Source organism: Musca vetustissima, unplaced genomic scaffold, assembly GCF_032173495.1.
Source record: "Musca vetustissima isolate MV318-11 ecotype Yass unplaced genomic scaffold, APGP_CSIRO_Mvet_v1 utg8112, whole genome shotgun sequence".
Lineage (NCBI taxonomy): Eukaryota > Metazoa > Arthropoda > Insecta > Diptera > Muscidae > Musca > Musca vetustissima.
This window is the reverse complement of record NW_026880569.1, coordinates 9,174-153,352: the sequence shown is the minus strand read 5'-3', so window position 1 is coordinate 153,352 and position 144,179 is coordinate 9,174. Positions and strand designations below refer to the sequence as shown.

The 144,179-nt window shown below is 34.2% G+C and overlaps 1 protein-coding gene across 1 annotated transcript; it reads right to left on the bottom strand.

The window, feature by feature from the left end:
• Window positions 1–28,566: 28,566 nt before the first annotated feature.
• Window positions 28,567–140,205, bottom strand: LOC133326240 (protein similar-like). The gene is made up of 9 exons (XM_061534924.1): window positions 140,099–140,205; window positions 137,078–137,722; window positions 109,503–109,690; window positions 109,415–109,435; window positions 109,068–109,351; window positions 108,778–109,002; window positions 105,621–105,787; window positions 105,449–105,555; window positions 28,567–28,712 (listed from the first exon to the last, which is right to left on the bottom strand). The coding sequence occupies exons 1-9, from the start codon at window positions 140,203–140,205 to the stop codon at window positions 28,567–28,569; spliced, it is 1,890 nt and encodes a 629-aa protein (XP_061390908.1).
• Between the last annotated feature and the right edge of the window lie 3,974 nt (window positions 140,206–144,179).

Below are 144,179 nucleotides of genomic sequence, written 5' to 3'. Positions count from 1 at the left end.
CTAGATTTTTTTGTACACCAAACGCAATCACAGGCAATAGACCGTAATCATGTATAGGCAGGCAACAAAACACCAGCCTTAACCAGCAGCAGTCGAGGTGGCAGGAAAAAGTAATTGTGGGACAAAAGGAAGTAAACGACGAAGAAGATGTTGTAGGAATATGGGAAATTTGTGTTTTTTGCCTTTAGATTTTAAACGTTGGCCACTTAAAATAATACTTAAACGACTAGTCGTTTAGTTTCATTTCTCCTTCCCTCACTCCTCTTATCGTTTAATGGAAGTTTTAGGAAATTCAGCTGCAAGATAAGCAGAAGTTAAGTAAATCGAATAGTATAAACAATGATAATGAAAGTCTTAAGAGATAACGCCTAAAGATATGCTAGGTATTATGTAAAGAGAACAACAAAAGAAAAGCGAAAGTTGAAGGCGTATACTTAATTTTGAACTAATTGAAATTACTCATACGCCGTCATAGTTAAATAAGACAATTATTTCTTAAGATGATTATCTTTTAAAAGGAGAATCGGACTGTGAAATTGTACTATTTAAATAGTAATCGGGTTTAATAGGAAATTAAGGAGGTTTTCAAGTAAATATAGAATATTCTAGAGGAATCTCAAAATAATGCATGGAAAATTGTTTTGAAATGCAGAACCTCAACAGGTCTCTACCTTCTACTGTTAACATCATCTATAGATAAGGTCTCAAAAGTTATTTTATAGAAAGGAGTTCCTATAAAAATAATGCCTTATGAGGGTACTATACATGTTATCTAAGGATAACAGAGCCTATACAGGTGATTACAGATATAGAAAACCCTTTACAGATTTTATATTTATAAAAGACTATGTACTGAAGATTTTCGGATTACTGACAAATATTCTGTGAATAAGAGACCCTATTCAAGTCTTCTGCCGATAAGAGACCATGTACAGACCCTTTATTAATATATTTATATTATTGCGTATACGTATTAACATAACGCATACGTTCGAAATCAGTACTTGAAGATGGTCCCCTCATAAGATTAGTCTCATTAAAAAAAATAGGATGGTCTTCTCAATAAATGAGGATTATCTCCTGAGTAACTGAAAATGGTTTCATAGTTTCCTGAGGTTGGTTCTATACCAAATTGAAAATTGATGAATTTGAATATTGTTGCGAATACGTATTAACCCTACTTATATGTCCGAAATCATTAACAGAAGAAGATGGTCTTCCCAAAAACTGAAGATATTTCTCAGTAACGGGGGTAGGCTACTCAGTGACTAGCAATTCCTCAGTAATTTATGATTGTCTCCCTGGAAAGTGAGTATGGTTTCCTCAGTAACTCAGGATTGTCTCCTTAGAAGATGAGAATGGCCTCCTCAAGAAGTGAGGATTGTCTAATCGTTTACCTCATCAATAAATGAGTATACATAACATTAGTCTCTTTAGAAAATGAGTATGATGTGTGAATGTTAGAAAAGTATCTCTTCAGTAACTAAGAATTTTATCATCAGTTACTGTAGATTGTCTTACCCTAAGAAACTTCCTAAGAACCTGAGGTTGGACCCGTACCATATTGAGAATTGATAATTGAATATCGTTGCGTATACGTATTGGCATTACTTATACGTCCGAAATCATAAACAAAAGATGGTGTCCCCAGTAACTGAGAATGGCTTCTCTGTAACTCAGGAAGGTTTTCTTATTGACATAGAATTGTCTACTCGGAAAATGAGGATAGTCCCCTCAATAACTGAAGGTTGTCTTATTAGTTACGTAGGGTTATATCCTCAGTAAATGAGTATAGTGTCTTCGAGAACTGAGGACAGTGCTCTCAGTAACCAGGAATAAACTCCTCAGAAACCAAAGATGCATTCCTCAGCACGTGCGCTTAAATGCATCTGTAAATCTCGATGAAAATGATTGCGTATCAATATTACGTCCGAAATCAGTAACAGAAGATGACATTAACAGTAACTGAGGATGGTATTCTCAGCAGATGAGGAAAATGTGCCCAATAATTGATTATGGCATCCTAATTTTGGATTGTCTACTCAGTAAATAAGGATAGCCCCCACAGTAACTGAGGGTAGTATTATCCGTGATAGAGGATATTCTCAATGGCGGGGGATAGTCTCCTCATTAACTGGTGATGATGTCCTCAGAAAAAAAAGATACTGTGATCCGTAAGTGATGATACCCTTAGTAATTAAGGGCAGTGTTCTCACTAACTCAAAAAAGATAACCTTGGAACTGCGAATAATCTTTTCAGAAACTATGTATAGTCTTCTCAGTAACTTTAGGATATTGTCCACAATACATGAAACTTAAACTGTCGTCCTTTTAAATAATATTCTTGGTAAAACTGTCATCGAATACTAAGAGTTTTATCCCTAACTAACGAAAATTGATATTTGAATATTGTTGCGTATACGTATTGACATTACTTATACGTCACCCTGGTAAGGTTTTATAAAACATTTTTTGGGACATAAAAAAGTACAAAATAATTAGCAAATCTATTTCTAGAAGGTGTCTTATTATTACCTTCGAAAATCGCCTTCGTTAATTAATTAAGCTACTTAAGTATTGAAAAAATAAATACCAAGAAAAATTCGAAAATTTTCATAAACCTCAAAATTGTCGTTAAAAATTTCAATTTACTTTATTTAGTCGCAAGTATTTTAGCAACAATTTTTTTCTTGGTGGCTGTTAATTAAATCATTAAATTACTTTGTTCGTCTAATTAATTTGCAAAAGTTTTATGATGTTGCCAAAAAACAAAAAAAAAACATGGAATGTTAAAAGTGTTGATTTAAGAAAAATTCGAAAAAGAAAGAGTCGTCAGGATGGTATTTTTAATGAAACTTTGTGACAAAAAGTGGTTGTTGTTGTCGTCAGCATTGATAAAATTAAAATATTTCGCATAATTGAAGGTAATTAAAATGTAAATCTCTCATGGCTTTTTGTCCCTGAGGACCAAGAAGACAAAACATGAAACAGTAGTGAAATGGAGTTGAAGGAATGTTTGTTGTCATTGTGTGGTTACAACAAAAGGTCCACAAAAATTTTGGTAAAAGTCAATTGTAATTGTATTTACTTAACAAACAACAAATTAGGCACAAAATATAAATAAAATACAACAACACATCTAAATAAAATTTGGCATATGTATGTTAAGTTGAACACATAACTTTAACATTCATTCAAAACTTTCATCCCTTGAGTATCGGCAGGTTCGTTCCTTCTGGTGGAAAAAAAATACAGACACTTGTCCGTTGTTGATGTAACGCCAGAAAAGTCAAAGAAATAAGCAAACAAATAATAAAACAACAAAAAACAATAACAAACCAAGTCAAAAAGAAAAATATTCTTCATATTTGTCACGCCAATAAAAAAAATGGCCCAAATATATGTTGAAAAGTCCCCGGGTGTGCGTGTGTGTGCAGTGTGTGACGAAACGGGCACTCAAGCAAGAAATTTGATTTTTTTTCTTCTCCTTCTATCTACCCTTAACATTTCATAAGGGATTAGAATTCAAGTGATGAGGGTGTAATACAACAAAATATGAAGAGCAGATAAAAATTCTGGCCGCAACTACCATCATCCACCGCCCATCGAATTTATTTGCCTACAAATTTACATATTAAATTAACAGTTTATTTGCTTGATGAGCAAATTATTGCCCTCTACCGGCAAAAAAAAAAAAAAAAAACAATATTTTCCATAAGAAGTGTGTAACAAATAGATGAAGAAGAGAAGACATTGTGGCATGAACAATTTTAAGAAGGTATTTTATTAATAAATTCTTGTCTATTGAAATTGATATTTAATTGAACGAAGATCTAGGAACGAAGATGCTGATAATTATAATTAAATTAACGCTGAGATTGCCGACTAACCATGCTCACGGGAAATGTGGGCGTATAATTTATTTTAATTAAATCATATACAGATTGAACATTAGACAACAAATTATGGGCGATTTATTAAAGGGCTTTAACAGAAATTTATATCAAATAAACATTTTAAAATATATTGAAGAAACAAAATAAAAATATTTAATGCTCATGTCAGAGGCGTACAAGTATTAACAATAGTCATACGATCCAATGCCTTAAAAGAAGCTGTATGAAAATAATTACATTCAGGCCTTAATAAACTTGTGTGTAATATTTCCTATTCAATTTTCTTAAATTTTCTAGAATATGTTGCGTATTAGTATTGACAACAATCATACGTCCCAGTGATCTCAATTTCAAGGGACATATTTAAATTACAACAACTCACTTATTCAATATTCAACTTAGTTATTTCCATACTAAACCTTGGTCCATATAACTGCTGAGAAGCTTCACGAAGTAATTTATCGATTTTATTAACAGATACCAAAAAATATGCTTGCTAAAATACTTGTTACAATTGAAAATAGGATTTTTTTGGATTATGAGCATTTAAAATCTTTGAGATATTTAGTTTCCATATACCTATCTTGGTTAGTTAATTAATGGAGAGACTTTTAATATCGCATTCTCCTTGATGTAGGGCATATGAGTAATGTCAAAACGTATACGCAACAATAGTCAAATATCAATTTTCAAAAGTTAGGGATAACCAGCCTTTATATTTGATGACAGTAGTTTCTCAATAACTGCGACAATTTTTCTTAGATGAGTACCAGAGTTTTCTAGGATCATTTACTAATCACCCAAGAAGATAGAGCTTACTTTCTATGAAGGCTAGCCTCTACAAATATTAAATAATAAAATAATGCGTATAAGTGCTGACAACACTCATACGCATACGAACGAGATCTGATGAACAACAATCCCCGAAAAACTTCTGATACGCGCTTCTTTGTACAGCCAATTGCTACTGTTTCGATTTTTCTTTTATCACCTCATCTTCCTTGCATCGATGTCTTCAGTATTAGGAACATGAAAAAGTCAAAGGGGAGCATAACTTGAAGGTTGTATTCCTTAGCTCGAATTCATGATGCATTATTGAGGTCGAAGAAAACTTAGAGCAACATCTTCACATTGAACAGAACTTGAGGGTTTTTTCCGGACTAAGCTCTTTTGGGCATTTTCATTGATTTGGGTTCCAATGCCATTGTTTTGGTTTTAATACCACCCATAATTTGTGTGGTGAAAATTTTTCAGTTATAAAGCTTCTAGAAGACGGAAAATAGTGCACCTTGTTAGCTGACTTCATTATTTATTGCTGAGCTCGATAATACCAATTACAAAGAGTCATATGAATTTCAGATTGTAGAAAAACATTGCCTCTAAAGCAATTTTGATGTAATGAGTATGAGTGCTGACATAATTCATATGCCTCATAATCCATATAAGTATTGGCGTAACCCAGTGAATATTTTTTTTAAGAAGACTAACTATTAGGACTATTAGGTCTTAATTTTTCAGAAGTGGTTATTTTCGAAGAATGTCCGGGGTCGATTTTTTAAAAGAATCCTTCTTTTCATTGTCTTTAATTCGTCGATTTTCAAGGAATATTTTTCCAATGACTATCAGTCGCGGATTTTTTAAAGGAACATTTTTCCAACAGCTAAAAGGGGAGGAATTTCTAAGGGAACATTTTTCCAAGGACTTTTATGTTTGGATTTTTTTAAAGGAATACATTATTCCCAATTTTTTTAGAGGACTATTTTTCCAATGGCTATCAGGTGTTGATTTTTAAAGGAGCTTTTTTCAAGTGATGTCAGGGGTCGTTTTAAAATAATCAATAATGTCGGTCGTCGATTTCCAAGGAATATTTTTTTCAATGTCTAAGCGGTGGATTTTTATAAAAATATTTTTCCAAGGGCTGTTAGATGTGGATTTGTGAAGAAATACTTTTTTTCGAAGGCTGTCAAGAGTGGGTTTTTTAGAGAATATTTATCCAATGGCTATCAGGCGTAGATTAGGAGCTTCATAATATAATTTACAAAAAGTCAGACTTTGTTCAAATTGCGGAAATACTTTGTCTCCAAAGTATTTTTTTTTAATAATGCGCATGAGTGCTGACATAACTCATACGCCACATAATTGCTATAAGTATTGACATAACTCATACGGCATACGAAACAGCAAGAGTGAATATTTTCTTCAGAGGACTAAACTATTACAACCATTACATCTTTATTATTCAAACGTGATTTTTTTTCAAGGAATATCAGGGTCGATTTTTAAAAATAATCTTTTTTCTAGGGTTATCTTGACGTTGATTTTCAAGACAATGTCTGTCAGGCGTGGATTTTTAAAGAAATATTTTTTCCACCGCCTAACAGGCGTGTATTTCTAAAGACAAATTTCCCCACGACTATCAGGCGTGGATTTCTAAAGACAAATTTCTCCACGACTATCAGGCGTGTATTTCTAAAGACAAATTTCCCCACGACTATCAGGCATGGATTTCTAAAGACAAATTTCTCCACGACTATCAGGCGTGTATTTCTAAAGACAAATTTCCCCACGACTATCAGGCGTGGATTTCTAAAGACAAATTTCCCCACGACTATCAGGCGTGGATTTCTAAAGACAAATTTCCCCACGACTATCAGGCGTGGATTTCTAAAGACAAATTTCCCCACGACTATCAGGCGTGGATTTTTAAAGGCAAATTTCCCCACGACTATCAGGCGTGGATTTCTATAGACAAATTTCCCCACGACTAACAGGCGTGGATTTTTAAAGGCAAATTTCCCCACGACTATCAGGCGTGGATTTTTTAAAGGACTATTTTTTCGTGGATTTTTTAAATGAATATTTTTTCCAAAGGCTATCAGTCAAGGATATTTAAAGGAATATTTTTTGGTAGTTTTTTTAAGGACTCATGTTTCCAAAGATAATATTCCATTATCCCACAGGTCTTTTAAGAAAAGTTAAATTAAGCAAATAAATAGATATATTACATATAGCACAAACCCCAGTTCCCCCTCCTGCACAACAAGGAACTAAAACTAAATTGACAAAGAAACCAAACAACATATTTTCTTTAGAAAATAATATATACAGTGGTGGCCACAGAATTAAAACATTTACTGTGGTAAACATTTTTTGATCAGCCCTCGATTCGTTTGAAGTATTTTTGAAAATTTTTTAATTCAGAACACTTCGATATACTGCACTTAAAAGATTTAGTGTGGAAATGGAAAATTATTTCATGCAATTTTTCCATAAATAACGGTTTTTATGAAAATACATCGACTTTGAAGTGGCCATATAATTAAAACATTGTGTAATTTTTTACTTTACTGCATTTTTTTCAAAATATTTTTAAAAAAGTTCCTTAATTTAGTTAAATTATGTAAACTAAGCACCGATAAAATCATTTACTGATAAAAATTTTTGAAAAAAATCTGTAAAATCTATCAAAATTGCCAACAATTTGTACAGTACACCTAACATTCAGAAAATCACCTTTATTATAGAAAATAAAGGTCCGAATGCACCAGAAATTGCTAGAATTAGTAAAAAACAATAAATAATTCTCAAAATAAATAAATATTTGAAATAAAAACTCAAAAAATGGGAATTAACCTAAAGGAACGATTCAATTTCAATAGCCTTTACTGAAGAAGGCCGGAATATTTTTGCAGTATGTGAGAAAATATCGATTGATATTGGTATTTATTATATCAAATCGATTGTTCGAGTAGTACAGAATATATTTAATCAAAAAATTTATCAGTCACAACAGAACGAACAGAGATCAACACCTATGTTGACGAGAAAACGTTTCTGGTACACAGCAGCATGTTTGATGGTTAACTCTTGACCCTTCAAATCTATTGAACATGACAATATTTTTCCAAAATAATATTTTTTGGAGAGAATAATGCCCATTTAATCTATTTTAGCCTAAAAGAAAGAAAAATTTTACAATTTGACAAATATTTAAAGTCTTGTGTTGAGCATCAAAAATGCTGCTGTGTGGCGGAATCTTTTACTCGTCAACATAGGCATTGATCTCTGTTCTTTCTGTTGTGACTGGTATATTTTTTGATAAAATATATTCTGTACTACTCGAACAATCGATTTGATGTAATAAATGCCAATATCAATCGATATTTCCTCACATACTGCAAAAATATTCCGGCCTTCTTCAATAAAGGCTATTGAAATTGAATCGTTCCTTTAGGTTAATTCCCATTTTTTAAGTTTTTATTTCAAATATTTATTTATTTTGAGAATTATTTATTGTTTTTTACTAATTCTAGCAATTTCTGGTGCATTCGGACCTTTATTTTCTATAATAAGGGTTATTTTCTGAATGTAAGGTGTACTGTACAAATTTTTGGCAATTTGATAGATTTTACAGATTTTTTTCAAAAATTTTTATCAGTAAATGATTTTATCGGTGCTTAGTTTACATAATTTAACTAAATTAAAGAGCTTTTTTAAAAAATATTAAAAAAAAAATGCAGTAAAGTAAAAAATTACACAATGTTTTAATTATATGGCCACTTCAAAGTCGATGTATTTTCATAAAAACCGTTATTTATGGAAAAATTGCATGAAATAATTTTCCATTTCCACACTAAATCTCTTAAGTGCAGTATATCGAAGTGTTCTGAATTAAAAAATTTTCAAAAATACTTCAAACGAATCGAGGGCTGATCAAAAAATGTTTACCACAGTAAATGTTTTAATTCTGTGGCCACCACTGTATATATATATATATATATAAATTCCCCTACATACAATTTATTGGAAGAGCAACAATCATCCAACCGAGAGGTGGGAGGAGGGTGTCAATGAAAATAAATAAAAAAACATTTGAAAGATATACCCAATACAGTCTTCAGAGAAGGAACCATTACACAAGTGGCAGAGAAAAAAACTTTGTCCGTAACAAATTGTTGTCCTTTGACTTTGGGTTTTTTCTTCCTTCTCAAGCAATGCCAAAGGTGATGTTGTCATTTCTTCTGGTCGTTAGCATATTACAAGTGGCTGCCGGCAATAACAGTTTTGTTGGGAAAATATATCAACTTTCTTTTATATACATATTTATTTATTTTCATTCTGGGACTCCACCATATCGAATGACATCAATATTGCCGCCTTATGGATTCAATATCTTGAAAAAAATATTTTTTTTTTATTTTGCACTTTTTAGCAGCTTACACGTTGTATTGTTCCCACTTCACAATATCAGATTACAAGCTACTTAGGAGATGATAAGAAAAATATTTAACAGTTATTATTGGATTTTGTGGGGAGAGTTTAAGACATAAATAAAACATAAATGTTTTGAGAATTTTGTTAAAATTTTTATCCAGTGCTAACGTTTTTTTTTAATAATCTTCTTAAGGGTACCCAAACTTTATCATTAGTTTCTTTACTGAGTAAAAAAATATTTCTAAAAAATCCACATTGGAAAAAATATTCCTTAAAAATTAAATTCCTTACAAATATTGTTCTAAAAATCCAAGCCTAGTTCTTTTGCTTTATGTCGTATGAGTAACGTCAATACTTATACGCATTATGTGCGACGTATGAGTTATGTCAGCACTCATACGCATTACTACACTACTACTCATTACATGTGCAACGTATGAGTTATGCCAGCACTCATACTCATTACTAAAAGTATATTTTTGGAGACAAAATTAAATCCGTTTGATTACTTGTAGATCAGTATTTATTTTTTTTAATACAAATTATTTCCAAAATTTTATAATTATGAAGGACTCTTGCTTTGAGAAAATAAAGGTTACATTATAGCATCCAAGTCAACCCCTTTTTGCGTGAATTTAAAATAAAAAAAAACTGTCTGAATCAAATTCAATTTAAATCTATGATACTTCATGGGTTCTGAAGTACCCTTCAATGACAAGATTTATTTTCTCTTTTTCTAAGAAAATGGTTTCAATTGTCCTGATAAGTACACAAGTCACGTCTTAGGTTTTTGTTTTGGTTGTTGGTGGAGAATTCTTAAATAAGTAGGCCTCAAAAAGCCCCCAAAAAAATATTGAGTGGGCTTCATGACTATTTATGTTACTAGGAAAATTTGAAATCCTTCCCAACTTCTTCCATTTTGTTTCTAAATGCCTCTTGTTTTATTTGTCAGTTCAATCAACAACATGATACTAATAATGAGGAAACACAAGTCGATTTGTGTTCGGAATTGAGATTTTTTTTTTTGGCATGTGGCACCCACACATAAATTGTAAGCTGTTAAGCGTAGCACTTACTTAAACGTTTAAAATATGGGGGTTTTAAAGAAAATTTATTTGGAAAATTGAAACAATGTTTTCTATTTGCTTTTTGGAGATTTATGTTACAGAATGTGATTAGACTAATGGATGTTGAGTACTTAAATATATTGAAATTTTGATTCCAAAGGACTTTTGAGAATTTTCAATAAATGCGTGTTACACATACGCTACATATATGGGATTGAAATTTGTGATTAGGATGATATTTTTAGCTCAGACAAATCAATTTAAATGAAAATAAATAAATACTGATCTACAAAAAGTCCAACCGATTCACCAATGGGAAAATACTTTATCACTAAATTACATTTTAAGTAATGAGTATGAGTGCTGCCATAACTCATACGCCACATAATTGTGGTATAAGTATTGACGTCATTGATACGTCACAGAGTACAGCACATCTGAAAATTTTATTCTGCAGACTAATAGTTCTCGATTTTTATTAAGAACAAATGTATCATAGAGCTATAAGGCCAAGATGTTTAAGTGAATATTTTGTATATAGGAAATAAGATCCGGATTTTTTATAAATAGTTTTCCCACGTGATCCTTGGAATTTTCTTAACTGAAGAGATATGAATATTATTTACCAAATGTGGAACGGATTTAAGAATTAATGCATCAAAAAAATTTTCTTGTAAATAGTACGAATGCAGGCGAACTCATACATAATGCGTATAAGTATTAACGTTATTCATACGAGATATAGCACATATTTAGGCCTTGATTTTCAATGAATAATTTTTCCAGCCCTGTATTTTTTAATAAATTTTATTTCCATGGAAAATTTGTTCCGGATTCTTTGTGAATAACTTTCCCACAGTATTATCAGGAATGACTTTTTGCAACATGTTTTTTTTCTGAGATTTATTAGTCGTAAATTTTTAAAAGCAGCAGCTATGAGGCTTTGCATTTTAAGGGATATTTTTCGAAGTCGATTTTATAAATAAATATTTTTTTCTATTAGGCGTAGATTTTTAAAGGAATATTTTTTCCAACATCTTTTAGACGAGGATTTTTAAATATTGTGAAGAAATATTTATCCATCAGTTAGGGAATTTTTAAATAACGATTTTTTCAAGGGAAATCCGCCCTGAATTTGTATAGACATATTTTGTAAAGAAATATGTATCCGAATGGCCATTTTTTAAAATGGCCATTAAATAACGATTTTTTCAAGGGAAAGCCGCCCTGGATTTGTATAGACATATTTTGTAAAGAAATATGTATGTAGAAATATGTAAAGAAATATGTATGTATAGGCATATCTTTTCCAATGACTTTTAGGCGTGGTTTCTTTAAAAGAATATTTTTCCCAATGAAGATCAGGCGTTGATTTTAAGGGATTATTTTTCCAACGACTATTAGGCGTGGTTTCTTTAAAGGAATATTTTTCCCAATGACGATCAGGCGTTGATTTTTAAGGATTACTTTTTTTCCAACGACTATCACCGTGGTTTTTTAAAGGAGTATGTTTTTCCAAAGGAAATTTGGCCTGAATTTTTATAGACATATTGTTTTCCAACGACTATTAGGCATGGATTTTTTAAAGGAATATTTGTGCCAATGACTATCAGGCGTTGATTTTAAAACGATTATTTTTCCAACGTCTATCAACGTGGATTTTTTTTAAAGGAAAAGGAATAGTAAAGAATTGTTTTCAAACCACTTTCACGGGTTGATTTTTAAAGGTATATTTTTTCCAACGACGACAAAGTTTTAAAAATAAGTGCTACCACCTCTACCGAAGTCCACAAAACACCATTGCGTATAAGTACTGACATCAATCATACGTACACTCTGACACCTGCCCCTGTATTCTGCAACTTTTTAACGACATTCGATATTGTCTATTTTACAACAATTTAATTTGTTTCTTTTATTGTTTTTAGAATAACAAAAGAAATTTTAACAATATCGAATGTTGTTAAAACTTACAGAATAGGCATACTGCTCTTTTAAATTATTTTTCCAACGAGTATCAGACGTGAATTTTTTAGGCATGGATTTTTATGGGAATATTTTTCCAACGATTCTCAATCAAGCTAATATTTTTAAAAAAATTTTACGATTAATATGTGCAAAAAAATTGTTAATTTGTTTTTAATATTAAGAATAAGTGCTATCACCCCTACTGAAATCAACAAAATGCCATTGCGTATAAGTGCTGAAATCAATCATACGTGCCCTCTGACTACATATGCACTTTTAAATCATTTTTCCATCGAATATCAGACGTGAACATTTTAAACGAATATATTTTCCTAACGTCCTCCATGTTTGGGTTTTTTGGGAAATTTTTTCCCATCTTACTATCAAGCTAAGATTTTTAAAGGCATATTTGTCCAACGTCTTTAGAGAGCGGATTTAAAGAAAAAATATATTTTTTTTATGATTAACATGTGTGGATTTTTGAGAGAATATTTTCCACGAGCTTCCCAAAACTATGAGAAATGTTTAATTTTTTTAATATCCCTTTACGGAAGTCAACAGTCCACCACTGCGTATAAGTTGTGACATCAATCATACGCACCCTCTGACTATAATAAATACCTTGTCTTTTTACTGTCACAAAAAAGGGAGAATAACAGTTATTTTTATTGATTTAAATATTTAATTATTCATAAGATTTCTCATAAATTATTATACAAAAGAAATATTGTTAATAATAACCAAAAAAAGGCGACCTATAAAAATCAATTGAAATAAAAACCCCACCATCATTAAATATTCAATTAGAAAAGGGTAGAACGCAAAACAAAAATGCTGACAAATGTCAAAAGAAAAAAGGCAAACCAAATAAGACACACAAAATGTAATTAGTAAAGGGAAACCAACTATAAGCAATAAAAAAAGATAACGACGAAATTTTTGTAACTTATTTCAGTCACAAAAAAAAACTTTTTTAAAATTGAATCCATTCATTAATGTCCCTAGAGAAATTTTCTAGAATTTTTTTTTAATAATCCTTTTTGTGAATATGCGTGAATATTGTAAGGCTGTATTTTTTTAATAGTGAAGTTATTATTGGTTCAGACAAATCCATTTGAAGAGAAATGAAGAAAAGATAGTCGTCATGAAGTAAAACAGATTTAACATTGGGAAAATAAGTCTCTAAAATACATTAAGAGTATGAGTGCTGACATAACTCATACGTCACACATATTGCGTATTAGTATTGAAGTTACTCATACGACTTATAACACGGGGGTCAGAATCCTTTTTTCAAGAAATCTAAAAGTTTTCCACAGAACGGACCCTTATTTTTTTAATGGATAATTTTCCTACAAAATTGCTGAAATTTGTTACACTGAGTTTATTATTGGTTCAAAAAAATCCAAGGAACAACTACGTATCTTCAAGAATTGGAACTGATTTACAATGGAAAATACTTTGAATCTAAAATACAATTTTCGTAATGAGTATGAGTTGTTGACATAACTCATACGTATCACATAATGTGTATATGTATTGAAGTTACTCATAGGAAGTACAGCATAGTAAGATTCGTATATTTAGTCCATGTAGCTACCAAGTGGATTTTTCTACGAATAATTTTTCCAGAAGACTATAAACCTTTGAGTTTTTATTTTTCTCTTTCATAGACTATACAAGAGATTGGAATTCTTAAAAAATTTAAGAATTGAACACTGTCATTAAAGTGTTATTTTTATTTGATTTATTTATTTTTTGTAAGATTTCTAATTTCTATAAGCGTTCTCTTATATATTTCCTAATTATACGTACTAACAAGCCATTAACCGTTTATGATTTTTTATTTCTGTTATTTCTAAAAACAGACTCTTACATGCCCCCTTAAAGCAAATTAACACCACCAAAATCAAGTTCCCCACATAAAATATACACACTACAACTACCAGAAGCCTAAGGCTAAATCGAAAAAAAGCAACAGAAACTTTTCTTTACAATACATATATTTTCCAAAACTTTTCATGCTCGTGTTCAACTAGAACATCAACAAATAAAGGAAATGCCTCCTGGTGGGGGTAACACACAAAAAAGGGGTGTATTAATGAAATGGTGGGTGAAATGTTCACACCAAAAACACAACAGAACACCACCAAGAGGAAGTAGAATTATACCAACAAGACATCTTGAAACTAATCTAAATCTTCATTTTAATTCTCGACCTCCTCCTTCTCCAATTTGCCTTCGAGCAATATAACATACAGCCTTATAGTCGTGGCTTAAAGAAGTTTTCCTAGCAAAAAAAACTTTATTTGTCGGATTAAAATACTTTAATTATTATATTTATATGTGTTGTATTTGTTGTTGTTTCAACGAATGTTGTAAAATAGTAAAATTTACAATGGCATAAAAAGTCTTGCTGTTTTATCTGGAAAATTTTGCAGACAGCCAAATTGTGATAATAAAATAAAAAATTTAATTATTTTGTTAAAGGGACAAGGATTGCTGGAAAAATAAAAGCAGAGGAAGAAGAAATTAAAATGAATTACATAGAAGAGTTTACTATTGCGTATACTTTATATTAATACACAAATGCCAGGGGGCGTATGGTGAATGAACTTGAAAGGCATTACTCATACGATTTAAGAAATTTTTTATTTATAGAATAACTAATGGGCGTACCATTAAGGAATATTTAACGATTATCAGATGTGGTTTTTTTTAAGGAATATTTTTTCAACGACTATCAGGCGTATATTTTTAAAGGAATAGTTTACCAACGACTATAAGGTGTTAATTTTTAAATACATAATTTTCCAAGAATTATCAGACGTGTCTTTTTATAGCAGAATATTTTTTCCACCGACTATTAAGCGTGGATTTTTTAAAGGAATATTTTTTCCAACGACTTTTAGGTGTGGATTTTTTAAAATAATATTTTTCCAACGACTATTATTTTTTTATTTTTGGAAGAAATTTTATTTCCAGCGACGATTTTTTAAGGGAATATTTTTTCCCAAGACTACAGGCGTCGATTTTTGAAGGGATGTTTTTCTAAAGTCTTTCAGGATTGGATTGTTTAAAGGATTTTTTCCAAGAAGAATAAAGAAGTAATTTTGTCGAACAACTATCTGGTGTACATTTTTTCAACGACTATCAGCCGATGATTTTTTAAAGGATTATTTTTACATAGACTATCAGTCGTAGATTTGTTATAGAATATTTTTGAAGATATATTTTTTCCTTAGACTACCATTCATGATTTTTTAAAGATTTTTTTCGAACAGCTACATGGTCGTCAAGTTAAAAAAAAGTTCGAGCTCTATCAGTCGTGAAGTTTCTAAAAATATTTTTTCAAAAGTCTATTAAGTGTGGAGTATTTAATAAATATTTCTTCGAAAGGATATTAGGCTTAGAGATTTGAAAAAATAATTTTTTCCAAAGGTTCATAAACCGGGGGTTTTTTAAACACCTGTTTCAGAGGTCTATCAGACGTGGAATTTTTAATTAAAATTGTGTTTCCAAAAAGAAATCGTTATTGTTTTAAATATCCCATTACGGAAGTCAGCAGTTCGACCCTCTGACTATAATTAATACTCTGTCATTTTACTGTCACAAAAAGGGAGAATTTTAGTATTTTTATTGATTTAAATATTTATTTATTCATAAGATTTCTTGTAAATTATTAAAAAAAAAAATATTGGTAAAAATAACCCTTAAAAGACCGGCCTATCAAAAAAGAGAGGCCTGAGAAAAATCAATTGAACTAAAAGCCCCACCATCATTAAATATTCAATTAGAGAAGGATAGAACACAAAACAAAAACTCTGAGCAATGTCAAATATTTTTTCAGAGGGGCTAAGAGATTTGAAAAAATACTTTTTTCCAAGAGTTCACAAATCGGGAATTTTTTTAAATACTTGTTTCATAGGTCTATCAGACGTGGAGTTTTTAATTGAAATTTTGATTCCAAAAATTTCTAGGGAAAAACTGAGGTTATTATTGGCTCAGACAAATCGGTTTAAAGGAGAATAAAAAATTCTGATCAAATGAAATCAAGCGGATTTAACAATGGGACACTATTTGTCTCTAAAATATATTGTTTGTTATGCGTATGCGTGCTGACAGGATTCATACGCCACATAATTCGTATAACACACGACACATAGCACAGCAGATCTGAATATCTTTTTCAGGAGGACTGAGGATTTTTCTACAAATAATTATTACAGAGTTCTATAAGACCATGACTTTTTTAATGACTATATTATGTATAGGATATCTGGCCCGGATTTTTTTAATGAAAAATATTCACACGGAACTATTGGAATTTATTTCAATAGAAAAAAATAAATAATGATAATGAAGTTTGACGTATTTTAATGAAGGAAATACTTTGTCTGTGAAATAAATTTTTAGTAATGAATATGAGTGCTGACATAACCCATACGTCACATAAGGCGTATAAGTAGTGACGTTATTCATACGACAGATCATCTTAATTTTTTTTTTCAAGAAGAATAACATTTTGAGTTTTTTCTAAAATATCAATAGATCCATAGGGTTACGACTTTGTGATGAATATTTTGTCTGTAGTAATTCTGCCTAGGATTTTTTAACAAATAATTTTACCACAGGGTTATTGGATATTTTTAACGGAAATAAATTCTGACCTACAAAAAGTCGAAAAGTATGAGTGCTGATATATTACTCAGATCTAAATATTTTTTTCGGAAGGCTTACAGTAGGGGATTTTTTCTAGAGAACCATAGGACCATTTTTTTATACATGGGAATCTGACACGGATTTTCTAATAAATAATTTTCCCACCTAAATATTGGAATTTATTTAAATGGGACGATGTAATCATTGGCAAATACTTTGACTCTAAATTAATTTGTTTGTAATGAGTATGAGTGTTAATATTACTTATACGCTATTATTATACCTAATACCGCCTATTATTATACCTTCATTTCGAAATAAATATTTTATATATAGAAAGTCAGTTGCGGATTTTTATGAATATTTTTTTCTGAGGGCCATCAATCGGATTTTTTTTTAAGGATGTTTAGCAGGCTTGGGTTTTCTTTTCTAAAAAAATATCATTTGAGAATTTTAAAAGGATTTTCAGAGAATATCAGACGTAGATATTATTACATCATCGTTATTGTTGTGTTTACATTATTTTATGATTACAATTCAGCACTGAGTTGAAAAACAACACAAACCCATATTTGAGAGATGTATGTCTCTGATATATGTTTGTGTTTTTCTAACTCTATGCTAAATTGTAACCATAATAATAATAATATCAAGACCAATTTTGCTAATAGAAAAAATATTCATGTCATGTCCTATTTTTGTAATGCTTTGTTTAACTTTTTTTATCTTTTAGTTATTCGGTGGTTTGGGTTGTTTATTTGTCATTTATTTGCTTAGTCGTATCTTTTTTATTTTGTATTCTGTTTGGTAGATTTTTTTACCGAACCTCTGCTATTTATATATTTGGTCATCGTTGTTGTACTAAACAAATAAAAAGTGAAATTGTTTTGATTTTTCTTTGCCAAAAAAATAAAACCTCCCCAACTACAGGGGAGGGTAGGCAGGCAGCAGCAGTTAAATCAAATCATCAAGGCGCATACCAAATATAAAAGAAAAAAACCAATCCTCTTAGTTGAACCAAGAAAAAAATAGTCACCAAGCTGTCTCATTGTTAGTCAAATGGCCAATGCTTTGTGTTCTCCCCTCCGTCAAAAGAAAACAAATATATCTCAGTGAGCTACTTAAATATGGCCTGCTATATGGCCACAAGTAGTTGAAGGAAATAATTTGATTTGTTGGTATTTTTGGGCGTATCTTTGTTGGCGGAAGAGAGGGGAAATATTATCCGAAAAAATTTCTTGTGACAAATTGTTGAAATTTTATTTTTTGCTAAATAATTTTTGTGTGTGTTATGGCCAGATGGTAATATTCGTTTTGGCATAGTTTACAAAAATGTAATAGTCTTTGAAATTAGTATTTATTTAATTAGTAATTTTTTTATAGTTAATTAAATGCTATTAAGGTGTGTCATATTTTTTAATTAAAATTTAGAAAAAAAAAATTTACTTGACACTTGGAAACAGAAAAATATATAAATACATTTTCAATAAACATTGTTACTGATTGAACATAAAATCCCAATCAGTGAAACATTTAACCTAAACTGAACCCATGAACAAAATTGAAAAAAAAAACAAACCGAAGACAAAAGCCAAAATCAAATGATTTCAATTGAATAAACAAATTCCTCACAACAAAACAATTTGGCGTAACGGTGGGAAGAACAATGGGATTTTTGTATTTAAGAATACAAAAAAGTGTGTAGATCGCTTAGGGGATGCAAAAGCAGATTTTTATTTTCAAATTCCCTTTAAAATTGAGAATTTAAGGAAGAAAGTAATGAAACGGGACATTGTGACGTATAACTAATATTAATTCCATGGACCAAGGGGCGTATGATTACGAACAAGAGAATAATACTCATACGCCAAAATTCTAAGAAAATCACCTGAAGCAATGACTACGAATATTATTTGAAGACTTTCAAGGAATATTTTTTCAATGACCATCACACCAAAAGGCGTGGATTTCTAGAAATATTTTTGTAAAAGACTGTTAGACAAATATTCGTGGATTTTGTTCGTACCTGTACCAGACAAAATTTGTGGGTTTTTAGTTGAAATATTAGATTAGAACACGATTAGAATTTTTGTAAACAAATTCACAAAATAATCGAATTTAATAAAGAACTTAAAAAAACGTATATGGTGGCGTATAACTATTATTAATTCAATATGCCCAGGGTCGTATGATTACAAACATGAGAATAATGATCATACGCCATGATACTGTTAATAGCATTCTAAGAGAAGAAATCACAAGAAGATATCTAATATATTCATTATTTATTCTAGGTGAAGATTTTTATAACAGTTTTTTTCCAAAGAACTATCAGACAAATAAAGCGTGCATCCTTTTTACAATATTTGTCCCAGTGTCTATGAATATTTTTCGAAGAATTATCATGGATATTTTGGAAAACATATTTTTCCTATGTCGGGTAAAAGCATTCAGAACATTGTTTCAAATACGTCATTCATATTAGAACTTCTTACCGGGTTAGTCTACTTTATGAGGATTTATTTGAAATATATTCAAAGTAATTGACAATTTAAACCCACTGGGTTAACCAAATCCGGTACAATGTAAACGTACTTAAAAACTATCAAACCAAAACTTATGCATTTTTTAGAAATATTTGTCGAAGCACCGTCAGACAAATAGCTGCGGACTATTTACAAATATTTTCCAAGGACTATCAGTCCAAAAATCGTGGGTTATTTAGTTCAATTATTTTTGCAAGAACTATCAGAACAAATTTTGGAATATTTTTATGAAAAGAGTTTCTTTTTCTACCAAAACAGTTAAAGTAGTTTTAAAGGGAGTCTTGCAAGCCTAGACTTTGGATTGGTTGAGCAAGGAGCTTTAAGAATTGGTTGAATAAAACGTTTGTAGTTGCATAGATATTACCGATGCAGATTTTTATTCTCAAATTCCCCCAAAATTGTGAATTTTAAAGAAAATAATAACACGGAACTTAGTGGCTTATACGTAATATTAATTCAATATACCAATGAGCGTATGATTACGAACAGCAGAATAATACACATACGCAATGGGACACCAAATAATATTTTTTTAGAATTTGTAGGTATTACATGGCTTATTCCTATTTCTGTTTAGTATTTTCTGAAGAATATATTGTTATACTTAAAATATAATCTTTTTTAAATTTCCCAACTGAGGGAAATCCCTCTAAATCTCTGAAGAAATTTCAAATAGGCAATCCCTATAGAAAAAAGAAATGTTGGCACATATTAAGTGATTTACCCACAGATGCATTCGAACATAAAAAATGTGACGCTCAAACAATTACAATTTAACAACAACACCTTTGATGAGGAATGTGGTGTGAGAGAGTGAGAGGTAGAGGAAACGAGGGGGCCATAGAGCATATGTGTGACACGTAAATAGTATTGTTATTTTTGGTAATTTGCCCAACATTTTCAAAATGAACCGGAAAACAAAATAAAAACTATGTAATCAATTGTTTTTTTTTTTTTTTTTTTTGTGATGGGCTATAATTATGTCGCACACATTTCAATAGGAGAATTGCATCGAACTCACATGCGTTGTAAATGAAGGTAAAGTTCAAAGAATGAATGAAAAGGTAAAGAATAGAATTCTCAATGAATAATAAATATGTAACAAGAGATATGTTGGGCTATATTTAAAATTAAATTAAATAGAATACAATTATATAATGAAATTGAACGCTATTTAGACGAGATGAGAACTCGAAGTTTTAAAGGTATGCCAGGGTCGCAAACATGCTTTGTACAATAAAAAGTATTTCAGGATCAAAAAATCTGGATTTAAAGATATTTCTTAAAGGCTATCAGTATCATAAGCGAGCTTTTTCATAAATAGTTTTTAGGAAACAACTTATTTTGTAAGGCTTTTGTAAACTTATTTCTTTAGAACTTACCAGGAGAAGGAAGAGGATATAAATAGGAGCATTTAATATATACATTATTTTGCGATCTATCAGTAGTGCAGTTTTTAATAAACTATTTTCCAAGGGTCTATTAGACTTGGAGATTTTCTATCAATCGTGGGATTAAAAAAGTCCAAGTTATATCAGTCGTAAATTAAAAAAAAACATCCACTAGGAGTGGAGTATTTAATTAATATTTTGCAGAGAGGTATTTGTCCTGGAGATTTGAAAAAAATACTTTTTTCCAAAGGTCCACAAATCGGGAAGTTGTTTTTAAATACTCATTTCAGAGGTCTATCAAGCGTGGAGCTTTCAATTGAAATTGTGATTCCAATTTCTAGGGAATTTTCGAATAACGCGTATGAGTGTCAATGTAACTTATACGTCACATGGAGAAGAATGGCATTTGTTATACTGAGACAAATCAATTAAAATTGAAAGGAAGAAAAGCTGATCTTCACGAAGCCAAAGGGATTTAGAAGCACGAAAATTGCTTGTCCCTAAAATAATTTTTTCATAATGAGTGTAAGTGCTGGCAGGACTCATACGCCACATAATTCGTATAAGTATTGGCGTAACTAATACGACACATAGCACAGCAGATCTGAATATTTTGTCAAGGAGACTGAGATTTGTGGATTATTTTACGAATAATTTTTCAGAGAACTATTAGACCGCTTTAAAAAGCAATGTCATAATTAAGAACTTTGCTTTTTTAAGAACTTGGATAGCTATAAATAGACTATTTTCTGTTATGGTCTGGATTTGTGTGTCGTGAATTATAAATAAGAAAATAAAAAAGAATAAAAATAAAAAATCTGAACATTGTGGCGTATTCCTAATATTAATACTTCATACCCTAGGGCGTATGATTACGAAAAATATAACCATACTCATACGTCAAAGGGACTACAAATAACATTCTGAGAGAAGAAAGAAATTAAAATTGCAATGATTTCGAAATCTTCATGGGACAACATGGATCTGTGAATTATCAATGAAAAATATTTAAAGGCAGCAAAGGCCTTTTGCAAGATTTTTTGAAAATGTTTTCGAGGACCAAGAGTGCTCCAACTTTGTTCCAAAGGTGTGTTTCTTGCCGTGGATTTGTTTTAAATTTATTTTAAAAATTTAATTTGAAGGACTTCAAAATCTTAGGCTGGAAGATATATCCGAAGAATAAATTTTCATTTTTAAATTCAAGTTTTATAAATAAAATTTTAACCCTTTCAGTGTTTTTGTCGAATATATTCGACATTTAAAATTACTCTCTTTCTTTGCGATTTTTCGGTTATCCTATGTACCGTTACAGTTGATGTTTTTGTTTTTGCTGAAAGATTAAAAACTGTCCGAGGAATAAAATAAGAATAGCTTTTTTTCTAAAATCTGTGCTTTTATATGATTTTAAGTACAACATTTTAGATTTTTATTCCGACAAAAGTTTTGTTTGACACTGAAAGGGTTAAGAATGTGCTAAAATAATTAATTTCATAAGAATAGTTAGTAGATTTTTTCGAGATATCACTATCAGACTATCAGATGCGTGCATTGGATTAAGGAATAGTTTTTCATGGACTATCAGAGGCGTGGAGATTTTTAAAGAAATTTTTTCCCAAGGACTATCAGACCAAGAGGCGAGGATTTTTTCAAGGACTATCAGAGGCATGGATTTAAAATAATATTTTCCTATGGACTAGGAGTAGCGTGGATTTTCTTAAAAAAATATTTTTCCAAAGACTGTTAGAGGCATGAATTTTTTAAAGAATAGTTTTCCCAAGGACTATCAGAGGCGTAGATTTTGTAAAGAATGTGTTTTCCAAGGACTAGAAGTGGCGTGAATTTTTTAAAGAATATTTTTCCCAATGACTATCAGACCAAGAGGCGTGGATTTTCTAAAGAATATTTTTCCCAAGGACTATTAGAGGCGTGGATTTTTTAAAGAATATTTTCCTAAAGACTATCAGAGGCGTGGATTTTTTAAAGAATATTTTTCAAGGACTATCAGACCAAGCGGCGAGGATTTTTTAAAGAATATTTTTCCAAGGACTATCGAACCAAGAGGCTCTGTTTTTTTAAAGAATATTTTTCCAATGACTATCGAACCAAGAGGCTCTGTTTTTTTAAAGAATATTTTTCCAAGGACTATCGAACCAAGAGGCTCTGAATTTTAGACAATATTTTTCCAGGGACTATCGAACCAAGAACCCAGGGACTATCAGAGGCGTGGATTTTTTAAAGAATATTTTCCCAAAGACTATCAGAGGCGTGGATTTTTTAGAGAACATTTTCCCAAAGACTATCAGAGGCGTGGATTTTTTAAAGAATATTTTTTCAAGGACTATCAGACCAAGCGGCGAGGATTTTTTAAAGAATATTTTTCCAAGGACTATCGAACCAAGAGGCTCTGAATTTTAGACAATATTTTTCCAAGGACTATCGAACCAAGAGGCGCTGATTTTTTAGACAATATTTTTACAAGGACTATCGAACCAAGAGGTGGTGATTTTTTAGACAATATTTTTTTAACGACTATCAGACCAAGATTGATTCGTGACTTTAAGTGCCTAAATCGGCCTAAAAATTGTATTACCATTAAGAGTATATATGTGATCTCCGAGGGTAAATTAACAAGGGTCTATTATGGAGAATTAGACTTTAAATAAAAGGGGTCTTACGAATATTTGTTTATTCTTCCCCTGATCTACTTACATTTTTATTATTCATATATTCCACAAATTATTCGTTGATCCCCCTTTTTCCCGTGCATAATTCCCAACCCTCATACCAAACAAAAAAATAATAAAAATAAAAAAACATCACCGACTCAACAATCTTTGATGCGTAATGCTGTTTTTTTTTTTATTAGCATCTTAATTGGTCCAATACAGACAAGGCAGACAGACAGATCGAGAGAGAACGATAGACAAACAGACAATACCTCTATGACGATGTTATTGAAATTTAAATAATTTTTTATTATTATGAGTGTATGTGTGCTGATGACGTTTTGATCACACAGTCACTCAGCATTCATAATAGGGTGCGTGTTTGACTATTCAATCAATTTTTGTAAATAAATTTTTATAGCTATGCAGCAGCAATGAGGTTTTAATTAAAATTAAGGCACGCGTTTAACGAAATTCGGAGGTAGGGGAAGATAGGGGCTTTGGAAAAATTATTTGGCGATGGAGAATGTTTAACGAAAAAACACCATCAATTTTAGACAATTTCAAATGCCATCATTAATAGAAATAAATGATGGGTAAAAAAATATGAAAAAAATAACAACAAAATTTCCTAATAAAAAAAAATAAATAAAATAGGCAAAGACAAACAAATATTGAAAAATAGAATTTCGTACAAAATAAACAAATTAATTAAAATAGCACCCAAATACATTAAATTGATTAAGGGTGTGGAATTATAATAATAAAAACTAATAATTAGGGAGATGTAATATAAATGTTCATTACTTAATATTGAAAATTTGACATTTCCCAGAAAAAAACACTTGTTCACCAACGAAAGAAAAGAGGGAACCTGTTTTTGTATAAATTCTACATAAATTAACCACATAATTAAATTATACTTACCTTGAAGAGAGCTGTAATAAAAAATGTCTAAATTATTATCCCTAACCAAGGCTGTTGCCACACCACCCCTACTCTTCAACCTAACCACAAAGTGGAGGAGGAGAAAGAAGAAAGGAAAATTTTGTATTAACAGCCTTATCACATTAACAAAAAATCCGACGAATTATTCATTAAAAGCCCCTTTAAGTATGCAATACCAGAACCACAAAGACATCACTTAATAACCTACAAAAAGAAAATCAGTCACTCACATCCCCAACCAAAAACGCGGATTTTTACACACGCGGATAATCCCAATCTATATTCAATTAAGTGTAAAGAAAAGGAACAACAAAAAAAGACTTTTTCCAGGGAATCACAATAACAACAAATAAAACACTCATTGAACACATGAGAGAGAGAAAAAACAGAGCCTGAATAATTTAAGCGCCTTAAAATATGCCTCAATTTGTCGTGTTTTTTTGTTGTAGCTGTTTATTATTAAGTAGTAAGTACGAAGGCTTTTCCTTTCACCTCCAGGGGAATTCGTTCTTTCATTCCTTCTTTGCACTTTAATGTAAATGACTAAAAAGAAGCCAAAGCGAAAAGCTGTGACAAGTTGCGCGAATAAATTACATTAGACAGCACAGCATCATTGATGCTTTGACATGCGTAAAATCTGAAATACATTTTTTGCTGTTGTTTTGTTGGTATTATGTGGAATTTACCTTGGCATACTTTTAGGCAGTCATTTAAGTATGCAAAGATAGAATTCTAATGGTTGTTAAAAGCAAAGTTTTAGGGGTGAGTAGGATGTTTTTTTTTTTTGAGTGGAGTATATTGACGGGTGGAAAAGTGTTTTCGAAATCATTGATTTAATAAAATATTAATTCGTGGAGTGAAGGGGAAGCACATGTTGGTGATAAAATTCAATTTCAGTTTCATATGAGATGTGAGCAAAAAAACCAAATACTTTGCAATTTAAACCTCATAACCTCAAATATCAACCAGTTTAGAAGGTGACAAAGGCTTCTCGAAATTAACATGGAAAATATTTTGAAATAATTGATTAAAAAAATATTAATTGGCGGAGAGATGAACAGATGCTAGTGAAACTATTCAACTTCAAATTGAGGTGAGAGAATGAAATACTTTGAAATTTAAAGCTCATTATCAAATATCACCCAGTATAGAATGTCCCAAAGGTTTTCCAGAGATATTATTGTGGAATATACAGGGACAAATTTTTCAAGAACTATCAACGACGAAAACTAGAAGTTTTTAGGAATATCCGAGCAAAATGTCTTGATTTTATTAGAAAGATTAGAAAGGACTATTAGGTCTAGAGATGAAGATTTTTAAAATATATATATTTTTTTTACAAGGACTATCAGATCCCAGCCTATGGATTTTAATGATTAATATTAGTTTGTGTTTTTGGATCTTCTAGAAAGATTTTTTGAAAGAAATCGATTATTAAATTTGATAAGAAGGTGTTTTAAAGGATAGGATTTTTGAACTTTTTAAGAAGACTTTTACAAGGACGATATGATGAATGTGTTAAGTAAATTTTCCCAAGCCTAATACTGATAATTGTAGTAAATTTAAAAAACAATGACAATCCGATTTGTTCACAAATTGGACTTTTTTGTTCCAATTAATATTTTCTTTAACTATCGGGGACATAGTCAAAATTTAAAGATTTCAATGAATATTTTTTGAAGGCCATCAGTCCATATACCTATTCTATTTAATATTTTTATGGGGCTATCAGCGCCATAGTCGTGGAATTTTGTAATTAATATTTTTCCAAGGACTATCTACGCTACGGAATATTTAAGCCAAAAACTATCCAATCCTCAGGCGAGTTTTTATGAATATTTTTTCAAGGAGTATCCGAGTCATAGTCGTGGATTTTTAATGAATATCAATCGAAGGCATTATTAAATAATTTTAAGAATAGGCCTTTAAGCTATAGAGGTGGATTTTTAATAAATATTTTTTCAAAGGACTATCCGGCCATAGGCGTGGATTTTTATAATTTTGTTCGTGTATTGTATTTTTAGATTTTAAGATGACTTTTCCAATGACTATCGGAACAACAAATTAGGGCTTTTCAAGGAGCCATTTATGTGATAATTTAAAAAAAAGTCCTTAAAAGACTATGCGAACCATAGGCGTAGACATTTTAATTAATATTTTTCAATTTTTTTTCGACAGTGGGAATTTTTTTAAGAGATTTTTTTCCAGGACTTTTAGAAAAGATTGTTTTCAGGAACTATCATGCCCCATAAGCGAACATTTTAAAGATTTTGTCCATGACTGAACAGTGGATTTTTAAGACATTCTATACTATCCTATTTTATACTATCCGATGATTAGATTTTACTAATATTTTTTAAAGTTTGATTTTTTAAAATATTTATCAAGGATTCGATTTTTTCATAAAATAATTTCAAGGACTATTTCAGACACTAGCTTGATTTTGTTCAAGCACTATAGAAGCTATGATCATGGATTTTATAGACTACTAAGCGTTTTTGTTTTCAATGAGTGAAATCTGAATTTTAAATTTTTGGGAAGTACTACAGCTTGAATCATTGAAATATGTTTGTAAAGGATTGAATTTTTCCAAAGAATAAATCATAGATGTTTCAGAAATTGTTTAACGACATAAATCGTACAGTTTTTAAAGATTTTTTAACGTATTTAATTTTATATTTTCAAGAAATGATTTTATGTATTGAGGCGGAGAAAAAAAATGTGATTAATTTTTAATTTAAAATGTTTAGAATTATTTCCCAAGAGATAAATCAGAGACTGGGCAAATGTTTTTCCAACCCCTGCAACGTGAATTTTTCAACATGTAACTTTTAGAAAATTTTCAAAGACTCTCTGTTCCTAAAGCAGGATTAAAATAATTCGAAACTGGGATTTTTAACTCTATTGTCGAATTTTGTAGGAATATATTTTTCAAGGTTAATTTTTAGGAGCGGTTATACCTCTAAGATTATATTTCTTAAGAAGAATAATTTTTTTAATATTTGCCAATAAAGACCACCAAACTTGGATTTATAAAAAGGATAAATATTTGTACAATATTTTAAAGGACTATTATATAGTCATATATCCTGTTTGACTCAAAAATCCTCACTGCCTACAATTAGTCGTTTATGAGAATTTATATATTTCTAATTTTTTGGAGTTAAAAAATATCAATAGAATATCTTAGCGCATTAGAAATACAAATCTCTTCTTTTAAAAGTCAATGTGATCCACGATATCAGCCACACCTAACAAAATACCACAATCACACCACTAAAAAATAAAAATATCAAAAACGAAACCGAAAACTTTGCAATCAATTGAATTACTTAACGACCCTGTTTTTCTCATATTTTTGCAAAACACGTGGCAGAGACCATAACAACTGGACACGTAAATTTCAGAAGAAAAAAAGAAAAAACCCCAAACCATGAAAAAAGCGAACCATAAATTTATTACCCAAACATTGGGACACAGAAAACAAAGTTATTTGGCAAAGGGACTAAACGGTGTTTCGGCGTGGAAAAGTCATAAAACATTGAAAACTTTTCGCTTTTCCATAAAATGTTGGTTTCAAATTTATTTCTCATACCACCATGGTGTTTAAAAAATATTTAAAAAGTAGCAAAAAATGAAAAAAATGCATAAGTATGCCTCAAGGTTTATTTTATTTATTTTTTTGTTTTGCTAATGGTTTTGCAAAAATTTATAATTTCATGTGGAAATTATGCAAACAAGGGCGAGAGAGTGACAAATATAAACTCAATATAAACTCAATAAATGTGTAAATAATACACGTGTGTGTATTAATCACAATGGGAAACATATGACATAATATATTAAGAATATGTTAGATATGATGAAAAAGGGCTAATTTGAATGTAAATGCTTAAATATTATCCACATTGGCATTATCACAGGTTCTGAAAAAATACTAAATAATAGTGAAGTCTACTTTTAGGTTCATTTAGGTATAGCATACCCTTAGGAGCTTTAATAAATAAGTATGTGACACTGGAAATGTTTGTCCTCTCTTTTCATTGATGAACAATATTAATTTATATATATTTAAGATATATTTTATAATTTATAAAAATAATGTTTCCCTAAAACAACTCATTAACACTTTATCTTAAATTAATATTTATATATTTATTAAAACTGTTAAAAATCTGTATGTATATAAACATGGCAACATATTGGACTTACCTAATGACATAATTAACACAAACCACACTTTGGGGTTTCAATTTGTCATAGACAATGGTGGCCTGTGTCACAATCCAACAATAGCCACCATATTTGCCCAGGAAACGATAGCGACAGGTTTCACCCTGGCCCTTGGATAAAACTGGAAGGGAAGAAAAAAATTGAAAACATTAATAAAATAGATGAAAAAAATAAGGAATGTAAAAAACTTAAGGATTTATAATCATTTTTCTAGAGGACTTTTAATCGTGGATTTTTAAAGGTATATTTTTTCTAGAGGACTGGATTTTTTGTGGATTTTTAAAGGTATATTTTTTCTAGAGGACTGGATTTTTTGTGGATTTTAAAAGGTATATTTTTTCTAGAGGACTTTTAGGCGTGGATTTATAAAGAATCATTTTTCTAGAGAACTACCAGGCGTGGATTTATAAAGAATCATTTTTCTAGAGAACTACCAGGCGTGGATTTATAAAATTATTATTATTCTGGAATACTATTAGGCGTGGATTTAATTAAATAATAATTCTCAAGATGACTTTCGGGCGGGGATTGTTCAAAAAATAATTTTATAGAATACTTTGAGGAGTGGATTTTTAAAGAATAATTTCATAGAACACTTTTAGACGTGGATTTAAAATTAATAATTTTAAAGAAGGCTTTTAGGCGTGGATTTTGAACAATAATTTCATAGAATAAAAAATCATTTTTTTAGAGGACTATTAGGCGTGGATTTATAAAGAATCATTTTTCTAGTGGACTATTAGGCGTGTATTTATAAAGAATCATTTTTCTAGTGGACTATTAGGCGTGGATTTATAAAGAATCATTTTTCTAGTGGACGATTAGGCGTGGATTTATAAAGAATCATTTTTCTAGTGGACTATTAGGCGTGGATTTATAAAGAATCATTTTTCTAGTGGACTATTAGGCGTGGATTTATAAAGAATCATTTTTCTAGTGGACTATTAGGCGTGGATTTATAAAGAATCATTTTTCTAGTGGACTATTAGGCGTGGATTTATAAAGAATCATTTTTCTAGTGGACTATTAGGCGTGGATTTATAAAGAATCATTTTTCTAGTGGACTATTAGGCGTGGATTTATAAAGAATCATTTTTCTAGTGGACTATTAGGCGTGGATTTATAAAGAATCATTTTTCTAGTGGACTATTAGGCGTGGATTTATAAAGAATCATTTTTCTAGTGGACTATTAGGCGTGGATTTATAAAGAATCATTTTTCTAGTGGACTATTAGGCGTGGATTTATAAAGAATCATTTTTCTAGTCATCTAGAATTTGGATTTATAATAAATAATAAACTTCCACAAAAACCATTTGTTCCATTTCCTCTCCTTTTCTTGCGTACATTTCATCCTGCCACCATGTGCTAATTTATTTAGCTCATCTATAAAAAAAAAATCCCTTGAAACTAAATTCCGCTTTTATAGTTGCAGCACTTAAAAATTTGTTGTATAATTACCTAATTGAAATATGTTAGCAATTAGCTGTATTAAGTGTTTTCTTTATCTTCCGAATGTTGTTAAAAGTCTTTAGTTTTAATAAGTTCGCAAAAATGGATATGGCATTCTTGAAACTTCAAAACCATTTAAGAATTTTTATGCAGGAACTTTCTCCATTCAGAAACTACGCATTTTACCATTTTCCAGAAAACATCAAGGTTCTTCAAAATGCAGCAGCAGCACATACACCATATTATTCTCAACTACCATATATCCTTTTTTCTGAGGATACCAAAGTTATCAAAAACTAATCCGCAACTACTTTGCAACACTTCATACCAAAAAGAGAGAAACTAAAAACTTCAATGAATTGCCATACTTTTGGTGGATGATGATGGTAACTTTTTTTGTGCCACCTATCCCCTGACGATACCTTTATTGGGAAGTCCAATGAATAGAAATTCCAAATGAAATCTTTACTTTGGCATTTTCCTTCATTTGTTTTTTTGTTTCTGCATAGATATCTAAGGATAACACCCTTTTATCCTTTACCAATCACCTTAACTCATTCAGGTGTGACGAGAATGAATTTCCCCATTTATAGGAAAAAGAATACGCATATTTTCCAACTTAATACACTTCTAATGATCCACCAGAAGCGGATTTTCCCCTTAGTCATGTTATGTATGTTGTGTTGTATGTTATGTTGTTTGGTGCGCTGGTCCTATCTCCCTACCTTGAGGGTTACAGCAATGAATTTGTGAAAAAAATTACATTTTCTAAAATTTCTATAACGAATTACGGTTATGATATGGGAGTTTTTATGTTTCTTCTTCTTCTTTTATGTGTAAATCGCATATTGTTGTAGCAGATCATATCTCTGTATCAGATGTAATGAAAGGATAAGGCATCGAAAGTCCATTATGCAAAGTTTGTAGATTGATTTTGGTGTGAGGGGAATTACATAACTTATTAAATCGAAAGGAATTTTAGCCGTAGATTTTTATGAATAATTTTCTAGAGTTTTACAAGAAGTGAATTTTTAAAGAAAATTTTTTAGATAAATTTTATGCGTGGATTTTTTTATTCAATAAATTTTTAGAGGACTTTTACTGAATAATTTTTCAGAGGACAATTAGGCGTGAGTGTTTAAGGAATACTTTTCTAGAGGTCCTGAAGGAGTGAATTTGTTAAATAATATTTTTTTAAAGGCGTATATTTTTTAATGAATAATATTTAGGGAACTTTAAGGCATGGATTTCAACTGACTATTTTTAGGGGACTTTTAGGCTTGGATTATTTAATTGGATTGGATTTAATCAATAATTTTTAGAGGACTTTAGGCGTAGATTTTTTAATCAATAATTTTTTAGAGGACTTTTAGGCGTGGAATTTTTAATAAATAATTTTTAAGAGGACTTTTAGGCGTGGAATTTTTAACAATAATTTTTTAGAGGAATTTTAGGAGTGGAATTTTTAATCAATAATCCCTTATAGGACTTTTTCTGGAGTGGATTTTTTAGCCAATATTTTTTTAGAGGACTTTTCCTGGCATGGATTTTTTAGCCAATATTTTTTAGAGCTCTTTTAGGCGTGTTTTTTTTTAATCAATATTTTTTTCGAGGACTTTAAGGCGTGGAATTTTTAATCAATAATTTTTTAGAGGACTTCAGGCGTGGAATTTTTAATCAATAATTTTTTAGGGAACTTTTATGCGCGGATTTTTTTATTGAATATTTTTTTTAGAGGACGTTTAGAGCGTGGATTTGTTTATTGAATAATTTTTAGAGGACTTTTAGGCGAGGATTTTTTATTGAATTTTTTTAGAGGATTTTAGGCGATGATTTTTTATTGAATATTTTAAGAGGACTTTTATGCATGGATTTTTTATTGAATAATTTTTAGAGGACATTAGAAGACCTTTAGGCGTGGATTTTATTACTGACTAATTTTTAGAGGACTTTTAGGCGTGGATTTTATTATTGACTACTTTTTTAGAGGACAATTTTTTCAAGAGATCTTTTATTCCTCCATATTTTTTGAATAATTGTCTGGAGGGCCTTTTGCGCGTGGATTTGTTAATGAACATTTGTCAATTTGACTTTTATGCTTAGATTTTTAATGAATAATTGTGGAATCATTTTTGAGGGGTCTACAAGTAATGGATTTTTAAATTAATAATTTTTTTATCGGTTTAAAAAGCGTGGTTTTAAATGTCTAATTTTCCTAAGGACTTTCGGATGTGGATTTTTTAACGAATAATTTTTCCAAAGCGTGAATTTCTTTATAAATACTTTTCTAGGGGTCTTTCAGTCGAGGACTATTTAATGAATAAAATACTAGAGGGCTTTAGGGTGTGGGTTTTTAATGGGGTTTTTTAATGAACACATTTTCTAGAGGATTACAAAGTGTAGATTTTTTAATTATTATTTTTTCAAGGGTCTTTAAGAAGTGCAATTGTTAATTAATACTTTTGCCAAGGTATTTTAGGCGTAGATACTTTATTGTTTAATTTTCTAGAGGAATTTTGTCGTAGATTTTAAATGAAACATTTTCTAGGGAACTTTTAGTCGTGGATTTTTTTAATGAATAGTTTTCGAGAGGATTTTTAGGCGTGCATTTTTTAATAAATCTTTTTTCAAAGAACTTATAGGCATTTTTAATTCAAAAAATAAAATTTTCAAAAATCCATCACTCCAATTTCCCCCCTTTCCTTCCCAATTTATTTATTTCGTTAAATGTTTTTGTTGTTTTTTTTTTTTTTTTTTTTTTGTAACGCGAAATCTGCTTTTCATAATCTATGGCACATATATGCTTCTGCTGGCTGGCTGCTTCTCTATTCGAGCGTATACAATGAAATTGCTTTGATGACGATGATGCTGCTACTATTGTATGCATGCATATTTCTTCTTCTTTTTATTTTTCTTTAGATATTTTTATTATTGCATATCTTCCTATGTATGTGTGTGTGTAATGTCATCTTGACACAACAATATCTACTCGTTGTGTGTTTCATAAATGGTTCAGATGAGACTGCATGCATTTATACAAATACCAATGCCGGTCCCCAACTGCATAGATGAACTATCGCAAAACGTATATTTTTCCACAGATTCATTTTATTTGATTTCGTGTTGTTTTTGTTGTTGCTCGTTCAATCTTTTCTTCAAAAACTACTGAAGAAAAATTGTTTTGTAAATTGTTTATATCACCATTGCAGTTTACATGAGTGTGTGATTTGGGGGAGGGTTAGAGGTTTTACATGTGATGGAATCAGTATGTGTAGTATCTTCTTCTGTCATCGTTTTTCGTGGCAGTTTATGAACTGTGGTCCAAAAGAACACATTAGAGGCTACAAAATTATATTGGACTTTAAGTTTAGAACTTACTTTCTATATGACTTTTGGTCGTGGAGTTTTGAACACACTATATATCCAGAGGATTTTAGGCATGGTTTTAAGTGAATAATTTTCAAGAGGACTATAAGTGATCATCGATTTTCTGACAATAGTTTTGAAGATATTTTACTGACAAAATTTACTGTGGGTTTTTTAATATATAATTTTCTAGAGGACTTTTAGGCGTGGATCTGTTAATGAATAATTTTTATGCGAATTTTGGGCGTGTATTTTAATAATAATTTTCTAAAGGACTTTTAGGTGTGGATCTGTTAAAACAATTTTCTAAAAGACGTGAATTTTGTAATTATTAATTTTCTGAAATACTTTTAGGCGTGGAATTATTAAAGAATAAGTTTCAAGAGGACTTCTGGGCGTGGATTTATTAATGAATAATTTTCTAAAGGACTTTTAGGCGTGGATTTATTAATGAATAATTTTCTAAAGGACTTTTAGGCGTGGATTTATTAAAGAATAACTTTCTAGGGGACTTTTAGGCGTGGATTTATTAAAGAAAAATTTTTCAAGGGCCAACTGAGGCGTGGAATTATTAAAGAATAATTTTCAAGGGCCAACTTAGGCGTGGATTTATTAAAGAATAATTTTCAAGGGCCAACTGAGGCGTGGATTTATTAAAGAATATTTTTCAAGGGCCAACAGAGGCGTGGATTTATTAAAGAATAATTTTCAAGGGCCAACTGAGGCGTATATTTATTAAAGAATATTTTTCAAGGGCCAACTGAGGCGTGGATTTATTAAAGAATAGTTTTCTAAAGTCTTCATAAGGCGTGGATTTATTAAAGAATATTTTTCTAAACGAACTGAGGCGTGGATTTATTAAAGAATATTTTTCAAGGGCCAACTGAGGCGTGGATTTATTAAAGAATATTTTTCAAGGGCCAACTGAGGCGTGGATTTATTAATGAATATTTTTCAAGGGCCAACTGAGGCGTGGATTTATTAAAGAATATTTTTCAAGGGCCAACTGAGGCGTGGATTTATTAAAGAATATTTTTCAAGGGCCAACTGAGGCGTGGATTTATTAAAGAATATTTTTCAAGGGCCAACTGAGGCGTGGATTTATTAATGAATATTTTTCAAGGGCCAACTGAGGCGTGGATTTATTAAAGAATATTTTTCAAGGGCCAACTGAGGCGTGGATTTATTAAAGAATATTTTTCAAGGGCCAACTGAGGCGTGGATTTATTAAAGAATATTTTTCAAGGGCCAACTGAGGCGTGGATTTATTAAAGAATATTTTTCAAGGGCCAACTGAGGCGTGGATTTATTAAAGAATATTTTTCAAGGGCCAACTGAGGCGTGGATTTATTAAAGAATATTTTTCAAGGGCCAACTGGGCGTGGATTTATTAAAGAATATTTTTCGTGGATTTATTAAAGAATATTTTTCAAGGCCAACTGAGGCGTGGATTTATTAAAGAATATTTTTCAAGGGCCAACTGAGGCGTGGATTTATTAATGAATATTTTTCAAGGGCCAACTGAGGCGTGGATTTATTAATGAATATTTTTAAAGGGCCAACTGAGGCGTGGAATTATTAAAGAATAATTTTCAAGGGCCAACTGAGGCGTGGATTTATAAAAGAATAATTTTCAAGAGGACTTTTAGGAGTGAAATTATTAAATAATAATTTTCAAGAGGACTTTTAGGAGTGAAATTATTAAAGAATAATTTTCTAGGGGACTTTTAGGCGTGGATTTATTAAAGAATAAGCTTCAAGAGGACTTTTAGGCGTGGATTTATAAAAGAATAATTTTCAAGTGGACTTTTAGGAGTGAAATTATTAAATAATAATTTTCAAGAGGACTTTTAGGAGTGAAACTATTAAATAATAATTTTCTAGGGGACTTTTTGGCGTGGATTTATTAAGGAATAGCTTCTAAAGGACTTTTAGGCGTGGATTTATTACTGAATAGTTTTCTAAAGGACTTTTAGGCGTAGACTTGTTAATAGATTTATTAATGAATTATTATCTAGAGGACTTTAAGGTGCGGATTTATTAATGAATAATTTTCTGAAGCACTTTTAGACGTAGATTTAATGATGAAGAATTCTCTGAAGGACTTCTGGGCGTGGAGGATTGGAGATGAATTTTTAATCGAAGTTTAGGATTTGTATTTGCGTGAATTTTTTAACGAAAAATTTTCCTGGGTTTTTATTGGCTTGAATTTCTAACAAATTTAGAGCGTTTTTAATAAATAATTATAAGATGGTTTTTATGCGTGGATTCTTTGAATAAATAGTTTTCAATGGACAATTTTCCAGGGACGCTAATTTGTTGAACGGATGATTTTCCCAATGGCCCTTCAGCTCGTCAATATAGACACACTGACCTATTCATCTTGTCTATATAGGCGCACTGGTCCTTCAGCTCGTCTATTATAGACCCACTGACCTATTCAGCTTTTCTATATAGGCACACTGGCCTTCAACACGTCTACATAGACTCTCTAACCTATTCACCTCTATATAGACTACCTTTTGTTAATCTATTGAAATTCTTATTGAAGTGCGGTTTGTAGCGAAGGTAGCTTTACTTCAGTTCGCCTTTGGAGGCTCCCTGCTTCACTCTCCTCGCCTATGGAAGAATGCCATGTAGAATATAGAATACTCTCTGCTTTAGTTTACCTATAGAATTCTCCCTGTTTCACATCTATCCTTTAAAAGAGTCCCAGATTTAGTTAACCTATTAAGACTCCCTAATCGTCTATAAAGGCTCCCTTCAGTCTTTCTATAAATCCCTTCGGTATTCATTTAATATAAAAAAACTTCTTTGAACCACAGTCTATGTGTATTGCACTCTCCTCAAACTTCCTTCCCCCTCTTACGATCCAAATTGCATGATGATATTATTCAGATTTTCTTTTGCATATTTTCTTCATATGTTGTTTTCCCTTCGCGTTGATGCACAAAAATTTCATGCATGACATATCCATGATGTGTCGATGTGTGCGTGTGTGTATGTTGTGATTTGAAGTTAAATTTGTTGAAATTAACTATTTTGGGAAAATTTCGCTCATGTGTAAATAATGTTGGCGTGGTTTGGTTTCTTTGCATGTGGTGTTCGTTCTTTGGTGTTGCAACTGATTGAATTAAATTTCGTTTTGAATGAAAAGTTTAGCAAAACAAAAAGTCGTCCCTCCCAAAAGTAGTTAGCCAACAAAGGGGGATAAGGGAACTTAGCTGTATTAGCTACTCGTTATCTTCGCATTTTCGGTTAATTTGTTTAATGAAATGAAAATTATGGAAAATGTTTCCTAAAAATATGCTATTTGCGAAAATACAAAGGAATTTATGGGGGAGGGATAACACAAATGCGCATAAATGTATGCTACACAAAAGGGAAGATATTTGTGTTATAATATAAGGAAATTTAAAAATGGGAACTACGTATCAGTCCTTTGATGTAAAATTTCTATACTTTAGGGTGAGGTCGCCTAAAACTATGCACCACACATAATTCATAATAATTTCAGTTTTGCATGGGGATAGCCCAGCTGGATACCAATTTAGAACCATTTCTGTGACATATATTCCTTGTTGCCTGTAATGCGCTAAATTACAAACTTGTAATTAAGGAAAAGTAATTAAATAACAACAGCAGGCCTTCTTAATCTATTTTTGTATACCACTAAGTATTCCCTCGACCTCTTCCTGAGCCAACGCACATAATTTTCTAAACAACACACTTTAATTATAATTTATATAATATTTTTCATCTTGAAAGAAAATTTAATAAAATATGACCACAAAAGAATTTTAATGGTTATTGCGGTTCTAAAATTTATGTTCGGAAGCATTAAGGACCTTCTCTTAAAGTATATTTTTAGGCTTATAATCATCATGCGTTTTCCCTTCATAAGAAAACAAATGAAATGAAATATTATAGCATCTTCACCTGTGGTAATATTTAATAACAAGAAATATATAGAACCTTTCACATAATTTTTTATTGGAAAGGAAAAATCAAAACATTTCCGTGACATTCCCAACGGATTCATTTGGACATGTTTTGAGGTATTGTGGGTTTTCCTGTAATTAGGCACACTTAATATTTTGTGACGGCCGATGGTGGTGGTGGTTGTAATTAGTCAATGTTTTTGTTGTAATTTTTATTGTTTGTCACAGGAAATAATTTACAATATTTGGCCTTACACAAGGTAATGTAACAAGGTGTCCTGGTAGTAAATATGAATTTTAATTCCCGTCATTTGGAGGGATAAGGAAGAAGGGCAGGAAGGTATTGTTATTTTTATGCCAATAAGGTCTGCTAATTTCGGACAGCATTGTGTAATATTTTTATTTGGATTTAATAAATATACGCTTAATAGCGTGAGGGAAAATATGGATTAAACACAACCATAAATATTGCAAAAGGGCATAGATGAACTGTGGGACCAGGGGTGAGTCAAAATATTGAAAGCTGATGCGTCAATGAGACTATATAGATTTGTTATATGGCAAGATATAAAACAGATAACCTTTATAGATTGTCTAAAGCAGTTGGTCCTTATGGACCGACTAAAGCCGAGGAAGACTTTATGGGCGAGCTGAAAATCTGGGAGTCTTTGCAGACAAACTGAAGCTCTGATAGTCTTTATAAATTATAAGAAACTCAGGAAGTCTATAAAGACAAGCTAAAGCTCAGTTTGCTTTTACAGATAAGCAGAAGAACATAATATGTGGGAGTCTTTATTAACAAGCTAAAGTTCAGGGAGCCGTTACAAATGAGTAGAAGCTCAGAGAGTCTTTATAGATGAGATGAACCTCAGGGAGCCTTTAAAGATGAACGGAAGCTCTGCGAATCTTTGCTGACGGGCAAAAGTCCAGAAAGTCTTTAGAGACGAGCTGAAGCATTTATAGATGAGCTGACGCTCAGAGAGACCCTACATACCAGTTCGAGATTTGAGAGCTATTATAAATTGATAATCCCCAAGCGAACTGAAGGAAGTCTTGTATATCCACTGAAGTGTGCCGGCATAAGTTTTTTTTACGATTTTTGTTTTAGACGATCAAGATGGATGGGGGTCTTTTTAGACGAGTTGGAGGAAGTAATTTTCGTCGTGTTTTTGAGAGTCTGTATAGACTAGCGCAAAATCATTTACAGAAGCTGAGTTATCATTTTGACGAACTGAAGATCTGGGGATTTTTATAAATTGGCTGAAGCTTATGAAGCAGATAAGCTGTGCGTTGATATTTTTCATAGAGGAACTGATACCTAAGGAATATTTATAGACAATCTGGTAATTAAAGAATATTTACAGAGCAGTATAAGATGGGCTGAAAGGAGTCTCCATAGAGCTGAAGTAGGGAGAATTTAGAGGCGAACCTCAAAGTCCTGTCAGTTAGTATATATAGACGAGTTGAAGGTTCATCAAAAATGCTGTCTATAAAGGAGCTAAAGGGTGAAGACAATGTAGTTTATAGATGTTTTGAAGGAAAATCTATGAAAATAATTATGAAGTATATGTAGAAATGGAAGTCTTTACAGTTGTGATATATATTGGGTAGTCGGGTTACAAATTTGAAGGCCTCCATATTTAAATCAAAGAACCAAAGAACCTTAACAGAAGGTCAATTGTTTTTTATATAAATGGATGTCATAGCGAAATCCAGAGATTATCATTGGCTTGCTGGCAATGAAGATTTGTAGATAGATAGATTACAAAACGATGGGTCCGGATTGGTCTTCATATTGTTATAAAAAGAGGCTCACATCGCCCTCTAGATAAAATGCGTCCGAAGCCCTTCCATTAACATTGACACATGAAGATAACACAATAATAGGAGTGACAGGAGATAGTGCCACCTAGAGGAAAATGTCAGCACTAAATACGCAAAGATATCATCTACTGCAAAAAAATCAAGGAGGCATTGTTTCTAAAAACGATAGATGGCAGCCCCATCATCTAGAATAGGATACAGCAAACCAATCATCTAATTAGTTAGAATAAACCAAGAGAAAAAAGACACACTCAGCCAAGATGAGGATCGACTGAAGAATAATAAAGCAGCAGGTGCGATGGATAACCAGCCGAACTATTCGGCCGGTGGTCAGACAATTTGGCTAGAGGAATGCATGCCCAGCATCAGCATTTTGTTTACCGTGCAAAAAAGGAAGACAAGACGATATGTGCCAATTATAGAGTTATTAGTCTCCTTCCCATCGCATATAAAGTGATATCCAGCGTGCTGTGTGAACGACTGAAGCCATCAATCGACGAGCTTGGAAATGTTTTTATATAAAAACCCTAAAATATATGTCCTGAATGTAGGATTTTGTCTGGTTATGAAATGTTCCAAATAATCGTCTATTGTTAAATGACATCTAGAGAGCGTATTGTTTTTTATAGTTCTTATAAGACTATATGAGCCATATATTAGGTACAGATATAACACTTTCATTAGTGTTTTACACTGATATTATATTTAATATCACGTACGTACAAAGCCCATACATAGTCGAGATAACTTTTCTACTTCATCTTTTCTTAGAAGAGCTTTTATAAAAAAATACTGCAGTAGCTTAGGCTGTCATCTATGGTAATATAGGAACACCGTCTCCTTTAATTTCTACAGTGGTTTGAGTCCTTGCTTATTTAGTGTTGCCATTTTCCTCTGGGTGACATTCTCTTCTGCCATTCCTATTTTGTGTTATCTTTATTGACGTTAATGTTCAGATTGGGAATTATAATGTGAGGAGACTTTGGAGGCATTTCATATTTTAAGCCTATTTTCACAAATATTCAAAAATCACTTTAAAACTAATTTTCTTCCTCTTCTGGGATTCGAAAACATGACTCACAGATTTGTATTGAAAGATATTCTGACACTATAAATTTCTGGAAGTTCTTTTATATACAATTGACAATTAAAAACCCTTCTATATCCAATATAAAAGGAAGATTTCTACAGCCATAGAGTGTCTTTGGAATTTGTTAAGACTATCCTTTGCATCCACTCACCCATATAGACAATTGACATTCCGTTAATCAATATATCGATCCCCAACAGGGTAAAAATTCGTATATTTTCGAAATATTTTTGTATTTCTCCTTTATCAAGAAGATATTTTATTCAAAATACTCATATATGTTCAAAATGTGGGACGTAATAAAGTGCTATACGCAGACTAAACACAAATAAATTACAATTAATTATTCTTGTTACTCAAAACCCCAAACACAATCATAGGATGCAAATACTAAGACAAATTGATTCGATAACAAAAATAAGCAGCAGACTGAAATTTAAATAAGCAATTTTCAATACCACAAAACAACACTCATTTATTTACACAGGCAGCAAGCAGCCGGGAATCTCCGTTCGCAGACAGTGAATTATTTCCACACAGCTTTTCACTAACGGGGCGCCATTCATTCAAATATTAACCTGTGTCTGATGATAAGATTTCGTTCGCATTGATAATGTCTTTCAAGCTTAAAACTGAGTTAATTAAAATCTTGGGAAAAATGGAGACTCCCACACACACAGGCACATACAATGTAAACCAGAAATTGTAACAACGACATTGGAGGTACATCAAAAGGTAGTCAAATTCCAACGAAATGAGATATTTCTTTGTAAAAGTAGTGGCGTTTAATCATCCGCACCACTAGCCAAAGGGTAAAAAGGAAGCTACACATTTAGTTAGTTGTATCAAATAATTGCTTTTAATAAAACTAAATGTTAATGAAGGTAATGAATGAAATATCAATGGCGCTACGACCAAAAGCATTGCAGTTAAGCAACCAACTGGATGGCATCAGATGGCTGAATTGCTCAGAAGAGAAATTAACTGGTAGTTGAAATTCTTTTGTGGGGGAAGGGAGGAGGTTTTGTCTGTATTCTGCAGATAACCATTAAATGAAATGATGCTCTCAAAGTGATAACTAATGGCCACAAAAGAGTTCATCATCAAAACGAACGACAGGTATACATCAATTAAAATAAATCTTAGTTAAATTAATTTGTCCATAACATTATCTAAGGGCAGCACGAATACTTAAAATCTATCCAATCGGTTTCAAATTTCAATACGGAAATAGATATCGTATGATATGTAGATCTTCCTTATTATAACTTCAGGCTTACGGGTAATGAGGGTATATACACTTTGCTACAACAAAACTGTGCCTAATCGAAATATTGGTTTTAGAACCAAAGGAACAATTCCGTTTCAGACAATTTGGAGCCGATGGGTCCTGGGTTCAAATCTAAGCTGAAGAGAAAAATCGTTCAAAGTCGTTTTTGAATATTTGTAAAAAGAGACTTAAACCGATCTCCAAATGAGATGCATCCGAAGTCTTCCTGACATTCTAACAAATAATCATCACATAATGATAAAATAAAATATGAACGCCACCCAGAGAAAAACGGCAACACTAAATAAGCAAGGACTCTAACCACAGCAGAAAATTCAACCATGCGTTGCTTCAAATCAACGATAGATGGCAGCCCCATCACATAGGACAATGAAATGATTAATAAAGCACTTATGTAGAAAATCTATCCACCCAAAAGAAAAAAATAACCGGTCTATATTTTTTTCATATTTGCATGATCTCATTTTTTACAAAGACTGTATAATGTTTGAAGATGGGATCTATCGGTTTACGCCTCCTACTATTTATAATATAATTGTTAAAAAAGAGGCTTCTGGAATTCAATCGTGGCAGACGCTTATTCACTAAAGTCTTCCGAGAAATTCGAAAAACGAACAAGATAAGGTGAATCATTTTGCACCATGGAAATGCGGATGCCCACGCATCACATAACTCTTCCGCCGCACAACCCTGGCGATGGTCCTTGAAAATATTTTTAAACAAACTACGCCAGTCGATGGTTCTTAAAAAAATATGTAGAAAAAATCCACAGTCTATAGTCCTTGAAAAAATATTTGTAACAAATCCACGCCCGTGTATAGTCCATAAACATTTTTTACAAATTTCACGACTCATGATGGTACTTAAAAAATATTATTAAAAGTTCCACATTTTACCTTTTGAGTACCTTTTGAAGGTCCTTAAAAATTAGTCCTTGATGGTCCTTAAAAATTAGTCCTTGATGGTCCTTAAAAATTAGTTTTAAAAAGTCCACGCCTTTCGATGGTCCTTAAAAATTAGTTTTAAAAAGTCCACGCCTTTCGATGGTCCTTAAAAATTAGTTTTAAAAAGTCCACGCCTTTCGATGGTCCTTAAAAATTAGTTTTAAAAAGTCCACGCCTTTCGATGGTCCTTAAAAATTAGTTTTAAAAAGTCCACGCCTTTCGATGGTCCTTAAAAATTAGTTTTAAAAAGTCCACGCCTTTCGATGGTCCTTAAAAATTAGTTTTAAAAAGTCCACGCCTTTCGATGGTCCTTAAAAATTAGTTTTAAAAAGTCCACGCCTTTCGATGGTCCTTAAAAATTAGTTTTAAAAAGTCCACGCCTTTCGATGGTCCTTAAAAATTAGTTTTAAAAAGTCCACGCCTTTCGATGGTCCTTAAAAATTAGTTTTAAAAAGTCCACGCCTTTCGATGGTCCTTAAAAATTAGTTTTAAAAAGTCCACGCCTTTCGATGGTCCTTAAAAATTAGTTTTAAAAAGTCCACGCCTTTCGATGGTCCTTAAAAATTAGTTTTAAAAAGTCCACGCCTTTCGATGGTCCTTAAAAATTAGTTTTAAAAAGTCCACGCCTTTCGATGGTCCTTAAAAATTAGTTTTAAAAAGTCCACGCCTTTCGATGGTCCTTAAAAATTAGTTTTAAAAAGTCCACGCCTTTCGATGGTCCTTAAAAATTAGTTTTAAAAAGTCCACGCCTTTCGATGGTCCTTAAAAATTAGTTTTAAAAAGTCCACGCCTTTCGATGGTCCTTAAAAATTAGTTTTAAAAAGTCCACGCCTTTCGATGGTCCTTAAAAATTAGTTTTAAAAAGTCCACGCCTTTCGATGGTCCTTAAAAATTAGTTTTAAAAAGTCCACGCCTTTCGATGGTCCTTAAAAATTAGTTTTAAAAAGTCCACGCCTTTCGATGGTCCTTAAAAATTAGTTTTAAAAAGTCCACGCCTTTCGATGGTCCTTAAAAATTAGTTTTAAAAAGTCCACGCCTTTCGATGGTCCTTAAAAATTAGTTTTAAAAAGTCCACGCCTTTCGATGGTCCTTAAAAATTAGTTTTAAAAAGTCCACGCCTTTCGATGGTCCTTAAAAATTAGTTTTAAAAAGTCCACGCCTTTTGATGGTACTTAAAAATTAGTTTTAAAAAGGCCACGCCTTTCGATGGTCCTTAAAAATTAGTTTTAAAAAGTCCTCGCCTTTCGATGGTCTTTAAAAATTAGTTTTAAAAAGTCCACGCCTTTTGATGGTCCTTAAAAATTAGTTTTAAAAAGGCCACGCCTTTCGATGGTCCTTAAAAATTAGTTTTAAAAAGTCCTCGCCTTTCGATGGTCTTTAAAAATTAGTTTTAAAAAGTCCACGCCTTTCGATGGTCCTGAAAAAAAAGTCCACGCCTTTCGATGGTCCTTAAAAATTAGTTTTAAAAAGTCCACGCCTTTCGATGGTCCTTAAAAATTAGTTTTAAAAAGTCCACGCCTTTCGATGGTCCTTAAAAATTAGTTTTAAAAAGTCCACGCCTTTCGATGGTCCTTAAAAAAAAGTCCACGCCTTTCGATGGTCCTTAAAAATTAGTTTTAAAAAGTCCACGCCTTTCGATGGTCCTTAAAAATTAGTTTTAAAAAGTCCACGCCTTTCGATGGTCCTTAAAAATTAGTTTTAAAAAGTCCACGCCTTTCGATGGTCCTTAAAAATTAGTTTTAAAAAGTCCACGCCTTTCGATGGTCCTTAAAAAAAAGTCCACGCCTTTCGATGGTCCTTAAAAATTGATTTTAAAAAGTCCACGCCTTTCGATGGTCCTTAAAAATTAGTTTTAAAAAGTCCACGCCTTTCGATGGTCCTTAAAAAAAAGTCCACGCCTTTCGATGGTCCTTAAAAATTGATTTTAAAAAGTCCACGCCTTTCGAATGTCCTTAAAAATTAGTTTTAAAAAGTCCACCCCTTTCGATGGTCCTTAAAAATTTGTTTTAAAAAGTCCACGCCTTTCGATGGTCCTTAAAAATTAGTTTTAAAAAGTCCACGCCTTTCGATGGTCCTTAAAAATTAGTTTTAAAAAGTCCACGCCTTTCGATGGTCCTTAAAAAAAAGTCCACGCCTTTCGATGGTCCTTAAAAATTGATTTTAAAAAGTCCACGCCTTTCGATGGTCCTTAAAAAAAAGTCCACGCCTTTCGATGGTCCTTAAAAATTGATTTTAAAAAGTCCACGCCTTTCGAATGTCCTTAACAATTGATTTTAAAAAGTCCACGCCTTTCGAATGTCCTTAAAAATTAGTTTTAAAAAGTCCACGCCTTTCGATGGTCCTTAAAAAAAAGTCCACGCCTTTCGATGGTCCTTAAAAATTGATTTTAAAAAGTCCACGCCTTTCGAATGTCCTTAAAAATTAGTTTTAAAAAGTCCACGCCTTTCGATGGTCCTTAAAAATTGATTTTAAAAAGTCCACGCCTTTCGAATGTCCTTAAAAATTGATTTTAAAAAGTCAACGCCTTTCGAATGTCCTTAAAAATTTATTTTAAAAAGTCCACGCCTTTCGATGGTCCTTAAATTAGTTTTAAAAAGTCCACGCCTTTTGATGGTCCTTAAGTTAGTTTTAAAAAGTCCACGCCTTTTGATGGTCCTTAAAAATTAGTTTTAAAAAGTCCACGCCTTTCGATTATCCTTCGAAATTAGTTTCAAAAAGTCCACACCTGTTGATGGTCCTTTGAAACTAGTTTTAAAAAGTCCACGCCTTTCGATGGTCCTTAAAAATTAGTTTTAAAAAGTCCACGCCTTTCGATGGTCCTTAAAAATTAGTTTTAAAAAGTCCACGCCTTTCGATGGTCCTTAAAAATTAGTTTTAAAAAGTCCACGCCTTTCGATGGTCCTTAAAAATAGTTTTAAAAATCCACGCCTTTCGATGGTCCTTAAAAATTAGTTTTAAAAATTCCACGCCTTTCGATGGTCCTTAAAAAATATTTTTAAAAAATCCACGCCTTACGATCTGATTTAACGATTCATCAACGCCCAGACGAAACGGCTGAAGCTAAAATTTTGAACTTTTGGGTGAGGGTCGCTCTTGGTCCAAAGGTGACAGATAAGGCTCGATTTGTGGAAATTCGTACTAGAACGGAACGAAAAGTACTAAATGCGAAACCATTTGTATTTGGCGAATCGGTAGAGCTATAACTCTTAAATGTTAAACGGGGTTCATAGATATAGCAAAGGAGTTTTTGGACATTCCAACTACAAGTATACGAAAAGTACTAAATTTGGTACAATTTCGTAGCATGTGAATGGATAGAGCTAAAAATCTAAAAATTTGGAATGCGAATAAGGGTTGAGATGTAGGGTATATTTAAGGAGATGGTTTTGAAAGTGTGTACTCATGTGTATGAAAAGTGCTATATTTGGTACAAATTTAATTCGGAAGTACAAATTGAGCTGGAATCCTGAAAATTGAAATTACCATTACCGTCGGAGTGTAGGATTGGGATATGTACATAGTTTTGGAAATTTTTTATTTATGTGTACGAAAAGTACTAAATCATATTATAATTGGCACAATTTGAATTTGGGTGAACCGATAGAGCGGGAACAATGAAATTTGGAGTCAGGATCATTGTAGGGGTGTAGGATTAGGGTCAGGATTCCGTTTAAAAAGTTAATACTTATGGGAACTAAATGGTACTAAATTTGGTACAATTTGATTTTTAGGTGAACCAATAGAGCTAAAATCATGAAATGTGGAGCCATGATCATGTAAGATTGAAATATGTAGGAAGTTTTGGAAATTGGTATTATTGTGTACTAAATTTGGTACAATTTGAATTGTGGGTGAACCGATAGTGTTGGAATCCTGAAATTTGGATTTAGGATCAATGTGTGGGTGTAGGATTGGGGTATGTAGGAAGTTTTTGAAATTCGTAATACTGTGTACTAAATTTGGTACCATTTAAATTGTGGGTGAACCGATAGTGTTGAATCCTGAAATTTGGATTTAGGATCATTGTGGGGTGTAGCATGGGGGTATGCAGGAAGTTTTGTTGGATGGTTGAGGCGGAAATAATGTGTTCTAAATGGAACTAAATTTAGTAAAATTTGGATTTAGGTGAACCTTTAGAGCTCGAATCATGAAATTTGGTACTAAATGGTACTCAAATTCAATTCACGTTCGATATTAATGTGTAGATTCATTTGTTTTTCTGACATATGCAGTATTTTGTGAAAATAACATAATATTTTAATACATGTTTAAATTATTCCCACATTCGCTAATCAAGTAGCAGGCATATGCTATATGATAAAAATTATAAAATTAATGTGACAACAAAATGTATACATTTTGGTTATGTCGAATATCACCAAAGTCTGTTTTCAGTTATATACCTACATAAAAATGTTTTCAAATAGTTTTTTGTCTGAAGTTGCTTTTTTAGCATTACCTTATAATTAAGATTTTATCTAATTCATGGTAGTAATGGAAATTTGTACTTATGTGTGGTACTAAATGTTATACAAATTGGATTTTGGTGAACCGATAGAATTCTGAAATTTTGAATTAAGATTGGGCTATGTGGTAATTCGCACTTATGATTGTTAAAATAGGTAGTTATGGAAATTTGTATTATTGTGCACCAACTGATACCCAAGTTGGATTTGGGTGAAGCTATATTTGTTTTTTTTTTTTCAAAATATGTATTGTAAGAGCACAAAGGGTAAAAAATGACACCAAATTAATTATAGAGGTAGATTTCTGTTGTGGTCGGAATGGGTGTGTAGGCTTGAGATATAGAGGTAGATTTTAAAAACGTACTATAGAAGAACATATGTACTAAATGGTTCTAAAATTTTAATAATGGTCGGTATAGAGTTTTAAATACATCCCACATTCGCGTACAATTACCATTACCATTACATGTCTACCTTTTTCAAATTTTCCAACAAAAAATATTACAACAATTAGGCAATTATCATCCGACACAGATTTACTGGCACATATTGCTCCTTTCCCCTTATAAAACATACCAAACCAGACTCCAAACATTAAGGGTCTATAGTGAAATACAAGGCAATTTAACAAACTCGTATATAACGAGGCCGTCGATAACCTATATTAATGTTTAACACATGCCTAAGTACATGAAACACACACATAAATACGAGCATATAGACCACAATTTCCCTGAGTGTGTATATGTGTGTGCGAAAAAAATGTTATGTGGTATTTTTCTTTATTATTCCCAAATTGGCATTCAAGCCAAAAGTGGAAGATTCTAAAGAGAAAAAAAGGAAGAAAAAGAAGGCAGCAAAGACATTTATTTACTCTAAGCAATGCTGAGCAATCCATTGCCCCTTAAAATATGCAACAAGATATATATTTTTGGTTGTTAAGATATATTCCGAACATATAAGCTGTTGATTTGTGGTGGTTACTTTCTATTCATAGTTATTATTATCGTGTCTAGCTGGCGTATAATGGGGGGAAACCTTGCAGGGGGTCTTTATTGTTTTTGTTCTGGGGGGTAATAATTTATACTGTCTTTAAGATTCCAGGGCAGTTTTTGTTTCGGAAAATGGGAGGATTCACTTAATATTGTGAAGAGCTTTTTTCCGCTTTCTCTGATTTGTGGCTTTTTAAATTGCACTTCGTTTCAGACTTTTAAAGAAAAAATATTCATATTTTGCCCACACATTAACTTTTATGGTCAAACAACAAAAATAAAGATGTTTGCAAAAAAAAAAATCCATTTGACCCTCATCAAATAAACATAAAGGTCTATTTATTTCAATATTAACTGCGATAAATTATCTAATAATAAGTAGTCATATAATAGGTAAGGAGAATGGGAAGGGAAACGAGAAGGGGATTATTTAACATAATCTACACAAAGTTAGGGCTTTTGAAAAAATACTTCTAAAAAATCAACGCCTGTTGTTGAACCTTAAAAATTAGTTTTAAAAAGTTCACGCCTTTCGATGGTCCTTAAAAATTTGTTTTAAAAAGTTCACGCCTTCCGATGGTCCTTAAAAATTAGTTTTCAAAAGTCCACGCCTGTTGATGGTCCTTAAAAATTTCTTCTAAAAAGTCCACGCCTGTTGATGGTCCTTAAAAACTTCTTAAAGTTTTTCGATGGTCCTTAAAAAATAGTTTTTAAAAGTCCACGGCTGTTGATAGTCCTTTGAAATTAGTTTTAAAAAATCCACGCCTGTCGTTGACCCTAGAAAAAATATTTGTTTAAAAAATCCACGCCAGTCAGTGACACTTGAAAAAAAAAAAATTTTAAAAATCCACGCCTGTTGGTGACCCTCGCAAAAATATTTGTTTAAACCAGTAAGCGGAGCAGTATAGTCGGACGGGGCCGACCATACGATACCCTACACAACTACCACGGAACTCAAACATTCTGCGGATTTGTATTCCGAGCCTAGGCAACATTTCGTGATAGTTGCACCCTCTTGCTCGATTAGAGGTATACAGCACCTCTTCCTTACACTGACATATTTTCCGAATATTACTAATACAGTCCTTCTAATTACTTGTCTATATTCTCTTCAACCTGGGTTGTGTTGTAATGCTCGAAAAAATCCATAAAGTTTAGTTTTCGGTCCACTTCATCCCAAAATTATTATCTGATCGTCACCAAAAATTATAGGCGTTGTCCTTGGCCATAACTGGAACCTCATGGAATATTTTAAAGCGATCAGCGCTATATTTCCGCCCTCTAGTGTGGTAATGGGTTACTAAATAATATATGAATACGTAAGGACCTATAAGGACCCACATCCGAGTACATACGACAATATAATTGGTATCAATATAAAGGCCAACCACTCCTCTTAGATATACCATCAACTTCTCGGTTCTGTGTCCTTCAGGAGTAAATATACACCATACAATAAAAATTCTTCCATTTTTCACACAAAAACCAGGGTCCATTTAACCCTCTAAATATTGACCGATGTTTATCAAAACAGGCATGCTTATTCTTTGACCCAATCCCCTTCTCCATGTTAAGGGGCGGCCTCTGGAGCGACCAGAAAAACCGACAAAAATTAAGTATTTGGTCCATTTCATCCCCTCAATATTAACCGATCTTTACCAAAAACAATAGGGGTCTTCATTGGCCAGAACCCATCCTACATGCAAAATTTCGTGAAGATTGGTCCATAACTGTGGTCTGTATCGTGTTTACAAATTATAATGAACAGACACACATGTCTAAATCGACTCAGCTAGTCGAGATATGACGATCGGTATACTTAAAGGTGGGGTTAGGACCAATATTTCGCGGTGTTACAAACTCTTGGGATTGCACAAAGCTATAATACCCTGACAACATAGTTGTGTAGGGTATAAAAATACAGGCCTGACCCTAGAAAAAATATTTTTAAAAAATACACGCCTTGAAAAATATTTTTATAAAAGTCAAGCCTGTTGGTGACCCTTAAAAAACATATTTTTTAAAAAATCCACGCCTGTTGGTGACCCTTGATTTTTTTTTTAATCCACGCCTGTTGATGATCCTTGAAGGACTTGATGGTCCTTGAGTTTTTAACCTCGTTCCTGTATATCGAAACTTAAATCAAATAGAATTTTCGAACTAAACTCAATCATGTCGCATTATCCGATAATCACATTCCTTCATATTATCTCCTTCCTTGGAATTTCTCAAACTAAATTAAATTCTTTATGTCCTTTCCCACAATTCCAAGAAAAAATATACAAACGGATTAAATAAAAATTGGCCACAATTTTTACAATCGAATCAAATTGTGTGACCGAAAGCGAAACAATAAAAAATCATTATCATTATCTCATTGTTATGGCCAAAATAATACGAAAAAGAATCACAAGACGATGAGGAGGAGGCGTTGTGTATTTGTTGGCAAGTCAAGTTGTCATCAAGACAATTTCCAGACATCTTAAGAGCCATGTACGGACATACAACTGTCTGAAGCATTCACAGTCCAAACGTAGCAATGAAGGCAATCATTGGCGTAAGGAATTCTAACATTTTTTGCCAAAAGCCAAACGTGAGGCAATATTTGATAAAATTTATGAACACGAATAATGGCCAAATGGTGATGTGCAATATTATCCTTCGACATAAAAATGAAACGAAACGAAAAGAAAATTTCCAATTTTCCACACGAACCAGTTAAGGACTTCTAAACACTGAAATGTAATTTAAACAAATAGCATTAAGTGCTAGGAAGGCAAGGCACACACACACAAAGGGATGGAATGAAACAACAGATAAAAAGGATATGGGTATTTTGCAAAGAACATTGGCTGATGTATAGGAGAATATAAAATCATCCCCGGAATCGGAAAGTGTGGGATGCCACCAGACAACTTTAATACAATCAAGGTTGTTTTGTAGTGCAACATGACCACACAACAACAAGAAAAACAAACAAACAGCTAAACAAAACCTACACCAGGATCTGATGAAGGATATTGTGGCTGGCTGGTCAATTGCACTTGAGCTGTCTGTTGTGTCTGTCTGGCTAGCTGACTATCTTCAGAGTTTTTCGTTGTCCTTCCTACTCAATGTCTGAGTGTTTTTGGTAACTCTTTCTGTTTTTTGTTGTTTCGCTTTCTTGGCTTTCAATTGTTGACTACGGATGATGATACTACTCCTCCAGCCGCCTGGCTAGTCTGTCGTATTTGCTAAAGTGTTACTTTTGTTGTTTCCTTCGTCTTAGGAAGAAATCCTCACCAAAAGACATAACCGTAAATCATTGTCATCATCATCAGCATCATCATCTCTGGGAAAATGCATTGTATTTCGTTTTTATGCGTTTCATGATTTGGATTAAATATGAGAGAGAGAGAGAGAGAGAGAGGGAGAGGAAACAAAAGGACTATTCAAAAACAAATTGGTATGAACAATTTGGGAAATAAATAGATGGGTAATTCTCTCTATTTCAGATACTAAGGCAAATTTGTAAAGGCCTATAAGGGTAATAATTCTCACTGTAATTTACAATATAGTAACCAAGTCCACCTCATGGAAATATGGGGGTTTTATCAAATTCTTCATAAGCTTACCTGAAAATAAAAGAAAACAAATAATTGTATTGTAAAATGTATTATGACAAAAGAAAATAAATATTCTTTCAACGACTACCAATAGGCTTGGATGTTTATACCCTACACAACTATGTTGTCAGGGTATTATAGCTTTGTGCAGTCCCAAAAGTTTGTAACGCCGCGAAATATTGGTCCTATACCCACCTTTAAGTATACCGATCGTCATATCTCGACTAGCTGAGTCGATCTAGACATGTGTGTCCGTCCGTCCGTCCGATACAGGCCACAGTTATGGACCAATCTTCACGAAATTTTTCATGTAGGTTCTGGCCAATAAAGACCCCTATTGTTTTTGGTAACCGTTTTTGGTTGGGACCAAAACCTTTATTTTTGCCCGTTATTCTGGTCGCTCCACAAGTCGCAATTATGACCCAAACATTGCAAATTTTTACATGGAGACGGTGATCGGGTCAAAGAATAAGCATGCATGTTTTGATAACGATCGGACAATATTTAGCGGGTCAAATGGACCCTGACTTTTGTGTGAAAAATTACTAAAAATGTATTCTATGGCGTATATATTTATCTCTGAAGGACATAGACCCGAGAACTTGATAGTATATCCAAGAGGAGTGGTTGATCTTCCAATTGATACCAATTACATTGTATGTACTCGGATGTGGGAGTTACACACGCACATATTTACAGGTGCTTACGTTTTCAGATATTATATAGTTAACCCTTGCAACACTGTAGGGCGGAAATATAGCGCTGATTGCTTTGATATGTTCCATGAGGTTCCAGTTATGGTCAAGGACAACGCCTATAATTTTCGGTGATGATAACATAATAATTTTGGGATGAAGTGGACTGAAAACTTATTTTGTTGTGTTTTTTGAGTCAATTAGAAGGACTGTACTGAATTTAAGTAATATTTGTTGACCTCTAGCCGGACAAGAAGGTGGAAATATTGCGAAATATTTCCCAAGCTAGAATGAAGAACCACACAATGTTAGTCTTCGTGGAAGTTGTGTAGGGTATCATATGGTCGGCCATGTCCGACTATACTGCTCAGCTCACTGGTTTAAAAAGAATTTTTCGAAGATCAGCAAGAGGCGTGGATTTTTACAAACTATTTTTCAAGGGTCACAAACAGGCGTGGCTTTTTACACACTGCGGTACAGAGTATTACGTCAAGTACAGGTCGCACTTATGATCCGATTTGGATGAAATTTGGCACAAGTCACTTATTTGGCCCAAGGATGAACCCTAGTGTAAATCGGTTCAGATTTAGATATAGCTCCCACATACAGTTTTGTTCGATTTTAGGTAAATGATGCACCAAAGTCCCTATATATATATCTCGATTTGCACGAAATTTGGCATAGCGTACTGAATTAGGTCCAGAATAATGTGTGTTAAGTTTCGAGAAAATCGGTTCAGATTTAGATATAGCTCCCATATATAGTTTTGTCCGATTTTATGTAAATGGTGCACCAAAGTCCCTACATATCTCTCGATTTGCACGAAATTTGGCATAGCGTACTGAATTAGGTCCAGAATGATGTGTGTTAAGTTTCGAGAAAATCGGTTCAGATTTAGATATAGCTCCCATATATAGTTTTGTCCGATTTTATGTAAATGGTGCACCAAAGTCCCTATATATCTCTCGATTTGCACGAAATTTGGCATAGCGTACTGAATTAGGTCAAGAATGATGTGTGCTAAGTTTCCTATATAAGAACGTATAACCTTCAGATGGTCTTGGAAATCTTAACATAGCCTGTTTTAAAAATACACCCCGATTTGCAACCTACGAGCTTGTGGCGAAATCGTATACAAGAGTGTCTGTAGACGAGCTGAAGCGATGCTCTAGAGACCTATAAACAAAATGAAGAAAAACGCTCCATAGACGAGCAGAAAGTCAGGTTGCCGCTATAGATATTCTGAAGAACCTACTAAAGACCAGTGGGTCTATTTATAGGCAGTCTAAAGGGCCATGTATTTTCTTTATAAACAAGCTGAAGCTCTGGGATGTTTAGTATATGAGATGAATGACCAGTGAGGATCTATTGAAAAGTTGAAGCTCAGGGAGGTCTATAGACAAGATGTTGGTCAGGAGGTTTCTAGCTGTCTGATTAGCCAGTGATTGTATATATAGACGAGCTGAAGAGCCGGTACTATTTCTATATACAGACAAACTAACAAGTAAGTCTATTCCTAAAAGATCTAAAGGACAGGAATTCTTTCTATAGATGAGCTGAAGATCTGGGATCATCTGAAGGTCTGGGGAGAATCTATAAACAAGCTGAAGCTCAGAGAGGTTCTACAAGCGATCTGTATGCCAAGGAAATTTTATAGACTGAAGCTGAAGTGTCGGCCACTGAAAAGGCCGAAAACCCCGAAAGGTTCCATTGACAAGCTGTAGAGCAGAGAGTGTGAGGAGCTTAAGAGCTGGCCAATGAGTCCATATATTGGCAAGTTAAAGGGCCGATGAATGATTTTATATACAAACTATATACAAAGTAGTGAATCTATCCATAGACGATCTAAAGGTCCAAGGAATCTCCCTATAAATGACCTGATGCTCGGAGATGCTCTTTTGATGAGCTGAACGATCAGAGCCAGTTCAAGGAGGCTCAACGGATGAGTTGTAGGCCAAGGAGTTTTTAGTTGAGAGACTGGTCGGTTCTTCTATATATGAACGAACTGAAGACCAAGACCCTATACTGAAGGAGATTTTATAGACCCATTTTCACCTTCCTTCGTACATTATTGGTCAAATAAATGGACATGATTAGACATTGTTCTGCCATAACGACTGCTAACAATGTTCACTCACACATGAAAATAGACAAAAAACACACACACCAACATACATACACACATGTGAAGATAATAACAAATGAATACAACACATATATCTGAATTACCTTTTGAGGATCAAGGATGTGCTAACAACAATAGCAGTTTGTTTTCATTTGATTGCATTACAAAACGAAGGAGAAGAAGAAGAAACTATTCAAGGCAATAACCGATGATCGCATCATCTATTCCAGGGCACAATCTTTAAGGAACACTCACATTCCTTTTTCATTCAATATTTTGGAGCTAAGGCCAATAAATGATGGGAAAGGAGGAGAAGGAGGGGAACAGCAAATTCTCACACACGTCCGATGAAATGCATTCACGTACGGTAAATACGGTTTTCACGAGTGATAGAGAGTGTGTGCGAAGTGCATCGTTGAATGGAACGTGTTTGCATGGGAAAATTTGTCGTTCGAAGGATAAGAATGAATGAAGAAGGAAGATAGGTAGGGCATGAAAACGAAAAACACAATTTACAAAAATCCTGAAAATCCTTTACTGTATTTTTTGGTTGAAAAAAAACCCCGAAATATATATTGACAATATAAAGACAAATAGTTCGGAAGGGAGAGACAAAAAGCGATATCCTTTACTGTGGTTGTTTCTTTAAGGATAAGGAAATAAATGTGTTTTTATTTTGGAACAAGATTCGCTCTACACACATCCTCTGTGCCAAATTTCAGTTGTGGAGAGTAAGGATGCAGAAAATTTTTGACACTGCCAAACATAAATCAAGGATTTGTGAAAATATTTCCCCAGGATTTCTTCGGCAGCAAAAAGCAGAAGCAAATAGTGTTAGTATCTCTGTGTTGTACAAAAGTGCAACAAATCGTTTTTAATACTCCCGCCGTGTATCTTTTCTACAGCAAATATTTTCTTGGAGTCTTAAGAAGGTAATCCTGGCCTTAAGGCAACCAACATTCATACATCCAGTCACATATGGATGCCATTTGGCCAATGAATGCAGCAGCAGCAATGGAGCAAATGGAAATAAATATGAATGCACGAGAAGACTTAACTTAACCAGAAGGATTGCGATTTTATACAACGACGAAAACGATTATGGGTTTTTGTGGTCAGCCATAAAACGAGTTGCATTGACCTTTGATGGTCAGTATTTGGGGTTTAAGAGGGGAGAATTTAATGAAGAAATACTAAATTGAAGGCTTGGGAGTTTAAAGAAAGGAAATTTATAAAATTTAGAATTTGAATGGGGGAACATTCTATATCAGATCAATAAAAAGAAATGAATTTTAAAAAGTATTTTTATAGAAGATCTGAAGGCGAACTTATGGATTATCTAGGAGATGAATTCGTTGTAGGAGATGAATTCAAAAGCTGAAGCACAGTATACCTCTACAGACGAGCTGTGGGTCATGATTTTTTATATACAACCTGAGGGTGGGCTGGTTAGAGTATATGTACACAAGCAGGGCCAGTGAGGCCATTTATAGACAATGTAAAGGTTCAAGTATTCTCCGCATAATCAAGCTGACGCTCTGGTATACTCTGTAGATGAACTGAAATGTCAGTAAAAATCTGTAGAAAAGATAAAGCTCATTATGACTTTACAAATAAGCTGTTACCAGGAAGATTTTATAGATGGCCTGAAGCGAATGGATATATAAACGAGCATAGTTTCTGAAGAGGAACGAAGGGTCTTGTGAGTCTATCTATAGACTGAAGGTCCAGGGATTCTGTAAATAAACGAGCTAAAGCTGTGGGATGCTCTTAAGATGACCTGAACGACCAGGGCGGATCTATAGAAAAGATGAATCTCAGAATGGCTCTAGAGATGAGCGGTGGACCAAGGAGGGCTGGCCAGTAAGTGTATATAAACGAGCATGCTTCTGTAGACAAACTAAGATCTAGATAACCTAAAGGGGTAGGGATTTTGTCTATAAACGAACTGAAGCCCTGGAATTTTCTGCAGATGAGCTGAAGGGCCAGGAAAGATCAATAGAAAAACTGAAGGAGATGAGCTGAAGGACCAAGAAAGATCCATAGAAGCTCCATAAGGTTCTAAAGACAAGCTGTGGACAGTGCATTTTTCTAGGCCTGGCGTGGATCAAGCATCATTATCAGTCGTGGATTTTTCCCTCAGGCCTACAGCCCGTTAATAAAATACAGCTGATATCCAGCTCATCCATAGACGAGCAGAAAGTCAGGGTGCCGTTATAGACATTCCGAAGAAAGACCAGTGCGTCTACTTATAGGCAGTCTAAAAGGCTGAAGTTCTGGAATGTTCAGTAGATGAGCTAAATGACCAGTGAGGATCTATTGATAAGTTAAATCTCAGGGAGGCTCTACATACAAGATGTGGGCCAGGGGTTTCGAGCTGACCGAATGGCCAGTGATTCTATATATAGACGAGCTGAACATTCGACATTGTGTCTATATAAGACAAACTAAGAAGTACGTCTATCCAGGGACTCTCTTATAGACGAGCTGACACTCTGGAATCATCTGAATATAAACTTAAGGGCTAGGGAGAATATATTGACAAGCTGAAGCTAAGAGAGCATCTACGAACGATCTGTACGCCAGGGAGATTTTATAGACTGAGGCTTAAGTACCAGCCAGTGACGATAAAAAACCCGTGAGACTCCATAGCAAAGTTGTAAAGTAGGGAGTTTTTATGGAGAAGCTGAAGGGCCGACGAATGAGTCCATTTATTGGCAAGTTGAAGGACCGGCGAGTGAGTCTATATACAGAGAATTTTTCTAGAACACCTAGAGGGAAAGTCAGTGAGCCTATATATTCACTAAAATCTGTTCACATAATTGAATAGGTTTAATAACATTATTTAATGGCTCTCGAATACCTTCTGATCTTAAAAGGCTACAAGAATTCGAATTTGCCTCTTAATACTCCCAGGCCTTTGTCTCTATAGTTTTTTCCAATTAGCAGATATTTGCCTCTATACAGCTTAACAAAAACTTGTCAGATATGTACAACTCTCAGGTCCTCGGAATTTATTTGTGGTCCACTATGCCTTTTCACCACCAGTCTGGGGAACATTCTGACTTCGACCAGTCCTTGGTTATCGTTTTGTTAAATAAAAAATAATAACCCGCCAACACTACTGAATAAAAAAATAGTCCTTAGAATGTCCAAAGAAATACTCTCAGGTCTATAGCTAATATCCAGCTTCTCAATTGAAGAAGACTTGTTCAGTTCGACTATAAAAGCCTGCATCTGATTTTTGGACTTGGGCCTGCATCTGTACCAAACTACACTACGGCCTACAAAATCTTTAAACCGTATATAAATACTCTCAGGCCTTACCTCGTCTAAGACTACCTCGCATTCACCTCGTATGCTTTTCAATAAAATCTCATTGGTCTTCATTTTTATCTTTAGAGACACCCTCCTTCGTCATGTCTAAGCTGTAAAACTTCTTTGACTTCAGCAGCTTTATAAAGTCTCCCTGAAATTCATATCGTCCGAGAGACTTCCTCTCCTACCCCTCTTACAGGTTGATCCAGCTCATCTAAAATACTTCGTAAACTACAGATGACTATACAGACTTCAAATTAAATATAAATCCTCCATGTCCTACCTAAACTGGCCAGGGCCATTGGATTACTCTATATAGATTCTTTGGCTCTTCTGCTCGTTTATATGGACTCACTGGCCCTTTAGATCGTCTATATGACTTCACTGGTTCTTCAGTTCGTTTATAAAACCTGACTGGCCCATTAACTCGTCCATACAACCTCACTGGCCCTTCTTCTCGTTCTATGCCCCATCAGCTCCTCCTTATAGACTCTTTGGCCCTTGAGCTCGTCTATATAGCCTCGCTGTTTCTTCAGTTCATCTATACAACCTCACTTAGTCATAAGCTTTTCTGTATTGCTTGCCGGGAATTCAGCTCGTCTTTATAGACTTTTTGGCCCTTCAGATCGTCTATATAGGCTCGCTTCAGTTCGTCTATACAACATACTTGGCCATCAGCTTTTCTGACTGGCTCTTCAGCTCGTCTATATAGCCTCACTGTCCACTCAAATCGTCTATGTAGCCTCACTGATCACTCATATCGTCTATGTAGACTCATTGGCCCTTAGCCTCATGTGTATAGACTAACTGGGCCTTCAGCTCGTCTTTATAGACTCACTGACCCTTCAACTCCTCCCTATGGACTCCTTGGTCCTTCAGCTCGTCGGTATAGGCTTACTGGGCCCTTACTATAGACTTACAGGGTCCTTACTAACGCCGTCAGGACTCCCTTCCCCTAGCCTAACCCCTAGCAGACTCCCTTCCGCTCTCCTATTACGACTCTGTCCCGTGCCAGGTCCCTTCAAATCTTTTCTCATTAAAGACTATTATTTTCTAACAAACCACACTTGTTTCATTAATTTTGGCTTACAGGTTAGAAGGACGGCAAAAGAAAAAATTGTAGCTCATTAGGCACACATACACGTGCAGTCACACAAACCACCACACACACAAAAACTAACAAATTGATCAAATGATAAAAAATCCCCTAATAAGTTTCTATTTCGTTTTAATTCGAAATCAGAAGTAGAAAATTAGTTTCATTAGCATTTTAACACCACCACAGACACAAATACACACCAATCTTACACACTCACACTTACTTTGAATCAAAGAAATTCAAACTAATACTAATACAGGAGACCACATAGTTGGACAAGAGCGACACAAGGATATGCTACAATTTCGATATATTTCACCACTTGTGTCTTGAATAAATTGTTGAAATAAATTTCCTTCGTAGTATTGGTGGTTGTTACAATAACAATTATTATTATTGTTGTTGTTAACCATGTATCTGGAAGTGAAGCATGTGGTTGGGAAATAACATCAACAGCCTATTTAATGCGCGAATTAATATCCTCTTTAATTCGATACTTATGGACCAAAGAAATGTCTAACAAAGAAAATGTAAGAAACGAAGAGAAAATAAAAACAAAGATAATAAGAAGAAAAACCTTCGAAATCCATAAGCCAACTAAGATTTGAAAATAGAGAAAAAAAGCAACAAAAATAAACAAACAGCTATGCAAAGCCAGAATCCTTACAATTTATCTACGGATCTATTGTGGGAGTGTGGGGTGGACATTTAAAGATAATGTCCCTAAAAAGGCATATCCTTGGCATTAATCGTAAATGAATGTTCTTCACACAAAGCAAAGCAAAAACAAAAATTATTCAGGAAACAGGGGAAAGGAAACAAATGATTTTGGTTTGCCAAGACAAATAAATATTCGAAATAGAAATAAGGTATAAGATAAATTTATTTTGTCTTTGAGGCAGGAAATCGAAAAAGGAGGAGGGTGGGAATTTGAATCGTATTTGTGTTAAATTTATTAGTGGATAACCAGAAGAGGGTAGTGTATTGTAAAACCATTTTTTTTAAATTATATAAATTATATAATTATATGGTGTTGTCTTCATCATAACGTCCCTGAAATAATGATGTTGCTGCTGTTGTCCAACAAGAACAAAACTTTTCGTATAATATAGCAAATTTGAAAATAATTTACTTTTGTTACCATATGACGCCACATATTTATTTTCAAATTTAAGTGACTTCCATGCGTCCCCTGTCAGTGATTGTGTTTTTTTTTTAGTTTGGCGACATCATAATTTAGTTTTGATTTTGAAGATTCAAGAAAAATATGTTTTAACCCTCAGTCTCTTTTTTTTTTTGGGGACTTTCAAAATGATAACATCGAATGAATCTGTTTTAGATTGGCAACAAATTATTTTAAAAATCCGACCTCCTAGAGGAAAATCTAATATTGTCGATCTATTACATGAATCTACAACACGTGTACATATCACTCATATTCGGCAAAATGGGCATACATCAATGATGGAGAATTGTTCGATATATCAGACTTCATGTTGTGTAAAAAATTCATATTCATATCTCTTAAACACACCGATTGAGAGGCTGTAGAAGTCCCTTTGTTCCTGGTAAGATATGAATAAATTGAAAATACATTTTCATCAAAATCGATGTTATTGATATATTTCGATCTTGCAGCAAATGACTGTAGTCCAAGAGACATAAACAATTAATTCGGAATGACTGCAGATGCAGTCAATCCTGTGATCATAAGGCCTCAAAAGTGCTTTTCAAGTAATAACGTGATCATCATGAGGGTTAAGTACAACATCTGAATGTGCAGTTGAAATATTTCTTTTTATTTTCTCTGATTGCAACCATCCTGCATTTTTCTTCTCCTGGTTGTTATAAAAAATGAAGAGAAAAGTTTTTATTTATTGTCGAACATTTATTTTTTATTCTTAAAACATATACCAAAAAATGCAATTGTAAAACAAATGTGGAAAATGTTTTGAAACAAAAAAGTAACTTTATTCGAGTACATTTAAATGCAATTTGGAATTCACAAGGAAAATGTTGAAAAAAAAAAACATACTAAAACTACTAAAGCAAATCATGTTGGCGTACTCATATTCAATTCGTCTATATATCACTTTTGGTAAACTATCAATACTCGCTCCAATCCGACTAAAAAAGCTTTTAAATCATCAAACTCATCTATAAATAATTCTTTCAACTAAATACAAAAATTCCATATACCATAATTTGTCTACTTCTTGAAATTCAGGCACCTAAAATTTACCTCTTCTATCTTGATTAGTGGGTTTGATCCATCAGCCCCTATATAGACTCACTGACTACTCAATTCGCCCATAGATTTTTTCTATAAAATTTCCTTCAGTTTGTCTAAAAATTCTAACTGGATCATTCGATCTCCGCTAAGCTCATCATCTTGATATAGACTCAATAGCATTTCAGCTCGTCTATACCAAAGTCACTAACCATTGACATTGTCTATACCCTTCAGATCGTCTACACAGACTAACTTACCCTTCAGCTAGTATATATAGGCTCACTGACACTTCAGATCGCCTTCACAGACTTATTGACCTTTCAGTTCCTCTGTATAGACTCACTGGCCCTTGGCCTTGAAGGAGTCTGGCTTTTCAGATAGGCATTCAGTTCATTAATATAACCATATAACTCATTGGCCTCTCAGACTCACTGACACTTCAGGCCATCTAATGAGGCTGTCTCTGTTGTTGCTTAGAAACAACGCCTTCTGCTTGAATTTTGGTTGAGGTCTTCGAGTTTTTTAATGTAAAATTTCTCCAGCTCATGTACTCTTCTGTTCGTCTATACAGACTCCCTGAAAAATCTGTTTCACTGTAGTCTCACTGTTTCTTCTATTCGTCAATAGACTTTTAATGGATTTCAGATAGCATTCACATTCCCTAGGCTCACTAGCCATTTAGTTCATTTATTTTCATATAATACACTGTCCTATCAACTCATCTAAAAATACTCACTGACCCTTCAGACCATCTAATGAGGCCGCCATCTATCGTAGCCTAGAAACAACACCTGATCCTTGAATTTTGCGCAGTGGTTGGGGTCCTTGCTTATTTGGTGTTACCATTTCCCTTTGGGTGGCGCTACATTTTCTCCAGCTTCTGCCATACCTTAAAGACTCACCTCAGCTCTTATAAATCACGGACCTTCTAAGTCTGCTATATAAACACAGTGAACTCTTCGGCTCGTTTATGCAGTCTCACTATGCGACTCTTTTATTTAGACGCCCTTACCAATCAACTTCCCTTTAGTCTCTCTGTTCCTTCTATTTCTCAATAGAGATTTATTGGATTTCAGCTAGCCTTCTGTTCGTCTAAAAAATAGGACGAGATACCCCATTCAGTTCATTCATTTTTATATAACTAATTGGCCCTTCAGCTTATCTATACAGACTCACAGTCCCATCGAATCATCCAATGAGGCTGTCATCTACCGTTTTCCTAGTAACAACTCCTGCCCCTTGTATTTTGCGCAGTGGTAGGGGTCCTTGCTTATTTAGTGTTACTATTTACCTTCTGATAACGCTAAAATTTTCTCCAACTCATGTAAAAATACTCCCTTCAGCTACTCTAACAAACTTTTACGTAGCGACTCACCTCAGCTAGTCTAAATAGTTTCACGGACATACGAAGCTCGTCTAAATAGACTCACGGACATACGAAGCTCGCTTATATAAACTCACTTATCTATTCAGCTGGTTAATTGGACTCACTGACCTATTCAACTCTGCTCCCTATAGTCTCACTGTTTCCTCTATTCGTACATAAAACCCATCTTCTACAATCAGTAGAGATTTATTAGATTTAGCTAGACTACAAAAATATTCGAACGTTCGATCGTGTTGTCTAAAACTGATGAAGCCACCAGATCCCCATGTCCGTAAAGATAATATATAAATTATCTTAGAGAAGATATGAATCACTTGCCACTTCTGAAATTACGTTTCGAGACATTTCAATTGATGTGGGTCTCCATACTGCATCGCTTATAAAGGCCTTAAATCAATGACTATTGGCCTTTAGTTCGTCTAGATGGACATCCTCCTTTCATTCCTCATCAACCCTGCTACACGTCATCTACAAATAATTCCCGCTTCAACTTCTACTTCAGTCCATCTATGAACGTTCATTTACCTCGTCTACAAAACAAATCACTTTAGCTGGTCTATAAAAATTCCCTCTTTTCCTGTTCCTCATGGTAGCATAGGACATCCTAAGCTTATTCGATTGGCACTTGTGTTAGTTTCATTAATCATTGTTTTTTTAACTAAGTAAATGGTTGGTCTGCGATAGCCTGCTCTAGATAATGAAGCTGTCACCTGTCGTTTTATGGAAACAACGTCTGCCTGTACAGTGGTTGAGGTCCTTGCTTATTTAGTGTTACCATATTCTTCTAGATGGCGCTATCTCATGACATTTCTATTATGTGTTATCGTAATGTGTAGATGTCGTGGTTTGTTATAAGAATATCGGAGGGCTTCGTATTGTATTTCATCTGGAGGCAAGCGTAAAGTACTTTCTACATATATTCTAAACCCACTTTGAAAGGATTTGTCTTCGTCCTCTGGAACCCGGGACACATCGATATATAGTCTGGCACAATATCCACCGCACAACGCTAACATCTTCAGCTTGTATATAAAAACTTCCTTCAGTCCTGTTCAACTTATCTTTAAGACTAATTTCAGCTCGTTTTGGAAGGAATCACTGAGCTTCAGCTCACCTATAGAGAACCACTGAATTTTAGGTTGTGTATAGGTGAGACTACGAAGACTAGGTAGGTCAGTGAGTACATATAAACGGGATGAATATGCAAGTCTATGTAGGTGAGAAAAATGCATGTAAACCAGTGAGTATGTACAGAAGAGCTAAAGGTCCAGTGAGCCTTTATACCCCACCTGAGGGCAGAGCGATATTACCCTATATTTTTTCAGATCAAGTAATTTCAAATAAATCATATAAATTGAATAATTCAATATCTTGGCATCTTAGAACACCATTCACAAATCTCCATAGCTTAAATCTCCAGAGAAATTACAGCAAATTTCAAATTAAATTCTTTAAAAAAAATAGCAGGAGGGAGCTACAAAAGAAGCAAAAGAAGCTACAATGCGAAACAAAACATTTAATAACAAATAACTAATTGTTGTGGAAAACAACTAAAATCGTTTACCATTTTTCTTGTAGCAATAGTTGTTGTTTTTTCTTCACGGTGTTTATAGCTTAACCAATTGTTGCAACATGCAACGTCCACAAACAAAACAAAACTCATATAAAGCCAACTAAACACAGATTGCTGAGATTACCCAAAAAACAATGAAGCTCCAAGGAAAAAAATATCCCTTGCAGTCGCGTTGCAAGTGTGGCAAAAACAAATTATTTGCTGTGCACCATAAAGAAAAAAATGGAACTGCGTAAGCAGCGAGAAAGCATAATAAAACTTTTCAACTATTTGTTCCTTACAAAAAAAAAAAATCCAAAACAAAAACCATTAAACTTTACTTAATAAAGTTGCAGCTGTGAAATATCAGCAGCAGCAACTGGCAACAATTCAGAGAGAACGAGGAAGAAAAAAAGCTGTTTAACATCAACACTTAATTGTTGCTCGATGGCTGGCTGCTGTTGCTTCATTGGCTTGTGGACTTACTTGTTGGCAAAGTGTTGCATCCACCAAAGCCAATTCAGTAGCCAAGGAAAAATCGAGCAAAAAATAGTGATTATAAAAAAGTGTTAAAACTTAGAGGAAACAACTTTTTTATCGGTTGTAAATTTTTTCTTCACATCGTCTTCCACTTCTCTGTACACACCAGCCATCAACTAATGAAACCGGATCCGGAAGGAATACTTTGAGAGAAAGAGCGAAAAATAACCATAAACAATTTTTGACTAACTACCAGCAACTCTAGACAGACAGCCAAACAACCATCATAATTAGTTCTTCGAAAGGGTTTTTTTTATTTTTCCTTCGTTTACTGTTGTAATTTCGTCAATTTGTCTGATCTGAAGCAATTGAAGTTAGTTGAAATATTTTCATCTTTTTTATTACTTTTTATTTTGAAGTTTACGCGTGTAATTTACTTCATCGCTCTCTGAGTGGAGAAGGTAATAAAGTTGGCAAATATTTCAATTCCTGTAAGTGTAAAGAACTTTAAGATAAAAACTAGAATTTAATGACTGAGCAGCTATACACTCATATATTCAGCTCGTCTATATAGACTTACTGACCTATTCAGCTCGTCTATATAGACTTACTGACCTATTCAGCTCGTCTATATAGACTTACTGACCTATTCAGCTCGTCTATATAGACTTACTGACCTATTCAGCTCGTCTATATAGACTTACTGACCTATTCAGCTCGTCTATATAGACTTACTGACCTATTCAGCTCGTCTATATAGACTTACTGACCTATTCAGCTCGTCTATATAGACTTACTGACCTATTCAGCTCGTCTATATAGACTTACTGACCTATTCAGCTCGTCTATATAGACTTACTGACCTATTCAGCTCGTCTATATAGACTTACTGACCTATTCAGCTCGTCTATATAGACTTACTGACCTATTCAGCTCGTCTATATAGACTTACTGACCTATTCAGCTCGTCTATATAGACTTACTGACCTATTCAGCTCGTCTATATAGACTTACTGACCTATTCAGCTCGTCTATATAGACTTACTGACCTATTCAGCTCGTCTATATAGACTTTCAGACCTATTCAGTTCGTCTATATAGACTCACTGACCTATTCCGCTCGTCTATATAGACTTACTGACATATTCAGCTCGTCTATATAGACTTACTGACCTATTCAGCTCGTCTATACAGACTTACTGACCTATTCATCTCGTCTATACAGACTCACTGACCTATTCAGCTCGTCTATATAGACTTACAGACTTATTCAGCTCGTCTATATAGACTTACAGACCTATTCTGCTCGTCTATATAGACTTGCAGACCTATTCTGCTCGTCTATATAGACTTACTGACGTATTCAGCTCGTCTATATAGACTTACTGACGTATTCAGCTCGTCTATATAGACTTACTGACCTATTCAGTTCGTCTATATAGTCTCACTGACTTATTCAGCTCGTCTATATAGACTCACTGAGTTATTCAGCTCTTCTATATTGAATCAGCTCATCTATATTACCTTCCTTCAGCTCCTCTAGAATATGATGAAGTTTATAAAAAAAATCCCATTTGTCTATTAACACACAAACATCCTAATTCATCTTCCAACATCCTACGCTCACTTAGAGATCTTTAAAGGATTTCTAGATTTGACATCCAGTACACCATGCTAAGACCATAATACCAGCCAGGCATTAAACTAGCAGGGCTCAATACAACACAGGAGGCATGCTAGCCTTCGAAACAAGGCAACCACTTCGAAACCGAACACTATCAACGATTTCAGTGCATTCACCTTTTTGCTTTGCCACACTTCCTGCTGTGTGGTACACATCACCCTAGGGTAGGAGATTTATAAGTAATTCACGAGTGTAAGTTTCAAAATCCTTTTACGGTTCGTTTCAACGTCGTCTAAACTTGATGACAGGTCTAAACGCGAAAAAAAAATTGCTGAAGAAACAGTTTTTATTCTCTCGGCTTCGCATCAATGGTTAGACACACGCTTACGTTTATCCGCCTGACAATATGCCACACATTACACTTAAATATTTGATTACTCAAGTATTTCATGTTGAGAGAGGGAAAGAGAGGGATGGCACTCGTGCGGATGTTTGTGTGTGTTGGTTAGCAGTTTATGTTCTTTTTTCGAAACTCAAAAATGTAGCTCTGCAAATGAAATGTTGAAAGCGTTTTATATCTGATATTGACATAATGGGAATAAATTTCATTCTAGGAATGAAATAACGCAGCTCCACTTCATCCTCCACCTCCTCGGCATGGAAAACTGTCAATAACACCAAAACCGTCATCACCCGTCGTCATAGATGGCGTTTGAATGTGTTTGAGGTTTGTGCAGCGTCAAATGTAATTCCTTAAATTGACATAACCAGACGGAAGGAGATAGTAAACGGATGCGTTGCAGCAACGGGAATAGTTACAGAGGCCATACTCTTTTTTGAAGTTTAAAGTCTAGAAAGGATGCGGAGAAGGATATGTTTTAACAATACACTCGGAAAAAACACAACAAAATCGGAGAATATCTTCTATATAGACGAGCTGAATATGTCAGTAAGTCTATTTAGACGAGCTGAATAGGTCAGTAAGTCGATGAATGGGTCAGTAAGTCTATATAGTCGAGCTGAATAGGTCAGTAAGTCTATATAGTCGAACTGAATAGGTCAGTAAGTCTATATAGAAAAGCTGAATAGGTCAGTGAGTTTATATAGATGAGCTGAATAGGTCATTGAGTCTATATAGACTTACTGAATAGGTCAGTAAGTCTATATAAACGAACTGAATAAGTCAGTAACTCTATATAGACGAGCTGAGTAGGTCAGTAAGTCTACATAGACGAGCTCAATAAGTCAGTAAGTCTGAATATGTCATTAAGTCTATATAGACGAGCTGAATAGGTCAGTAAGTCTATATAGACGAGCTGAATAGGTCAGTAAGTCTATATAGACGAGCTGAATAGGTCAGTAAGTCTATATAGACGAGCTGAATAGGTCAGTAAGTCTATATAGACGAGCTGAATAGGTCAGTAAGTCTATATAGACGAGCTGAATAGGTCAGTAAGTCTATATAGACGAGCTGAATAGGTCAGTAAGTCTATATAGACGAGCTGAATAGGTCAGTAAGTCTATATAGACGAGCTGAATAGGTCAGTAAGTCTATATAGACGAGCTGAATAGGTCAGTAAGTCTATATGAATAGTAAGTCTATATAGACGAGCTGAATAGGTCAGTAAGTCTATATAGACGAGCTGAATAGGTCAGTAAGTCTATATAGACGAGCTGAATAGGTCAATAAGTCTATATAGACGAGCTGAATAGGTCAGTAAGTCTATATAGACGAGCTGAATATGTCAGTAAGTCTATATAGACGAGCTAAATAGGTCAGTAAGTCTATATAGACGAGCTGAATAGGTCAGTAAGTCTATATAGACGAGCTGAATATGTCAGTAAGTCTATATAGACGAGCTGAATAGGCCAGTAAGTCTATATAGACGAGCTGAATAGATCAGTAAGTCTATATAGACGAGCTGAATAGATCAGTAAGTCTATATAGACGAGCTGAATAGGTCAGTAAGTCTATATAGACGACCTGAATGCGTCAGTAAGTCTATATAGACGAGCTGAATAGGTCAGTAAATCTATATAGACGAGCTGAATAGGTCAGTAAGTCTATAAAGACGAGCTGAATAGGTCACTGGTTCTACATATAGAAGCTTAAGAGATAAGTTAGTTTATATAGACAAGCGGAATATGTCAGTGAATTTTTATTGACGAGCTGAATAAGTCAGTAAGTCTATGTAGACGAGTTTAGTTAGCATTATAGATTTAAAAGTCAATCGAAATGTCTATTAATGATTGTCCCTAATTTTCGAGTGAATTTCCATGCTGCATTCCGTGGGAAATCCCTTTTGACTGTTTTCAACGGAAGCATTTAGACGCATCATAAAGCTTCGTTCGCTCGTTCATTAAATATGTTGACGTTTGGAATATTTGATGTTTGGAAAGAACGAACGGAAAAACTGGCAACTAAATTTCGGAGTGTCTGAGAAAAATAACGATTACCATCAAACACTACTTTTGGATGTCTCGGTGGTGGATGATGATGCTGGTGATGTTTCTGGTGTGTCTTGTCATCGACATAATCAACAACTTTGCATCTTTATGACAGTTGGTGTGTAATTTTATAACTGTCAGCAATGATGGAAGTGCACAAGTGCGATATTTGAAGTTGAAAGCCTTTGGTGGAATAAATTTCAATCGATTTTCATTAACAGGTGTATGGAGAGAAAACAATGTTTTTGGTAATACTTTTTGATACGCTAATGGAACAGTATGTTTGATATTCAATGGAGATGGTGTGGTGCATACTTTTAGGAGCGGAGGAATGAAAATAATGCTTTCCCATGGACTATTTTTTTTCAAATAAATATCATTAACTTTCAAAATAATGTTATTTGTGTACCCGACTTTAAAAATTTAGTTTTGCTTTAAATTTTATTTTTAGGGAAAAAATGTTGCATACTTTCAGGCAAAATCGTACTTCGCTGCATACATTTAAGGTATCTATTGTTTATTCGTCCATTCTTTCTTCAATTTTACCAAACTGCATTTGATTAAAGCAATTGAACCCATTACAAGAACTGGCATTTTCACAGTTCCTCCTTCTTTTCTTTGTCCGTTACGTGAAAAAAGAAACAAATGTAAAACGCCATAGAATATGCAAAACTTTTGGTTGAAGGAAAAAAATACCATTGAACAAAACTGAATGAAAAAATCACAGATAACAGAAAAATCAAGGATCTACGAAGGAACACCACCGAGAAATGTCAATCAGTGTAAAGGAACATTTTCCATTTAATTTAGAAAGAAACACAAAAAAATAGGAAATACTGGCTTCGCAGACAATTTCATGGCGTAGGACGTAGGGAAGTACCAAAATGAAATGCACCGGGGATAACAAAGAATGTTAAAAAAACAGCACGAGTTTGGAGAACATTTTTGGTGTATTTTTTTTTCTCAGAATCTTTTTCAAATTGCAAAAAAGTGTAAATGAGGAATTTTTTGGTAGTAGTAGATTCTCTGTCTATTATTCTTTGTGTGCAACATTTAAGTTCGGTAACTTAAATGAAATGACACCCAAAACGAATAAATGTGTTTAGGTAAGCAAAAATGCTAAGAAAAGAATGCAATTGCATAGAAATTGTTGCGATTATCGATAATATTATTTGAGTTGTCAATAGTTTTATGACCAGCCGCAGAAGAATGACATTGGAAAATGTAAAAATTTTATGAGTCTCAAAGTTGCCGATGATGAGGAGGGACTACCAGAGGTCGCTACAAACAAACTGAAGGGAGTCTCTATAGATAAACTGATGAGAACATCCCTAGAAGTTGCATGAAGGAGTTTTCCAATTAAATAAATTGTAGACAAACCGATGGAGGTCTTTTTAGAAGAGCTGAAAAAACTGCCAGTATCCGCCTGAAGGGAGTATTTATAGACAACCTAGCTGAATTCTATATAGACAAGCTAAATGGAGTCTTAAGAGAGTCTTTATAGACGAGTTGAAGGGAATCTATACAGATGATCTGAAAGTAGTGTATATTGATGATGTTAGGGGTCAGGGAGAGCCTATAGATAAGCTGTAGGCCCGGTAATCTATGTAGGTATATACGAGAAGCAAGTATTGACAAGCTGAAGAGCCAGTTCGGTAGATAAATAGAAATTAACTACAACACTGTATAATTAGGCTTTTTAGGATCTATAGGCGGTATATAGAAATGAAGGGAAGGATCAGAAGTCCCAAGATATGAAGGAGCAGGAAAACTCAACATAAAAGGTAAATGACCCGAAATTTGTTATAGAGGAGCTGAAGTGCAGGATGATTTGTTTTCAACGAGAAGGATGTGCTGAATAGGCGAGTGAATCTCTATAAGCGATATGAATAGGTCCATGGATGTGAGTCTATATAGACATGCTGAACATGTCAGTGAGTCTCTATAGGAGAGTTAACAGGACAGTGAGTGTATGTAGACGAGCTGAATAGATCAGTGAGTCTATATAGACGAGCTGAATAGGGCACGGAGTCTATATAGAAAATCTGAATTGGCCATTGAATCTATATAATCGAGCTGAATAGATCTGTGGGTCTATATGAACAAGCTGAATAGGTCCGTGATTCTACATAGACGAACACAAATAGGCTAGTGTACGAGCTGAACAGGTCAGTCAGTCTACATGGACGAACTGAATAGGTCAGTAAATCTACATGGACGAGCTGAATAGGACAGTGAGTCTACATGGACGAGGTGAATAGGTCAGTGAGTCTATGTAGACGAGCTGAATAGGTCATCGAATCTATATAGACGAGCTGAATATGACAGTGTGCTATATAGATGAACTGAATAGTTCAGTGCGTCTATATAGATAAGCTGAATAGTCCAGTATGTCTATATAGACGAGCTGAATAGGTCAATGTGTCTATATAGACGAGCAGAATAAGTCATTGACTCTATATAGACGAGCTGAATATGTCAGTGTGCTATATCGACGAACTGAATAGATCATTGAGTCTGTATAGACGAGCTGAACAGATCTGTGAGTCGATATAGACGAGCTGAATACGTGATTGAATCTGAATAGGTGATTGGATGTGAATAGGTCAGTTATTCTACATAGACGAACAGAATAGGTTAGTGATTCTACATGGACGAGCTGAATAGGTCAGGTAGTCTATATAAACGAGTTGAATAGATCAGTGAGTCTACATAGACGAGCTGAACAGAACAGTGAGTCTACATGGACGATCTGAAAGACCAGTGAGTCTATATAGACGAGCTGAATAGGTCAGTGAGTCTATATAGACGACCTGAATAGGTCAGTGAATCTACTTAGACGAGCTGAATAGTTCAGTAAGTCTATGCAAATGCGCTAAAGAAGTCGGTTAGTCTGGAAGTGTTAAATAGGTGAGCTGAATAGGTTAAGGTAAGTTCTATACATACGAAATGAGGAATCAGTGAGTATCTACTAACGAACTGATGGATGATTAAGTCTATATAAAACGAACTGAAGGGCCAGGAAGTTTATTTAGACAAGCTCAAGGACTATTAAATCTATGTAGTCGAATTACAGATCCAATAAGTCTATAAAAAGAGCTAAAGGGTCAGTGAGTCTTCGCAGTATAGCTACACGGATGATTTTATCTATAAGAATAGCTGTAGAGTCAAGTGGTCTATATGATCATGGGTCAGGAATCGAAGCGTCGAAATGTCTATAAAAGTCAATAAATCGATGTAGCCAACTTAAAGGTATAGAGGATCTCTGTCGAAGAGCATAAAGGATATTATGACAATAATCTAAATAAGGGAATTACGTGGTTAATGGCCCAGGGCAAGAAATCGTAACACACTATCTCATACAGGATGCATCCAAAGTCCACGTTTTTATAGACTTCTAAAGTATTCATCCTGATGTATGATCCTTGGAAGTAGTGTTGGACCCATAGTACAAAGGCGACAAGAATCATGCCTTATAGCTGTTCATCGAAAGCTATCGGGAAGTATTTATAGACACTTCAGAATTAATATGGTTTTTTTGTTGCTGATGAACAGTATAATAAACCAGTCAATTTTCTTTTATTTTTTTTTATCCTTTTAAAATTTAAAAATAATAAAATCCTTTTTATATCCTTTCAATTGTTATATTAAATCCGACACTTCCTCTCTTTATCTCCGCAGAAGTGATTATTATTGCGTCCCTTAAGTTAATTTGCGTGCTTTTTAAGTGGCTTAGCAAAGTGGGCATTCACATTAATGGCATTGTTAACACTCTTGCTCTCCACGACCACCGTCACCACCACCAACAACAACTCATCCTTCCTTATATCCTCCAATCCCATTCAAATTTTTCATTCAGCTCACCGTAATGACAAATGTTGATGGACATTTAACTGTCAACCCCCCTTTGTGGAGATGTTATCTTCATTACCGAACTGGAGTAAATTTCCTAAATAATTATTAGCCACCCAAACTCTCCACCATCATAACTCTCGCTTCCATACACCCAACCACCCAGTCAGACATTAATGACATTGCTGTCAACAGCAAATGTAAATAAGTCGTAATCCCACACGGAATAAAAAAAATGCGTCAAGTACTTTCAATCACAAATGAAAACAAAAACAACAACACGAAGAAGAAGATTTATTTGCTTAGAAAATACTTGCTAAGATGTTGGTAGGCCACCCTGAAGAACTTTAAAATAATAAAATCAACTTTGCCTTTTCCACAAAGAGAAATGAAAAAAGGAAAGCTAAGGAGATTTGTCGTAGGCCAAAGGCTAACAAGGGACACCTCACCCAAGTCCACTCATCATCAGGTTGACTTTGTGCGGCCATCCACACCGCCCCACCTACTTGATTAAGTGAATCAAAAGTTTTAATAATACAAAAAAAAACTACATCTCATTCTCTCTTTGACAGGACATCACATCAAGGCAAATATCCTTGTGTAACGGAAACACCCAACAGTTGTTGCTTCTCTTTTTGTTGTTATCCTTTTGATTGATGATGTCTTAATTTGTGAGAGGGTCACACGAAAGGCCAAGAACATTTTTTAAGAAAAATCTTTGCATGGTGTTAGATCAGATGAAATAATGCCTACTTTGCTGTAAATATATGGGGAGGGATAGACCAAGGAAGAATTTTACACTATGTTTACCAAATTGTAGTTCAATTTTTTTTTGTAGCATTTATAGAAATTGTTTATAGTCTTTTATAGTGTGTCACACTACAAACGAATGGACCCATACTTCAAGGCCAAAGGTTTATAAAAAGAGGCTTACATTGACCTCCAGATGAGGAGCAACCAATTCCCCCTTGCGTTCCAATAACCAACCTCGCCATCAACAGCAACACATAAATATAACACAAAAATAGGAATGCCTTGAGATAGCGCCACCCAGAGGTAAATGGCAACATTAAAATAAGCAAGGACATCAACCACTACACAACATTTTGAGGAGACGTTGTTTCTAGGGAACGATTGATGGCAGTATCATTACTCGGAATTATTTTTAAAGCATGGAATATTTGTTTACGAGCTTAAGACCAAATAAGTCTAAATATACCATCTGAAAGGCGGAATAGTATTTATATTATATATTTTTTAGATTTTCTTTTTTAGGGTTGTCTGCAGAAAATAGCCGAATTGACGCTAGAAAAATTTTATAGACTTAGAGTTAGAGACGTTCAGTATAGATGAGCAAAAAGTTCGTGTAAGATTGGTACACAAGCTTAAGGCGAGGTATTCGTATAGAATATTAGAGAGACAGTACAGTCGGCATAGGGATCAGGTAATTTTTTATAGACGAACTGAATATTTTGTACTGAATAAACAAGAAGTATTTATAACAATCGGAGCACCGAATATATTTATAGAAGAACTGAAGGTTGTATATGTAGCCGTAATAGTGAGCAAGCGTGTGTTTATAGCCAAGGTAAATTCAAATAACCTTTACCAACGAGCTAAAGGGACAGACAGGTTGCCTATATAGACGAGATGTAGACCTTAGTGTAAATATTGAAAGGTGGAAGTGATATATGATCTATATCGACATGTTACTGACAGAATATTCTTTATAGACTAGCTGAAGGCGAGGATTTCCCAATGGGCCAAGCTACGGCATTCGTTATAGACGAGCTGAAGAGAAGTTATCCGTATTGATAAGCTGCATATCAGGGAGTCTCCCTTTAAAGCCAATTATTCTCTGTAGACGAGATCACTACAGAGCACTTATACACGAGGTTAAGGCTAGAGATAAAGGTATAATCCCCCATATAGAACTGATGCAGCTAAAGGCAAGTACATATTTATAGTGGAACTGGAGAGTAGGGAGCTAATAGACGAGCTGAAAGGGTCAGATATTGAGTCTAGGAAGAACTAGATGGAGCTGAAGAAAATTTGTCCTTATTGAGGAGATGAATATCGGAGAGAGTATATGTCGACCTGAAAAGCAAAGTAGTCCGGCTGATCAGTAGAGCGTCATTAAAAAAAAAGGTGAAGGCTAGAATGTCGCTATAGTCGAGTTAGCGGGCCAAGGTGCTTTAAGTAGCAGGGAGTATAAAGAGTCTTTATAAACATGGTGAAGGCTAGGATGCCCCTGCAGACGATTTAGTAGGGAAATGTATTTAAAAACGATTTTAGTACCAGGGAGTCTAGATACTATATACGAATTTTAGATGATTTGAAGTAGCAGGAAGTCCGTGTTTCGGTATTGAAGGCAGGTAAGCTTTTAAAGTCGATCTGAAAAGACAGGGGTATTATAGATCTGAAAAGCCAGAGAGTGAATCTAAGAAAGGCTAGGGAAGCTTTATAGTAATTATATTGACGAGCTAAAGATCTGGGAGTCTCCAAATCGATCTGAAAGGCCAATTAGTCTTTATTGCCGAGTTGATGACTAGACAGTCATTGTGACAAGATGAAAACCGAACGGCCAGGAAGTCTTTTTAAACGAACTGGGGTAGGGGTTGACATATATGAGCGCCCTTATATTGATCCAAAGAGTCAATCGCTTTTTCGGGAAGGGCTAAAATCAAAACGAGTTGAGGCATAGAAGTCTCAAGTGATGAGCTAAATAAAGGCATATGAACATTTAGTGGTTATAGATGAACTAAGGGTCAGAAAGACTTTATTGTCGAGCTGAAGATTGAATATATAAATTCTGCTTTTGAGAATCATACGAAACAAATGCATATGCCGAGTAATGTGGGGATTTTTCCTGGATGTGGATATTAATATATAGGGTTTTTTATTATCAAATTGATGGGATTTTCAGAGATTGTAAAACTAAATAGAAGATATTATAATCCAGCAGTATGTCGCCAGGCTTCCAAGGAAATGTCTAACAACGAATTTCGTCAAGAGGACAAGGTTTTCAAAGAGAATTGTAGAAAAACGACTTTGTAGTTACCTGCTGGTCGGGTAGATGTCAAGAAGATATATACGAAAATATTATCATTAGTACGACTTCGTTCCATACTAAGCGAAATTTCGAACGTGAAGAATAGTTTTAGTTGACTTTAAAGACCAATAATTAATCTCAATTAGAGCCATACTTAGCGAACTTTAGGCTTTCTAGACGATTTGATCATATATAATATCCATCAATATTAATCTATGTTCTTATGGACAAACCGATAATAGTCTTTTAGCTGAAGGCCTGGAAATTGGTCTAATGGTGTTATTAGAGCCAAAGAGGGTCTACAATATTGTCAATCGATACTCACACTGCAGATTTTCATATTTTGTTAAAACATGTAAAACTTACCTGAAAATAAAAGAATAAGATTATATTATTAGGAAATTATTGACACAAAACATTACTATTTTAGATAGCTGTTAATTTTCTTAAAACTAAAAAAGTCTTACTACCCTACCCCTTTAATTACGCTAGGCGAAAAATTCAAATCTCATTTAAATAACTAAGTATTTTTCAAAACCCATTCTCCCCTAAACATATTCCGGGGTTTCCCCCAAAAACAAATTACTTCTCGCCTTCTCAAAACACCCAAAAAGGATTATATACCAAAAGTAAGTGGCGCCCAATTTTTTGCGAAAAATGCAACACCACTTACAATTTTCTTGGAGTATCATCATCATCGCCATTTGTAATGGAACATTAGTTTTGACGTTATTAGTGGCGTTAGTTATTTTGCCCACAATTTTTAAAGTTAACTCCCACCTTTTATTCACATGGAACGCATGCAGACGAACATAGATACAGATATTCGTTGAGCTGTCAGTCAGCCATCTAACCAGACAGACAGTCATTAGACTGACTTTAGCAATTGCTAAAGTAGACAAGGAGCCTTGTCATTCGCGCGAATTATATCCGAAAACTCGTAAACTACAAATTTTTACGACTTGTTACCAAAATGACAAGTAGAGGAAAACAAACACACACAACCATAAAGAAAAGTGCATTGTCTAGAAGAATGTCTAAGCATGGAATTCTTAAAATGAAAACAGTAGTTTCGATGGTAAAAAATTATCTGAATGGAAGGGTTTTCTTTAGATGTGCTATACACGGACTAAGGGAGTCTCTTTGGACAAACTGATGGACGTCACAAAGGGGTCTCTAGCAGAAAGGGGTCTCTAGACGAGCTGAAGGTATTATTCTATAGACGATATGAAGGGATTATCCTATAGACCAGCTGATGGGAATATCTATAGATGGGCGGAAAGGAGTCTCAGTGAATCTTCTAATGAGAAAAAGCTTCGTAGAAAGTATTCGGAGTGCCTTTAAAAACAGTTTTTTGGCACTTCTGCGGATATTCCTTGGCATTCGTAGGGTCTTCTATAGACCTTATTCATATCTTCTATAAATATAAGAGCTGTTATGGATATTCTATAAAAATATACCTTTTATTGATCCTCTATAAACGTAGACCATCAGATGTCCACATTTGTCTTTTCGATAATCAGAAGACCTTAATTGGATATTCTAGGAATATATGTCCTTCTTCGGATATACTATAAATAGGAGACAGAAGTTGTATGAAGATAAGAACTTCTGTGAGTCGTCTTAGAATATATTTTGTGGGCCTTCTACAGACAGAAGTCCTTCCGAGGGTCTTTAAGAACTAGAAGTCATTATCTGTGTCTTGTATGAAAAGAAGGGCTTCTCGAGTCCACAGAAATTCTGAGAGCGTTTAACAACCAGAAGTCCTTTTTTGGGTGTCGTATGGAAAGAAGAGATTCAGTAAGTCGTCTGAGAATATCTTCGGTGTGTCTTCTATAACTAAAATATCTTCTGAGGGTCATCTATAAAAAGGTTAATTAATCTTTTGCTTATCTCTGTCTATAGAGAAAATCAGAGTATATTTGTGTCTTCTATAACTAAAATATCTTCTGAGGGTAATCTATAAAAAGGTTAATTAATCTTTTGCTTATCTCTGTCTATAGAGAAAATCAGAGTATATTTAATAAAATATTTTTGGCGATTTTTCTATATAGAGAAGAGATTCTATAGACCTTCATTGAAATTTGTCTCATTTATCGTCTATAAAAGTAGACATCTTATGGGACTTCTCTAGGGGGTCTCCTCGATGCGGCAGTGCTTATTTACCTCTTCAATAAACAACTCTTCCAGAAAAAAGTAGTTCTTATAGGGATCTTTTAAAAAAAGAAATCCCTTCTGTTGATCTATAAAAGGTCTTCTGTAGATGTATGACCTCATCGAGGTATTTGGTTGATAAAGGGCCTTATGACATATTCAAAAAATAGAAAATCAACCCAATCTTTTTAAAAATCTGTTTTTAAGAAGCCCTTCTAGGTCTTCTGTGGATAATTGGTCGTCTGCTGTTTTCTGGGATGTTGGGTCTTCTGTAGATGTTTCTGGAGGTCCTTCATATTAAAATTGTTTATGTACCTCTTTCGTAGATAGACGACCTTTGGTAGATCCATTAAAGTAGATGTAAAAGAGTTTTGGAACCCACTGTATCATTCCAACTTCACATTTTTTTTATCAAACCCAGTCAAATAATTTCGATAATGAAAATAGAGGAAAAGCGTTAAGTGTGGGAAGTACACTGCATATTCCCACAGCCATTCGGCTTATAAGCAAATTCTGCATGATAATAAAATTTGTAAACTCAAAGTTATTTCCTGATAAGCGTAGGAAGATTTCCACCAACGAAATTTAATGGGATTTAAGAAACAAAAAATATACAAGAGGTGTCGAGGCAGACACTGAATATAGATGCACAATAAGTTCGTAAATATTTCCACTTTCATTATATTTTGCAAATACGCCCTCCAAACAAAAAATACTACCCTTCCCCTAACGTACAACATAAAATTACATTATTTTTCTACATCTCCAAAAATTTACAGATATCATGAATATCCGACGATGACGACGAACGAAAGTAACACTTAAATCCGGAATGAGAATAAATAAATAAAGTGGCGCTAACAACCACGACAGCCGTTGTCGTGGTGGTTGGTACTTTACAATGTGGCTCATTGCCACTCTGGCGGATGCAGTACCTCTTTTCTCCTACAAAGCAAAGCTGTGATATACCCGCTGTTTTATCTCTAAATCTACACCCACTGTTTGGCCAAAGGAGTGCAACGACTTTTCGAATGCATTTTGAAACAGTAGCAGATCCTACCATTCGCCTAAAGTTGTAAAATAACAACAACACCAAAATTGTTGTTAATGTTAGTGGTTTTTTGTTGCTGTTGTAGTCATTTATAGCCGGCGCATAGTTTATCCTGGGGATTTCAGTTGTTTCGACACAACAACAAAAGCTGCAGTTAGCGTAAATTATTTCGTAGCCATCAACGAAAATTACTCTTGGCCAGTAGAAACTGGATGGGTAGATGGTAGAATGGGGGTTCATAGAAATGAAAGGGGTTGTGGGGTGGAATGTGTGATAGACGTGTGAAAATTTCATTTTTTGATACTGGAAGGGGGGCGTGCATGCTTGGAAAATGTAATGCATTCCTAAATAATTCACTTATTTATAATCTCTCAAGGTGATAGCCAGCCAGCCAGACAGATGCTTGTCCTGTGGACATATAGACAACCACACTTGAAGGTTTGTGTATGTGAGATGGAAGTTAAATTTAAAGAGTGAAATTTAAAGACATTTTCGTACAAATTTAATGCAATTTTTAAATAAGATGGCAATTCATATGGAAAATCAGGGCTTACTGTCCATAAAATACACATAGAGTTTTTATCCTCAAAATTAAACTTAATAAGGTCTTTGGTCTATGAAAGATCCGGAAGTCTTCTGTACATTAAAAGTATTCAGTACATAAAAATCTCCCGCTGAAGGTCCCATAGATATTCAATTTACAGAAGATCCACTTAAAGTCTGCAAACAATTAAATATCCTAATCCACAAAAAAATATTGTATCTATTGTCTATGTCTATCTATAGCAGAACCAAAGATTGTCCGTAGGTATCTATATAAGACCCCTCCGTAGAAAACCCATTAACAACATATTCGACTCAAAGGGCTTCTATTGACCTGCAGCATGCCCCCTAGATATAGGATACCCACCAAAGTATACTTCTATTTAAGAGAATGGGTGAGGTTCCCCCACCCATTCTCGATTTTGATTTTTCAAGATTTTCAATGGGCTGGTAAATCAATACCAATGCTTGTTAAGGTTTGTAACTTTGCACATATATATTTGAAGATTTAAAAAAGAAGAAAAATAATTTACAAAAAATTTTTGTTATTGCTTTGTTGTTGTTTTTGTAATTAAGGAAAAGTCCTTATTTTTGATGGCGGGCATGATAACTCCTCACTGGATCATCGGAATCCGAAAATTACAACGGTGTTAGAAAGAGTACATGTCTGGCTCTCGTATGAACTAGGATTATTGACTTCGCTATAAAATTAACAAAATGGCGGACCTTTGAAAAATCGCCGAATTTTGACCAAGAACCAAGTTAAAAAATAAGGAAGATCTTCACCGATTGGCTTTATCCTAGTTCATACGATAGCTATACACTCACAGAGAAATGTGTAAAAATTTGAAATCGATTGGGTTATTAGTTTTTGAGCTATCGTGCCCGCCATTCGCAAAAGAGAAAAACGCGTTTAAAGTTTGAGAAGCCCTTTAGCCGTCACTTGATACTGACACAATAAATCGGCTATATATTTAAAAGTTCTTGAGATTTTTACTTGAAATTTTGTAGAGACATTCTTGAATTAGTGTAGAATTGAATTAAATTAAAAAAAAAAATTGACACCGAGAATGGGGGGGCCCCTTAAAGGAGGTATTTCGTTTATAGACAAAGATCTGTTTATATAAAACCTAAAGAATATCTTATGTTTATCGAAAATCGTATCATATTTTGAACGAGGGCCCCGAGAAGGTCTTCTGTATATAGGCAGGTTTTCTGGGGATATAAGATACACGGATGATCTTCGACCTATGGAGACGCATAGGAAAATAGAGATGTTCCATAAAAGGGTTTCTGTGTATAAAAGATTTCCAGAAGATGTTTTGAATATAGAAGACCCCTAGAAAGCCATCTGGTAGGATTTATACATACCTGTAGGAGATTCTCTAGCTATGGGATACCCACAAAATTATATATCTACTGAACGCCCATATGGTGTGTTTTTCTCTATGAAAGATCCACAGATTTGTATCTATAGAAGACCAGTAGAAGGTATTTCATCTATTGAAGTTCTTCTATATATAGAAGAGACTTATAGAAGCTATTTAAAGGCCTCTAAAAGGTCTTCTGTCCTGACCCACATATCATCTACCCAAAAATTCTTTAAGAATACCCAAAAACATATTCTGGATATAAAAGACACCCAGAAGGACTTATGTCCTTGTTAGCATATAAAACCCCACTGAAAACCTTCTCTAGTTTTCTGTGTATAAAAAAGATGACTCCAATAAGTTTTTCCGCGAAAATAAAATCCCTAAGAGGTCCCCTGTGTATTGCAGCGTCCAAGACCGTGTTTTGTGTATATCAGGTATTTTGCTTACGATTATATCAATACAGTACGTATACCCCTTCTTCTGTATTCTTCTGTAAGACTCTTAGAAAATATGTTGTTAGAGAGCTGCAGAGACCCCCAAAGTTATTCTAGGTACATAAGGTATTTTTATATATATCCAAGAATTTTTTTTCTATCTATATAAAAATAACCTCAACAAGATTTTTTGCATATAGAAGACCTCCTGAAGTTATTCATGTATAAAAGATCGCCGGATAGATGTATATGAATAGGAGATCCACAGACGATGTTTATAGAAGACGATTTCATATATCTTAAGTGAACTCACAAAACCAATCCTGCTTTATCTAAATATCTAAAGAAAGTCTTATATCCATGGAACACCCATCAAAGGTATGCCGTCATAAATTGGTCCACAAAAGGCCTTCTATAAATAAATGTATAGAAGACTTCTAATATCTCTTTACAGAATGTGTAAAATATAAAAATAAAAGCTAGGGCATATGAAGAACTACCTAAAAAAAATTTACCAGTCCTAAGTATACAAATCCTAACGGTGGCCATAGAGGATATTCTATCCACAAAAGATTTTCAAAATTTATAGGACCAACAGGAAGATAAAAAATTGTTCGTAAAATTGAAAATTGATTCTTGTTATAAATCAAATTCCTATCCTGTGAAATTACTTTGTATTTTCTTCTGCTAAAGGTATTCTACTATATATATAAGGGCCACAAAAGGCTTTCTATACTTAGAAGACACACTGATAAAACATTTTTTACAGAAACTGACAATTCTGACTGACATTCTGTAGATTATTTGTTTATAGCTATAGGGGTGATAGGAGATCTGAAGATCTTTTAAATATAAAATTGACAAAGGATATTTAATTTATAAGTCCTCACTATATGTACAAATGATCTTCAATGCACAAAAAATGTTCTAGGTTTATAGGATCCGAAGACTTCCACTAAGTACATAAGACCTACGGAATATCCAAAGTAGGTCATCTGGGTATAATTTCAAATTCAAAGTAGATATTCTGGGTATAAATAAGTTCTATATCCTTTGAGAAGAACTTGTGGTATTTTATTGGCTACAGAATACTTATGGGTCATCTATGAAGACAGGTGGACTTTTACTACCTAATGAGTATATTTTTTATCTATAGACGACCTTGTGACCTTCTGAAGACAATAATATTTGAAAAAGGTCTAAAGGCCTTATTCTTTCCCTATAAAAGACCCTGGTACACTCAGTTGAGCGTAAAATATTTCAAGATATTGTATGACTTATGATCCGACAATGACTATAAAAATCGTTGAACTATTAAATTGTTAAACAATTCCCAATTCAAACTTCCGTTAGAAGCAACAACTACAACGTCATGATATCCTCCTGACAATTGCACCGACATTATTAATTTGCCACAAGTAATGTTGCTCCCCTCCACCATTTCGCATGCGGATACAAATGTTTCCTTCACGAAAGAAAACAACATAAATCCGCACGTAACAATATTAAGACCTTTTAGTGAAGTGAAACTTAACTAAATCAACATATCACGCTGCAACTATTTATCATCATAAGTCATTTCATTTCAGTGTTCAACTACAAATGGAAGATGAAGAAGAAAAAAAGAAATACTTCTTTCAATGAGGTGGAAGAGGAAGGATATCTTCCGGACAAATAGACGATAGAACTTCTTGCAAAATAAACCACGAGCAAAGGAAAGTCACGAATGGTATTTGAGTTGTCTTGCAATGCAAGGTAAATGAACGGGGGGATGTAAATAAAAATGCAATGACTTTTCAAATTTCCTGTTGTAATGATCCAGGACAACAAGACAAGGATTAACTCTACCATAAGGAAGCAAAAAAAAACTAAATAAATAAAAACAACAATAATATAACACAAGAAAAGTGCATTAAACTCTCACACCACAATCATTGCAGAGAATTACCTTTACCTAGCCAAACCACCGGAGAGTAGCCTTGCAGTTTACCTTTGTTGTTGTGGGTAACTCCAAAGGATATAAACTTTTTCCAAACTGACATTTGTACAAATAAAGCTTACCATTTGTGGACGGGGGTTTTTTCCTCTTTGGTCGGTTAAGACATTAAAACAAGCGTATAAATGGCAAAAATATGCAACAATGCATTTCTTAACGATGTTACGAGAAGAATAGGATCCTAATGGGGAGGGGAACTTAATAAAGAATATTCTTGGGTTTCATCTAACAACGCACTGTTGCTCGGGAATTATAAACGTGTATCGTGTTGTTGTTGAAATAAGTTTTACGTGTTGATATTTCAAACATTCATTTACTTGGTAGCTTGGCATTTAATGAAATAACATCGAAACGAGGAATATTTATTTACACCTCGCCCCTGTCCCCAATTTGTTAGTTCTATTCCTGCAGTTTTGTCTTAGTTTATTTATCCTGTCGGAAAATTATAAAATTTATTAATAGATGAGAGTGCTATGCGCAATTTATTTCCATGCATTAACCAAAAAAGGTCTCCGGAAGAATAATGCCAAGAAGACAAATGGGTCCCCGAACAAATGCAATATAACAACAAAGGGTATTTGGTTGTTCACCTTTTTTGATATTTATGTTAAAAACATGTAGGACTCTGTGAAGTTTGCAACTGTAAGCCGGAAGATTTCCGAATAATTATTGTGGCATTGGTACTATCCGGTGGTGAGGGTATAAACATGAGGTATCGGACCATTACCATGCATCATCATCCTCCTCCAAGGCCGCCAGGTGGATGTCTGGGCAAATGTTGCGGTAATATGGGTTTTGACCCTGGCAATTTCTTTAGGGGACCTGGGAATGGTCTTGGTCCCGGTAGTTTAACCGGATGAAAGATCGGTGCATTAAAAGGCGGTCTTAAATATGATGATTGTGACTGTGCAGATGATGATGGTGATAATTGTGGCTGTGCGGCGGATGATGATGATGATGGAGGTGAGTTATAATTGTTGCTATGTAAATTAGTTTCGCCATGCAAGTTCTTTGGGGTCGAATCGAATCTCCACTACACTTCGAATCTACGCTAATTCAAGAATGTCCCTACAAAATTTCAAGTGAAAATCTGTCAGCATCAAGTCAGCATCAAGTGACGGTGAAGGGCTTCTCAAACTTTGAACGCGCTTTTCTCTAAACGAATGGTGGGCACGATAACTCAAAAACTAATAACCCAATCGATTCCAAATTTTTACACGTTTCTCTGTGAGCGTATAGCTATCGTATTAACTAGGATAAAGCCAATCGGTGAAGAACTTCCTTATTTTTTAACTTGGTTTTTGGTCAAAAATCGGCGATTTTCCTAAAATATTTTTTAAAGGTCCGCCTTTTTGTTAATTTTAGAGCGAAGTCAATAATCCTAGTTCATACGAGAGCCAGACATGTACTCTTTCTAACACCGTTGGAATTTTCGGATTCCGATGTTCCAAAGAGGAGTTATCATGCCCGCCATCAAAAATAAGGACTTTTCTTTAATTACAAAAAACAACAACAAAACAATAACAAAAATTTTTTGTAAATTATTTTTCTTCTCTTTTACATCTTCAAATATATATATGCAAAGTTACATACATTAGCAAACATTGGTATTGATTTACCAGCCCTTTGAAAATCTTGAAAAATTAAAATCGAGAATTGGTGGGTTTCCCTTAAAATAAAAAATCTTACTGCAACAAGTAAGAATGTCGTTAAGTTCGGCTGAACCTATGTCTATAGAAAAGTATTTATCCGCCAGGAATCTTGACGGCCAAATTACAGAATTGTTGGTACCTAAGCACGGGCCTATATAGAAAAAAGTTCTTCAAACTTTTTTTATCCTCGAAGAATGTGGAAATATAATTTTTAACCACTTTGGTTCGAAAATGCCTTCAAAATATCGAAAATGTAGCCGAATCTATATAGAACATTGGTCTAACAACATGTTTTTCAATCGTCAAGCAATCCGAATGCCAAATTATTTAGACTTACAGAACATAATGTAAATTTTTTCCAATAGGAAATATTCCACCCTCAGGTCGAGGATTTTCTTACGGTGTTTTTCTATAGACCCTCTGGTCGGGGTTTTTCCTATAGGGAAAATTCCACAGACCCCCAAGCCGGTGTTTTTTTCATATAAGGAAAATTTCTCAGTCCTCAGGTCGATGTTTCTTCCGGTAAAACGATGAAAGAGCAGGGGATTAAGTATTATTCCTATATAGGAAAAACATCATGTAGAAGCTTTATGTTTTTTCACAGAAAAAGTTTGACAGACCCACATGATTATGTTTTTCCTATATAGAAAAAATTACGGACCATCATTTGGGTTTTTCTATATAGGAAAAAATATAATTGACCTGAAGGCCCGTGGTGTGAAAAAATTCCACAGACTTATCCTCAGGTCGGTGTTTTTCCTATAGGAAAAACGCAAATGGTGATCCGTGATTTTTTTCCTGAACTAGCTTCTATTAAATTTTTCTATATAGGAAAAACACAACCAGGTGGGTCTTTTTTTCCGTGAAAAAAACTCAGACCTTAGGTTTTGTGATATTTTTCTGCGCAGAAATCCTTTTTTTATAAAGTCTATTGGAAAAACACCACTGACCCTCAGGTCGGTGTTTCAAGTTTAATGTAGAAGTTGTTTATATAAGAAAACTATCTCAGACTCACAGGAGATTTTTTTGGAATACTATTCGATAGATATTCTAAACCAATTACAAATGGACTTCTTCAAAACTTACTTCTATTGAAGTAATAGGGGCTGCTGTATTTTATTTATAGAAGATCTCTAAAATATATTTCTTCATCACCAAAAAAAAAATCCTCTTAAAGATTGAACTTCTATTTTCGAATTTATAAAAGACCTATACAAGATTTTCTGAGGGCTATGGTTGAAGAATTGTTGGGTGTAGAAATTATTTTAAAAGACATTCAGTAAATCCCGAGAAGGTCTTCTGTCTACCAATAATATCAATGGGACCTCTGGAAAATCTTCTGTGAATAAAAAACCATGAAATAGTGTCTTATTTGTGTGGGATACTCATAACAGGTCTTAGGTACAAATGAACTCCACCTTTGTTTTTAATAACCGTTTGGAAGTACTCCTCCAAGGTCTCTATTGGATCTTTGTACGGCCTTTGGTCTCTACAAAACATTTAGTATGTATTTTGATTAAGTATTTATTTTATTCGAAAATGATAATGCCCTATGTTAATAGAAGACCTCAAGAAGGCATTTTTGGATAAAAATATCATAGAATAACTCCTTTCTGTCCTCATATATTTATATATCCATAGATTGCACTAGGAACGTACTTTTGCCTTAATATAGTTCCTATATAGTCCATAAAATACCTTCAGCTGGTTTTCTGTCTATATTGGATATAAATATGTCTTTTAGTTGGTCGCTTTTGACCATTAAAGATTTACTAAGACCTCAAAATATATTTTATATTTATACTAGAGTAGTTCGGAAAGAATTCCATCGGATGGTCTTATGTCTATATAAGGCTTTCGCAAGGTTTTCTATATAATATGAAGTCCTCCCTCCCCTCTATCTATAGAAATCATTTGGAAGGTCTATCATCTATGGTCGATATTTTGAAGCTGAACATGGAAGAATTCCATGGGAACTACTGACTATACAATACCTATAAGATGCCTTTTGCCTTTAGTGGATCTTGAAAAGATCTTCTGTTTAAAGAATGAACCCCTTGTGTATATAGAAGTAATTCGGAAGACGTATTCTGTTCTTAAAAGTTGTTTAGGATATTTTCTATCCTCCTCATAATACCAACGTGCGACATCAATATGTCACGTTGCAAAAATGTGTGCAGCAAAATTCTACAGCGATAGCCAGTCATTCCAGTCATTGATCCCAAATTTGATTATGAATTGGGTTCCCCCTCTATCACCACACGTACACCCATCGCTCTAAGCAGCTATCACAGCAGTTACCATCGAGTGAGTAACTTAAATAAATATGTATACGTTTTGTCACTTTCCACAATTGCAAATGGTGAGAGTGCAGCGTGTGTGTCGCGTACATGAATTTGTCACTTAATATTCGGAGCGTTTCAAAACACATCCTTAACCAAATGTTTTCAATGCAATTCATGACGAAGTGACTTGTTGTTAGCACGCCACGTTTTAGTTTGGTGTGAATTTAAAAAAAAAAAATCCTATGGTACATTTGCCAGGACATTCATTCATTTACGCGAATATCCTTATCATTATTCCAATTTCACATTCACGTTTGAAAATGAATGCAATTGAACAATTGCTTAAGGATAATGGAATAACAAAAAGAATGAAGTTTTACATTTGTAAGGGGGAAGGTTTAGCGAACCAAAAATGTCAAAAAGGGATGTAGGTCCTTAACTGCTTCGTATAAGAAATATTATTTTGAAAGATAAGCGGGTATGATAATTTTGGGAGAAATAAGAAAACCAAGTCCAAAAGGACTGTGGAATAAAACCGTTCTAGAGATTGGAGAATTTATTATATATGTTCTTAGGTACTGATGAATTTTTCCTATATTCCTATGGGAATATCACCGATAAAGGATCGCAGACCCTCAGGTCCGAGTTTTTTTCCATAAGAAGAAATACAGACCCTCTGACCGTTGCTTCTTCCTATATGCAAAATTCTACATAACCTCAGATCGGTGATTTTCCTATAGGAAAAAATTCACAGACTTATAGGTCGGTATTTTTTTTCCTATAGGAAAAATTACACAGACAATCTGGTCGTTGTATTCCTATTGGAAAAATTTCGGAGAACCCCAGTTCGAAGTTTTCCTATTGTTAAAATTTAAAAGAATCTCAGTTCGGGGTTTTCTTATAAGAAACAATTCACATACCAACAGGTCGGTGTTTTTTTCTATAAAAAAATTACAGAACCTCAGGTTGGTTTTTTTTCCTATAGGAAAAAATTCACAGACCCATAAGTCGGCGTTTTTTATAGGAAAAAATACACGGATCCTCAGAACGGTGTTTTTTCCTATAGGAAACAACACACATACCCTATGGTGGGTTTTTTTCTCTAGGGAAAAATTCACAGACCCTCAGGTTGGTGTTTTTCCAATAGAAAAAATGCACAGACCCATAAGTCAGGTAGGTGTTTTTCTTATAGGAACAAAATCACAGAACCTCAGGTCGGTGTTTTTCATATAAGAACAAAATTTCGCAAATTTATAAGACATTTCACTGTACCACATGTCGGAGTTTTTTCTTATAGAAAAAAATTTACAGACCCATAAGTCGGTGTTTTTCCTACAAAATCCAAGGACACTCTGGTCTTTGTTTTTTCCTATAGGAAAATATTCACAGACCCTCAGGTCGGTGTTTTTTCTTATAGGAAAAAAATTACAGATCCTCAGGTCGGTGTTTTTTCATATATGAAAAAAATTAACAGACCCATAGTTTTTCCTATAGGGCCTTCACAGGCCCTCAGGTCGGTGTTTTGCTTATAGGAAAAAATTCACAGGCCCTCAGGTCGGTGTTTTTCTTATAGAAAAGAGTTCATAAACTCTCATGTTGATGTTTTTCTCAGATCAGGTCGCTAAGGTCGGGGTCGAATCCTGCCTTTAACCCCTTTATCTTACCAATTTCCCCCGTAACAATTGACAATTGCTTCCCTTGAATAATCTCAACTCTTCATAAAACGTGAGTGTATTAAGTGTCAATGAGTTTCCATATGAATGTGTGTGTGCGTGCATAAAATGTTGTTGTAGTAGTTGTAACATGTAGTAAAACTGCATAATAGTATTTGCTAGTTATAGTTAATCATAAAATTAAATAACTTCGCATTGTAACATTTTCATGCACCATTCGCATACACCCCCATCCAACCAACCGCCCACACGAGATTGGATTGCAACGTAGAACATATCCGCAGGTCATGGAGCGCAACATTTACTGCAGATCATTTATTCCTCCCTCTGTCAAAAGTTAACAAATAATTTCATTATGCCATTCATTCATGTAAGCCAATAAAATTTTATATTCTGTGGATGAGGTTTTTTCCTATTTCGAAGAAGGGAAAGGCGAGTCCATTGCCTTAAATCCCATGAAGTGGGGTGGTTGGTTGCTACCGATGACCTTAAATACAGTATTTTATCCAATGCTCAATAAGCATGAAATCTTAAATTTTTACATTCATGACTTATCTCATTATCGTTCGGAAGATTGCTGCTTTAGATGTTGCTTTGGTTTCTAATTTCCGAAAATTGCAGAATTTTTTGATTGTTTGTTTCGGCGAGAATAAGATTTTACGTTCCGCTTGATGAGAAAAAAACAACAACTTTTAATGTTGATCATCATTTTATGGTCTTTTGAAAATGTTTTAATTTGTTTAATAATTTGTAAGTAGAGAATAATAAAAGTAAAGTAGATGGCCAAACGAATGATTAAAATGGTCAATAATAAATGGTATTGCATACTTTTAGGTAATAAACAAAGATTTCTACAGATTTCTACCCTTCCAACACAACAAATGTTTATGGATTTGTTTCTAATAGGAAACACACCTACCTGTGGGTCTGTGAATTTTTTTCCTATCGGAAAAACACCGAACTGAGGTACTCAGAATTTTTTCCTATAGGAGAAACACCGAACTGAGGTTCTCTGAATTTTTTCCTATAGGAAAAAACACCGAACTGAGGTTCTCTGAATTTTTTCCTATAGGAAAAAACACCGAACTGAGGTTCTCTGAATTTTTTCCTATAGGAAAAAATACCGAACTGAGGTTCTCTGAATTTTTTCCTATAGGAAAAAATACCGAACTGAGGTTCTCTGAATTTTTTCCTATAGGAAAAAATACCGAACTGAGGTTCTCTGAATTTTTTCCTATAGGAAAAAATACCGAACTGAGGTTCTCTGAATTTTTTCCTATAGGAAAAAATACCGAACTGAGGTTCTCTGAATTTTTTCCTATAGGAAAAAACACCGAACTGAGGTTCTCTGAATTTTTTCCTATAGGAAAAAACACCAACCTGGGGTTGGATGAATTTTTTCCTATAGGAAAAAACACCAACCTGGGGTTGGATGAATTTTTTCCTATAGGAAAAAACATCGAACTGAGGTTCTCAGAATTTTTTCCTATAGGAAAAACACCGAACTGAGGTTCTCAGAATTTTTTCCTATAGGAAAAACACCGAACTGAGGTTCTCAGAATTTTTTTCTATAGGAGAAACACCGACCTGCGGGTCTGTGCACTTTTTTCCTATATGAAAAACAACGACCTGTTGTCTGTGAATTTTTTCCTATAGGAAAAACCCCGATCTATGGATCTCAGAGTTGTTTTCCAATAGGCAATTTAACGGTCTAAGGGATTATTCTTCTACTTTCTAAATATTTAACTGTAAATCATTCCCCCTTCAAATTGAACCCGATAATACCTTCTGACAAATTAAGTTTTATTATCACTACAAAGCTTCTTTCTCTCTTCTCTCTAAATTTTTGCCTTCTTCTTCGATGTAATGAACACATTATGGAATAATTGAAATTTAAATGAATATAAATGGACTTCGTCTTGTTCTGCATTGGTAACTTATGAAAGCGGGTTTTCTCACACACAGCATATTTCTTAGTGCATCTTGGCTTAATGGCTACAATGCAGTAACTTCGTCCTTTGGCCAAGGAAAACTCACACACACTTCGCCTTCACCAATTGTGGTTGTATTATATTTCTTATGAGATTATAATTATCTTCCGCTCCAAACTCGGATGTGATATCCATCCCTGTGAAGACATTAAGACTTTGTAAAGCGAAGATGTATACAAATATTTGCATAACTTCGCCAAGAAACTTCGACTTCATTGTTAGTCCTCACAGAGGATGCATAACATCAGCGATATAGTTTTTCATTCCCTGACAAGGAACAGACACGGTATTTGGTTGCATTGTTTGTCGTGTTGTTGCTTGTAGAAATGATTTTCCCGGAAAATTAACGCCTTCTACAATGAGATTACTTAGCATCAGGCCACTACTCTTCTGCAGAGCAGCAACAACTTCGACATGACGGCGAACAAACTTTATAATCTTTAGGTCCTAATAATGAAATTAATGAGATTTGTGTTAATTTTCTGCTTAGTGCATTTCGAAATAGCGCAATGCAGTACCACACGGAGGACGGAGGAAATGCAGGGCGTTGTAGCTGTAGTAATAAGCTTAAGGTAAATCATCATCGTTAAAAGGATTTGTAACGTTGCGCATGAAAGTCGTCCATTAAAATATCATCAGCCGAAAATGAGTTCATTAGCATGAATTCTTATTAGAAGAAATTCTTGCTAATGAGAAAGGGATCGTTGGATATCTTGGAAGAAATTAATTTGTCCTGTTAAATAATTTATTGTTTAAGAAATTAAAAAAAAAATCACAGACACACAGGTCGGTGTGTTGCCTATAGGAAAAAAATTCACAGACCCACAGAGAACCTCAGTTCGGTGTTTTTTCTATAGTAAAAAAAATCTGAGAACCTCAGCTCAGATTTTTCTTCCTATAGGAACAAATTCTGAGAACACCAGTTCGGTGTTTTTCCTGTTGGAAAAATTCACAGACCCACAGATCGGTGTTTTTCCTATGGGAAAAAAATCTGAGAACCTCAGTTCGAGGGTTTTTTCCTATAGGAAAAAATTCTGGGAACCTCAGTTCGGTGTTTTTTTCTGTAGGAAAAAATTCTGAGAACCTCAGTTCGATGTTTTTTTCTGTAGGAAAAAATTCTGAGAACCTCAGTTCGATGTTTTTTTCTGTAGGAAAAAATTCTGAGTACCTCAGTTCGATGTTTTTCCTATAGGAAAATATTTTGAGAACCTCAGTTCGATGTTTTTTTGCCTATAGGAAAAAATTCTGAGAACCTCAGTTCGATGTTTTTTTGCCTATAGGAAAAAATTCTGAGACCCTCAGTTCGATGTTTTTTGCCTATAGGAAAAAATTCTGAGAATCTCAGTTCGATGTTTTTCCTATAGGAAAAAATTCTAAGAACCTCAGTTCGGTGTTTTTTCGTATAGGAAAAAATTCCGAGAAGCTCAGTTCGATGTTTTTCCTATAGGAAAAAATTCTGAGAACCTCCGTTCGATGTTTTTCATATGAGAAAAAATTCTGAGAACCTCAGTTCGATGTTTTTCCTATAGGAAAAAATTCTGAGATCCTTAGTTTGATGTTTTTCCTATAGGAAAAAATTTCGGAGAACCTCAGTTCGGTGTTTTTCCTATAGGAAAAAAATCTGAGAACCTCAGTTCGATGTTTTTCCTATAGGAAAAAATTCTGAGATCTTCAGTTCGATTTTTTTTTCATATAGGAACAAATTCTGAGAACCTCAGTTCGGTGTTTTTTCGTATAGGAAAAAATTCCGAGAACCTCCGTTCGATGTTTTTTCGTATAGGAAAAAATTCCGAGAACCTCAGTTCGATGTTTTTCCTATAGGATAGGAAAAAATTCCGAAAACCTCAGTTAGGAAAAAATTCCGAGAGCCTCATTTCGATGTTTTTTATGTAAGAAAAAACTCTAAGAACCTCGGTTCGGTGTGTTTCTTTCTTATAGGAAAAATTCCACAGACCCTCAGACTACAGTTTTCCTATAAGAAAAAACATTATCCCGATGTTCTTCATTCTGATGCTAATGTCCTGATGCATTTTAAACGATTTACTAGATAACCAATCCTTTTAACTCTATTTTACCATTTCGTACAAATGCATATTTCTCCAGCGCTTATCTTTTGAGCAAATGACTGGAATATGTGCAATGTTTATTTCCATTTGGTTCAGCGGGTGTTATTCATTGCCTGGAATGGAAGAACGTTTGCTTCTTGATGCGTTCATTGTCATAGCATTTCCAAGTTATTCAACTTTCAACTTTTAACCGAAAACATGATTTTGAAAAAAAACTCTGGACCATTGGTTAACTTTGAGGAAGTATTCCTGCAAAATGTTTCATGACTAAGGGAGAAGGGATGGAGATACTGGCACAGGAAATGCATTTCTTTGCATTTTGTATTGCTTCTGCTTAACCATTTGTTTAGAATAAGTTTTTGGTATTTGTTGTGGGGAGGGAGCGGAAAGGAAGGGTGGAAACATTTCTAGCCGGATGTTGCAACATTGCCAATTGTTTTGAGGTTCTTCGAGACTCCTTCCATGTTAGTTCGCATCTCTACTTCTTTTTCGTTTTCCTCTTTTTTTGTCCTCTTGTTGTGGCATTTTTCTACGTGGTAAAATTTGTGGACATTTTTGCCAGTTTGTATTTCTACATTCCTGACAAATAAAACGGAACGTTTACTTAACTTGACAATGGCCAACAATGTCGGAAAAATGGAAACAAGTGTCATATACGTGAGATACTTCAAGTGTCATTGGGACAGAGACATTTTTTGTTTTGGAATGGAACCGAATTTAAAGACTATGAGAAAAATATTTGGATTCTAAGGATAAAACTGTTAAAAGCTTATAAGACCGTCAAGTAGTTGTTTGTCAAATAGGAAAATACCATATACATTCAAATCTAAGTTTTTCCTATAGGAAAAATTCTAGTGATCCTCATGGCTGTGTTTTTCACATAGGAAATATTCCAAAGAACCTCAGGTCGATGTTTTTCATATCAGGTTGGTGTTCTTTATATAGGAAATATTCCAACGGCCTTCAGATTGGTGTTTTACCTGTAGGAATCCAGAGGCCCTGAAGTCTGTATTTTTACTATAGGATAAATTAAAAAACCCTAAGGTCGATATTTTTCATATATGAAAATTTGCAGAGAATCAGATCGGTTTTTTTCCAGTAGTAAAAATTCCAGAGACCCTTAGGTCGGTGGTTTTCCTATAGAAACAATTTCAAAGATCCTCAGTACAACGATTATCGTTAAAAATATCCAGAATCTTTACACTATATTTTTTCTATTCGGAAGATTTCACAGACCCTCAGTCCGCCGTTTTTTCTATAGTATAATTTTCACAGATCCTCATCTCTGTGTTTTTCCTACAGGGATAATTTCACAGGCCCTAAGGTCGGCGTTTTTGCTAAAAGAACAATTCTACAGACCCTCCGATCGGTGTTATTCATAAAAAAATTAACCAGTCCCTTTTGTCGGTGTTATTTATATAGGAAATTTTCATAGGACCACATGTAGTCGTGAGGTTTACAAAGACTTGAATTAAAAATTCCCAAAACAATTGAGGCTGAATTTGTCCTTTTCTGAAAATCGAGCTGTGTTACTATTACATACTTCAAACTAAAGTGTGGTAGGGAGTTACGAATAGTTTACGTACGAAAACATATTGCACTTTGTATACAAATCTACTATTATACTTTGGGTTGCTATTGCAACAGGAAAATGCAAATAGAAAAAATAGTTACGAAAATGCAAACACACAACAATGAAATAGAAACGGAAGTAGTTTTTTGAACTTCCTGCATGCCAATGACATGACCAAGCAGCAGTGGCAGCAGTCATTGCCACATGCAGCAGAACACCCAACGACGCTGATGATGGAGCATGGAGTAGTAGTGGTTGGATGAAAGCATTCAGTGCTGAAAGAATCCTGTCGGTACATCATATTGTGAATAATGTTTATGCTTGTCAAGTTTTTTTTTTTTGTTCTGACTATTGAAAGTTCTTATCAATATCTTTCAATAGATTTTTTCCAAAAGATGAAGAATGTTTTTGGGTCCTTTTTTAGCATAACTACAGTCTTGCGTTTATGCACTTCTATTTAGTTTGTTTGACAGACAGTATTTATGGCCTCATAATTTCTGTCAGGAATCTGTCAAATATGAAGAAAATTTTTGTATTTTATGTTGGAAATTTGAGAAAATTGTGGAATAGGACATTTTCTAGTTACATATGTACATCAGAGAAGAGAAAGTTTGTTTGGATGCAGTGTCCCGACGGATGGTCGAATTTCTTAAAAAAAAAAAAATCGATCTGAGGGTCTGTGAAAATTTTCCACACCTACCACAGGGTCTGTTGATTTTTTTTTATAAAAAAAACAACTGTTCTGAGATGTTGTACCTAAAAAAAAATTACAGTGATAGGGACCTGTGCATTTTTTATATGAAACCCCAGACCGGAGGTTCTGTGGAATTGTTTCTATAGGAAAAATACATTCACGGGGTTTTCTTGTAGGGGCCAGTCATGAGCTTCTGTGAAAAATTTCCTTTAGGGAAACCCCTACTCCTGAGGATTTTTTTTCCTAAGAAAAACCACCGAGCTAAGGATGAATGCAATTTTTCTTATAGGATGGTCTGTCTGTGAAATTGTTCCTTTAGAAAAACCCGTCCTAAGGGTCTGTGGAATTTATCCTAACGGTAAAAACCATGGAAAAGAAGTTTTCAAGGTCTGTGAATTTGTTCATGTGGGAAAATCAATAGATAAGTAGAACTATGTATATGTTTTCCTACACGAAGAATACAAACCTGAGGGTCATTTGAAATTTTCTTAAAAGAAAAACTGCGTAATGCAGGACTGTAATTATACCATACACAACTATGTTGTAAACGTATTATAGTTTTGTGTGGCTTCAAGTCTTTGTAACGTCGCGAAATATAGATCTCATATTCCGACCAGCTCAGTCGATCTAACATGTGTGTCCGTCCGCCCGTCTGTCCATTTTAATTTGTAAACACGATACAGCCCACCGTTATGGACCAATCGTTACGAGATTGGATCAGATGGATCAGAAACTTTATTTTTGTCTGTCGCTCTAGAAGCCACAATTAGGACCTGAACATCACGAAATTTAGCACAGAGAAAGTGGTCTGACCATAGAATACGCATGACTAAATTGATACCGATTATATTGTTTAATATACTCGGATGTGGGAGTTATATGTAAATAATTATAGAGATTTGCTTATTCTGATTACCGCTGATCGATTTGCACGAAATTTCCTGTTATAACCACAAACGACTCCTATAATTTTGGAGATCAACAGATGATATTTAGGGGATGAAATGGACCAAAATCATAATTTTTGTGTATTTTTAAAGCCGCTATATAATAATAATAAACCGAACATTACAACACATCACATGGAGAAGGCCAACTAATTAGAATGCCTGTTTTGATCGGTCAATATTCAGCGGGTCTAATAGACCAATACTTTTCTCTGTAAATTGATAAAATTTTGATCTTATGGCACCGGGAAAAATATTCCGAAAACAGTCAGGGTAAGAAAGTGGGTGCAAATATTGCGAAATATTGCTAAGGCTGGGGATATAGATCCGCAGAGAGTTAGAGTTCCGCGATAGTTGTGTATTATATGGTTGGCCCCGTGCAACGTATATTATGAAAATAGAAGTCTTCTAGATAACCACAGACTCTTCCAGAAGTCGGCAATATAGTATGACTTCCAGACGCTCTCGGAGAGGGTTCTATAAAAGAAGAGTGGGGTATCCATGTAGTGAAGTTCTTGGAATGGCTCCTTGAAAAGATCTCAAGAGCCTTTCATCCTAGACTTATTTTTTATTAGTAATGGTTTCTTGAGGAACTGAATACTTTTTGTTATAGAAAAATATCTTTTTGAGTGCCTGTGGGTCTTACCCTGTAGCGGGAAACACCGCTACGCTGACAGAATCCTCTTCATAGAAAAGGCCCAAAAAGAAAATACCAGAAGATATTTTATATTAAAATTAAAATAACTCCATTACAGATTATCCTTCAGGTTGGCTTTTTGTGGAAATATATAATACTCTCAGAAGGTTATCTATAAAATGCAGGAAGACCCATCGTTTCCAAGGACCTTCTTAAGATCTTTTTTGTAATCTACAGCTACAAGACCTTTTGGATCGTTCTACAAATCTTCTAAGTTAATATACGTATAGAAGATCCTGTATTGGTCTTCAAATCTATAGAATGTCAATATAAGATCTATAGAAGAGGAATTTCCTTAGAATACTTTCTCATTCCATTTTAATTTTTTTTATCTCGTATGATGACAACATGTCCTTTTTAGTTTTTGAAAAAGAAAAAAAAAACAAAAATTCGATAATCTCGTTTTTACGATTGTCTACAGTTTCATTTTTTGTTTCACGCTAACGTTCACACACTTGGACATAGTTGAAGTCCTTCTTTTTGTTTAAGGGGACCCCCCCATTCTCGGTGTCAAAATTTTTGTTGATATAATTCGAATCTACACTGATTAAGGAATGTGTCTACAAAATTTCAAGTGAAAATCTCAAGAAGTCTTGAAGATATATCCGATTTATTGTATCAACATTAAGTGACGGCTAAAGGGCTTCTCAAACTTTAAACGCGTTTTACTCTAAACATTTTTTTGTGAATGGCGGGCACGATAACTCAAAAACCAATAATCCAATCGGTTCCAAATTTTGCAGCGTTTCTCTGAGAGTGTATAGCTCTCGTATGAACTAGGATAAAGCCAATCGGTGAAGATCTTCCCTATTATTTAACATGGTTTTTGGTAAAAAATCGGCGATTTTCCAAAAAAAAAAAATCAAAGGTCCACCATTTTGTTAATTTTAGAGCGAAGTCAATAATCCTAGTTCATACGAGAGCCAGACATGTCCTCTTTCTAACACAGTTGGAATTTTCGGATTCCGATGTTCCAGTGAGGAGTTATCATGCCCGCCATCGAAAATGTGGTCTTTTCTTTGCACCCAAAAAACAACAACAACAAATGTTTGTAAATTATTTTTCTTCCTTTTTAAATCCTCAAATATATATGTGCCAAGTTACAAACCTTAACAAGCATTGGTATTCATTTACCAGCCCATTTAAAATCTTAAAAATAAAAAATCGAGAATGGGGGGGGTTCCCTTAATGGTGTTTATAGCTGAACAAAATCATCGTCATGTTGTCTGTATTACTGAGGAGCTGGCCATAAAAAGGAAGCCACAACCGGCAACCGACTTTTATTGCAGTACACTGTTTGTATGCTGTCCATCCTATGGTCAGTCTGAGTCAACAAGCTAAAAAAATATAATGGTTCCGCGGCTAACTGACTGAAGAAGGACACTTAAAATGCAACGCATGCTAAGGAAATAAAATAAGCTCATTGTAACCAATTCTACTCACACTCTCTGGGAAAAAAAACGATATTTCCATTCACCAGGAAAGAGTGGCCACAAAGAATAAGGCCAATTGTAAGAGTTGAAAATAAAAATATATGTACGTATGTATTTTTATTAGCCCCCAAATGGTTTTGACTTTTTCAAGATTTCGGGAAAAAAAATAATCACATATGATGGCTACACAGTTTTTGAATTCTGTCAGCTTGGAGGATGTATGGACACAGATTGTTGCTGTTAAACATCATGTCTAACAGAATAATCTGAGATCCTATGTCTGCACATGCAGAGCAAGACCTTTGGTCAACTGCTATTTATTTGAAGATTTTTGGGGAAAATGCACATTGTCCTCCGGGTTTTTATGACATTCCACCAAGCAACTTTTGTGCATTTTATTGTTACACAGAATGGTAAGTTTTTAAATGTAATTTTTTACATTATTTTTTACATTTAACAAAATAGAAGTATGATGCAGAGAGTTGTGAGCGAACTTTTATTATGTTATTATTCAATTCAAAAGAAAATCAAATTTACATTCTCAGTTTATTTTCTTTCTAGAAGTATCTGAATAATTTGTATTTTATGCATGAAAATATTTTTTTTAGTATATTATTATTGTTGTCCATAAAGATTTTTTTCTCTTATGGCACTTTGTTATTTTTATGTTTGTTTTTTTTTTTTATTAACTTGTTCCCTTTTTATAATTTTTATATAAAGTTTTCTAATATTTCTTTTTTTTATTTTGATATCGTTCTTTCGAGTATATTTTTATACAATATTGATGTATTGCAAAGATAATAGTGGACGCTAAATGCGCATAGAGAAGGAGAATAAACGAATATGATTCCCGCTGTCGATATGACCAATCCCGCAGAAGCTTAATCAATTACTGTGAGGTTATTCATAACAAAGTAATTTAAAAATATCATTCACAAAGCTTAAATGTTTTACAGAAAGAGGACCTCCTTCATATAATAAAGACTTCAAGATATTTTTTAGATCAACTATTAAAAAAAAAATTATAAAGAAAATAATGTTTCCCGATGGAAAGAGACTGGCGTAAGTAAATAAGATGATTATGCCCAGTATTATAGCTGCCATGAAACGAGAAATGAATTTGACTGCGGATTTATGGTTAATAGGAGAATAAAAGACCTCGTCTCCAGATTCACTACAGTAGATGAGCGAATTTCTATAATCCGTATAAAAGCGAAGTTCTTCTACATCAGTCTCATTTGTGTCCATGCTCCGACGGAAGACAAAGACGAACAGACCATAACATATGACCGCTGCCCTGGCCATGACATTAAAATGTTGCTAGGAGATTTTAGTGCAAAAATCGGAATGGAAAATATCTTTGGCCCCATCGTCGGAAAATTCAGTCTTCTTGAAGAAACATCCGACAACGACATGGGGTTGATTGACTTCGCGGCAGCAAAAATCATGATAGTTAGCAGCACCAGATTCAAGCATCACGATATACACACGATAACCTGGATTTCCCCCCTGATCAAGCAACAAGAAATCAAATTGATCTTGTTGTGATAGACGGAAGGCATTCATTCAGTGTTTTAGACGTTCGATCGATACGAGGAGCGAATATCGATTCAGGCCACAACCTCGTAGCAGCCAAGGTTCGCACTCGTCTTAATGTAGCAGTAAAGGTGCGATCTAACACAACACAGAAACTCGACGTCAAAAAGCTGCAAACACAACTTACCCGCCTGCTTGACGAAAGCACTCCTTGTCCCGATAATAGTATAGAAGCACAATGGCAATGTATTACCCACTCCCTACAAACTGCAACAAAAGCAACCCTTGGGTACCAAAACCACCATCAAGAAACCCGTGCTACGATCAGGAGTATCGTAATGCTACTGAGGCAGCGTATAGGCAACCTTGCAGACAGTAGCAACACGTAATGCGACGGAGAATTGTCGAGAGAAAAGGAGAGAAAAGAAACGTATTTTTCGGAAAAAAGGAAGAAAGAACAAAAAAAACGTGAGCGTGAGCAAATCGAGATGCACAGGAGTAAGAATGAAGTCCGGAAATGTTACCAACGAGTAAAACATTAAACCCGAAGGCATTGGTGCAGGCATATCCTCCTGTAGATATGAAGACGGATACCTGGTGACATATACAGATAGCGAGTTGAGGATCGGGAAGGAGTAGTATTAAAAGCTTCTGATATCAAATAGTGCCGGTGAATAAGATATATCAGAGCCAATAAGAAATGACGGTATAGATTTTTTATTACCTAGTCAAGATGAGGTCAGAGTAGCAATTAATCGTCTGAAGAACTATAAAGCAGCAGGTGCGGATGGATTACCAGCCGAACAATTCAAGACCGGTGGTCAGATGCTGGTCAGGAGCATGTGCCAGCAGATTAATACAATTTGGCTAGAGGAATGCGTGGCCAATGTTTGGAACCTCAGCATCCTGTGTCCCTCGCACAAAAAAGGAGACAAGACGATATGTGCCAACTGTAGAGGAATAAGTCGCCTTCCCATCGCATATAAAGTCCTATCCAGCGTGCTGTATGAACGACGAAGCCAATGATCAATGACATTATTGTACCATAAAAATGCGGCTTCAGGCCTGGCAAATCCACCATTGACCAGATTTTCACATTGCGCCAAATACTGGAAAAAAATCCACGAAAACCACATCGACACTTTCCCTATCCCTATCCTGTAAAATTAATACGGCTATGCGGGATAATTTTAGGTGGCACAAGTTCAGCCGTTTATAGTCGAAAAGGACCTCTCGGAGCCCTTCAATACCGAACGAGGATTCAGACAAGGTGACAGTTTGTCGTGTGACCTGTTTAACATCCTGGCAAAGGTGAACAGAAATAACACTCCATGGTTCCATGAACAGAAATAACACTCCATGACCAGAAGACTTGGACCAACTGAGAACTTAAGGGAACCCCACCCATTCTCGATTTTAATTTTTTAAGATTTACAATGGGCTGGTAAATCAATACCAATGCTTGTTAAGGTTTGTAACTTTGCACATATATATTTGAAGATTTAAAAGAGAAGAAAAATAATTAAAAAAAATGTTATTGTTTTGTTGTTGTTTTTTGTAATTAAAGAAAAGTCCTTATTTTTGATGGCGGGCATGATAGCTCCTCACTGGAACATCGGAATCCGAAAATTCCAACGGTGTTAGAAAGAGTACATGTCTGGCTCTCGTATGTACTAGGATTGTTGACTTCGCTCTAAAATTAACAAAATGGCGGACCTTTGAAAAAATATTTTTGGAAAATCGCCGATTTTTGACCAAAAACCAAGTTACAAAAATAAGGAAGATCTTCACCGATTGGCTTTATCCTAGTTCATACGATAGCTATACACTCACAGAGAAACGTGTAAAAATTTGAAATCGATTGGGTTATTAGTTTTTGAGTTATCGTGCCCGCCATTCGCAAAAGAGAAAAACGCGTTTAAAGTTTGAGAAGCCCTTTAGCCGTCACTTGATGCTGACACAATAAATCTGCTATATCTTCAAGAGTTCTTGAGATTTTCAATTGAAATTTTGTAGAGACATTCTTGAATTGGCGTAGAATCGTATTAAATCAAAAAAAAATTTGACCCCGAGAATGGGGGGGTTCCCTTAAAAACTACAGCTTCGAAGTAGATAAAGATTTTAAATACTTCGGTACCGCCATAAATAAAACTAATAACATTAGGTTTGAAATCCCGAGGAGAATAGTGTTGGCCAACAGATGCTACTATGGTCTGAGTAAGCAACTCAAAAGCAAGGTCACCTCCCGCCAGACCAAACTCACACTCTACAAGACGTTGATACTACCCGTGCTGTTGTATGGATATGAAGCATGGGTACTTGGACAAGCAGATGAGGCAGCTCTTGTAGTGTTTGAGAGAAAAATACTCCGGAAGATATATGTGCCGATCTGCATCGAACCATGATCTATACCATATATTCTCGGACATCGACATATTCAGATGGATCGAGCTGCAGCAACTACGTTGGCTAGGTCATGTTGTGAGAATGGATGAGGATGCCCCAGCTCAAGAGGCATATTAAAGCGAACCAGCTGATGGTTCACGCAGAAGGGAAAGGCCACGAATCCGATGGAAAGATCAAGTGGAAGACAACATCTCGGAAAATGGTCTATCAAATTGGATTAGATGCGCACAAGACCGACGCGCTTGGAAATATTTTTTAAGCTCGGCTTATGGAACAACTGTTCTGTCATAAGCCAGCTTAGTAAGTAAGTATCTTAGCCATTGCTACTTCCAAAAATAAATATTTTGAGGAAATGTATGCCTTTGAAAATTATGAAATCTACGGATTCAGCCTTGAAAATATTTATATTGGCTTTAAAAATATTTAAAAATCTACGCCTTAGATGGGCCTTGAAAAAAACTTTCTATAAAAAATACGCTTAGATAGGCCTTGAAAAACTGTTCTTTAAAATGATGGCTTAGATAGGATGGAGAAAAACTATTCTTTTAAAATCTACGCCTTATATAGGCCTTGAAAAAATATACGGCTCATATAGCATTGAAAAAACTATTCTTTAAAAAACAACGCCTTGGATAGGCTTAGAAAAAAATATTCTTTTAAAATCTATTCCTTATACAGGCCTTTAGATTTTATAGAGGTAATAATTCGTATATTGTCTGAATTCCTTCTATATTCTCAAAATTTCTCTCGGACTCCATTGACATAAAACCTTCCTTCCCCTGATTCACTTTAACAAATGCAATTCACTCATTACCTCCTTCAATTTCTATTTAAATTATAATTACCTCTAGAATGCCTTACTAATTGCCACTGTCATTATTACCAGTCTGTCAGTCTCCCTTCCTCTCTTCAAACAATGAATGAAACGCATTGTGTAATGAAATGAAATTGACCAATGAGAAAGAACAAATGCTCCTTCCCGAAGTGGTGAGGACTAGTAAATGTCCTTTGACATTAAATTTTATTACTTGCAATGAGAAAATTTTTGCTGACAATGGCGCTTTTCAAATGGCTAAATATTTTCATTACTGGTCTTGTAGTTTTTTTTTTTTTTTTTTTTAAAAAAGAACAACGCAATATTACAATTATTATTGTAGATTAGTTGTCGTTGTTGTTCGGTAGTCAGAGTAGTAGTTTTTATATTGCGTGCAATTATTTGTTGTCTTTGTATCCGCAAAATATCTTCGAGGGGATTCAGAAAATGTAAGGGTGTTAGAATTCCTACTCGTTACTCCCTATTTTTTTATTATTGTATATATTTATTTTTATTTTCCTGTAGGTAGTCTATCTGCATTTATTACAGTTTGTTTGTAATATTTGAATAGTTTAATGACACCTTGTTGTTTTTTTGTTTTGTTTGAAGGTAGGTGTTAGCTACCTTTTTTATAGTCCACGGACCGACAGAACGATGAGTAGCAACTTTGGTCGTTTTCAGTTTATTTTCATTTTTGATATTTATGAAGTTGTGCATTTTTTATTACATCGCCTCTACAGAAGCATGAGAAACTTTTGTTTTTATGGACTAGACATGAAGGCAAAAAAACGATTATTATTACCGTTAGCGTACTCATCCGGACAACACGTGCAATAATTGTGTTATAAAACGTTTAGTTTGGTGGGAGGGTATATTTACTTAGAGTACCTTCGTTTAACGAATCTAAACATGATCGACACGAATATATATACTCTTAAATCTTAACCTTAATAGATAAAAAAATCTACGCCTTAGATAGGCCTTAAAAAAAGTATTCTTTAAAAATCTACGCCAAAGATAGGTCTGTGAAAAACTGTTAAAAACAGCCAAAGGTAGGTCAGGAAAAAACTGTAGGCCTTGAAAAACCATTCTTTAAAAATCTAAGCCTTAGATAGTGTTTGAAAAAACTATTCTCTCAAATCTGCACTTTAGATAGGCCTTGAAAAACTATTCTTTAAAAATCTACGCCTTAGATAGGCCTAGAAAAAAATTAACTATTCTTTAAAAATCTACACCTTAGATAGGCCTTGAAAAAAATATTATTTTCTTTAAAAAACTATTCTTTAAAAATCTACGCCTTAGATAGGCCTTGAAAAAAAATATTCTTTTCTTTAACTATTCTTTAAAAATCTACGCCTTAGAGAGGCCTTGAAAAAAAAAATATTCTTTTCTTTAACTATTCTTTAAAAATCTACGCCTTAGAGAGGCCTTAAAAAAAAATATTCTTTTCTTGAAAAAAGTATTCTTTAAAAAATACGGCTTAGATAGGCCTTGAAAAACTATCCTTGAAAAAATATATTTGAAAAATCTACGCCTTAGATAGGCCTTGAAATAAACTATCCTTAAAAATATAATTTTAAAAGCCTACGCCTTATATTGGGCCTAGAAAAAATATAGTTTAAAAATTTACGCTTTAGATAGGTTTCGTAAAAACTATCCTTGAAAAAATATACTTTAAAAATCTACTGCTTAGACCTTGAAGAAACTATTCTATAAAAATCTACGGCTTAGGTCTTGAAGAAACTATTCTATAAAAATCTACGTCTTAGATATGCCCTGAAAAAAAATCCTTTTAAATCTACGTCTTATATAAAAATCTACGCAATTGTTTTAGTTTTCCCATCCTATCCACTGATTCCGTCTACATTTCTCCCAACTATTCATTAAATTTCAAACATAAAACATACGAAGGACACATGAACGAACTTTCAAAAACAAAATAAAAATCATTGCTATCATCATCAAAGATGGACACCGTAATGCAATCATTAACGTGGATATATCCCAAAACGAGCAATGCAATTTCCTTTGGTGTATAAATATGCGTGTGACAAAACTAATTATGAGCAATAAGCTAAGCATCGGGACAGAAAGAAGGAACGGAAGCACAAGGATAGTAATGGGACAATAGACAATCACAGTGTCTGGATGATTTTAAGTCAGTTGATGTTAAGTTGCATTAATATGCTCTCGTTGAAGACATTATTAGCAACAAAGTGGAAAGACAAACAGGGAGGAAGGGAACAAAGTGAGGAGAGAGACAACAAAGTAAACATTGAGGAAAAAGTGTCAACATTGTAACTTTTTTCCTCTGGTGCTGGACAAAGCATCAAACCTTAGGTGGACACACAAAATGAACAGGAAGCAATAATGTCCTTCCCCACTAAGTAGTCTTCCTGTACGTCGTTGTATTCTACCGTCTAGTATTAATCTAATTAGTAAAACATTATTTTGTAATTTATTTAATTTAAACAGACATTAAAACAGAAGACATCAGAGAGACACAAGCGAATGGAAAAAATCTCAGAAGAGAATTCATAAATAATTTATTGTCTGCGTGGCAGCTTAGATTGCAGGGAATTACAACTTTTTTTTTTGCTTCCCTTTTGTCACTTTCATTTATCAAAATTATGTTTTTATTATTTTGTTTATGTCTACATACATATGTATATAATTCTTGTGTTTGGAAATAAAAATAACTTACCATTTTTAAATGTCACCATTAAACTATCCGAATCGATGCCGTGATGATAATTAAACAATGATGTCTCCAATAAATCTTCGGGTTTATAACCCAATAAATTAAACATTCTGAAAGTTGAAAATAAATTTTATTTGAAATTAGAATATTGAGATCGAATTTTGTGAGTACTCACTTTTCATCTGCATACACAAATTTCATATCCAATGAATGCTTGGTTAAAAAAGTGGTGCTGCCCAATGGTACCTCAATGTTGGAGGGATGGGGTATGGGTCTACCCATTGCCACCAAAACACGATCACCTTTTGTATTGACCACCAAGTGGCCGGTAATGTGAATGACCTGGAAATGAAAAATAATTTGGATAGATTTAAAAAATAAAACTTTAACAATAACTATTAAATTATGAAAATGAAAACCAAGAAAACATTTCTCATCAGCCGTTCCCAAAATTGTTTGATACTTTTTTCAGAAGTACCAAAAATGTTAGATGTACTGGTATATAAATACATCTAGATATACATCAGCGCCCTTTTTTAATGTTAATAGGATCTACAGGAACTGAATACTCCAAAAGTTACTTCTTGCTTTACGTGGTGGCTAAAAAAATTTTCTCTCCTTAGACCATCCACCATGGCAATACAAAATAACAGAAATAGATCAGGAAACACGGTTGAAAACACGTGCCTCAAATCTCGAAAATAACGAGTAATTGGGCTACCGATCCATGGGGACGTACTTCTTAAGTCTAGATTGTCTACCCAATGAGAATACGAAATAGTAAATTGTAAAACGTGACCAAAATCCCGACATTTGGGAGCGGTAATATGAGGGCTGCCCTAAAAAGTGGACCAATTATAACATTTGATATAAAAAATTGCTACCCAATGAAACTTATAAATTGAGTAGTTTATTTTGAAATAGGATTAAGTCCATTTTTTTATATTGAGATATTTGAAGGTATGGATTTTTATTTGACAAATTCGCAATAGGGAATAAAAAAGCATTGGTAAATATGTGTAAACCTCCAGAAGGTCAGGTCAAAGTTCGGAGACATGGGGTGATTATTTACTTGTTAGCGACCCTATTATACATGAAGAGATAGCTTAATATCTTGATTTGTAGCAATTGTTTGTATTTTTGGAAATTAATTTTTTTAGTAAAATCGAATGAGAAATTTGTTTGTAGAACAATTCGTACTTCTAAAAATATTGCTCAAACATTTTAAGTGGGATCCTCAAAGAAGAGAGATCAGAAAACAAATTCGAAAACCTGTTCTTGAAGTTAATGCTATAAAAGTAATGATTTGTATGAAAGATCTGTCTTAAAACTTCGGGACCGGGAAATGTGTTCGCTATAAAGAAAGTTCGTTATCAGCGTACTAGACTGTATATTTTTAGGAAATAATTCGGACGAAACATTTCCTATAAAATAAGTAAAAACGTAGTTAAGTTCGAGCCGGCCGAACTTGTTATACCCTCAACTATGGTGTGTCTTTGGAAATTGTCTCCTAGTTGGATCTCTTATACCCTTATTAAATGTAATACTACATTACAGATACGAATGTTGGAAATCTAGGCTAGGAACTTTAACATAGCATAAATTAAGCGGGACCCCTTTATTTTTTCAGAAATTTACCTATTTTCTTTACCAAGAAACTGGTGCTCTTTCGCGGGACTTTATATGGGGACTATGTCAAAAATGGACCTATAATGATCACTTTCATCTAATTACAGGCTATTCGGTTGAAAAATCAGACTTCAACTTTTAAAGTAACGTAAATTGGACAGGATTCTTATATGGAGGCCATGGACCTACATTGATAATTTTCTGCATAGATGTATATTAGCCTCCACAAAACTGTATTCATCAAGCTTTCGAAAAAGTAAGTTGTACCTTTAAATGGAAGCTATATCAAAACATGGACCGGTATTGCTAAGCCTCCAAAAACCCAATATGACGAATTACAGTCTTTTAGGTTACAAAACGTGGCTAAAACCTTCAAAATATCGATTGGGCTTATACCAAAACATAGACAGTTATACCCCATTTGTAATAACAAACCTCATAGGAGTAATTGTAATGTAAGTAGCGAACATGAAGATATCAACTTATTTCTAAAAGAGGTACGAACTATATTTAAGACCAGGTTTAAACCAAAAAACGGTCCATTTGATCTGAACCAACTCAGCTTATCTGAATATATCTACCAAACATTGATGACGTCTGAATATGGGACCTATGACACACTAATTTTCATAAGTTTAATTTAAAGATTTAAGGCAACGAATCGTCTAAAAACGAGCCTTGTGCCGGGATCATGGATCTTTTCGAATGAGCCCGAAATAAATAAAGATGAACCATAAATCCGACGAAAATTGTTTGTGAAAGCCTTAATCTTCAGCAAAACTGACCACGAGGCGACTGTTCCGCTTGAACAGCGTAGAACGGGTCAATTCTGAGTGTGACTCCACAATTTGTTCCAGAAGTCTTCAAATAAACTTGAAATAATAATCAGAAAACCAGCGACTTTCTTCGGTTAACAATTATCGTCACTAAAAAATATGCTGTTGAAGTGTCAATGTTTTGGTGGAGTATCAAGCGAAGTAGAGAGGGTAAGGTACCTTTATACAGTGACTATGTGAAGGCAAATTGCTGTCAGGAGAGTTTTTTAATCTTCTAATAAAACGCTGTACTAAATTTCACACTAATGTGAAGTTGGAGCCTGATTCGGAAAAATTCATACGACTCCCGAAAAAAATTCAGATCAAACTATATTGAAAATAGAATTTGTTTGGAATAAAAAGTGTATTTAACATCTAAAAGTGCAATTTATACAATCTTGTTCTTCAGTATACTAAGAATCAAATTCGATATGAAAACCTTCAACAATAAAATAAAACGAGTAAGAAAAGCATTATAGTCGGATTGGGGGACCCAATGGAGTAATACTATAGAGTCGGGTCGAGTAAACATAAATATTTAAGTCAGAGTCTAGACAAAAACAGTTCGACCCGCAGTCGATATGCTTAAAATTGGTCGGGATCATTATATCATTTAGCCGTATTTGGTTTTCTCAGGGAAGCTCCGATCGATTTTAGGTACAGTCGAAATTTTTGTATTTACTACGGCATATATGTTATAACGACTGAGTACTTAGAAAAGTTCTGCCCTATATTTGAGATTGTTTATAACAAGCGAGCAATTTCGCCGATCCCTAGGCCGACGTTTTAAACGATTTCTACTGCATTTAGAATGTCCGCCTAATGGCTAAATCTACGCATCAACACTGCCAAATTTTATTCTAATGATCAATTTTCCCTCAAAATTACCTTATAAGAAGCACTTTTAATATTAATGCTGCGACCACGACTGGTCAGGGTGCATTTCAAACGAACAAAAAGATCACGATGATCCGTGGAGATACCCTCTTCCAATAAATGTTCATCTTTAATTTTATCAGCAACACCATTGCGTTTAATATTTAAGGCTTCTTTGAGCTCAGCATGATCGCATTGATGAGCATATTCCCAGATTTGTTGGCCCAGCATATCAATCTGAAAAAGAGGAAAATAGAATGAATAAAATTCAAAATCCCTGAAATATATCCATCACCACCTACCTTTGATATACCCAAATAATCGCTAATGTTATCGGTAACATATGTAATATCCCCATCATTGGATAAAATCAAAAGAAACCCGTCCAGGGTTTGTTTAATAAAACGAGTCGATTCCATGGGCGACGACGATGACGATTCGTCTTCAGCCGAAGCGTTTAAATTGTCTTCAACGCCAGTTGGCTTTGTTGTTTCTGATTTATCTTGATTATCATCCGTCGATTGAGATTGTTGTGACTCATTTTCGGAATCATCTGGTGTCTGATTTGAAGAAGTATTATTTTCATCTTCATTGTCTTCTAGGGATTTATCAGAATCTTCTTGATTGTAGGATATATCTAAATCACCACACAAGGCTTGGATTTTGGGAACTGCAAAAGGGAGATATTTTTTTATTAAAAGGTTCCGAATGTATTTTATTTATGTGTATCTACTTACACATTTTCAGCATATCACGAACTTTTAGATATGATATGGCAATACGCATAACTGATGCTTTATCCAGCTGTTGGACATCTTCTTTTTTCAAGGGCAGCACTTGGGCCAATTCTGTGAAAATTTCAGTTTCACGAGACCGCCGGCATCTGGCAGCATCACGAGAACGTTCTTTACGTTTTTCATTGTTCCTGTAAATATTTGAAAAAGAAAATGAATATTAGCAAATATAATTTGAAATTAAAAGCAGAATAATTATTTATAATTCAAATTTGAGTTCGAAAAAATATTAATTTGTAAAAAGTGATTTTAAGTTCGAAGAAATATAAATTGTAAGGTTTCTTTGAATCAATGAACAAGTTGCATTATTATAATGAAATGTTTCATTAATACAATGAAATCTTACTACGGGAACAAAATGGATTTCATTTATGTAATGTATAGAAATGTGTTTTGTAATTTGGTACGCAAAACAATTTTTAAAAAACATAAATAAATATTATAAATTATATTATAAATGAGCTTTTGCTAAAAAAAATGTATGAATACATTTCATAGTTTTAACGAAACATTTTATAAATTTTATGAACTATTCGGAATATATTAAAGAAGAATAATCATGTTAGAGTTGAATGCTAGTGTTCATTAAATAATGAAGCTATTGCACAAAATTAATGAAAATAATATATAACATCAATGCACATGATTCTTTGCATTTACGAAAGTGTTTCATTGAAAAAAATAATAATAAGTAAATAGTACCAAAAACTACATCTCTGATATTACTACATTTTTATACAACCAATACTAGATTAGAATATCGCTTCTCATGAAGTACTTAAGCAAACCCAAATTTCAATAAAATCCCCACTCTCCGAGTCTGGACTATCCGACTCTAATTCGTTTAGCGAACACTGAAGGCTTAAGATCATTATCCACGTTTGCCCAATTTGATGGACTCAGATCATAAGCTGGAAGTAGTTCCTAAACAAGGAGTAAAAGCATTCTTTTAAATCTTGTTGTTTCGGATGAAGCCATAACAGCTCCGCTCACGAGCTGCTTTATTGACGTCCAACGTGAAGCCCACTTCAGTGACAACAAAAGTGGAGCGTGCTACATTGGCGCCCAACGTGGGGCCGGCTTCATTAACACCCAACGTGGTGCGTTGCTTTAATTTCCTAATATTAGTGTTAATGATAATAATTCCTAATATCAGTGAATACAATACCGAGTTTTAAAGAAGGTTCCTATTGTATCAATGAATCTTATACATTAAATTAATGAACGTGTTTCGTTGCATATATGAAAGTATTTTTTTTTTTATATTTATGATAATGAAAATGAAGAGTATATAAAGAAAATAATCAAGTTATATTTGGTTCAAAATTATGATCAAAGTTGATTAATATAACGCAAGGTTTCATTTATGTTAAAGAACGTTTTTCGTTTTGGGCATGGAGTCATATATTTTAAAATGAAAATTTGTTAAATACATTCTAATGGAGGAAAACTATCCAATTGTCTTTTTAGGACATACGACCATGAAAGGACTTCTGTAGAAAGAAAGAAACATTCCTAGACATATTCTATAGTAGGAGTGTAGAACACATTTTTAAGATACCATTGTAAGCATAGGATCTTTGAGTGCAGTAGACATTCCAGAGGTCTTCAATGGGAAAATTACCTTGTTCGATTGGTTGAAGTTCAATTTGGTTGAAAATTATGCACAAAGTTCATTGATATAACGTAAGATTTCATCAACGTTATGAACGTTTTTCTTTTTGTGTATCGAGTCATACGAGTATATCTTAAAATGAAGATTTTTAAATACATTCTAATGTAGGAAGACTGTGCAGATGACCATGAATAGAATTTCTTTACAAAAAAGAGAAAAATTCCTTGATATATTATATATGCTAATTTACTTGTAGGAGTGTATAAGATATTTATAAGATATCATTATAAGCATAGGATCTTTAGAGGCAGTAGACGTTCCAGAGGTCTTGAATGGGGAAATTATCTTGTATTGATATTTTACATTAAATTAATAATTTCATAAATGTAATGTCAATGGAAATATTTCATAATATTAATAAAGGTAATACATAGCATTTATTATCCAAAAGAATTGCCACCCATATTATATACGCTGATTAAATTCTGGAGGTATATTTAGAACATTAATCATTCTTGAGACATTAGTTTACGCGTCTTCAGTTATTATTATAGATTATAAAAGTAATTATTATAAAGGTATATAAATAGAGGATCTTTGGAGATAGCCTGCGAGTTCCACTATCAGAATGTCTTGATTTTCTTGACAGACTAATATATTTTGAAAGTATTTTATCAATCGGCTTCGTATTGATATTGTACATTAATTAATGAAAATATTTCATAATATCAATCAAGTCAATACATATAATTTATGAACGTATTTCATTTAAATTTCAATCACCTAATTAACAGTACCCAGAAGAACTTTCGGACGCTAATTAAATTCTGAAGGTATATTAAAATAATATATCAGAAATAATTTGTATTTATTCCTGAGATATTATTTTAAAAGTCTTGATGTATTATTACAAAGGTCTATAGATAAAGAATCTGTGGAGGCAATTATTAGAAAAAGTTTTTTTACTAGAATTTTATTTTTTAGCAGATATTTAGCAAGGCTACTATATATAGCAAAGGTCTTTCACAAGAGCATTTCCCTAGACATTAACTATTAAGTAATCACATAGGACTTATATTTGAAGATAACCTCTAAGTCATATATTAATAGAGGGTGCATCGATGTCCTTGATTGGCAGATATTTTCAGATTTGTTATTGATCGATCCTCAATTTTTGATTTAAAGATCGCATTTATTAAAAAAAACGTAAAGGTTCGAATAATGAAAAAAAATAAAAAATAGAGAAAATCTGTTTGGAGGACTATAAGCAGGAAGACTTCAAATATCGACGCCTACGAACCATAGTATGCTAAGTCGACTTAGCATGTTTTAAAGTTCTTTACGTTTTTAGATATTACGGTCCTTAATTTAAATTCTCTGAAATTTTGGTAATCATCGGCCAATCCAAACCAAAGTTATAAGCAAAAATGTACTTAGCATGACACGTAAGATATAAGAAACTTCCATACTATGAGAGCTTCTACTGAAAAACTCACTTTTCAGACTTAGCATACTATTCTTTAGAGGCGTCGATATTTCGTATTTAGCAACCATAACGTTTCCCTAAATTACTATGCATTGATTGAATATGCCTTGGAATACTTGCCAAACAACCAACCAAACACGGGACTGTTAACAAATTATTTACGTCACAATAAAAAACGGATGCATAGAACGAGATCACGTATGCCCATCACGAAGTGTAATATTCATACACATCCCCTATATATAATTTTTAGAAGCATTCAATTACATGGAAACTGATAGAAAAAAATATTTAAATTTCTAAGAAATTATCTCCTCAGGAGCAATGGCTATTAACAAATGTTTTTACAAATCACATTTTTAGGGTTGATGGTCTCTAAACACATTTTTAGAAGAACCAGTTTTGTTAATGGTTGGAATCTTATGCCTAAAAAATACACGCCTGTAAAACGCCTGGTCCTTGAAAAATATTCTTAAAAATACATGCTTGTAAAAATACAGTCGTTGAAATAATTGTTTTAAACAATCCGCGCTTGGTTCTTAAAAATATTATGATAAAATATATAATTGGCAAATCGAAATGAACATATATAGTGGCGAACGCGAAGAAGGGTATTTTCAAAATAGCAATGTCGAATTCGACGGGCCTGTGGCTGTGAATAGGATGCGGGCCTCAGATGATCAGTGACCAGACTCGAAAAAGACAACCAAGTCGCATGTAGCGGAACAAGCTGATTCGTAATATTAGGTTGCGTCCCTACAAAGAAATAGTAGACGAAAGTCAAACCTTCTATCTCAACGCAAGGATCGCTCACATCACCCATCTGTCAAACCGATGAAGTGGATCGTAAAAACCTTTGGATTGGGCATGTCAATTCGTACTGACACATTAATTGTGGAAATCAGGAACCTGCGGAATACCGACTAATTGGTAAGAAACTGAAGGTGTAAGAGCAAGGAGCATGTGATAATTTTCTTTCAGATTCCTATAAACAAGTTCACCATTGAAACGGCAAATCTATACAATTCTCAAAAATTTTTTGTTGTAAGGCTTGTGGTCCGCGAACAATGATTGTTTATGTCATCCCTAGTCCTTAGAAAAAGTATTTTTTTATGACCGTCAAATAAAAATAAATGACCTTGAAAATTCATACAAAATCAGGCCTTGAACTGTGGCGGTCCCATTTGTCTGAAATGAATACAAGAAACAAATTCCTTGACAACAACAAAAATATTAGTTCACCGGTATTTTCTAAATAATTTGTGTTTACTTATTTTTATTAATACTGTTGTTTTCTCTATTTATTTTTATTGTATTTTTTCCAAAATTCTGTGTACAATATTTTCTGCTCTAATTTGTTTTGTTAAACATATCATATTTTACTCAGACCAAACAAAGTATTTTTTCAACAAGTACAGATTTGTGTTAAATTTATGAGAATATATGTTTCAAAAAAAAACTTTCACTTTTTTAGAATCCTCAGCAGACAGCAATTATAAATCAGAACACGCGCCAGGCGGTAAAATATTTGAAAATCATCATAAAAATAGTTTTTATTTTTCTTTAAACTTTATACATGTTTGTATGTATGTAGATATACATTCTGAAAAATGAAGAAACGTGCCAGGTAATGGGGTTCAGAATACTACTTACTCAAAGGTATTTTTCATTGTCATGGAAATAAGAAGAAAAATAACTAAAGCCTATAGAAGGGTAGCGACATATTAAACAAAAATATTGAAAGCAGCAGTGTAGAAAAAATTATTCAATTTATTACGAAACTAGCAAATCGTTTTAAAAGGAATTTGACAATATAATTCTTATTGGCCACAGTCCAATATTACACACAAAGTGAATCATGGTCTACTCGATTTGATGTCACGAAAGGTTCAATATAAATAAATATTTGAATATTTTGAAAAATTTTAGAAATATAGAATCAGAATATACATGGATTTTCTTAGGAATATCTTTTTAAATAATATAATTTTTGCAAAAAGTAAAATATGTGGTAGTGTCTGAAAAATGGAGGAAAACGAATGAAGAATATGGGAATAAATCAACGAGATCATAAAAAGGAATGGGATCATAAAAATTAACTATGGGAACTAAACAACTGCAACTAGTTCCTATCGTTCCTTTATCGGAATATTTCCAATGACCTAGTTCATTCCGGAGCGACCCAAATCTACGTGTATGCGTCGATGGTGAAGAGTATATAAAAGCCAGGTAGAGCTTGTTATACCCTAAAAATATCTAAACATATGCTCGCCAATATTAACTATGGGAACTAAACAACTGCAACTAGTTCCTATCGTTCCTTTATCGGAATATTTCCAATGACCTAGTTCATTCCGGAGCGACCCAAATCTACGTGTATGCGTCGATGGTGAAGAGTATATAAAAGCCAGGTAGAGCTTGTTATACCCTAAAAATATCTAAACATATGCTCGCCAATATTTATACCCCACACAACTATGTTGTCAGGGTATTATAGCTTTGTGCAGCCCCAAAAGGCTGCAGTTATGGACCAATCTTCACGAAATTTTGCATGTAGGGTGGGTTCTGGCCAGTGAAGACCCCTATTGTTTTTGGTAAATATCGGTTAATATTTAGGGGATGAAATTGAACTTTATTTTTGTCGGTTTTTCTGGTCGCTCCAGAGGCAGCAATTATGACCTAAACACCGCGAATTTTTGCATGGAGAAGGGGAACGGGTCAAAGAATAAGCATGCCTGTTTTAATAAAGATCTCTCAATATTTAGTGTGAAACATGACAAAATTTGTATTCTATAGTGTAAATATATACTCCTACAGGACATAGAACCGATAAGTTGATAGTAAATCCAAGAGGGGTGGTTGGCCTTTAAATTGATACCAATTATATTGTCGTATGTACTCGGATGTGGGAGATACACTTAAATATTTATATGTGCTTACGTATTCATATATTATTTAGTAACCCATTACCACACTAGAGGGCGGAAACAATGCGCTGATCGCTTTGATATCTTCCATGAAGCTGCAGCTAGGGTCAAGGACAACACCTATAATTTTCGGCGAAGATCACATAATAATTTTTAAATGAACTGGACCGAAAACAATTTTTTTTTGTGTTTTGTCGAGTCGATAGGCCACAATTATAAGCCGAACGTCACAATACTACCCACGGTGAAGGGAATCTGGACAAGTAAATTGAAGGGCTGTGCAAAATATTTGTAATATTCGGAAAATATGTCAGTGTCAGGAAGGAAGAGGTGATGTTGATCTCTAATCGGTCAAATATCACGAAATATTGCCCAGGCTCAAAAAAAAACATCTGCAGAAAGTTAGAGTTAGAGTTGTGTAGGGTATCGCATGGTCGGCCCCGTCCGACTATACTGCACCGCTCACTGGTTTTATTGTAGTTTTGGGTAGTTTATAGTTAGTATAAGTTTTAAATTATTTTGAATTGTATGAATTGGCCATCATAGGCTTATCGATTATGAATAAATGAATAATAATATTTAAAAATGTGTTATTTTCATCGTTCTGTAGATCCTGAATATTCTACAGACTATTTTTGCTCAATTTATTTAATTTTTCATCCATCTACGAATCAACATGAACGACAAAACAAAATGATCGACGAAAGAGAGGAGATTGGAATGAAATATATAGGGGTCGGAACTATATTAAGGAACTAGTTCCCTTTTAAAAAATTAACGAACAATATCGATCCGCTCCGCGAACTAGATTGCCTAAATCTAAATACAGGATTTTGTTTTGGAGATAGTTAACCGACACGATTCCATTTTCTACGTTGTGATAATAAATTATTTGGGACTTTTATATGGGAGGCAATGTCGTGGTAATTTGAGGCCAGGGGCCGGTTGTGGCGGTTGTGTAAAAAAAATAGAACCTTCATGGCCTCGGAGTGCAAAAATAAAAGTCACTTCGTAATGCAAAAATAAAGCCAGTTCGTTTGGAAAATTCACCTAGGTCCATCAAAAGATGCATGAAGGGACAGGGTCTGCATTATGATGGTTATGCCCAATGATCGGTCGATGCTTATAATTTGTACCACAGACAATTCGATTGAAAAGGTGTCTTATATTCCCAAAGTAACAAAAATAAGGAGGTACCTATATGTTGGAACTCAGCTGAAACTAGTAACAATAGTGCAAAATTAGGTTGGATATTGTGAAAATTCCGATTAATGGAATGCATATGTAATAATATTGGGTCTTTCCTGAAACTTTGGTTAATATCCATAATTGTTGAGAATGAGAATACAAAAGAAAAATGTTCAGCCAATTTAATTGAAAAATTTACACCACCTTAATTAAAATACCGAAATTGGGGAGGTATGATTATATGGGATCTACACTAAAATGTGAACGAATATTGATGTTCGGTTGGAAGATTTTCCAATCAATTAGATAAACACGTGCCCGAATTCCCTAAAATACCGTAATGATGATATGATATTCCCTAAAATACCGTAATGATGATACCTAATTTTCCATCCTGAGAGTATGTAGTTTGAAATTTCACATTCTCCTGGCAAGAATTTGTCATGAAATTTTACACGATGGTTTGTGTAAAAAACACGATACAGGTTATGGACCAATCGTCTCGAAATTTTGCATGTAAGGTCTGGCCATAGAAGATCCCTATTGTTTTTGATTTAATTTAGTTAGTTTTAGGGGATGATATGGACAAAAAAAATTATTTGTATCTGTTTTTAGAGCCCACAATAACGACTCCAACATCACGAAATTTTACACAGTGAAAGGGGTCTGACCGTGGAATAAGCATGACTGATTTGGTAAAGATCAGTCAATATTTAGCGGGTCAATTGAACCCAGACTTTTGTGTGAAAAATGGCAAATTTTTCATACTATGGCGTATATATTTAAGTCTGAAGGATATAGACCCGAAAAGTTGATAGCATATGCCAGAGGAGTGGTTGGCCTTTAAATTGATACACATTATATTGATGTACGTACCCGGATGCCAGATTTATAAATAAACTTTATCGGGGTCTATGTGTTCTTATATTGTTTAGTATTATCATAACCACAATGGAAATGTAACGGAAATGTAGCGCTAATGTCTAGGAAATTTTGCATGAATTTGACGTTATTGTCAAGGACGATGCCTATAATTTTTGATACTTTTCAGATGATGTTTCGGGGATAAAATAGGCCGAACTTTTATTTTTGTCTGTTTTTTAGTCGCTCCACAGGCGCCACAGTTAAACCGATAATCACAAATTTTCCATGAGGAAGACGATCTGATCAACTAATTCGAATGGATGTCATCATAATGAAGGTCAATATTTAGCGAATCATATGATACCGCAGAGGAGCTGTTAACAACTAATGGGAAAAGAGAGTACAAATATCACGAAATATTACCCAGGCTCGGAAAATAGATCCGCAGACACTGAGCTCTCAGTGGTAGTACGATACCATAGTATTGTTGGCCCCCTCAGACTATACTGCACATCTCACTGGGTTATCAATACTTTTTCAAGAATCAAAAGATTTTTTATGTGCGATATTTTATATTTTATTTAAAAATGTTTTCCAAGAACCAACAGACCAATAGGCGTGGATTTTTAAGAATATTTTTAAAAGTCAAACAGACCAATAAGCGGGAATTTTTTTATAATATATTCATTGAAGACCCCACACAGATTTTATATTCCTAACCACAAAACAATTTGATGTCTGTTGAAATCATGATAAACTTTGCAATATTTAAAATAGAGCTTTGAAATTTTGCTCATATATCACCGATGTGGTTGTAAATTGACATTCCGGAGGGTGATTAGAAATTTGCAGAAAATTTTTAATATAGGTCAATTTTTGGATATAGTCCCCATATAAAGGTCCGGCTTAAATTTTGATGTGTTCACATTCCTAGTCTAGTTTTTCAAGCTCATCGTCTGTAATTTAACATTTTATTAAAGCAAAGCATAAACAACCTACAAATGGACAATTCACAATGACTCAGTCTCCATACAAAAGTCAAGATCGATTTAAGAAAGATGCAGAGCACGATGGAGGATAAAACAAGTTCAGTTCCGTCGCACTAATTGACATTTCATTTGTTTATTTTCAAACTCTCTTCCCAAACTCAACCAATCAAGTAATTAAGTTGAAGTTAATAATAATGAAAAATTGAACCAGTTCAATTATTAACCAGTAAGGAAAGTAGTAAAGTCGGACGGGGCCGACTATATGATACCCTTCACCACTTTGAGTATATTCAAGAAATGAATCCTAACAGAAGTCGTATGTGTCAGTCTCGTTTCCTACTGCCTGCTACAAACATATGCGCAAAAACATAATATCCTGTGCCAGAAAAAAAATTGGTTCAAGAACCTCAAAACCTGGGGGCTACCAGAAAAAATTGACCACTATTTATAGTGTAGAGATGTGCTACCTAATAAGAACTCGACGTACTAAATTAAGTCAATTTGGTTGAAAAATACGATCAGAACCCCCAAAATACCAAAAATTTGGGGTACCGTTATATGGGGACTACCAGAAAAACTAGACCTATATTTATAATTTTTAGTGGAGTAATTTGGTACCCAATAAGAACCCAATGTACAAAATTTCAGAGAATTCAGTTATAAAACAAGCCCAAGAACCCGAAAATACCGAAAATGTGGGGTACCCTTATATGGGGGCTATCCGAAAAAATTGACATTTACTTTTAATTTTTGGTAAGGAGATTTGCTACCCAATGAGAACACAAAGTACCAAATTTCAGCAAATTCGGTCGAAAAATGCTATCAAAACCCCCAAAATACCGAAAATTGGGGGTAATCTTATATGGGGGCTATCCGAAAAAATGGACCTTTATTTATAATTTTTGGTAGGGATATTTGCTACCCAATAAGAACTCAATGTACCAAATTTCAGCGAATTCAGTTAAAAAACGCGCTCAAGAACCTCAAAATACCGAAAATTTGGGGGTACCCTTATATGGGGGCTATCCGAAAAAATTGACCTTTGTTTATAATTTTTGGTAGAGAGATTTGCTACCCAATAAGAACTCAAAGTACCAAATTTCAGCGAATTCAGTTAAAAAACGCGCTCAAGAACCTCAAAATACCGAAAATTTTGGGGTACCCTTATATGGGAGCTATGCCTAAACGTGGACCGATTTTCTCCAATTTCAATAGGTTTCGTCCTTGGGCCAATTAAGTGACCTGTGCCAAATTTCATCCAAATCGGATCATAAATGTGACCTGTACTTTGTTAACAAAAATACATGGACGGACGGACAGACGGACGGACGGACGGACAGACGGACGGACAGACGGACATGCATAAATCGACTCAGAAAGTGATTCTATGCATATTCTCAAAAGGAACCATGGGTCTATCTCGATTATTTTTGCCTGTTACAAACATATGCACAAAGACATAATACCCTGTACCACAGTGTGGTGAAGGGTATAAAAACATGTATGTCATAACCACTTCAAATTCAGATCATAAATATAAATACATATTTTCAAATATTTTTTCTATAATAAAATAATTGCTTGCCAGAGCAAGCCCGTCAATTAACTGCCACTACAAAAAATAATAATAAATCATATTGAAAGTGTTTCATAAAACACAAATTTTTGCCAGTAATTTTCACGTAGCAGACCAGCCAGCTACCACTCTCATATTCCGAAAAGTAACTTGCATGCCAACAACTCAAAATTTGTATGCTCAAAAGCAAACTACAATAAAATAAAAAAAAACAAATGCCAAGCATTGCAAATAAACGTGCTGGCGATTCTTTTGTACACCAACAAAACTTCCTTTTGCGTTTTTATTGTAAATTATGCAGAAAAAAACAATAAAACAATTCTACAACAATAACAAAAAAATTGCAACAATAAAGAAAAACCACAAAAAACAATGCCATGTCATGTGCAATGTATTTGTTTAAATTTGTGTGTATATAAAATAATTATATATTGTTTTTAATTTATTCAAGGTGTATGTATTTAAAAAAGTGAGAAAGAAAAATAATTAGTTTGAAATAAAACAAATAAATAATAAAAAAAAATCGAAATACAAAGGTATATTGGGTGGAGAGATGACCTTGTTGAAAAAAAAACAAAGCACCAAAAAGGGAGAATTATTTGGGAGTTACAAATATCATTATTAAAATAAAATACAGAACAAATTGCAGAATACTGTCTGGGCATTCTTAGAAATTATTTTATATTATTTAATTAAGGTTTATATGACTCTTAAACAACAACGTATATGTATGTGCCTTTCATAAAACATAGCCATAATAAAAAGATCTCAGAAAAAGAAACATGCGCTAAATTAACACCTCCTCATAAATGAAAGCAAAACTATTCCACTTTTGATGATTTATGCCGCTCTATCACAGGGTAGCAAAAACCAACAAAAACTCGCCAAATCGACACGCTTCATTGTTGTTATTTCGACCACTAAGCGTTTTGTTGTGTGTGTGTTAATAGATAAAACGAGTTACCGGGTTTCCGTTATAATTGCTTCAAAGACAATTATTTTTTATTACAACAACAAATGAATATGATTTTGTCAGTATTATTTTTTACAATTTAAAATTTTGTATTTGAACGTGGACTCAAGTGTCATTGGCCCTATGTGTCATCACTAGGTTGTTAATTTTTCAAATAAATATGAAACCTCAATGTTCATTACAAAGAAAAAAACACAGTAAATTTTAATTTGGCGGAACCTCTTCTAACCATAACCAAAAAAATCACCTGCTTCTGGCAACCAAAGAATATTTCAAAGTATTTCTTACAGAACGAAACCTCTAATACCCAGCTGTAAAAGATTTATAATGGCCTTGTAGATCCCTATATAAAACCAGTGAGCCGAGCAGAATAGTCTGACGGGACTCTAAAAATTGATCTGTCGATTATCCTAATAAGAAAAAAGGATACAGATCGAATTTTTGGATTCGGTGACCCACAATCTAGAGCTGAACATATGAACATATGGTCACAGACCAACAATTGATCCTGTCGATTATCCTAATAAGAAAAAAGGATACAAATCGAATTTTTGGATTCAGTAACCCATAATCTAGAGACGCTGAAAGTTTCGTTCCACAATTCGAAAAAATAATTACAGCACTATTCGAGCCAATATTCAGTACAGCCCTTCTAATTACTTCTCCAGATTCCCTTCACCGTGGGTTGTGTTGTTCGGCATATAATTGTAATCGACTCGAAAAAACACACAAATATTAAGTTTTCGGCCAACCCCATCTCAATTTATATTTTGATCATCACCGAAAATTATGTCCTTGACCATAACTGGAACCGCATGAAAACTTTCAAAGGGATCTGCGCTATATTTCCGCCATCTAGTGTGGTAATGGGCTACTAAATAATATCTGAATACGTAAGCACCTGTAACTCTCACAACCGTACATACGACAATATAATTGGTATAATTTTAAAGGTCAACCAATACTCTTGGATATGTTATAAACTTATCGGGTCTATGCCCTTCAGGAGTAATAGAAATTTTGTAATTTTTCACAGCCCACAGTCGTGTTTACAGATTATAATGGACAAAGGACGGACGAACACACATGTCTAGATGGACTCAGCTAGTCGAGATATGACGATCGGTGTACTTAAAAGTGGGTATAGGACCAATATTTCGCGGCGTTACTAATTCTTGGGGCTGCACAAAGCTATAATACCCTGACAACCAAGTTGTTTAGGGTATAAAAAAATCCATGTTTTGTGGTCTGAAAGCTATTGAAAAATATTAAAAAAAAAATGTGAGTCGGTTTTGCCGTCAGATGTAGGCTATGGTTTGCGGATGAATTACACTCAGGTTTTATCATTTTTATTGGGAGGAAAGAAACAATGTTTCCCATCTTCGGACTTAATCTAGGGGTTTTAAAAGTACTACAATTTACAAAGTTTGAATCAAATCGGGCATTCAATTTGCTCCAAATTGTATAAACCAATTTTAAAAAATGTTCGCATCGTGGGGTAGGTACCAGAAGGAATAGACCGTCAAGTCCCATCTTCGGACATATTCTAAGTAAGGTAAAAATATTACGCTGTACAAAGTTTCAATGAAATCGAGATGTACAAGTTTTAAAAATGTTGAATCTTTGTGGGGGAGGTATTAGAAGGAGTGAACCGATAAGTCTCAAGTTTCAATATTATAAAAACTGATCCGTTTTTTTTTATTAACTTTTAGTCAAATGTTGACCATTTTGTGGACGAATGCCGAGAAAAAGTGGACCGGCAGGTATCCTCTTTCGGACTTATTACGATGTGCGAAGTTTCAATGAACTTTGATGCTCCGTTCGCTTTAAAATTTCAAAATGTTGACCATTTTTGGGAAGGTACAAGAAAGAAGTACTTCCAGCAAAATACAGGTTTGGTAAGAATATTAGGTTCTGCAATGTTAGGTTTAAATCGGATAGTCCGTTCACGTGATATTATAAAATAAATTACCAGCAAAATTGTGACAATATTAGGGGTAAACGTTATATGGGGGCATCTCTGAAACTTGATTTCTGGAATCCTCAATATGTGGGGTACTAAACGTGGACCGACGATAACCCAAAATATCAAATTACAAGCAAATCACAACTCCGTATATTGGGAAGATGATCGATAAATACCCGGAGAAACGGACATGACTAAATCGATATAGATTTTTTGGTCAATAATATCCTGCGATGAAAATTTCTAAGGGTTACAAACGGGATGACAGTTTTAATATTAAAAATTTTTTAACACGTTGACGGACAGTTGCGTCTATAGCCGTCAAGTTCAAGTTCACTATGTGAGATGACGGCTGTAGCAGCACAAATGTGCATTTACCAGCGTACAAGTAGAAGCCTAGTGTCATGTTTTCGAATTTCACTTGTTTCTACTGTCCGTCAACGTGCTAAAAAAATCCAGCCTTATTGGATTTTGGACTAAAGGCTAAAAACCTTTTTTTGTAAATCTATCTATATCTATAATCTGCTGGTCTTTGAAAAAATCAAAATATTTAATATATATTTTCTTAATATTTAAAAAAACGTCTATAGTAGAATATATTGTAAGGATCTATGCAGATTTTTTTTCTTTTTCGCAAATAACTTTTACTTTTCAGAAAAAAAAAATTAAAAATACATGTTAACTCAAATTAATGCCTCCGATTAAACGTGTATTTATCTTGAGAGCGGCAACATGACATTCAAAACACGTATTTACAGCTTTAAGCAACAATTCATATTTTTTCTTTGCGACAGATAAAAAAAAATCAAAACATTGACGTAAAGCCTTGTTGTTTGACAAGTTTTTGTGTCGCGAAATGTTGTCTTAATCTGTTAATCGTACAAAACTCTGTTGTGATCTGTGAGTTATTCTTCCTCTTCATAAGCGTGTGTAATGGCTGGAATTAGTGTCAGGTGTAATATGTTTTAACTGATCTATGTTGTTTACAGTTTTGTTTTGTTTTCGACTTGACATTGTGGCTCTTCCTTGTAAATGTTTATGTGGAAATATACCATTAATTTAGTAATATTCCAATACCATAAAAGGATTTCGGTTTGTTTTGCAACTTTAGAAATATTTGAAATAGAAAATATATTAGACGAAATAGAAAAATAATGCCTTAATTTTATGCCAATCAATTTTTTTAAGACCAAAAAAATCAATACAATGTTTAATCGACGTTTTATCTGAAAAGATTTATATAAAATAAACAAAAACTTCCTACACTTGTCTGCTAACATTGTTTTCATTACAGAAGTTTACATAAATAAATTCATAACATTGATGCCACAATTTCATAACAACAATGAAAAAGTTCATCTCATAAATGAAATGTTTTCATTGTGTTATTGAAGTAAATTTAAAACATAAAATACAAGTATTTGAAACTCATTCATAACATCAATTAACATATTGCATAACGTTAATGCACTTTTTCATTATGATAATGAAATAAATTCATAAAGTTAATGAAATATATTCATAATGGCAATTCGCGTTCCATAATGATGGGTACGAAGGTTCTTCCCCTGTCTTTCTTTTTCATTGCAAAACTTTGATCATTAAGTTCTACTCGAAAGGAAAAAAACTAACTTATAATCATTCAATGATCGTCGCTCTTACAGCGAGATTCAAATAAAGACATTCATAACTTTAATGAAATGAAGGCATAACATTCATTTCATTAAACTATACACAACATTAATGAAGATACATTTTTCAAATGAAATTTTTCCGTTAAATTATGTATGTACATGATGTATAAATCAATCATCACAAATATAAACAATAAACAGGATTAATAGAAGTCGTCTATTGAATAAATAAAAATGTTTCGTTATATTAATAAAAGGCTTATTTTTTATTTTAATAGGTTTACTTCCCCAATGCTGAAGAAAGGCATATTTGCATTCTGAAGCTGTGTAGCACTTGTACAACACCTTACAAGTCATAATAATTCGACATCATCCAACGAACTTCCACGTGAAACATTGAGAAAAAAGTGAGTACACCAAAATAAGTATTTAAAATAATAAGATCGATGTAAGATGATGAGCCAACGTTTCGCGCGGGATTAAAGCAAGGATGCCCTGTGTCACCCCACTCCTCCAGGCTTGTGTCTAACAGCATCACCCAAAAGCTAAAGATTTTCTCAAGATCATATGCAGAATATTCTGACCCAACACTAGAAGTAACACAGAACTGTGGAAATGTACATAACATGAGCAGAATGGTGCTTGAATCCCAAGGATCACGAAATCAAGGTCGACCAAGATAAACCTGGCGACGAACAATAATCCAAGAAATAACTATAAGAAAAAGGCAACTACCTAATAAGATGGCAATATATTGTGGAATCCCTATTCTCCCTAGGTGAGTAACAGGAAAATAATGAAATAAATTTATGACATTTATGAAACAATTTCATAACATTAATGAAAGTATTTCATTAGATTAATTTAAGTTTTTAATTAGAAATAATAAAACTGGTTCATTGCACTAGTGAACAATGAAACGTTTTCTTAACACAGTGAAACTGTGAGTTTCTTGACATGTCAAATTTAAATCTTGTTTAATTATTGCCTGCAATGTCATATAATTATGTTAAAATCTTTTACGGAAATATAGATTTATGAAACTATTTCACAACATCAATTAAAGCATTTCATAGTATTTTTGAAAAAGTTTATTTCCATTTATGAAATTTGTTCATTGAAATGGTGAAATTGTTTCTTTGAATTAATGAAAAAAAAAACTCTTTTCATAAGTAAACGTTTTCTATTTATTTTATGAAATTTTCTCATAGCAATGAATGGACATAATGGCTATTATTATTTTTATTAATGACAATTTTTCGTTGTATCAATGAACATTTTCCATCACACTAATGCAATATTGTCATCGCTTTAATGAACATTTTTCATTGCATTAATTCCACTGTTTTATTGCATCAATGAACAATGAATCTCTACGTTAATTCAAGATTACAATATTTTTTGAAGTTATTTCTTTCTGAATTTTGATAACTCCATTAATAATTCACTGTAACTTTCAGTAATATATAATTTTCCACTATAAAAATCCTGCATCAACCAGATGTTCTACAACAAAGTTCTCTCTTATCAGTCATAGACTGCGTTCTTGGCTATGCGAATCAAAGAACAAATTATTTTCAATATTAAACTAGTTCATAATTGCAAGGCATATGACCAACCAATTGGTTGCCTTGTGGTGAGTGACTATCAGCAGCAACGCTAGACGTCACATGAATTCTAAAGAAAAAAAATGAAATTATTAAATAATAGTTTACAATCAGAGTGTCTACACATAGTGCAAATATTACAGCATCAGGGCAGAGATGGCATGTTTGAGAATTTCAGAAACAATCCATAAGTCCAAAGAAAATTTGTCTCATCGTTAGTTCTTTAGAAGATCCTCTGTCCCTCTTCGATCTTCTAAAGAACTAACTATGAGGGGCTTTCAACGTGAGAAACTTTCTTTTGACTTTTGGATTTTTTTCTTAAACATGCCATCTCTGCCCTGATGCTGTAATATTTGGAAAATGCAAACTATCCATCATCTGTAAAATGCCATCTCTGAGCATGAAGACCAACCACGAGCACTTTCCCTCAAGTCATATGAATCCACTTGCCAACCCACACCCATTAGATTTGTCAAATCTCATCTGACTTGTTGAAATTCCCATTCAATGATTTGTGAAAGTCATTGGCGGCATTTCATTCACATGATATACAAAATTACAATTTATTACAAATAATATATTAGAATGTAATTTTAAAAATAAAGAAAACATATTAAGTTTGACATTTAAATAAATTATATTTTGAAACAAATTCAATTTTTTTAGCTTTAATTAATTTGTATGTGAATGGAGGAAATTTTTATAGTGAGAACTGTTGCAGCTGCAGTTTGAACGTTTAGCTTAATAATTATTACGATCATCAAAAACACATATTTATCATCGTCACAATCGCCATCAACATGCATAGAATGTATTAATTATTGCAATTTGTTTGAATACAAATTACATTTCAATTCAATAGAAATTAGATAATAATTTCACGGAAGAAAGAAAACAAATGAAAATTCTGGATATTATGAAATAAAAATATGGCAAATTTTGTGAGCGCTGCGAATGTACACATGTAGAACCTTACAATGAAAGAATGTTTTTCATATCATAAATGAAAATTTTTCATAAAATTAATAAGTTTTCATAAAAGTAATTATGGTTTTACATTGATATAATGAAATTTTAGCTTGATTTAATGAAAATTTTTTCATTGAAATTATGAAAAAAAAATTCATTGAATTAATGAAATTTTTCATGGAATTAATGAAAGTTGTTGTTTGAATTAATGAAATTGTGTTTTTTTTTATTCATGCCCCTCACATGACTTGGATTGTTTAAGAATCTTTTTTTCATATTTTTAAATGAAGGCGTGAATATTTTTTCAACGATCATAACAAGGCATGGATTTTTAAAGAATATTTTTTTCAACCGATCATTACAAGGCATGGATATTTTCAAGTAATGCAAGAAGCGTGGATATTTTAAAGGCTATTTTTCAAGGAATGCAAGAAGCTTGCATATTTTAAAGGCTATTTTTCAAGGAATGCAAGAAGCGTGGATATTTTAAAGGCTATTTTTAAAGGAATGGAAGAAGCGTGGATAATTAATCCACGCACCTACAATTGCTTCCATGGTATACACATGTTTTTGCGCAACCGTTTTGGAAGTGTATTGATGGCTCAGAACGTTAAGTGGTCTGGCAACATTTGTGTTGTTTCGAGGACCGAAGTTCGAGCCCTAGCCGTGCTCAGCTGAAATTAATTTTTATTATTTGAATTTTGAATTTAATTTGCATATGCAAAGTTTCGCATCAGGGCGGAATAAATACAAGTTACCAACATACGACCTTTGTAAAGCCACATAGCCCAATATGCCTGATGAACCGCCTAACCAACGGCGAAACGCGTCGCATAAGGGTGTGTACGTAGGTTCTTCTCCTGGCTTTCCTTTTCATTGCAAAAAATTTAGATCATTAAGCTCGTCTCGAAAGAGTATAAATAATCACTTCAAATTATTTTTAATTTTATTTCTAACCCACCCACTTGCCCAGCTGATGTCATCGATATCTATCTGATAACTGATACAAAAAATGATTGAAACCTACCCTAAATTTGAAATAAACATTATTTTCAAAATTAATACATTAATACCTTAACAAAAAACGTGATCGTACGCTCTCAAATTTTTGTTGTTGTTTTTCTTTTTTCTAATTTTTTCCAATCAGTTATTATCGTGTCAGTGTGGTTTCTATGTCAGCAAGTGGTGTATAAAATAATAAAATAAAGTTCTGACATGCGACTAATCTATTTGGTGGCTGGCTACGTCACACGCCACCGACAAGAGTTGAGGTGAGAAGGTGTTTGGTTTGGGGTCTTGGCATGCCGCTGGTCGGTATAATACAAAGTAATTTTGAAATGATGGCAAAGAGAGAGAGGAAGAAGCTTCTGGTGTAGCAAATCAACCAAATAGAAAAAAAGTGAACAACAAACCCGATCATTTCCTCTAGCCACCCCAATACAGAGAGCTGCCGAAGATGATGATGAACAGAACGCTTACATTTGCACGTAAATAAAATTCTTTGAATTGACAATTTAAATAAGCACAACAAACTGTCGATTGGTCAGTTGTTCTGTTGTTTAGTCAAGTAGTCCGCCTATCAGCAGTCAACTAACCAACCAGCCAACCAGCCAGCCTGTCCATCATCCAATTTGATTAATGTGTTATTAAGCTCTACGATTATGTTTGGTTGGCTATCTTTTCGGTGCTGGGTTTTCACACCCTACTTCCAATTCAATGAATTGAATACCCCTCAAAATATATTCCCCCAACCACCCTCCTATTGAATGTTACTGATATGCTCAACGACAAACAAACCATCGACAAGTTCAGGTGATTGTGTTTTGGACATCAACAATGAGAGTGATAATAATTTTTTTCTGGTTTAAGACCCTCGAATATGTAATCAAGAAAAATAATAACAATGTCGAATGATTAAACAATTAACATTTTTTTAAACAATTCTTTTTTTCTAAATAATTAATCATTATTTTTTATATGGAAATATGCTATGGAAATGCAAGAAATCAACAAGGAAACAACAAAAATATTTTTTGTGATCTATTAAAGGGGGTGACGTAGGGGATGATAGATACAAGCAACGGCTCTCATTGGCTTTAACATGGCGAAGTCAGGCATATCTTTTTCCCTCTTTCATCTCAATTGTGGACACTGACCTCCCCGTGGTGTCACCTTGGGTAACTATTTCCGTCACCCGATGAAATAGTGAACTAATATGTGCCGCGAGTTCACCCATAAAAACTATAAAAAATAAGTTGAGGCGTCAGGTTAGTTGCCCACACTCGGAAAACCCCTCCTACTATGAAAAAGCAAAGAAAGCCAAACCCACCTAATGTTGACGACCCCCGCAAACGTATAAAGGACCACGATCTGCGAATCTGCACTTGGAATGTGTGCATGTTGTACGGAAGAGGCGCAGTGTTCGCTTTGGCGGATGTACTCAGGAAGTACAAAGCTGATATTATTACATTACAGGAAATGCTATGGAATGGGACTCACGTAAGTAAATCAGATGATTACGCCCTGTATTATAGCTGCCATGAAACAAGACATGAGTTTGGCTGCGGATTTATGGTTAACAGGAGAATAAAAGACCTCGTCTCCAGATTGCTATAATCCGTATAAAAGCGAAGTTCTTCTACATCAGTCTCATTTGCGCCCATGATCCGACCGAAGATAATGATGAACATACTAAAGACATATTTTACGAGCGCCTAGAAATAGCATATGACCGTTGCCCTGGCCATGACATTAAAATTCTACTAGGAGATTTTAATGTAAAAATCGGAAGGGAAACTGTTTTTGGTCCCACCGTCGGAAAATTCAGCCTCCATGAAGAAACATCCGACAACGGCATGAGGTTGATTAACTTTGCGGCAGCAAAAAACATTGTAGTTAGCAGCACCAGATTCAAGCATCTCGATATACACAAGGCCACTTGAATTTCTCCCGATCGAACAACGAGGAATCAAATCGATCATGTTGGGATAGACGGAAGTATTAATCCAGTGTTTTAGACGTCCGATCGATCCGAGGAGCGAATATCGATTCGGTCCATTACCTTGTGGCATCCAAGGTACGCACCCGTCTTAATGTGGCAGCAAAAGTGTGATCTAATGTAACACGGAAATTTGACGTCGAAAAGCTGCAAACACAACAGATAGCAAAAGCCTACTCCGCTCAACTTACCCAACAGCTTGACGAAAACACCCCTTATCCCGATAATAATATTGGAGCACAGTGGCAGAGAATTGCCCACTCCCTGCAAACTGCAGCAAAAGTAACAATTGGGTACCAAATACCACCATCAAGAAATCCCTGGTACGATCAGGAGTGTCGTAATGCTGCTGATATGAAAAACGCAGCGTATAGGGCAACCATGCGGACAGTAGCAACACGTAATGCGATGGAGAACGATCGGGAGAAAAGGAGAGAGGAGAATCGTATTTTCAGAAAAAAGAAGAAAGAACAAGAAAAACGTGAGCGTGAGCAAATCCAGATGTACAGCAGTCAGAATGAAGTCCGAAAATTTTACCTACCGCTAATACACCAAGCCGAAGGCTTTGGTGCAGGCACATCCTCCTGTAGAGATGAAGAAGGAAACCTGGTGACAGATACAGACAGCGTGCTGAGGATCTGGAAGGAGCAATTCGAAAAATTTCTGGTATCAGCAGTGAAGTGGATACACCAGAACCAATTATAGATGGGTGTATACCACCTAGCCAAGATGAAGTCAGAATAGCAATCTATCGGCTGAAGAATAACAAAGCTGCAGGTGCCGATGGGTTACAAGCTGAACTATTCAAGTCTGGTGGTCAGATGGTGGTAAGGAACATACACCAGCTGATTAGTACAATTTGGCTAGAAGAATACATGCCCAATGATTGGAACCTCAGCATCCTGTGTCCCGTGCACAAAAAAGGAGACATGACGATATGTGCCAACTATAGAGGAGTAAATCTCCTTCCCATCGCATATAAATTGCTATCCAGCGTACTGCGTGAACGACTGAAGCCAATGGTCAATGACATTATTGCACCATACCAATGCGGCTTTAGACCTGGCAAATCCACCATCGAGGAGATTTTCACGCGGCGCCAATTCCTGGAAAAACCCACGAAAAACACATCGACAGATTCTATTCTATCGTCGACTATAAAGTCGCATTCGACAGCCCTATCCGTTCAGAGGTGTATAAAGACATGTCTGCGTTTGGCATTCCTGCAAAATTAATACGGCTATGCAGGATAACTTTAACTGGCACAAGATCATCAGTTAATGTCGGAAAGGACCTCTCGGAGCCCTTTAATACCGAACGAAGATTCAGACAGTTCGTCGTGTGACAGTTTGTCAAGGTGACCGTTTGTCGTGTGACCTTTTTATTATCCTTCTGGAAAAGGTCATACGAGAGACAAAAGTGAACAGAAACGGCATTCTGTACACCAAACAACACTTGCTACTCGCCTACGCCGATGACATCGACATAATGGGTCGAACACTGAGAGCGGTAACAGCCACATTTGTACAAATTGATGAGTCTGCCAAAGTGGGTCTGACAGTAAACGGCGAGAAGACCAAGTTGATGGTATCAACGCGCAATACGTCCAGTAGACTCGGACCAACAATGGAGCTTGAGAACTACAGCTTCGATGTAGTCAAAGATTTTATATACCTTGGTACCGCCATAAACAAAACGAATGATATCAATTTTGAAATTCGGAGAAGGATAGTAATGGCCAGCAGATGCTACTATGTGTCTGAGCAAACAACTCAAAAGCAAAGCCCCCTCCCGCCAGACCAAACTCACACTCTACAAGACGCTGATACTACCCGTGCTGTTATATGGATCTGAAGCATGGGTACTTACGCATGCAAATGAGGTAGCTCTTGGAGTGTTTGAGAGGAAAATTTTTTGAAAGATCTATGGGCCGATCTGCGTTGACGGTGAATATCGCCGTAGAATGAACCATGAGTTGTACCAGCTATTCTCGGACATCGACATTGTTAGACGTATGGAGATGCAGCTAGGTCATGTTGTGAAAATGGATGAAGATGCCCCAGCCCAGAAGGTATATAAAAGCGAACCAGCTGATGGTTCACGCAGAAGGGGAAGGCCACGAATAAGAGGAAAGACCAAGTGGAAGATAACATTGCCGAATATGGTATTTCAAATTGGAAAAAGACCGACGCGCCTGAAAATCTTTTTTAAGCTCGGCTTATGGAACGAAAGTTCTGTCACAAGACAGCTAAGAGAATAGATCTATTCAAGGCGTAGATTCTTAAAAATAGTTTTTGAATTTCCAAAAATATTTTTTGAATATATTTTTTTTCTGAATTTTTAAAGAAGCATGTTTTCAACATATATAGATCTCGGATTTTTTATCACCCACCTTTAAGTATACCGATCGTCATATCTCGACTAGCTGAGTTGATCTAGACATGTGTGTCCGTCCGTCCGTCTGTCCATTGTAATTTGTAAACACGATACAGGCCACATTTATGGACCAATCTTCACGAAATTTTGCATGCAATGAAGAGCCCTATTGTTTTTGGAAAAGATCGGTTAATATTTAGGGGATGAAATGGACCATAAACTTTATTTTTGTCGGGTTTTCTGGTCGCTCCTGAAGCCGCAATTATGACCCAAACACCACGAATTTTTGCACGGAGAAGGGGATCGGGCCAAAGAATAAGTATGGCTGTTTTGATAAAGATCGGTCAATATTTAGCGGGTCAAATGGACCCTGACTTTTGTGTGAAAAATTACAAAATTTGTATTCTATGGGGTATATATTTGCACCTGAAGGTCCTAGACCCGAGAAGTTGATAATATATTGAAGAGGAGTGGTTGACCTTTAAATTGATACCAATTATATTGTCGTATGTACTCGGATGCGGGACTTACACATAAATATTTACAGGTGCTTACGTATTCATACATTATATATTAACCCATTACCACACTAGAGGGCGGAAATATAGCGCTGATCGCTTTGAAATTTTCCATGAGGTTCAAGTTATGGTCACCGGCAACCCCTATAATTTTCGGTGGTGATCAGATAATAATTTTGGGATGAAGTGGACCGAAAACTTATTTTTTGGTGTTTTTTCGAGTCGATCTATAGGCCAAAATTGAAAGCCGAACATCACAACACAACCCACGGTGAAGGGAATCTGGACAAGTGATTAGAAGGGCTGTACTGAATATTTGTAATATTTGTTGACCTCTAGTCGGTCAAGAGGTTTCAAATATCGCGAAATATTACCCAAGCTCAGAATATAGAACCACAGAAAGTTATAGTTTCGAGGAAGTTGTGTAGGGTATCATATGGTCGGCCCCGTCCGACTATACTGCTCCGCTCACTGGTTTTTTATTATGGATTATGAATAAAAAAAATTGAAATAATATATAACATATATAACAATGTTATATATTATTTCAATTTTTTTTTATTTCTCGTGTTTGGCAGAATGCCAAATAGTTAAAGTGCGACACCAATTATTGACACAATTTTAATTAGCTAAACAAATTTTGATATTTCCAAGAAATTAAAGAATTGAATTTCGCGATTCTAGGAAATAATTCTTAACTATGTAGCTGATATCAATAAAAACAATTTTATGTTCAATACAAATACAATGAATTCAAATAAAACAATGACTTGGCACAATTTAATAGCACCTGTCCCCTTCTATATATTTTGCGTATGTTCTTTTTATTTATGCTTTAAACATAGATCTACAACAAATAATATTATTTGGCACTAATAAAAATATATACTAAACGAATTTGTTGTTGTAAAATTTCTGAGAATTCTGGGAATTAATATGTTGAGCAAGCAAACAAACATGCGACAGAAGGTCATTAACATTTAGAAGAGTGAGAGTAGATTATTTCACTCCTCAATATGAAATTGAAATGTTTAAAATAAAATAAAAAAATATATTTTTCCTATGTTTGTTGTTGTTGTCATTTTATTTTTTATATTTAAAAATAAATAACACCAAAACCCATAAATCATCAACAGACAGACACACACACAAAATTACTAACCAAGTGGGGTAACACCAGCACCACCACAAAACCGCAGTCTAAAATCACATAATATGCACCAGCCGGAGGAATGTCTATTCGTTATTGGAATATAATGTAATAATTAAAAATCCATAAGGAACTGAAAAACAAACGTAAATTGTTTACATACAAAGTCGTCGATTTAGACACAAAAAATAGTGCTGTCTCTTGAATATTAATGGACATTGATTAATCGCTGGACTATCGAAAATGCGTCACACAATATTTCAAATGAATGTGCAGTGATTGGGGATGCGTACTGCACTTGTGTCCCCTTGGGGGATTTAAATGAGAAGAATAAAAAAATAAATATTTTTTTTTTTGTTTAAAATCTACTCCTTAGATAGATCATCAAAAAATATTTTTAAACCAGTAAGGAAAGTAGTAAAGTCGGACTGGGCCCACCATACCATACCCTACACAACTACCACGGAACTCAAACTTTCTGCTGATTTTTATTCCGAGCCTGGGCAATATTTCGTGATAGTTGCACCCTCTTACCCGATTAGAGGCAAACGGCACCTCTTCCTTACATTAACATATTTGACATATTTTCCGAATATTTCTTATATTCAGTGCAGTGCTTCTAATTACTTGTCCATCTTCCCTTCACCGTGAGTTGTGTTGTGATGTTTGGCTTATAATTATGGCCTATAGATCGCCTCGAAAAAACACACACACACGAAATTCATTTTTCGGGAACTTCGTCCCAAAATTATTATCCGAAATTACAAGCGTTGTCCTTGGCCATAACTGGATCCTCATGGAACATTTCAAAACGTTCAGCGCTATATTTCCGCCCTTCAGTGTGGTAATAGATCACTAAACAATATCTGAATACATAAATACCTGCAAATATTTAAGTGTAACTCCCACATTCGATTATATACGATAATATAATTGGTATTAATTTAAAGGTCAACCACTATATTACCAACTACTCGGGTCTATGTCCTTCAGGAGTAAATATATTCCCTATAGAATAAAATTTTTTTATTTTTCACACAAAAGTCAGAGTCTATTTGACCCGCTAAATATTGACCGCTATGCCAAATTTCGTGCATATCGAAAGATATTTAGGGACTTTGGCGCACCATTTACCTTAAATCGGACGAAAATATATATGGAATCTATATCTAAAAGTGAACCGGTATTCACGAAACTTAACACACATCATTCTAAACTTTATTCAGTGCGCTATAAAAAATTTCGTGCAAATCGAAATATATAGAGGGACTTTGGCGCACTATATACCTTAAGGGTATTTTTGACAACAAACTAAATTAAACAAGTGAAAAAGCTTTAAGTTCGGCTGGGCCGAACTTTGGATACCCTCCACCATAGATATACTGACAGGTATTAGAAATGAAAATATAGGGAAAATACCAAAAAGTGGACCAATACCGACATTTCAAAAAACGGATTATGTAAACCATAATACAAATTTCAGAAATTTTTAATGAATAATTATACCCTCAGCCTTATGGTTAATGAGGGTGTAAACACATTAACACGGTGAAAATGTGACTCATCGAAATATTGGTTCTAGACCCCTTGTTTCTTTGGGCCAAATCCGTTTCAGAAAATTTAAATTTCATCCAAACTTTGCCCATCTTATTATTTCTTCCAAACTTAGTTCATATTCCAAGATGGGGTATAACGGAACTGGAACCTCCACACAGGGGCTAGGTTTAAATGCGGCTATAGTTCATTATCGAAACTTACGTTCTAATTGTTTATATAAAAAATTATGTTATATGGGGACTACCCCAAAAAGGGGGCGAATATTACTAATTTTTGGTAGGGAGATTTGTTACCATATACGACTACAAATTGCAGAAAATTCGGTTGAAAAACGCGCTCAAGAACCCCAAAATACCGAAAATTGGGGATAGCCTTATATGGGGGCTATCCGAAAAAATTGACTTATATTCATAATTTTTTTGTGGAAAGATTTGGTACCTATTAAGAACTCAAAATACTAAATTACAGCTAATTCGGTGGAAAAATACGATCAAAACCCCCAAAATACTGAAAATTGGGAGGTACCGTTATATGGGTGCTACGAGAAAAAGTGGACCTATATTTATAATTTTTTGTGGAGACATTTAGTACCCAATAAGAACCCAATGTAGCAAAATTCATCGAATTCGGTCGAAAGAACCCCAAAATACCGAACATTTGGGGGGTACCCTTATATAGGAACTAAACCTAAACCTGGACCGATAAAGCCCATCTTCGAACTTGACCTGCCTGCAGACAAAATACAACTCTATGCAAAAATTTTGACGATCTATCTCATTCTCGTTTAGACGCTAGAATGATTACAACAGACAGACGGACATGGCTATATCGTCATAGAATTTTACACTGATCAAGAATATATATATATATAAACAAAATTAATATAAAATAAGGAAGATCTTCAACGATTTGCTTTATCCTAGGTCATACGAGAGCTATACACTCCCAGAGAAACGTGTGAAAATTTGGAACCAATTGGATTATTAGTTTTTCTAGAATTAGAGTAGATTCGAATCAAATCAAAAAAAGACACCTTTTTTAAAAAATATACCGATTGTTTGGCGTATGGCTTATTTAATTTTTTTTAAATTCATTTAACTGCGAGAACAAACAAAGTTAACTTACATGAAATCTTCAATGTCAATGACCTGAGTATATTGACATGGTTCCTGGTTACTGTAGGGACCATAGCCATAACAATAGGCATAGGTCCATGGTTGATTGCCTTGACAAGGTAAAGAGGGTCGTGCGGAACCGGGCAAAGGGACATGTGGAGCATAATAATTGTTGTTTACGTGGCCATGTTGTTGTTGTTGTGGCATTCCTACATTGTTATTAAAGGGTATCATTGGTTGCTGTTGGTTGGCTTGCTGTGGCCACTGACGCTGAAATGTTGGTGGAGTTTGATAGACAACAGCATGGGAGGCAGTAGAAGGATGCGGTTGTTGAGGCATAATTTGTGGTTGTTGTTGTGATCTATAATCACCACCATTGTTACAAATATAATTTGGTGTTGCTGGGTAAACAATTTGGTGTTGTTGCTGTTGTTGTGGTGGTGGTACTGGCGGTTGTTGCACCATCAGAGGTTGTGGCTGCTGATTTTCACAACGACGATAAGGATGATGACGCGGAATTGTGGTCACAACAACATTTTGATTACAATTTGGAATTATTTCGGAACACGTATTGTACGCTGCAGCAGCAGCAGGACCTTGTTGATGCCATGCTGCCGGCAATTGGGAATTCTGATTGAAATTTACACACGTCTCACTAGATGGCGATATATTGCCACAACATATTTGGGAATTATTTGTGGAATTGGCACACAAAGGATTGGGATTAACATAATTCAGATTTGTTGTTGATGTTGTTGTTGTCACATATTGTTGTTGTTGATTTTCTTCGGCACAATCATTTAGGATGTCGTCATAGAAAGTGGTTTTATCATTTCGGGGAAAATAACAATTTTCCCACTCACTGCATGAATTAAACATGCTGAGGGATATTTGTTGTTGTTGGTTTTATTTTCTTTCACTTGTTGTTGTTTATTTATTTTTTCTTTCTTTCTTTCTGATTATTCTCATTCATTGCGTTATAATACCGAGTGTGATAAGAGCGATAATCTTTATTTTAGCGCGTAATTTTTTATTCCGTTTAATTTTTATAAACAAAAGATTTTATTTGGCATTTTGAAAAAAGAATTTCTCCGAAATTTGTGTTACGGGTCAAAGTTAACGAAAACATAGCCGTTAGGTTCCGTTTCAAAATCGCACAGCCGTTCGGTTACATTCCCAACGATTTTTTCCGCGGCCAAGGCAAAGACGTTTATACACAACCACACGACAAATTTCAAATGAGCCCGACAAATCACTACTATCGGACCTCAAGGTACTCCCTTCGTACACTTCTAATGTATGTTTTTTTTTTCTCTAGTTAACATACGATCGTCCACGAACAATTTGTCTGCTTCTTCTTCTTTCTCCAATTATTATCAAAACAAAAACTAAGTTAAAATAAAAATAAAATATTAAATAAAAATAAATCCCTAAGAATTTTAACAATAACAACAAAAATATTCTCTATATTTTTTGTTGCAATAACAACAACTACAACACCTGCACCAAGAACACCAGGTGAATAGACGCTCTGCGGAGACACAAAGACCTTAACTGGGTGAAACACAATTTCTCATCATAACAACAACACAGAATAGTATGGAGTTTTAGGAAGGCGGGGGTTTTACAGGTGACAAGGACGGTGGCGCTCGCTCACTCACAATCGCCAGTTATCTCCAAATACCCACCACAACAACAGAAGGCCAATATGAAAACATTTTCTTTCGTTATCAGTTCAAAATTTTAAAAAAAGCTTAACAGATAAGATACCACCACCAGCCGATCGGACCAACGAACGACCATTATCCGAACCAGAAAATCTCTTCGGCTAATATGGAACCAAGCATTGAATGAATCGTGTTGAAGTAGATTCATCATGTCAACATCAACATTATGAATGACGAGGAAGGTCTAAGATTTCATAATGGGTATATCCGATAATAAGGATACCCTACCTCAATTTTGAGGGTCTAGGTAAGGAGGGAATTTTTAAAGTCGGCCCGAAGGAGAACCCGTAAAAAGGCCTCCAAGAAGACCGATAAGACACAACAGCCTCTGTCAATCCACCCTTTGTCGAATTGACAAAGCCGATACCCAAGGCTTTGACAATTGGGCAGTCGGCTGGGCATATCTCTGAGACGGTTGCAACCTCGGGTAAAATAGGGTGAGAGGTGAAGTCATTGACATAACCCTCACAAATATGGACGACTCTGGTGTTATGAACTGGAAGTGTCTGAACAATGCTCCTTTTCGGATCATAGACTGATATCTTTCCAGATTCCTACCTCCAGAGGAAAACAGAAGTCTTATAGGAATCCTCGGAAGATAAACTGGGACAAATTCAAACCTAAAACAGCAGCCTCAATCCTGGATCATAAAGATCTAAAAACGGTTGAGGATGTTGAAGTAGCTATGAATAACGGCACGGCTACTCTTCTGAAGAGCTATGAAGTTTCTTGTCCCATAACATACCCTGGGAAAAATCTTGTCTTACTAGCATACAATAGAGATGGTAAGACAAAGCTCAGCACAGATTGGGATGTCTCTAAAAAAGACAATTCTATAGGTACAAGAGCGAAATCAAGAAGGCTAAACGTGAGTATTGGGTCTGCTATAGTGAGTCAATCGCAGGAGTCAACGAAGCAGCCAAAATCTATAGGTAGTATAAAGATCCAAAATCTATAGGTAGTATTAAGCGAAGTGATGGAACGTGGACAAACTCTGGCAGTAAGACTCTTGATCTTCTATCGTCAATCCACTTTCCTGGTTGTAAGGGAGGGTGCGCATCAGCCTATAGTTCTAACGAGGGAGGAGAAGTTGATAGAAAATGCTATAAGCTACCCAAAACTGGTATGGGCGATAAATAGTTTTCAACCCTATAAGTCTCCTGGTCCAGATGGCCACGCCACGCTGCAACACGTACTCGTTCATCAGCGTGTTGCATCGTTAGCATCAGCGTTAGCATCTCTGGCACTCTACTCATGCAAGAACTCCATATGTAAGAGCTGGGGATTAAAAGCCGAGATCATACACTGGCTGTATGTGACGATCGCCCTCCTCGTTAAAAAGTACACCACAGGCAGCCTTGAATGCAATCCTGAATCTCCAACCACTGGCTCCGGGAAACAGAGGCTGCATGGAAATCGCTGAACTATGGTCATGCTAGTATCCTAAACTATAAACTCAAAAGCAGTTCATGATTGCAAGTGCGCTATGATATACGACAGATAGTTAGCTTATGTTGGGTTCCATAGCGACATTGAAGGGAATGAGATAGCCGACGAGCTTGCTCGAGGGGGCTCACTGTCGTCCAATCTTCCGATAGAGAGATCTGTGAAACCTCCCGCTCGTTCTACTGCGAGGTAGTCGGCAATAGATGGTTGAGAAAACCTGCTTGCAGAATCTAAAAATTTATCTGGCCTGAATTCCCTAACAAAAGAGCGTCTCCGTAGCTGGCACACAATAAGAGAGAGACCAAAATCATTCTGAGGATCATAACAGGTCACTGCACGATTAGATCTCTCACTTCGAAGTGGGACTCTAGCGGAGAGGATTACTGTCGTCTACGTGAGGACGAAGAATAGCTAGAAACAATTGAACATATCATCTGTAGATGTCCTTGCTGATTAGCAGAAGACATAAACATTTTCGAAGATATGAAATTGATAATCTAGCCTTCTTCTCTAAAATTGAGCCAAACCAGATCCTAGGCTTTGTCAAACATTTGACATGGCTAAAATAACAATTTCTTCGCTCTTCTTCTCTCGCTATCTTTTCTCCTTCTCTTCCACTCCCTCTTTTCTTCTCTTTGCAGGTAAAAAAGGATGATCACAATGGACATTAGTCTCCGAGTGGACGGTTGTTACTAACAACCGTACATCGCTAACCTATCCTAAGGAGTAGATTTTTTAAATTTCATTTTTGAAGTTCCAACCAAGGCGTAGATTTTTATACCCCACACAACTATGTTGTCAGGGTATTATAGCTTTGTGCAGAGTTTGCAACGCCGCGAAATATTGGTCCCACCTTTAAGTATACCAATCGTCATATCTCGACGAGCTGAGTCGATCTAGACATTATAATTTGTAAACACGATACAGGCCCCAGTTATGGACCAATCTTCACGGAATTGTGCATGTAGGATGTGTTCTGGTTCTGGTTGATAAAGATCGGTCAATACTTAGCGGGTCAAATGGACCCTGAGGATCCAGGTATGGTCAAGGACAACGCCTATAATTTTCGGTGATGATCAGATAATAATATTGGAATGAAGTGGACCGAAAACTTTTTTTTTTCGAGTCGGTCTATATGCCGCAATTGAAAGCCGAACATTACAACTCAACCCACTGTGAAGGAAATCTGTGGTACTACATTCTGCACAAGCTCAGAATGTAGTACCACAGAAAGTTAGATTTTCGTGGAAGTTGTGTAGGGTATCATATGGTCGGCCCGTCCGACTATACTGCTCCGCTCACTGGTTTAAAATTCATTTTTGATGTTCTAACCAAGACGTAGAGCCGATCTTTATTTCGTTGAAAATTATAAGATTCGAAGGACTTTCTTCTCTCTGGGTCTGATATAAAAACATCATCTGACATTTAACAGAAAAAAAATATTACGATAAACCAGTCTCTCGCCGCTTCGTCTAAAATATTCAAAAGATCAAAGATCATATTTTGTTTAATGACATTTTAATTTATTAGTGCTGGTTGTAGATTAATCTACGAGAACATTCAATAAATTTAAATGTTATCAATTAATTTGAAACAATATTTAATTTATTTTTTTAATGAAAATGGATTTGTAAATAAACAAATTTTGAATTTTATGTTTTTTTTTTCTAATCAATTTCATAATAAATTATCTTTGATTTGTAGATGTTGAGTTGAATAATGTGAGTGCGGATGTGTTCGGAAAACATACACAGATAACAATTTTATATAGGCAAGCATTTTCTAAATATTTTAATTACGAGGGCCTTACTATGACTTCAGAATCGTTAGGGTATTTTTCATAAAGAGTACATCTTCAAAATAATATAAAATGTGCCTAATGTTAGCTACACCCAAATTATCTACCGATTCTCCTCAAGCCATCATATATTGTTTCTTAATTTTCGTGCAATATTTTCTTTTTTTTGCCAAATGATAAGATCTGTGGTAAAAATATCTGTTTCTCCACCAAAGATGTGTCATCGTCATCATCTTCATTCGTCGGATGTTATCTCACGTTTCATAAATCAAAACGCGCTACCAAAAAATACAAGAAAAGATCTCTGGTTGTCAAAATTTGTGGTTTGTTTAATCACGTTCATTGGGTTAGTTGATTTGGCCACGAAGTTTACGTTCAATATTTGCACTAGTAATTATCTGCAATAATATCAGACATTTCGTACTATTTTTATTGTTACATAGAAATAATTGGAAAGTTTTTTTGTATATTCGAATCTACTTTCCAGTGATTTCCATTCAGCAGCAATGGACATCATAATTTTTTGACAGAATTTGATCAACATGTCAAGTTAGAGCTCGTTAAGTTCCCATATTCCACTTTCATATTTATTTTTACTTCTTTAAAAATTTTTGCATTACCTCACACCAAAATTAGTTAATATTTTCCATGCACTTTCAAGGTCCCAAATATTATGTTGCATTGACCAGGTACCGGTCAAGGTCCCCTTGTCGAGCTCCATTCAAAATATAAATCACCTTAACTTAGAGACTGATATCAGAGGTGCCAAACAGAAAACATTGTTGCCAATTGCTGTTGTATCGCTCTCTACTATCATAAACTCTACGGGGGTATTAGATAGCTAATATACCGTGTCAGACATGCGATTTTATATGTCACTCGGTGAATTCGCATGATGGAATATTTTTCAAATTTAAATGACAAAGTAATTAAATGCGGCTTGGTTTGGAAAATAAAAATAAATATATGTGTGTATAATATTAATCATAGTTATGTACCCTACACCAGGGTACCAATATTTGTATATTCAAATGTTAGTTCGGAGACTTCAGTCTAAAAGTAATTAAATAAGCATATCACACAGACACAGATCTTAATAACTGCGTAGAACTGCAATTTTGCTTGAGAATATTGTAATTTGTATGTCAGGATGTGTTTTATCATCTGGGGAAAATACAGTTAGTATTTTGAATATTTTTTTTAGCTAGAAGTTTTTTTTAAACAAAAAACTTCTAATGCCAATTTACAGACGTTTTGTCTGAAAAACGAACTTAGACCATGCATATACCTAAACTGAATCTGTACCCTAATGTGAGAACTATGCCTACACATAATTCTATCATTATTTCTAATACAGTATAACTTCGATATTTCGTAATTCAAGGGATCAGGAAATTTTTACGAATTATCGAAGATTACGAATTATCGAGATTACGAATTAACGAGGTTAAAATAAAAAAAAAAATCAGAAAAAAAAACAAAAACTTCAATTCATATAGCTTAAATAATTACACTTGATTTAAAAACTGAAATAAATGAAATTAAACATGAAAAACGTCTGTGATATAAGGTTTTTTAAGGCTATTTTCTCGTATTTTATCTACTGAGTTTTCTATATGTATTAAATAGTTAAATAATGATTCGTCAACAGCATGGTTTGATAAAAAAAGTGTAATTTTTGAATTGATGATTTAGCATCTTTTTGTGTCACAACTTCTTCGCGATTGCCAACATCATCGTAATCACTTTCTTCATTTTCGACTGAAACTTGTTCCAAAATATCGTCATCTCCCATGTTAAGGAGCGGGGGAAAGGAAACTACAGAGGACTTGTAAGGTCGAATGTCATTTCAATTCTAATTTTATTATTTAATATTATTCCTTAAGAACTACCTAACCTAATATAACTTAGCCTAATACCCATAAGAGATAACATTGTTCCTATAGATAAGTGTGCTCATTTGTTTACATTACCAAATGAGCACACCAATACCTTTGTGTGTGGGCTGCTATTAATTCTTCAGCTCACCCACTCATAAAACCCCAATGTGGTGATCTCTATTTACTCACCCGCTGCGCGCATGTGTGTGGAGATATCCTTTATTAGCTATGCGTCTTCAGCAGCGTTGAGTGTTATCATCC

Coding starts and splice junctions, on each gene's coding strand:
- LOC133326240 (XM_061534924.1), bottom strand. CDS start 140,205: ATGCAGCCTCTGTTTCCCGGAGCCAGTGGTTGGAGATTCAGGATTGCA. Junction 109,352..109,414: donor TCCCAAAATCCAAGCCTTGT/GTGGTGATTTAG, acceptor AAGACAATGAAG/ATGAAAATAATACTTCTTCA. Junction 109,003..109,067: donor ATTATTTGGGTATATCAAAG/GTAGGTGGTGAT, acceptor CCTCTTTTTCAG/ATTGATATGCTGGGCCAACA.